The 126,171-nt window shown below is 35.3% G+C and overlaps 8 protein-coding genes across 13 annotated transcripts; 3 read left to right on the forward strand and 5 right to left on the reverse strand.

Annotated features, from left to right (window-relative positions):
- Positions 1-6,700: 6,700 nt before the first annotated feature.
- LOC113767377 (DNA-directed RNA polymerase III subunit 2) lies at positions 6,701-27,320 on the forward strand. Of its 3 annotated transcripts, XM_027311445.1 has the most exons (39): positions 6,701-6,815; positions 6,913-6,994; positions 7,484-7,608; positions 7,737-7,829; positions 9,149-9,221; positions 9,304-9,394; positions 9,500-9,552; positions 9,633-9,697; positions 10,618-10,723; positions 11,200-11,310; positions 11,881-11,940; positions 13,190-13,222; positions 13,305-13,355; positions 13,454-13,552; positions 14,697-14,756; positions 14,841-14,933; positions 16,206-16,307; positions 16,851-16,961; positions 17,054-17,170; positions 18,303-18,419; positions 18,735-18,815; positions 18,920-19,024; positions 19,097-19,177; positions 19,273-19,404; positions 19,491-19,535; positions 19,932-20,009; positions 20,075-20,214; positions 20,319-20,409; positions 20,870-20,994; positions 21,098-21,233; positions 21,325-21,455; positions 21,843-21,968; positions 22,044-22,099; positions 22,979-23,049; positions 24,656-24,740; positions 24,822-24,925; positions 26,388-26,516; positions 26,802-26,890; positions 27,009-27,320. In XM_027311445.1, the coding sequence occupies exons 1-38, from the start codon at positions 6,778-6,780 to the stop codon at positions 26,850-26,852; spliced, it is 3,447 nt and encodes a 1,148-aa protein (XP_027167246.1). In that variant the 5' UTR covers positions 6,701-6,777; the 3' UTR covers positions 26,853-26,890; positions 27,009-27,320. The 3 variants fall into 3 exon arrangements, with proteins under 3 accessions (XP_027167246.1, XP_027167245.1, XP_027167247.1); XM_027311444.1 differs by having other exon boundaries at positions 26,802-27,320; XM_027311446.1 differs by lacking the exons at positions 22,044-22,099; positions 22,979-23,049; positions 24,656-24,740; ... (2 more) ...; positions 26,802-26,890; positions 27,009-27,320 and having other exon boundaries at positions 21,854-21,935.
- Positions 27,321-27,789: 469 nt separating this feature from the next.
- Positions 27,790-37,692, reverse strand: LOC113768449 (histone acetyltransferase of the MYST family 1-like). Its single transcript, XM_027312808.1, has 9 exons — positions 37,378-37,692; positions 34,912-35,000; positions 33,852-33,911; positions 32,622-32,831; positions 31,232-31,300; positions 30,804-30,965; positions 29,677-29,770; positions 28,915-29,057; positions 27,790-28,260 (listed from the first exon to the last, which is right to left on the reverse strand). The coding sequence occupies exons 1-9, from the start codon at positions 37,658-37,660 to the stop codon at positions 28,057-28,059; spliced, it is 1,314 nt and encodes a 437-aa protein (XP_027168609.1). The 5' UTR covers positions 37,661-37,692; the 3' UTR covers positions 27,790-28,056.
- A 3,242-nt stretch (positions 37,693-40,934) lies between these two features.
- LOC113767534 lies at positions 40,935-50,230 on the forward strand. The gene is made up of 7 exons (XM_027311654.1): positions 40,935-41,157; positions 41,266-41,364; positions 42,025-42,370; positions 42,833-42,967; positions 49,101-49,183; positions 49,620-49,725; positions 49,823-50,230. Exons 1-7 carry the CDS (start codon positions 41,018-41,020, stop codon positions 49,970-49,972), a joined length of 1,059 nt encoding a protein of 352 aa, XP_027167455.1. The 5' UTR covers positions 40,935-41,017; the 3' UTR covers positions 49,973-50,230.
- Positions 50,231-51,197: 967 nt separating this feature from the next.
- Positions 51,198-55,242, reverse strand: LOC113768730 (NAC domain-containing protein 86). Of its 2 annotated transcripts, none has more exons than XM_027313191.1 (3): positions 55,041-55,242; positions 54,414-54,691; positions 51,198-51,618 (listed from the first exon to the last, which is right to left on the reverse strand). In XM_027313191.1, the coding sequence occupies exons 1-3, from the start codon at positions 55,195-55,197 to the stop codon at positions 51,325-51,327; spliced, it is 729 nt and encodes a 242-aa protein (XP_027168992.1). In that variant the 5' UTR covers positions 55,198-55,242; the 3' UTR covers positions 51,198-51,324. The 2 variants fall into 2 exon arrangements, with proteins under 2 accessions (XP_027168992.1, XP_027168991.1); XM_027313190.1 differs by having other exon boundaries at positions 54,411-54,691.
- A 4,377-nt stretch (positions 55,243-59,619) lies between these two features.
- Positions 59,620-62,886, forward strand: LOC113768964 (homeobox-leucine zipper protein HDG11-like). The gene is made up of 11 exons (XM_027313462.1): positions 59,620-59,741; positions 59,874-59,991; positions 60,125-60,313; positions 60,409-60,876; positions 60,968-61,069; positions 61,212-61,421; positions 61,518-61,698; positions 61,857-62,125; positions 62,226-62,315; positions 62,413-62,596; positions 62,672-62,886. The coding sequence occupies exons 1-11, from the start codon at positions 59,620-59,622 to the stop codon at positions 62,884-62,886; spliced, it is 2,148 nt and encodes a 715-aa protein (XP_027169263.1).
- Positions 62,887-68,334: 5,448 nt separating this feature from the next.
- Positions 68,335-74,128, reverse strand: LOC113768498 (probable tRNA N6-adenosine threonylcarbamoyltransferase). 2 transcript variants are annotated; one of them, XM_027312884.1, is made up of 5 exons: positions 73,965-74,128; positions 72,295-72,725; positions 71,448-71,582; positions 69,021-69,176; positions 68,335-68,867 (listed from the first exon to the last, which is right to left on the reverse strand). In XM_027312884.1, exons 2-5 carry the CDS (start codon positions 72,721-72,723, stop codon positions 68,529-68,531), a joined length of 1,059 nt encoding a protein of 352 aa, XP_027168685.1. In that variant the 5' UTR covers positions 72,724-72,725; positions 73,965-74,128; the 3' UTR covers positions 68,335-68,528. The 2 variants fall into 2 exon arrangements, with proteins under 2 accessions (XP_027168685.1, XP_027168684.1); XM_027312883.1 differs by having other exon boundaries at positions 72,295-72,767.
- A 5,124-nt stretch (positions 74,129-79,252) lies between these two features.
- On the reverse strand, positions 79,253-92,068 carry LOC113768618 (probable cyclic nucleotide-gated ion channel 20, chloroplastic). The gene is made up of 13 exons (XM_027313050.1): positions 91,856-92,068; positions 89,640-90,159; positions 88,009-88,200; positions 87,164-87,262; positions 86,371-86,508; positions 85,486-85,734; positions 84,436-84,708; positions 83,275-83,420; positions 82,212-82,289; positions 81,597-81,726; positions 81,188-81,434; positions 80,250-80,412; positions 79,253-79,644 (listed from the first exon to the last, which is right to left on the reverse strand). The coding sequence occupies exons 2-13, from the start codon at positions 90,141-90,143 to the stop codon at positions 79,518-79,520; spliced, it is 2,346 nt and encodes a 781-aa protein (XP_027168851.1). The 5' UTR covers positions 90,144-90,159; positions 91,856-92,068; the 3' UTR covers positions 79,253-79,517.
- A 2,721-nt stretch (positions 92,069-94,789) lies between these two features.
- LOC113767536 (probable cyclic nucleotide-gated ion channel 20, chloroplastic) lies at positions 94,790-112,199 on the reverse strand. 2 transcript variants are annotated; one of them, XM_027311660.1, is made up of 13 exons: positions 111,703-112,199; positions 110,420-110,611; positions 109,646-109,744; positions 104,353-104,490; positions 103,629-103,729; positions 103,481-103,520; positions 102,335-102,595; positions 100,388-100,533; positions 99,096-99,173; positions 97,810-97,939; positions 96,526-96,772; positions 95,651-95,813; positions 94,790-95,207 (listed from the first exon to the last, which is right to left on the reverse strand). In XM_027311660.1, the coding sequence occupies exons 1-13, from the start codon at positions 112,168-112,170 to the stop codon at positions 95,063-95,065; spliced, it is 2,208 nt and encodes a 735-aa protein (XP_027167461.1). In that variant the 5' UTR covers positions 112,171-112,199; the 3' UTR covers positions 94,790-95,062. The 2 variants fall into 2 exon arrangements, with proteins under 2 accessions (XP_027167461.1, XP_027167460.1); XM_027311659.1 differs by having other exon boundaries at positions 103,481-103,729.
- Positions 112,200-126,171: the final 13,972 nt, after the last annotated feature.

Below are 126,171 nucleotides of genomic sequence, written 5' to 3' on the forward strand. Positions count from 1 at the left end.
TAATCAATAAAATTTTCATTAAATAACTTTTTAAGGATAAAACGGATAATTTACAAATTTTTTGTGGTTTTCTTCAGCTTTTCTTTGCTTTTTGCCCGATTTGGAATGAAAATTTTTTTTTAATGGTAACTCCTTCCAAGTTAATTTAATTCTTTTCTTTTTTATTTCATTAAAACTCCCAAATGTTGAAAATACCTAACTTTTCTTCCCTTCTTTTCTTTTCTGCTCAAATCTTATCTCACAAACTAGCTTATGGTTGGATTAGTTACGAAAATACCAAGGCAATCCCACTCCCTCTTCTGCACTTTATAGCAGTGTCTTCAATTATTCTTTTTTTGGTTAATTTAATTGGAGAAATAAAACTCAAAATCCAAACCCTAAAAATAAATTTTTTAGACATCTATATTTTATTGGTCATGTTTAGGGACTCATAAATATTATTTTCTTCAATTTCTTTCTATTAAATATAGATCTTATGTTTGGAAAAACTCCCACTGCACATCTAACAATTATAATAGATTCAAAAGTATCCCTTAGATGTGTTCATTGAACTTTCTTTGAAGTATGATTTGTGTATGAATCCCTCTCTCATTAACAATTTTTCTTATATTTTGCCGCAACAAAACTTAGTCCTTAAGTGTATTGAACTTTTTTTGAAGTTTTTTTTTAAGGAACTTTCTTTGAATTTCTATTTGTGTACGAATCCCTGTTTTATTAACAATTTTTCTTATAGTTTACCACAACAAAACTTAGTCCTTAAGTTTATCGAACTTTCTTCGAAGTTCGATTTGTGTATGAATCGAACTCTCTTATTAACAATTTTTCTTTTTATTTTGCCACAACAAAACTTAGTCCTTAAGTTTATTGAACTTTCTTCGAAGTTTGATTTGTGTATGAATCTCTCTCATTAATAATTTTTCTTATATTTTGCCACAACAAAACTTAGTCCTTAAGTTTTTTTTTTTAAGAAAAAAATTTGGGTGGGTTCGACTCCTCACTATCTTTTGTGAGGAAATAATTCATTCTTACCAACAGAGTCAACTTGCGTCTGACACTTACTCCTTAAGTTACAACACCTATTTATAGTGATGAATTGTGTTTATTAAAGAAAAAACATTGATTTATTTTGGTTGTGCTAGTTGAGCCCTTGTTTTAATTGGACTCCCAAATTCAAAATTATATTTTGAACATGTTCTATGTAAGCTAATCGTATAGTATATGCTAACATATGCTTGTTCGCTGTGTTTTGTGCAGAAGATTTTTTTTTTTGGAAAACTTTTAGAATTGCTATTATTTGAAATTTTTGTGAAAAATGAACTATAATAATTTGATACATATGAAATAATAAGATTATTCAATAATGTGCCCATGAAAAATATAAATTTTTTTTAGAAAAAAATGATAATTCAAACAAGGCATTAGTATTCGGTTGCCAGCCGGCTTGAAGGAAAAAAACATGCAGACTCCAGAGTCTCCACCTTTTGGTATTGCTTTCGGTTGCTTTCCAGTTTTTGGGTTGTAGGGGCCTGGGCTTGGACAGTTGGACTCTAGCGCATGGGATTCTTTGAACGGGCTGACGTGGATATTCCTATGGCGTTGACTAGGTAAGTGATGACATGGCAGAACACGTGGCGAGGGCTTAGATGTTGACTGGTGGATATGCCGTGTAGGATGATGACATGGAGGGTAAACCGTACGCGTGGAGGCCCACTTAGAAGCATGGGGTAGCAAACGAGGCCATGGGTCACATGATGATTGGCGGCCACGACCCATCTCGATTGCTGCAGATGAGAGAAAGCTTAGGCGCAGCAAGACATTAGCTTTCTCCACGCGCCGCAAACTATCGAGCTGGTACTACTCGCTCTTTCAGATCGACACGTGTAACAATTTCAGAAGGTCTCTTCGCTGTAAAGGAACAAAGATTGGTATATTTACGAGATTGCCATCGCTGCATCGATCACGTTCCTACAGAAGAGAATGGCGATTGTGGGATACACTGATTGGCGAGAGAGTACGGATAGGGTCTCTACAGTGTTTTTTTTTTTGGTCACTTTATTTGTTCACATTTACTTTTTTTCAGAGATGGTACAATGTTTATTTTTTTAGTTTAATCAAAGTCATTAATTTATGCTCCTAGTATGTACTAGAGCGGCATATATTTTTTTTTCCGCAATTGGGCAAAAATAATTTTATCCTTCTACAATATCAATGACAACATATTAATTAATAATCAATCTGTCAAACAAGTGCCCTATGACACTCGTTAAGATGGTGTTATATTTTTGAAATATAAGATTAATTTTGGAAAGTAAATAAATACAAGAGAAAGTATATAAAATTAAATAAATAAATTATATAAATACAAGGAAAAATACTAATTGTAGATATATGTCTATATATATATATATAATAGGTTAGGTGAATGTTAAATCTATTTCCACGTGCTCTTACGACACCGGTTAGAAAAATCCATTAATAATATACTAGACACTTTAGTTGTCAATAAACGTACGGAAAAGGTGAGACACGTCCTTGGACTGTGGAACCTATAGATTTACAAGTACTTTGAAATAAAAAATTGATAAATAAGCAACTAAAAAAGTTTTACTAGTAAAAGCACATATAATATGATTTATAATCCGCACAATTTTATGAAGTTTTATCAAATAATATGCTAATATGGAAATATATCTTCATCAAAGATCAGAAAAATGAAATAATAAACATTTATCTTTCTATAAATGCTAATATCTCATGAACAGTGTTTTTGGCTCTGTTTGGTTGATGTTTAATTGACCATAGCTCAAAATAGAATGCCTTAAAATGTTTTAAATACTCTACCAAGGTGGCATTTTTTTTCTACTTCACATGTACAAATAAGTAAAAATGTAACACGTCAATGGATTCACCAACTGGTAATATTTATGGATACAACAAAAATTTGGATAGACCTGAATTTGTAAATCGTGTAGTTCAATTAATGTCACATTTTCAATTTTTGAATCAGTGAGATAGTGTGACAAAATTTGAATCACACGGTCTATATAAGTTGGGTGTTATTTGTGAATACACTGTATTATACTAGTATTATATTAGATAGTACTAGTTTAATTTATTTTCATTTATAATCTACAACTTTCTTTATTCTGCTACACCCCAAGTAAACTTTTGGCCTTAGTGCATTAATATATCAAAGGAATGGCGCAATGACTAGTGGGTAGTGGGTGGTGACAACTCTCCCTCGCATGATTGCCCTTTTGGCTATAATTGTTAACACTATTAGTAGGGTCCCAGCTGGTGAAATGGGGACATGGCCAATCCAATTCTGATCTCTGAATATACACTACTGACCAAGTGACCAGCTTAATTAAAGGGCACGGAGAGAGAAGGTGCAATTTTGATTTGCACTTGGAATAGGGGAAAAAATCAGAAAAAGGAGTCAAGTCTTGGAATGAACAGAGACGGCATTAACTAAGCATCTTTCGATGATTTGTCTCCTTTCATTTTTCGTTTTTAGTGTCTGTATTTAAGGAAAAAGTCACAAGAACATGTTTAAGATTCTACACCATTTGTTAAACAACAAATGTTTTTTTTTTGGTTTGTAACAATTAGCTCAGCAATGCTTTTGAAAACTTCCTGGTTTGTTGATATATAGTACTTGTTTGTCCGTTTCACTTTGTAGACTTCTTCGGTTCGTACCATTTTTAAATGTCCTGTTTGAATTGCTATTTTTTTGACTTTTTTTATTAAAAAAAAAGTACTGTAACAATTTAACGTGTGTGAGATAAAAATATAACTGAGAACATAAAAAGTATAAAAATTTTTCATGAAAAAACTGCAATCTAAACTAGGCTCTACTAGCCTTCTTCCATTGTTTTAAATTCCTTCATCCTAATTGTAAACTTTTACTCTTAGCATCGAAACTTTGTATAAAAGTATGAAGGTATGATATGGACAATGGATGTCTAGATTTCAGAATTTTCTTGTACTCGTATTTGGATTTAATTATTCCCTTAAATATAATTGGATGAAAGTCCCATAGACATCTTTTAATTTAAACGATGACATCGAGTCTTTACTTGGACCAATGATAGCTTAAACAAAGGAATCATTTGATAAGTGTACCACAATCGAATGCATGGATAGGTCATAGGTGTTTCAAATAAAAAAGGTATTCTTTTCGAGCACCATTGCTATTGTGTTTAATAAATTTGTTGCCACTTTTCATACAATATAAAATTTACTTTTATAATAATCACCTTTGTTCCTACTTACTACTTTTTAATGGTGAGAGTTGAATTATATATATATATATATGGATTAATCTTTCATACACTGACAGTGTATACATTATCAGCGTTGGATGAATGACAACTATACAGAATTTGAATTTAAAATTTAATTTTTGCACATATGTCATGGATTTAATGGTGATAGTGTATGCACCGTCAGTGTCTATAAAATTTACTATATATATATATATATCAAATTCAAGTTTCTTTCAAGTCCCAATTAATCAATTATGAATTTTGCATGTGAATCCATTAGTAAGAATTTCAGATATTCATTGACACGATGCTGTGGAGTTAACAAGAAGGTGTCAAGTTCAATATATTCTTTTCATGATTTCCAACAAACACAGTAGTGTCTCTCTTTTTGCTCCAAAAAACACACAATTGTTTTTCCCTTCTTGTTGTATGTGTGTGTTTGTTGGGGGGTGAAAGTGAAACACACAAAGATTGGAGGTAATGACAGATCACAGCTCAGTCAATTTTGGGTTCGTTGCATTTGTCTTCTTTTTTTTGTTTGAGAGGAAAGGCATTAGATATCATGAAATCCACCTTTCCTGATGGCAGGAAAAAGAAGTCCAAAAGTTACTAAAGATATGATGAACATATGCCAATGGTGGAAGATTACTACAGATGAAAGCAACCAAGCACTTGATTGCTGTCAATCAGTGGAATCCATGCATGTTCAGAAAATTGTTTTCATGGTTCATATGCTCGAACACATTGCAAAGCGCCTGGCAAGGACTCTTTTAACTTGAAGCTATGAATAGATTTTACTTGTCAGGAAAGAATCGAAGAAAAGATGCAGAAGTAGGATAAATTGATAGAGAGGTCTAATGGGATGAAGTAGATAGGCAGACATAGATAACTTTCGTGGATGTCAGGCCTTTTCTAAATATATAAATATCGGCATAGAACAAGAATTGAGGACAGATACACGAGAAAGGAAGAACATAGTGGGAATAACAAGAATTGGGATGTTTGTATATGGTTAGGTGTCACGAACGTGTGGAAAAATCAAAGACATATATAAAGAAGGGAGAAAATTGTAGGAATAGCAACCGTCCAAAAGTTAAAGACGATGCCTATTGTTGATGATTTTGAGGCAGAAAACATATGTGATGGGATGTTTTCTGTCGTGAAAAACCCTTATTTCCTCATAGGCTTTTCTTTGAGGAATTTGCTTAGGGGCATGGGCTGGGTGCATGCATCCCTGTCGATGCTGCATTCTCTCTCTCTCTTTGCGGTAGGAAAAAATTTGGGGGGTTCACCTCTAGTCATCGTCATAGATTCACACGTAGCCTTGTTTGGAAGCCAAGTTTTTTACGAAGTTTATCTGCTACAAGTTTTTTAAAAACTTTAGTTCCAGTAATCTCAAAAAATTTTTCAAAATTTTTAAACTAATGTACTTCAAAATATTCAAAAAAATACACTCTACACTTTAAAATTTTTTAAAAAAACTTCTACAGCAACGTACAGTAAAATTATAGACAAACACTAAAAAAACTCACATTTCAAACGGTTAGATCGCTCACAAACACATTTCTGATATCGACAGCGAAATTTAAATACATGTGATCTTTTGTGAAGAAGTGGCTCGTGTTTATCAACTGAACCAACTTGTGTTGACGCATTTTTTCCTCTTTTAAGTGAAGTGACCTTGGGAGGAGGTAGGAACAAGTTAAAAGGTATCGTCTAGTGGCCTAATAGTTTGTTGGTTTGGCGTACACGAAAAGGGTGCAAGCGTAGTCATTCTTAGGTAGGGGTCACCGAGCGATTGCAGATTATTTTGTTGTTAGTCTTAATCAAATGGGGACTCGGACTCACATCGGTCTCGCCATCGCTATTGCTTCTTAAGAAAAACGCACAATATGTAAACTCCAGATAAAAAGTAGCAAATTTTGAAAAACTACGCTCAATTGATAGAGACATTTAATTGACTGATGAAAAGTTTGTTAGTTCCAAACCCTCATCCTAACCTTTTGTCCTCCTAAGGTTAAAGTCTGAAATGAGCACAAGAAACAAAAAAGAATGCGTGCAAGAACTTAAAACATGGGAAGTTTGGGCCAGCTAGCATAGCACAAGGCCCAAGTCTCAAAAGACACAAAGAACATCAAATCATGTCGAAAAGGTTTGAGCGCTTAATTTGGGCTATATCTATAAAATGTTGACGTTTGTGGAAAAAAAAAGCTGAATTTGGGCTATAAAGAAAAGAAGAATAGAGGAAAGCGTTGATGAAACAAAAGCGAGAGCCCAAAATGGCATATTCAACCGACACAGCACGAAACCATTTCAGGCCCAAATTAACTAATCATAAACATTAATTCATAATCTCTAAAGTATTGGTACTAATCTATTTACAAAATTAAGCAGAGGAGGAAAGTAAACTGAGGTTTTAGGAGGGTTTATATAACTGTCTATGAACAAGCTGCTTTCATTCAATTCTTTTTGGCAATACTGAGAAAAAGAAAAAAAGGGCTCAATCAAGATGGTAGCAAACGAGGACCTCCATAATCAACCTCAATGGTACTTAATGCATTTTTTTTCCTTAAATATATTGAAGTTATAAACATGTTTATGTTTTGATTTTGATGTCAATGGTGGTATCGTTTATGCAATTCAGGTCAGGAATCGATAAACAGTTTCTTGCTGCCCCTGTAAAGTCTGCTGTGGACAAATTCCAGCTACTTCCCGAGTTTTTGAAGGTACTTGTTGCTTTATTTTTAAAGGGCTTTTGATTTTCTGTTGCTGAAGTTTTGCTCTTTGACTCCTTTCGCTTTCCCTTTATTTTTATTGCAACTGTTGAAAAGACAGGCAAAAAATAAAAAGAATACCAATTTATGTGTTTAAATTCCTGGTTTGTCGTTTTTTATTGGTAAAAGTTTCAATTTTGCACTCCAAATGCCAAGGCCGTGTCGATGCAATTTGAATTTGGTAAAAGTTTCAAAACGAAAGAAAAGGGTATTTTGTTACATTGGAATGTAAATCTTTACTAAATAAAAGGAGAATTTTGAAGGAGAAACACTATTTTAACATGTTTTACCTGAAAAACTGACATTTATTTTTGTAAAAACGTGAATGGAAGTTTTAAGAACATTTTTGTTTGAGTCAGGTGGCAATTTTAGGTAAGTTGTTTCTTTCTAATTATAATGCAAAATGGTACTATAGTTGTGGTAAATTTCTTGGCATTGTAGGTGAGAGGGTTGGTGAAGCAGCATTTGGATTCCTTCAATTACTTTGTTAGGACGGAGATAAAAAAGATTGTGCATGCAAACAATGAAATCAGATCATCGAAAAAGGATGAAAATGTTTACCTAAGGTGAAAATGGTGTCCAATTCTCACTTTTTATTATAAAGTTAAAAGTTTTATCAGTTTTTCTTTGATTGAAGTTTAAAGAGTTATTGTGTTTCTTTGTCTCTGTCTTCCATTTGTTCTGATTGTGAAAGATACAAAGATGTGCGCATTGGCGAGCCCTCAATGATAATTGATGGTGTAACAGAAAAGCTCAGTCCACACAAGTGTCGCCTCTCTGATACCACGTAAGTATCTGAAACTTGAAGACATACATTTAGCTTTTGTTCAGTGAGACAAGGTTTCGAAACAACAGACTTATGGAGCTTTAAATTAGCTTCTGACTATCATAAAGCTTATAGAAGAGGAGAAAGTTCATTCTATCACCTTATCTTGTTTTAATTCTAAATTATAGCTCAAAAGTACTTTTGCTATGTAGATTTACAGAGATTGCATCTACATCTAACTTGCACTAGTTTAATGATGCCCTAAGGAGTTTGCTTTAGGATGTATTGATGAATGGGAAGAACAATCCAAGTATATTGCTGTTGTTGTGAGTTTTTGGAATAGAGTGAAAGTTTCGTTATGTTTTATGTTTTATTTTTTAGAAAAGTATCCAATGGAATTTGTTGTCATGTTATTTCACATTGCTATGAATAAACTAACATTAATGGCAGATTATTTGACTTCTGTCAGTACTGCTCTGTTGGATCCAGAGCTTTTAGAGGAACTCATTTGATGGGACATTAGTCAAGTTGACTTCAGGAGGAGTCCTAAGTGGCTTGGCTGAACCTATTTAGACATGCTCTGTGGTTCAAGTTCAGGGTTCAACGCAAGTGGAATGAAATTGACATGTGTTTGACAGTTTCTTTCGAACCTCTTTGCTATTTTAATTTAAGACAATATCCATTATTTCTCTTTTTGATTAAGCAATGAGTTTTGATTTCCAAAATTAGAAGTAGCTTCAGAGACTGATATGCAGCACATAAATATACTTGATATATCTTGTAGTGGTTCTCTTTTATCTGGGGCCACGTGGTGTGAGATTCCTTTTGATGCACGGAGGGGAAGATGAAAAACATGATCAATGTAATACTTCATTACTACAGTTGGGTGACTATGGATCTGCACTGAGGCTGACCAGTGTGAGAAAGGTTCTTAAGCAGGGGGAGACATGTTCTCAAGTAGGATGAGTGTGGCATTGGTACCAATTTGCATTTACTTGGGGATCTTTTGCTTGCCCATTTGACTCCTCAGCCTCTTGCCTTTTGTTCTTTGGGTGAAATTTTGTAGTTACAGTTACAGTGTGTGTTATTCTGCAGCATATACTGAATTTCATGAATCAAGTGGTTCTTAATTTATGTATCAAAACATGTGGGATATATGATCATGATGATCTCCAATTAGGGTTTCCTTTCAGATAGATACTCAGCTGAAAGTTTGAACTTGTTCCTCCAATTCTTTTTGTTATTATACTCAAATTTCTGGCTTCTGAGGGTAGTCGCATCGTAATTTTAACATTTTCCTTCAATTGATTTCTTTCTCTTATGGTTGCTATAAACTTCAGTTATGCAGCTCCAATATTGGTAACAATAGAATATACTACTGGGAGTGGTCAAAATACTTCCGTACAAACGAAGGTACTTTTTTGACGTCTGAGATTTCTGACAATGACAGTAAGGCACATCTTTTTGTACGTAAAATTAATTTTTTTATTTGCAGAAAGATGTTGTTATTGGAAGGATGCCTATCATGCTGAGAAGTTGTTGCTGTGTTTTGTATGGAAAGGATGAAGAAGAACTGGCAAGGCTTGGTAAGTTTTCTCTTTTCCAAGAAAGATGTAGCTCTTTGTCTGAACAAACTTGGCATGTTAGTGGACAATGACTGCACAATTACTAGCTTCCCGGATTCATTGTAGGTGAGTGCCCACTTGATCCAGGAGGCTATTTTGTTATCAAAGGAACAGAGAAGGTGATATTCTTCTGCCTTTGTAGTTTATTTTCTGTGAGTATATCGTCAGTTGTGGTGCTAAATCTGATGAACTGTACCAGGTGATTTTAATTCAAGAACAACTTTCAAAGAACAGGATAATTATTGATGCTGATAAGAAGGGCTGGTGAGTATTTTACAATTCTCAAGTTGTTGTTTACTGTTCATTTTTGGTTTAATCCTCCCTTTGTGTGTTCTCATTTAAACCCTTTTGTTCTTGTGTTTTTCTTTTATCAATATTTGTTGATTTCTTGCTTCAAAGTTTAGATTGGGTTTTGTGAATGCTAAGTCTCATTTGCTTGGTTGAAATCATTGTATAATTTGTGTCTGGCTTGTGATCCTGGGGCATATAGGCTTCTGTATGCCTTGATTAGTATGAACTTTTTTGCTTACTAATGTTTATACAGTTTTACTTAAATTCTTTGCTTACAAACTCCACCTTTTAGTGAAAAGAGACTCATTTATGTTTGAGGTGCTTGAGAACTTCAGGGAACTTTTGAAATTTTTTATGCTAAGTGTTTTCAATTTTAGTATATCTTCTCATGTTTCAAATGATAGAACCTGCAACTTAGATAGCTTAGTTAAACTGTCAGACCATGCAGATCTCATTCACTTTCTTTACTTGAATCATTTTATTTGCAGTGTATTATCTTTGTTTATTCTCTTGACCAAACAAACCTGAAATTTTTAGGAATAATTCACTTGTCAAAAGTCACACTTTTAGCATTTGTGTATATGGATTAGTGTGCTTTAAAATAACGAATTCAATCCTATGTTTATCATTCGTCTCTTACTATTCTAACGAATTTATTGTTGATTTCAGAGCAAAGAGTAACATTATAAATGTTGGACTTTAATTTTGAGTTTAATGCATTGAATCAGCAATAGGTTCATTCACTTAAAATCTGGAATCACCAAGAAAAATAGCTGTATATATTTCTATTAATCTTTCATAAGTTGAATAATTCTTATTTTACGTTTTTTAAAAAATTTGTATTCTGTTTTAACCTTTGCATGTATCTGTTTGGCCGATTATTTCTTCTGCAGTGTGCAAGCATCTGTTACTAGCAGTACTGCAGCTACAAAAAGTAAAACAGTCATCAAAATGGAGAAGGAGAAGATATATCTATACCTTAATCAGTTTAAAAGCAAGGTTATTCTTCCACCTTACTATTAGAGTATGTTTAGGTTAGAGAATCACTCAACAACAAAGAAAGAGTATGTTTAGGTTAGAGAATCACTCAACAACAAAGAAAAAACGAAACATATGGTGTGGAAAAGGGCTGTGGTGGAAAAGAATGTAAACAATTACTAATTTTTCTTCTGGAATCAAGGTTATTTGATGTCTATATGCAAATGATTGATTGAAAAGGTCTTCTTTTTTGTTCTGTCCAATTTTGGCATGGATAGGAAATTATGCTCCATTAACTAAGCTATCCTACTCTCTCTCTCCATGTTCTTCCATTTGCTTTTCACCTCTCACAAGATTGACCTAAACATTAAGAGCTGCCTCCTCCTATTCCTACTAAATTTCTTTCATTCCAATTATAACCACCCAAATATCTCTAAATTTTTATAGTATATTCTGCTTATTACCGTTTGCGTTGTCTTTCAAACTTCCTTTTGCAGGTTCCTATAATGGTGGTTATGAAGGCTATGGGCATGGAGAGTGATCAGGAGGTTGTCCAAATGATTGGTAGAGATCCACGTTATAGTGCATTGCTGTTGCCTTCCATTGAGGTAGAACAGTACATGATATTTATTGTTTTAATTGATGTCCATTATAAATATACCTCCTGCAGTTCTATTTTGCTTCCACCTCTGTGCTATAGATATTTTATTCTCTCCCTTTTTGGGCATATTTTAGTTCTTAGTTTCCAGTGTGAGATATTCCCAAGTCGTCTTCACTTTCATTCTAAATAATTTGAGCTTTTTTGGCCTGTATACTATGTCCTTTTGAGAGGGCATGGTGTATGGAAATCTGTTAGTCTATTTAACCTTGTGAAACTTATTCTAGTTGCAAGATAGACTCAATGTTGTAACATCCACCCTGTACTTTTGCAGAATTAATGAGATAAAATAGTTTAATTAGTTTTCTTTTCATGTGTTATTTCCTCAAGAGTTAGACAGACAACCAAGAAATGCTTTAAGGTCAAGAGTGTTATGATGACAAGCTTTCTATGTCTTGTGTTTCAACTATCAGCATCTTCTATGAATATTTAGATTCTCAATGGATGTTTCTTTAATTATTTTTTTAGTCTTCATAATTTAGAAATTCTCAATTGTGTTCTAATGCATTATTCGTTTCAGGAATGTGCAAAAGCAAATGTATATACACAACACCATGCCCTGGAATACCTTGAGAAGCAGGTTTGCTTTCTTGGTGGATTTCTGGAGATTTGCCATCAATATTTTCATCTCTTGTTGGATGCCAAATTACTTTTACATTAAAAAAATTCTGTTTTTCAGTTTTCCGAATGCATTGCTTCAAAATCTCCATTAAGATGAAATGAGTACTTGATTTTAAACGCAAAGCAGATGTGGGTTGTTTTCTCCTTGGAGTTGAGTTTATTTGTTGTGGCAAAGGGTTTAAAGATCTCCTGAGCTGATCTCTCTTCATGAGAAATAGAAGTGCAGGAGGAATTGGGAACCATTCTTTGGATGTCATTTCTGGTTATGTTTTGACTGTGAGGGGAAGAAATTTTTTTTATATCAAACAGAAATCTTTAGAACCCTTGTTACTCAGGATGCAAAATTTATATAGCAAACTTTTTTTTTCTGGTTCGTTGCACTCCAGTAATAAATTATGAAATGGCGCTTTATGGTATAACTTTTTTTTTGAGTGGGTTTTTATCTCTTGTGCCATTGATAGAGCATTTTGCTAAGCCCTTCCAGGGAGAAGAAATGGCAAAGTTGGTAGGAGAAAAAGCAATAATCCACTTGCTCAACTAGTTTATGAGACCAGATTTATTTTTTTCTGGTTCATTGCACTCCAGTAATAAATTATGAAATGGAGCTTTATGTTATAACTTATTTTGAGTGGGTTTTTATCTCTGGTGCCATTGATAGAGCATTTGGGGAGAAGAAACAGCAAAGTTGGTAGGAGAAAAAGCAGCTAGCCACTTGCTCGTCTAGTTTATGAGACCAGATTTAGGTGTGAAACTAGGTTCCTTGGAACATAACAATTGAATTCTACAGATTTAGGTGTGAAACTAGGCTCCTTGGAACATACAATTGAATTCTTAGTGTGACGTTAATATAGGTTGCTAGTAGGGGTTCATTTATGCTAGGACCCTTTCTTCTTTTAGTTTAGCCCAAAAATATTAGGCTAAACTAGTTTCAATCTCAGAAACCCTTTTATTGTGAGGCAGCATCTGTTATTCATTGGTAAAAGTGGTACCCCCGTGAAAAAGATGCCCAAATTTATAATTGCAGTTAAATATATGCTGTTTTATCCTAAAATATATTTCACCAATACAAATATGTTATCCAATCTAAATTGCTGTGTCAATTTTCTTCCCTTCAGTCTCGGTAAAATAGTTCTAGTATTTTTCTTAATTGACATCATCTTCTTTTACTATGCTTTTTGTTTTTACATAGTTCTTTTCACATATTGCAGGTTAAACAATTGCCATATGCTTATGCTCCAGTTGTAAGTGTATTTAGTTTTGCTTTGCCTCGTAGATTTCTTGAATCTAGTTTTCCCTTCATTAAAATCTTTTTCATATTGGTAGGAAAAAAGAGCTCTCAGTATCCTTCGAGACATATTTATTGCCAACATTCCTGTAAGAAATGTTCCAAAATTGTGAATTTGAATACAAGGTTCTAGGTGTTTGTTTCAGATCTTTTTTCTGTTTCTCTGTTTCACTGTCTCTTTCTTTAGGTGCGTCAATATAATTTTCGTTCAAAATGCATCTATGTTGCTGTAATGTTGAGACGCATGATGGAAGCAATATTGAATAAAGATGCAATGGATGATAAGGTACTATATCTACTAACTGGTTGTCTTTTCCCTGTAACTTGTGAAGGTTTATGACTATCAGCCTATTTTACTTGATTAATCAACTAAAGTAACAATGATGATAGTCCGCAGCTGCAAATCAGAAACTTTTTTGCACCACGTGAAGGGCAAAAACATGTATTTGATGTGCTTATTTATTAGCTTCACTTAAAAATTTGTGATAATAGATGAATGGCAGAAACATGCATTTGATATGCTTATCTAATAACTACACTAAAAGTATGTGATCATTTACAACTTAGCTCTGGGTCTTCTCTCTAGATAAAAAATGTACATCAGTAAATGATGCAAAGCATGGTGAAACTTATGGAGAAGTCTCTCGAACTTCAATTTGAGAAATAGCTTTTCACCAAATGAATTATATGGTTGGAAGTCTCCAAATTCCTATTTATGATGCAAACATTTTCTCTATGACAAAACCTGTTATTCACTCTGGGAAAGATATTTCTGATTCTTCAAAGGCTCTAGTTCCCTTCAACATACTCGAACTTGCAAGGAATGTGGTGACTGACCCATCTTACAATTCTGTTATTAGTCTTGCTCTATAATCCCATTTTTTTATAGTAGGATATCCGAGAGAGAGCTTTTTAGTTTGGTCTACTAATCTTGGTACTTGATCCTTGCATACTTGCCTTGATGTTTGACATATCAGGTTTGTAGAACACGTCACTGATTCCTGTCTTGAACCCTTTCTCCCCAGGGTTAGCTCCAATTTTCTTATGTTGTATTGGTGCTACTGACAAAAGAACGATTATGAAGGTCCTTACTGTGAACGCTGATTCATCATTTTATAATGATGCTTAAGCACTCTTTCAGTTTTCCTCTGAAAACAAATATTTGCTCTAAGGCTAGCATGGAGCAAGTTACCCTACAAAATTTCTGCTATTTTTATTTAGTTGGATATGAAGTGCTAATGGTTCTATACCAGAACTATGCTGTTTAAAATAGAAAGTTTGATGTAAAAATTAGGTCTTTAATGCTTATGTTGTATGTACCACTGGTGGATCTCCCTTCTATATTTTATTTAAATGCTAAAAGCTCTGATGCAATGAGATAAACTTATACTTAAACCTGGTGTTAATGCTTTGAAATGTAATTGTTGTAGGATTATGTGGGGAACAAACGATTGGAGCTGTCTGGGCAATTGCTGTCTTTGCTTTTTGAGGTAAATTATTTTGAATCCTGTATATATCATAATATACATCCTTTGTATGGTGGTACTATGTCTCATTCAGCACATGCATTGCAGGACTTGTTCAAGACGATGAATGATGAAGTGAGGAAGACTATAGATGCTATCCTATCAAAGACAAGCCGTTCTAGCCGCTTTGACATGTCTCAGGTATATTTTCCTAAACATTCCTGCTGAGTTTACATTTCTGAGAAAAGGATGTTATTATTAAGGTTTACTGTGTGCCTGATGGTCAGGCTCCTTGTTCTTTACCCGTCTTTTAACTTTGAGAAAGTGATTTCCAAAGTGGTAAAAGAAATGTGACAAATCAAAGTGCAGAGTTTTGTCTACAGATGCAAGTGATTTATTGCTGATTGAGGGGACTTTCATCCCAAATTCTCATGTGGCTGATACAGCCAAATTAAGCTATGCTTTAATCTGTTCTAAGTTAACTGGGTTTGTTCGACTTTTTTCTCTCAAAGCCAAGCTGTTCTAGCCATGTTGACATGTTTCAGGTCTATTTTCCTAAACATCCTTGCCGACTTTAAATTTCTGAGAAAGGATGTTATATTGTTAACGTTTCCTTTGTGCCTGATGCTCAGGTTGCTTGTTTTAAACCCTTCCTTTAACTTTGAGAAAATGATTTCCAAAGCGGTAAAAGAAATGTGACAAATCAAAGTGCATAGCATTGTCTACAGATGCAAGTGATGTATTGCAGAGTGAGGGAACTTTTTCCCCGAATTTTCATAGGGCTGATACAGCCAAATTAAGCTATGTTTTCATCTGTTGGGACTCAACTGGGTTGTTTGACTCTTTTCTCTCAATTTGGCCTTTGAAAATCAGTATTTTGATTCATGGATTCACCAATGTGCTTGATCTGTTAGCCATGCTCATTTTTCTTTTAAGTGTGCAAAAGAGATATAAAAAACAGGTAAGTTCTGTATTTGCCTTCTTTGATGATGATTGGCAGGCAGTCATTGTTAAACTATTATATGTCTTACAATTGCTGGCTCACATAGGATTGATTCTTTTTCAAAATGACCTAGCGAATGCTTTTTTTTTTTCTCCAAAATTTACGACAAAATGAGATTTCTTTGGATGAGAGTCGCATTGCTGATTGGTTTGGCTCTGGGCGTTGATCAAAACTACTTTTACATCTTTAGTGTTGTGTTGTTTACTTCCTTTTATACTTTACAATTTAAGTACTATATTTCTTATCAAACGTATCATGTACTGTTTGAAGTTAATATTCATCTCCATGAGGATCCTAATTATGTCATACCTTAAGAAATAAAAAAAAAAGAAGAAGAAATTGGCTTAATAAAATGATGCTGACAATAATTTGTTTGAATTTCATAACTCTTTTTTTGGCATTTATGCATGCACTTAACAAGTGAGAACCATCTGGTGACTTACTTTCTGCTTGTCTTATTCTGCTTGCAGTACATAGTGAAAGATAGCATTACTGTTGGTCTAGAAAGGACCCTTTCTACTGGCAACTGGGATGTCAAGCGATTTAGGATGCACCGAAAAGGCATGACACAGGTATTTATTTTCTTATCAACCGATAGGGGATCATATGAGCGTTGTCCCTGGGAGTCTTGCTATTGCTGTTCACATCAAACTCTGAACCGCTTTATCTATGTTTCCTGAGAGTTTGACATCATTAAAAAGGGACAATATCTCTCAACTGTGCCAGAAGATTTAAAATTCATAACTAACTGAACAGCTGATATTAGTTTCAGATGCAGGAGGATTTTTGCTAACGAATATGTCTGTTAGCTTTGAATAACTAAGTATTTTACATAATGTAAACTTCACAGCTAATGTATACAGCAAACAGTTTGTCTTACATTTTGCCATCCGCACTCATGTATATGTGTAACTGCAAAACTTGCATTATCCACAATCTGGTCCACAAAATTTGAAGAATCAGAAGACATTTTTTTCGAAAACTCTTGTGCTTGTAGAAATAATTGACAGACACATTCATCTGACTTGTAATTTTTGAAAGTTCAGCTACCCTTTTGAGAGATTCTTCCAAGAAGAAATATTAAGTATAATGGAGTTGACTCCTTTTCACAACAGGTTGTGGCTAGACTTTCCTATATTGGATCACTGGGTCACATGACAAAGATCTCTCCACAGTTTGAGAAGTCCAGGAAAGTTAGTGGACCTAGAGCCTTGCAACCTAGCCAGGTGAGTCTGATGTTCATCCAATACTATGTCACTTAGGTACAATCATGTATTGCATAAATTCTTTCTTAGCTGTTGTTGAAACTATACTGCAGTGGGGAATGCTTTGCCCCTGTGACACTCCAGAAGGTGAAGCTTGTGGATTGGTGAAAAATTTGGCCTTGATGACTCATGTTACAACTGATGAAGAGGAAGGCCCAATTAGTTCTCTGGTACAGTTTCTTTTTCTTCAAACCATGACCATCTTGAATGAAAGCATCTTCTCAGAAGATACAACTGCATGTGCATATAACTGAAATGCATATGCATACAATTGGACTTCTTGAACTTGGTCTTTTGGTATTTCACCTTGAGGTAGCATGATATGATTGCTTGGCACGTACCTAAATGGTTGCTACAGTGAAAGTACTAACTATTCTACTTGATCTTGAACCTTAGAAGTACTTGTAATGGAGTATGATGCTGTATGCGGTGCAAAATCTCTATCACTAGTTATGCTCATATCTCTTGCATTTGCTTGTAGGCATATTTGGAAATGAAATTCCACATCTTTGTGATCAACATTGTAAAATTGCATATGGTTTTTCAAAAATTCATGGCAACTGCTGCTAGTTATTTGTCTTTTGACTAGCATTAGCATACTACTCTTAGCTACTAATCATATTCTGCTGTCATATCATTAAATTTTCCTTTGCTGCTCCTGGTGGTTCCAAATAAGCATTTTCTTTATCTGGTTTCAGATAAATTGTGATCCTTAGAACAGCTAATTATTGGATCATTCAGTTGTTTTTTTAGTTTCTAAGCATCAATAGACCAATCAAGAATAGATGAGTCCTTGAGTAATTGGGAAGAAAAAAACATTTCTACAGCTGCAACTTTTTCATTCAAATATAAAAGTGCAGATATCATGTGGTATCATCAACTTTCTGGAGTGTGACTTTTTAGCCTCTAATCTTCTGCTTGGCTATTTATGCATGGCCATGCAGATTTAACATAATTTATTCATAACTTTATTATGTTTTTAAATTTAGGAAAGTGATTTTTCAAAGCTGAAGCTTCATTTTTAGTCAAATTGAAACTAGATTGTGTTTAAGAACTTAATGCTGTAGTGCTAGTGGAAGTAAGTGCAGTGTTTGATTGGATTTTAACTTGGATATGATGTCAGAAAAGGGAAAGCAAGGTTACAAGGTGTGGTGATGGTGACATTTACTAGTTATCGGTCTTGTAAATAGCTATATAATATTGTGGATCCTTTTTGATCTTATTATAATGTCAATTAAGTATGCGTGCCTTCATCTGTTTATCATAATTTATGTTAAAGGTTTGGCATTCTTTGTGGATCAGTGCTACTCTTTGGGGGTTGAAGACCTAGAACTACTATCCGGAGAAGAGCTTCACATGCCGAACTCATTTTTGATCATATTGAATGGTCTTATTCTTGGAAAGCACAGGAAGCCACAGGTAGATTAATACAATATTCTCGATAAACTGCATACTAAAAGAGATGCTCTTTATGCATATCATTTGAACTACTGGCACTGGTTAAAGTTTTTTGAATCTAACAGTGATAGCTTATGATAGTGCTCCAGTCAAGTAATGAAGCTTTATATCTCAAAATAAAGACAGGATGGACATGTACTAAGTTGTCAATATTCTGTCAATTGAGTTGATTGGATTGTAGGGAATTGTTGCTGTTCAATTTATATATGGATACTAATTCATGCTTATATAGGTCTCTCCTAACTGTTTTACCTTGTTTGGTGAATCTAAATTTAGCGTTTTGCAAGTGCAATGAGAAAATTACGGAGGGCTGGTAAAATTGGTGAGTTCGTGAGCATTTTTGTGAATGAAAAACAGGTATTCTTTGACGCTATGCTTTGCTTTACCTTTGTTTCTGCTCTGACTATGGTTAAAGTGATTTTACATAGATGAGTAAAACTTGAGAAAGAATTCTCTTGCAGCATTGTGTTTATATTGCTTCAGATGGAGGCCGTGTTTGTCGTCCACTTGTTATTGCTGACAAAGGTGTATCTCGAATTAAGGAACACCATATGAAGGAGTTGAAGGTAACTCTTTTAACTAGCATGTATTTTCTAGCAACATTGTCTATCACCTTACCAAAATTTGATTGCTTGTAGGATGGAGTCCGCACCTTTGACAGTTTTCTAAGGGAGGGCTTGATAGAGTACCTTGATGTTAATGAGGAGAACAATGCTCTGGTTTGTAATTCCATTCTAATATTGATGCAGTTTTCATGAAGACCACTTATTTTAATACAGTCATACTTACTGCTGCAAGATTATGCATTAAACAGATTGCTTTGTATGAAGGAGAGGCTACACCAGAAACAACACATATTGAAATAGAGCCTTTTACCATCCTTGGTGTTTGCGCAGGTTTAATTCCCTATCCACATCATAATCAGTCCCCTAGAAATACCTATCAGGTAGACTCATTTTTCTGTATCATTGTGAATATTTGTATATCAGAGAACTATAAAAGAAATTACAGATTTTCTTATAATGTTTGTAGTGTGCTATGGGAAAACAAGCAATGGGCAATATTGCTTACAACCAGGCAAGTAGATATTGACTTCACGTGTATTCAAATGAGGAGTTGTCCAAAAGTGTGCGATTAATGTTGGAGACTTCAATTTTTAACTCTAATTTTCTTTTTCTTCATTATCTGTTTGGATTTTCATTGTTTGACACTAGGGAGCTATAGTTTGGATATGTTGGTTTCAGTTGATATTCTTGTCATAGCTCTCTATACCCGATGTTGTCCTTGAAATATGGACAAACAGATGAAGTAGCTGCACTTTTTTCTGTTGGCATTTCTGAGAAAATAATCCCTCTATATTCTTATAATTAAGTAGTTAAATTTGTTTCAAAGGTCCTTAATCCACAATGTGTTGAGTTAATACTGCTGAGTGTGATTATGTTTACTCCTACTAACCCGGTACTATTTTTGTAGTTACGTCGAATGGATACGTTAATCTACCTTTTGGTATATCCTCAACGACCATTGCTGACAACCAGAACAATTGAACTGGTGCGTATGCATTACTCACATGTGTTGTGTAATCCATGCCATGGAACTAACAATTTGAGTTTCAGGTTGGATATGATAAGCTAGGAGCTGGGCAGAATGCAACGGTAGCAGTGATGAGTTATAGCGGTTATGACATAGAAGATGCAATAGTTATGAACAAATCATCCCTAGATCGTGGTTTTGGTCGTTGCATTGTGATGAAAAAGTATATATCATAAAATACTTTTTTCAATACTTTTGCAAGTCGATAATGTGAAAATTTTTGTTGAGCTTCTAGAATGATTTTCATTTTCTTTTTCTGGAAAACAGAATGTCAGCTATAGTTCAGAAGTACGAGAATGGCACATCTGATAGAATAATCAGACCTCAACGTGAGCGGTATGATCCAGAAAAGTTGCAGGTGTGATATTAGTGCAAGATTAAGGTTAACTAAGACTAGTTGAGTTTGGAAATTATGTATTTGGAAATCCTTGCTTTAGAAGATATTCTTGATCAAACTGAACTGCTGTTACATCATATTGCCTTTGAAACTTGGCATTTGAAGCAGCCTACAGGAATTTTAATGGTATAACGACAATATTTGGTCTGGAGAACCGCCTGATGTTGCCATATTCTTCAATTTTTTTCCTGGCCGAGGTTCTCGTCTTAGAATGGCAATTGAGAAAGAATAAAACAAGAACTATTCTGACTATTGTCTGTTCACATTTTTTAACCATTGGTTGTTTCTGAATAGAGATAAATGGGCTCTAATGTTAAGACCTCATACCTTAATTTTGGCCTAAGATTCTTTTTCCTGCAGCTATAGTTTTACTTATTGAATTCAACATTAAATCGATGCTGAAATGTTATGTTGCATGCAGATTTTGGATGATGATGGACTAGCTGCTCCAGGAGAAATAATTAGACCCGATTATATCTATATCAATAAACAGTCCCCTGTAGTTACAAGAGGGCCTATCACATCACCAATGGGGCTACCAGATAGGTTTATGACTCAAAATCTTATTGACTAATATTTTTGTCTTTTATGGTCTGGATTACATGGATTGGATTACATGGATAAAGTTTGTTTTACTTTACTATATCAGTGCGTACAAGCCAAGCATAGAGACGTATAAAGGTCCTGAAGGCGAGACACCTGTTTTGGATAGAGTGTCTCTGTGCTCTGATAAGAACAATAATTTATGCATTAAATTTATGGTTCGACATACTCGTAGGCCTGAGGTATGAGACTTAAAGCTGAAGCACACACTTGTGATTAAGAATTAAGTTCTGTCTTTTGATTTGAGTAGTTATAAGCTTGTCCTTCAACCAGGTTGGTGACAAGTTTAGTAGCAGACATGGGCAAAAAGGTGTTTGTGGGACCATTGTCCAACAGGAAGATTTTCCATTTTCTGAACGTGGCATATGTCCTGATCTTATTATGAATCCTCATGGATTTCCAAGGTAGCCCAATCACTTTTTTTGATCATTTGGTTCTTGTAGTCACTCTTGAATTTATTAGTTCCATTTAGTAGAGTGAGAAATGAATGTTCAAAAGACTGAAGTGTTCTGGAACTGTGATATGAAAGTCAATTGTGTAGTATGTGCACCATTGGTACTTTTTCAGCTATTTTGTCAGTAACATAGGAAAGAAGATATTTATTTTATCTGTTTTATGAGTTCATGGACTGCATATACATAATTTGTATCTATCTGAGAGTTATTTCTGCTTACTTTGTTTTGGTCTGTTTTGAGATCTTGAAATATATGATGTGAGTTTTCTATGTCTGAATTTTACAAGCACAATCTGTTATTTCCTAGTTGATGGTTAATGTCTGATGTTTGCACCAGCCGTATGACAGTTGGTAAGATGATAGAGCTTCTGGGGAGTAAAGCTGGAGTTTCATGTGGTAGGTTTCATTACGGCAGTGCATTCGGAGAACCTAGTGGTCATGCAGACAAAGTTGAAGCTATAAGGTGCTCTATAGCTCCTATACCAGTGTCTTACATATCCTGATTTTTGGTTTTTGACATATGCTTGTCTTTGAACAGTGAAACCCTTGTGAAACATGGCTTTAGCTACAATGGCAAAGACTTCATTTATTCAGGTCTGTTATTTTATGGTCAGTTATGTGATTAGTATTTTTTTGAAGAGTACTAGTGGAAACAGATTTGGTGAAGCATGAGATAAACATTAGATATTCATCAGACAGTCCTAAATGAGCTGGATTGCCATTGTCTCAAGTTTATCAATATAATTATTATGACATAATGGGTGAGCAACTGCTTTGGTGTTGGAAATTTGTCATTTGTTGTTTCTATCAAAATGCTTCATTCAAGATCCCAAGTTTAGTTGTAATCGGCATTTGGATAGATTACTTTGAAGTAGTTATAAGTAGTTTGGTACACTACTAAAGTGTAGTATTTACACATAAATTCTTTTCAACTGCACAAACATTGTCAGTGCACCAATTATCGGTGGAAATAATTTGTTTTGTTGCACAACACATAGATGGCAAAAAAGTTTCCTTTATTAGATGACTATTGGTGCATCATTTTTGATGGAACATGATGACAAATTCTAGTAACAAAGAACATTTCTGGGATCTAAGGGAGTTTTGGAGAGTAGGAACAATTTGAAATGTTCTTGATTCCATCCATTCAATAGCATATTTCTAACAAGGATTTTGTAGGATCACAAGTTCTTCTCTGAATTGAAAGTATTAGAAGGTAGATTGATGGGACAGTTAAATGATCTTGTTATGCAATTTGAATGAGAGAGTGGGCGATATGTCAAAAAAGTACATATTATCCTCGAAGCAGCCAAAATAGATATTTGCCTCAATTAAAAACAGAGGATGCGATATTCGTCTTTTCTTGATGATTTCATGAGTCAGCATATGAAAATTGACATTTGTCTGTTGTGTTGTGTATTGATATTGTTCTGTTAAGTAGCCTGGTCATACATACAATTTCTCCTTTTCCAGGTATAACTGGCATGCCCTTACAGGCTTATATTTTTATGGGCCCAATATATTACCAGAAGCTGAAACACATGGTGAGAGTTTGATTCTTGTATGGTTTTTGTTCATTGGAGCTAATATTGTACAAAACTTATGCCTTGTGAAGAGTTACTACTTAATGTCTCTATTAGATCTAGTTTCTTCTATAAATTCAATATAACTGCCAAGAAATAGTTTGATCATGTGAAGTACCTTTTACCACAACATAAGACTATTTGTTCAGTGGAAAATACAATATATAGCTGCAAGGTTGAAGTTTGAACTCCATTTTATATTTTATGCAGCAGTGGCATGTGATATTGTGAGTTTTTTCTTTTTTATTGCTTTGCATTCATTTCTTGATTATGGCATGTAAGTAATTGATTAAAATAATTGGATGCAAGAGCATGTGAGATGACACTCCATGAGATCCACTGTTTTTGTAGTTTGATTATTTTAATAAGCAAATAGGTTGGCGCCTTACAGCTGTTGTCATCTGAATGGTTGGATTTTGGTAAAAGTTGAGTAAACCCCATGCAGTTTTATAAGCATATATTACACAACACGATAAATTTCATAGTAATTTATGATACTCCATTATACTGCATTCTCCTTTCTTTGCTCTGATTTCTACTATTGTTTTGGGAGGGGTAGTGTAACAGAAAAGCTTCTTTTCTGGACAATTCACTTCCAATAACCAAAGAGATTCTTTTCTGAACAATTCTCTTCCGGTACTATATATTTAGAAACATTGGGCTAGTTAAAAGACATGAGGGAGACACGAGCCTTCTTCTTGTTTATATCTCCCTCATTTGCCCCTTAGGTGCAACTTCTTGCATAATTGCATGTTCATCTCTCACTGTGTCTTTATGTGTGTCTCTCAGTCTCTCTCTAACCTAATGGACTTGGCTTGCCCAAAACATCAATGGCATCATCCTGTTTTGGTTTTGAGCAAACTTTGAAACCCCCTCTGCAATCCAAGCCTTAAAGCACCTTCTCAAACACGGGTCATAACCAGTGGCACCTTTTCTCTATGTCTCGGAGCTCATTGTGCTGATTAGGATATACCACTTAATACCTGAACCACAATTTAGGCATCTATTGCCATCACCAGAATATAATCTGTTCTCTCTTTCATGATGCCAACCCCATGACTGCCATAGCCTTGTTATCACCTTATGATCAGGACACCAACATTTTATCAATTTTACCACTACTACTATCACTATATTCAGTCAGTACTATCAAGTTTTGTCTGCCAACCTGCAGAGCCTTCTCAGAAGCATCATCCGCCACACCTGGACCCTTTTTATGTCCACAATACTCAAGTTGACAGGATTCTTATGTTATTAAAAATGGGTTAACATGCTCGATAGGCTATGAGCTCTAGTATCATAAGTGTCTCTTCACAGGAACATCCACAAATTTGAGCAATGACTCTTCATGCTTTGTCAGCAGACATAAATATATGTTGACCTAAAGCATATACTTCTTTTTTTTAAGCATGAAGTTGTCTCCTATTATATTAAGCAAGTAGCTATACAATGTATAGACAGCCATGTATATTGCCATTTTTTTGTTTAAACAGCATGTTGTACTCCCTTTCTGAATGATTAGAGAATTCTCTTCTTAAAGATACACACATTGTGTTTTGCCTACCAGGTTTTAGATAAAATGCATGCTCGAGGGAGTGGTCCCCGTGTGATGATTACAAGGCAACCAACAGAAGGAAGAAGTAGAAATGGAGGTCTAAATTTTGCTTGTCTTAATTGTTTTGCAGTTATTTTGCTGTTTGAAAATGTGTATTCTGATTGTTAAAACTTTTCAGGGCTCCGCGTGGGAGAAATGGAACGGGATTGTTTGATTGCTTATGGTGCTAGTATGTTAATATATGAGCGCTTAATGATTTCCAGTGATCCTTTTGAGGTTCAGGTGTGTCATAGACTCATAATTTAAAGATTTTTTTTCCTTGCTTTAATTGATTCTTCTATGGAAGTTGTTGGTTTCATTATTACTGGAGTCATCTTGCGTTATTATGTTAGAGCTGTTTTTTTTTTTTGTGGGTGATTTGATGGTTGTCTTCTTACTTTCCCACGGTCTTTTTTTTGTGATGGTCTTCATCACTATTAGTGTTTTCATCTTTAATAATTCCAAAAGATTGTCTGAGACTTAGTAAGTGGAAGTTATTTTTATATTTTAAGTCCTAATATGATCCAACATCATTCAATGTCATGTTAGTCAGTTTTTAATGTAAGTATTGGGCATGCAACAAAACTATCACAGAACTACAGATTTCTTTGTTTGGGACATTAGTATCAGGCAAATTGAGATAATGTTCGGCTCCAAGTGCCCTTCAACTTGTAGAGAATGCAGGACCTGAATGTATTCACTTCAATTTTGGAGAGTTAGACATGCAATTCCCTAAAGATTGACAGTCTCTGAGTATCATATACTTCAAGAGAAGCAATATCTGTGCTGATGCACTTGCAGGAAACTTCTTGTACTCTTAAGGAGGTCTTACATTGGCTCATTAATTTTATCTGCTTATTTTTTAGTTTTCTTGTGGTTGATCTTATGAGTACGTGTCATCCAAGATATCTTACTGGTTAAATGGGACTTCAAGGTCCCTGAAAAATTACAATTTGGAGACATTCTTGCTGTTCTTTCTGGGAAAGGGTTCTCCTACCTGTTGAATAATGTACATAAGAGACTGAATATGTGGTTAGCGCTCTATTTTTAAAAAATCCTTATTTGGTGCTGAAATGGTTAAATTTGCATTTGCTGAAGCCAATTGGAGAGTGCCACATAAGCAGTGTACATTAGGAAAATGCTGAATTTGCCCGATATGGCATTCAATAAATATCTTCCCTCGAAATGCTGAATTTGACCAGTTCGGCACTTAAGATCCCTATTCTTAGTCTATGAGCTTTACTTTTAACAGAAGCTGTAGTTCTAAGCCTAGGAGTCATGGAAAGCAGGAGATTCTTCTTTCTTCTTTTCCTTTTTCATTTGTAAAGTGTTCGGCATCTTTTCAATTCACTTTTGGAAGTATAAATGAAGCTAAGCTTGCAGGTGATCGTTTTTATTATAGGAGGCTGTTTGTCATAAGTTCCTTGCATTTTATAAGATGCCATGCACGATTTGTGTCGCTGTGACATTTATGGGTCATATGGTCCAAATGTGTCGTGTTCTTGTTACATGGAAGTTTGTTTGCCAACTTAGTTGCTGAAGTAAATTGAATTTGTTCTCGCTTCTAACTTCTGTTGGTTCCAGTCAGAACAATCAACAAAAATAATAGCTAAAATATTGGCTGTAGTGAAATTCATAATGGTTGTGTTAAACTTTAATCAATTTATTTAGTATATCAAGTAACTTTAAGTTGTCATTGTCACAGGTCTGCCGAAAATGTGGTTTACTGGGATATTATAATTATAAGCTGAAGACTGGCATTTGTTCGACATGCAAGAACGGAGATAACATATCTACTATGAAACTGCCATATGCATGCAAGCTCTTAATCCAGGTAAACTTGTGGACATTGATTAGGTATTGATGAGAAACTGGCAATTTTGTTCAATATCTACTAGCACTCGGTGTGCTATTATTGAAGTTCATTAAAGCTCTTTTTACTGGTCACAACGGAAGCAATATCTCAGTTTTCATCTGAGTCAGTAATATTAGCGGTGGAGGTTTGAGTTCCTTAAACAGACTGTCAAAACTTGGAGTTCTCATTTATCAGTGTGTTTGTTTTTGTTGCTTCCGTTCACGAATCACTGACTTGCACTTCGAATTTTTGTTGGTCTTCCAGGAACTTCAGTCCATGAATATTGTTCCTCGCCTAAAACTCACCGAGGCATAGATAGATTCCGTCTTCTTCAGCCACCAGCAAACTCCGAAGTGCATCAAGTTAAAACTGGAAGCCTGCTGATTACAGAGTTCCATGTTCCTGCTTGTTGCAATATACATATGTGCAACTGACTGAGGCATAGATTAATTCTTCTTCTTTTTCGACCAGAATACTTCAAACGAAGGGTCAAATTGCACTGAAAGATTGCTGGTTAGTTTTAGAGTTGTACGTTCTCTCCTGCTTGTTTGGAATAGCTGGGGATGAAAATCTTCAAGGAAGGTCAAGCCATTTGCAGCTGAGGGTGCAAGAGACAAAAAAATATCTGCTGCTGATCGAGAAGGAATAGCCCACAGATTTAAGAAAATATTGCTCTACTACAAATGCGTGTAAAGCCTAAGGGTCTAATTTGGATATTGTAATCCCTTCTGCTATTATAAAATTTTGCGTACAAAATGGTTGATCTCTTTCTGTTCTTAATGTTTGTTTAATGGGCATAAATTTCTTCAGCTGATAGTTATTCTTCCTTCAGTGTTCTAAGCTGACATCAAAATAAGTTCTCATAATTATCAGTTATCACCATAACATCATGACGGTAAAGGATAAAATGACGCGCGCTGTATCTCTCAAGCCATCTGCTGTTTGTAGCTTTCTTTTAATCACGAACCAAAAAATGAAAGTCCTTTTCGTGGATGAGTAACAGAAACAACACGAAGGTAAAGGCAAAAAAATGACCCGATTTATTTCTTAGCCCCCTCCGCTGCTCGTTACTCTCACTTAATCCGGATATGCAAGGTAACTAACCGTACCGCAAAACTGATCAAATAAAATACAGGATAACCAACCATACCCTGTGCATTGAACTTTCTGTTTCCCAGCCATTAACGTTTGCCTCCCTTTTCTTTTTCCCGTGAACATAAGCAAGGCAATTTAGACTCTCTGATCGAACAGATTTCATAATAGCAACGTGTTGGCACAGTAGATAATAAAGAAAGGCTCTGGTCTCTTGGCAACATTAAGTAGATGCTACATTTTACATGTGCCTATGTTACAACTTACAACCAGTTAATAACAATGTGTCAACATACCTATCCACCCCAATAACATCCTTCGACTGAAGTATTTAGCAGAGAAAGTCACCTGGTTTTCCAACTTTAAACTATTCTACACATGTACACAAGGGTTAATAAGCCACAGAAAACTTTGATAACCAAAGTACTTAGCTCTGCTCTTTATACGGAGTCCATATCAATTTACTAACATCAACATCTAGACCGCCCCGACCAGCTGCTTTCAGATGACGATCCAAGACCTTGGGATCTGCACAGATGACATGCTGCCCTTTTCTGTATTGGATCAACTCTAATGTTTGAAGTGTAGTCAAGATATCCTCAGCCTTGATGGCTGTCATGTCACTAAGCTCCTGCATGGTTGTAAGAAATAGGAAGCAAAGGCGTCATGTTACTAAAGAAACATTTCAATTGCAGCACAGGAGCAAAATTTCGAAAGCATACACCATGATCCGATGCAAGCTCATGACACTTTTCTGACTTAAAAACATCTAATCTCATTAAATTTAACCATCCTCTGCCAAGCAACTTCGAACCTTTTCTTTAAAGACGAAGACAGAAAAGTTTTTTAAGATATTTCTTCAGCTAAACAATGAAGACCAAGTTATCCATCACTTCACAAGGTCTTGGCATATTGTAGAACTCCTACAGCCATGAAAGAACCTAGATCTCAAAGAAAACGTTAACAACACAATTGACATAAAGCACAAGGATTTTATTTTAAGTCCCAAATTAACCATTATGCATTTCTGGTGATGCCTTTATTTATTTATTTCCTCTAAAGCGCATGCCAGTTAGAAATGTCACAAATTATCATTAGATGACTCTGGAATTCAATAATATCCCAAGTCTATCACTAAAGGCAACTCTCCCTCTCCCTCTCTTTTCATTATAAATTCCTGTAAGGAATACTAATTTGGCATTAGCTTCTCGCTTCCAGTCATAAATAGACAAAAGTCTAACAAATCCAGTATTCAGAAGTCAAATCCAGTATTCAGAAGTCAGACCTTGATAGAGATGTTGCCCTTGTGCTTCTTCAATATGTCTAACAGAACACGAGTCCAGTATCCCCGATAGCTCAAAAGTCCAAGGTCAGAAAGAGGTCTTTCTGGTGTACCAACCTTGCCTTCTTTTTTTGAAAGTTCATATGCTGCGCCACAAGTGGAGAGAGATTAGCATAGCTTGCTTATGAAAGTTAATCATGAGAACCAGATGCCAAGACATCGAGGATGGGGATTGGGGAGCAATAAATAAGAGAAGAGAGCACCTCAAATTAACATGCCTTATAAATGCATAGCAATGAACAGTATTGTACTCCTAAAGCTTCATTTATCTTTTTGTAAAATCCACAATTGACAGTCCTTGATGAGGAATTTGAAATTTACTATTGCATCAAGAAGAAAACCAACACCGTCAAACAAGGAGATAAATTGCAGAAAACATTATACGACTGTGCGTATCGTAATAGGCAATTATCCACACTTCTAAATAGATTATTTTGTTCTAGCTACAGTATTGATCTTACAGCAACTGAGAGGATCAAGAAACAGTAAATGTGATTTCCATATCAGGGGCAAATGCTAGTCTCAGAAAATTGGAACAAGACAAGATAATATCAATGCTGAGAAATAAATACAAACAAACAAGAAAGAGGAAAATGCCGACGTATACTGCATGAGCTTCAAAAAATAATTACTTAAATTCTTGTCCTCTTGAAATGTACTTTGCCTTAAATAAAATACATGAAAGCAACATATGAAGAGACTTACAAAAAGCAATTAAAAATTTCCCATAGCCTTTCCTCTGATAAGGAGGAAGAGTCAGAATGCAGGCCAAATTGTAGGACTCCTCAGAATGCTTTTCCTGAATCATCAGGCAAACGAGAGTAAGGAACATTTTATTTTATTTTTTACATGCTTCAATAAGTATTAACTTTCATGAAACATGTAAATCTATTTTCTCGATGATTCAAGCTCAGATTGATGGTACAGTTGATGCAAATGAAAATTGTAGGAGGAACATAAGAGAGAGAAGGAGTAAACATCAACAAAAGAGAAAAAAAAGATAGTAAAATAAGAAGACAACATGTATATATAGGCTCAATCGTATAGACTTATCAGAAAGCTCATTTGTCTCCTTCCCATCTACAAAACAACTTTATGGCACGATATACATGTGCAGTTGCCAGTCAAACACCTCAAGAAGATGATCACAATCATTGGAAGACACCCAAGAATACACTACCCATTTATGTTGCCCCTTTTATTCAGAGTTTATGTTTCTACCCATTTATGTTTCTACAACAAATCTTACATTCAGAGCAGATAGCATCTTTCAGCTTTCAATAAATACTAGTAAATGATATTTAAAATGTTTTTGACACACACAAACAAGAAGCACAAGATGATATGCCAAAAGTTATGAAAGTCAAAGATTATTACTTAATCCAAAGATACTACTTCATTCTCAATACAAGTTCACTGATTTGGTAGCACTCGCCATGCAGATAAAATGAGATACAACTCAATTCACAAGGAATTAGCATCCATTGGTGGTCCCTGGTCAGTATTAAAATGAGATTGCAAACATAAATTTTGCTACTAACAGCACCATATTCGCAACTAAAGGCAGTGACATTTCCAACCATCAGAATCACACTAACTAGAGTAGTGCAACAACGAAAAAATGGTAAAAGTGAATCATGTGAATACCACCAAAAGAGCAAAAGGGAGAAAAGGGGTTTTGTTTTGCCAGGAGGGGGGGAGCTGTAGCGCAATGGGTAGAAGAGAATCATGCGAATACCACCAAAAGAGCAAAAGGAAAGAAAAAAGGGCTTTTTTTTTGTTGGGGGGGGGGGGTGTGACAGAAAACGCAGCACCTGAAGATAAAGAATTACCTTCGAAAAATAGCCAACCATGTGGCAACCACGATCATCACATTCACACAACACATAGAACAGAAACAAGTCCACATCATAGTAAAGGGTCTTGTGATCAAGAAATAGTTTTGCAAGGTAGCACAGGTTCTGTCCATAAACTTTGTTCTTCTTCCCATCAACCTGTTTCAAATGTTCCCAACTTAAAACTTAATTGCAAAAAATTAATATACGTGAAAGCCTATAAATCAACATCTTTCCAGAAGCGATACCAAAAAATCACTAAAAGTATATTGAAGATCATGAAAAAGGAAACAAAAGAGTACATCCTTATCTCTCAATATAACTTCCTGAATCCCTTTCTCAAATACATTGGAAAAGATAGGTGACTAAATGAGCTCTAAAATCATGTTTCAACACAACAGGAGAATAAAGAAATAAAAATATACCTCAAACATTGACAAGGTACCACATCGATATATCTCATCACCAGGAGGATGCTTAAGATCGCATTTCCTCTACACAAAAAATATCAAAAATCAGAAAATGGTCCTCCACACATAATTATGATCATAAAAGGTTCCCCTGCTGTAACTAATGAGGAAATGATATATAAATTGGTCTTGATAAGATGACATTATATGTAACTGTGTCTAATATACAAGACGACAGAAATGCATATTTAGTACCCACAGCTACTAAAGCGAGACAATCATAAAGATTCAACCCTTCAGTATAAAGTGATAATTGTGGATGCAAAACACCCTTGCTTCCAAATACAAGATCCATTAGAAATGCCAGACAATTCGTTGGTTTTGTTCCTAAGGATGAAACCTTGGCTCCTTTAGTTAACATGCTAAGAATGAGACAACAATGATCTCATTTTGTCCTACAACAGATTATGGAAACATGCTTCACTTCAAAGGTCAAAGAATGCATCCAGTGCACTTAAAGACTACTTATTTTTGTGCCAAGACACAGAAGTCTGCTTGTCAAGAAACTCTAAGCATATATTCATGAATAAATTGTCTTAAATTATTTTTAAGTACCACAGTGAATAATGCCATACAATCACAGTCTAACGCTTAAACCACCATCATGCATCATTGGCAAAATTCAGCTTGAGTAAAGGGAAAATCAAGCTAACATCTACAGTATTTTGTAACTTGTGCTCTGGGTATCTTTAAATAATAAAACTCTTTAAAAATGTAGAAAATTTGTAAGTTAAAGTATCAATGCATCCAATAGGTGTTTCTACGAAACCAACATCGATGCATCCAATAGGTGTTTCTATGAAACCAACATCTCCTTAATAAGCCTGATATAAGGATTCTAACATACTAAGGATAATAACAGAAGAAAGCCCACAGAGAGCAATATGTTCTAGAAGCTTGAACTATTTATAACATCTCAGAAACTAATGCATATCTTAAATACATCATTATGCTGCACAAACACATACATATATATGTGTGTGTGCACGTGTGTGTACATATTGCTGATAGGGGGAAAATTCTGTAGTTCATAATTCATGTAACATTCTCCGTTTGATGCCCCTTTTGATGTGTCATGTATCAACAATTCCAAAAGAAAAAAGGAAAGGACTTCCAAATATGACAGAATAAGCAATAACAGAAGACTAGCATGTAAGAGGTGGTTAGCTTGCCATTGGGAATGCATCTATAAGCATTAAAGTGGCACAAATAATCAGTGTACAAGTAGACATTTATTATTCAAAAAAATGCTAGAGACTTCTGGTCCAGAGGCAGAGCATCTGTTAATAGGGACATGCTATAAAAGGAAAATTTTGCAAACTAGAAGTATTCAAAGTAAGCTCACCATATGCCTCTGAAGCTGTTCTTTGCGCTTCATGAAATTGAGGCAAAATTCACAAAAGTAGAGCTTCACACAGTCATTGTATTCTGGTGGAAAGGGGGAGAAGTACCATGTCTCAATCTCATATCTTCCGAGCTCTATTGTGGCAATATTCTTCACCTTTGTGAATTCTTCGTGTTCACGCAAGCTGGCAGCATCAAGCTCTTCATGCCCCTACACAGAGCAGCATTGTTTAGTTGACCACCTAGAAATAAATCCTAAAACATCCTTACAGAGAAATGAAAATGATAAGAAAAGGACAAGTCCACCAAAATGGTAATTTTGTATAACGCTAAAACATAATATTTCACTTCTTGAAACTCAAGCAAGATAGTCCAGAAAATAGCCTAAACATGCATGTAGATTAGCATGTCAACTCTGCAGGTACACTGTATCATGTATGTGCCCGTAGATGTGTGTAACAGCATGTGAGAGGTGAGAGACAGCATGTATCATGATTTTAGCAACGTAGTTAATCTCAAAACAGTGTACAGATTCACTTTCTAGAGTAGATGGCAAGCATCCATATGATTTCAAGAAAAGAAGAATAAAATTCACTGCAATAGCTATTAGGAGCCAATCAAACATAACACAGCTGTCATGCATACTGAAAGTATCCAGAAAATGGATTATTATTATACATCTCATGTTACACCAATCATTTGATACAAGATCTGCTTTAGACAAAATTTCTAACCCTCACAAGTTCATGTTATAGCATACTGATCCTGAAGACATAGTGATAGCAGCTCCTGGCATACATGGAGTATAGGGCAACAAAAACAGCTCTTAGCACAGAAAATAAGTCAAGAATTTCACCTGAACTTGCTTATTTTCCCCCATAAAATTATTATATCAAGAAGTTAAAGTGGGCATCATAGCTTTCACTGAAATTTTGACTCAATTCATTTCTTTCAAGGTATAGTGCATTTTATGTGGCACAAAGGGACAGCTAACCCCAGGAGTGGTAGACTTTTACAGCAGTTTTACCTAACTAGAGATTACATAAATTAACAATAGGTAAATGAAACTCATAACAATAATCAAGTTCGAAAACTGCATAAAAGGGTCTTCCTGATCATCTGCATAACCACCAAGCATAGCAACAAAAGCAACAACAAAAACTAAAGATTTTGCAACAAGGTGAATTAATAGTGCATGTTGTAGAAGAAATATCAAATGACCAATGACTACCTCCACATGTGTCTCATCAATCTTGCGTTTTTGATGACGAGTCATTTTCAAGCTTGTTACCTGCAGCAGGACAACAAAGAAATTTAAAATCTGTCGACATACAAACAATTCGTCCATTATCAAGAATAAATATGGACTACTAAAAAGTAAACAAATAGGAGAATCATGAACTGTAACCATCACATATTTTGAGCAATGAGTAGCATGCTTAACCACTTACCATAGAATGACACTAGAATAACATTGACCCAATTAGATGGTCCTCCATTATGGACCAAACCAACAACAGCTAATTATTCACTGATGAAAAGGAAAAAAGTTCTGCTCACTCAAGTCAGACAGTAACCAAGGTTGGACATGGAAACAATACTGCACATTTTCTACTTAAAGTCAACTATAGCAGTGACCCCACAGTTGAGTAGAGGACTTTGACTTTCCAAAATCTTAGTAAATCAAACAGAGAGGATGTAGATGGCAATTTGGAAATACAAAATTTATATAAGCATCAAATCCCAGCAACAGTAGCAGCCCAATAATGTGAATGGGAGAAAACAGGGAGGAAACTGGGGGCAAGCTTTGTGTGCTTTATGCAACAAAGACAAAGAACCCTCTCCCTAACCCCTTACCTACCAACCAAAAAGGATGAAAGGAAAACAGAAGAAACATTTAAAGAGAAAATTCATTTCTTCAAACTCAAATATCCATTTTTTCATTTTCATTTTCTTTTTCTTTTTTAAGAAAATCGGGGTTGTTTGCATTAGCACTGATAACTAACAGCATTCTGTTTTGGTTCTTCAACACAAAAGAAAAAACATTCTACTTGATAACATGAATTTAGAACAACATAAAAATCAAGAGATGGCATAAAATAGTTTTAAACAAGATGGTTCTTCCCTTGTTCCTGTGAGGTCACTGCATCCCAAAAACTCTAGAAGCTTTTAGACAAGATAATGCAGAAAGATAAAGATATTAAGACAAGATATTTGTTATAATTGCCAGTGGAAAGCCCAAACTATCATATCAATTAAGGAAACTAAGAAGAAGTAAAGAAAGTACAGACCTTGTCCTCCACTTTTTCATCCACAACAGTCTCAACTGAATCAAGATCAAGCTGCTCCAGTTTCACCCATTCATCAAGCCTCCTATTAACTGTCCAAGAAGAAAAGAGAGTAGAAACTAAGAATCCCATCTTTTAGTTGTGAATGATATTAGACAAAAGGATGAGAATCAAAGCCATACTGGAATAAGCCAGAAACCATACAAATTACAAGAAAAAAACACGGTATAAGTTGAAGCACAGAGTTCCCAAAGAAAGATCTGAATCTGATTCCACAGATAAAATACAAGTAAAGGTCAACTTTAACATCAATAGCGGAGGCACTCTTCTAAGCCAAGAGCAAAAAAAAAATATGACCAGAGTCTATCCTATGTAGGATGAAGGACAAGGCATCAGAAAAGGCAGTAACTGACAACCTGCCACAAACTACTACTTGTGTTGGGAAGGACAGATGACAACTTGGGCAAGACCATTATCACATACAAATCAACTTATTGGGGATGTTGCTCAATCTTTTCTTTTTCTTTAGGAGGCCAGAAAAATCCAAAGGCCATTTTTCCTAGTAATCCTCAACTAGATGTTGCTCAAGCCACGCACAGAATTTTTCCAACAAAGGTGTTAAGCGCATTGAGCCTCTTTCCCTACACAAAACAAGACTACTTTGGAAGGTACTCTGAAAACTAAAGACAGTGCTTTATCGTAAAGTTTCTTAAAACAGAAGTTTCAACCAGTCTTAGCCAAAGGGAAAGGTGGATTTATAACAGCTTTGGGCTGATCAGGTGTAGCTGCAATATGCAACCACCAGCAATAATAGTAGGAACTGAAGCTATGTCACAGTTGTGGCATCGAAGATTCAAGAATACCTTCCAAATAGGTGTCAGGATGAAGAGGAAGGATAATAAGAAGAAAAATCAATCTAAAGATGCTCTGAGTCAGCAGACTAATAACCTAAAAATTATACTTCCGCTTAATCAAGTAATCACAAAGTAAATAGTTTGAGACTAAAAAGGTACCCAAATCCGTAGTTTTTCCTGTCATCAAGCTTCTTTAATCAAAATGGTGATGGCATCAAAGCTCAAAACTTTGACAAAGAAGAGGTCAAGGAAAAAAGGGGATCCAAATTTTTATCCTCCTATGTCTCTGTACAAGTAAAAAATTCGTCTAAACTATTATTAGATGTCATTCAACTAAAAGCATAATACTTTACGCAAAGACCAATGAATTACAGCAAAATACAGCTTCAGATAGATAGATGACAACAAAGGAAATCATTTTTCACTAGCAATCAGAGGAAAAGTTGTGCTCTTATAGTTATAATACTAGTATAATGCAAATCAATAGAGTTCAACTCTTATTTAACTCCTGTAGCTGGAGATGTTCACTCTTCTAGTACTGGAGAACATTCCCAAAACTAAACCACTGAAGGGGGATTCTTTTTTGAAGCATCAAACCAAAAGATGAAGAGGATACCAGGCTAAAAACCAAAAAACTTAAAGAAATTTTTGAACAAATTGATACAACAGTATGGGTTTTCAGTAGAGAACAAAACTAAAGTAAAAATCGAGAACTGAGAAAGGAATAACTACTTTCAAAAGACAAGCTGAACTAATCTCAATATGCAACATCATTCACTTTTTACAATCTCTTACAGACTACCAAGGATAATTTCAAGGTACACAGTGTGATAGAAAGTCTATACGCTACCCCTTCATTTCAAGGCTGAATAATCAACTGATGCTCTTTACTCCACTTTCTACTAATACATGGAAGAGGTCCAAGCCATGTCTTCCACAGCATCAGGAGTTTCACTGTGGTCAGGGTCCTATTCACTAAGCAATTGTTTCACAGTAATTTAAAACTGGCATTAATTGCAAGAGCTTAACTACACAAAAATTGAAGTCATGTAGGTTTTCATTCCCTAATGCAAACAATATCAAGTAGCACTGTGTGAAATTTCATTCTCTGTTCCCGGTGAAGCTGAATGATAGGATAAATTAGGCGCTGAGAATGCAGCGGAGTTTTGACCAAAAAGTGTAACCATGGCCTTCTGATATTATGCCCTCCCTAGCAAGTACTTACTCAAGTCAAAGGAATTAAAATTTTGCTTACAGTCGAAAGCTTTACCAACAAAATCTGAATTTTTACATTAAAACATAAAAGAAAGTCTTAAGAGCTCACACATCGAAAACTCAATCTCATCTCAGACACAAATACACATCAACAAAAATTACTTGCTGAGAAAAATCATGTTTTTTAAATTCCTCAACGTTGTTTATCAGTTCATCATTTCCCTCCACATAACTCAACCACAACTACGTCTTTTGATAAACTTCATGAAGCAACGAAACAAAAAGAATAAATAAAATGCCATAAATAATCCGAGCTATAAACACGCTAAACCTAACCCTAATTCACGAAATTCTTCCCCATATATGCTAATGAAAATCTCGCATATTCAATTTCACATACACTCGGTATAGTGGACGTAGTACTCATAGTCGTTCGCCCCACTGCCGGGAAGTTTCCGGCGTTCGATGACTTTCACGGGATGATATTTGTTGTCCCTCCAACGGCACAAGACTCGAGTACCTACTTCCAAGGGAAGCATGCTGGCCTTCCTCTTCTTCGCGACGTCGTTCTCTCCAGCCGGAGCTCCGGTGGATTCAGACAGTTGTGCCGCTCCGCCGGTGACGGCGGCGGTGAACGTAAGTGAGCCGTTTTCTGCATTTGTCGGTGGTTCTATTGAACCCATTTTGTACTATTCTTTTTTTCCCTTCCGATGGAGCACGCTCTCTAGTAAAGGACAAACTCTGTTGCAGGCTTATTACCCCATTTATAAAAATGAAGGGTAAATTGGTAAATAAGTAAAACCAATCTATTTATGAAATTTGTTTACCTCAAAAAAAAATCTATTTATGAAATTAGAATTGACCACACTAACCTGTAGGCTGGATTAATTCCGTTTTACGCCCTTCAATTATATCTGAATATTCACTTTGATCCTTAAACTTCAAAATAGGTTACTTTATTGGGAAAATACCGGATTTCATCCCCAAACTTTGGGGTAAGGACACATTTGTCCCTCAACTTTTGGGCACGACACATTTGATGTCTGAATTAATAATTTTTGACCAATGTCATCCTCAAACGGCAATTTAGCCAATTTTTAACGGAATTGGTCACGTGAAAATCACATGACCGTTAAGTAAACTTAAATCACATTTTTAACAAAACCTGCCAGTTTCCCATAAAGAGCTGGTATGTTATGGACAATTTATTATTTTTTTTAACTTTCACATATTTAATTTATATTAAATACAAAACATACTAGTTTTCTTTTGAGCGCTATTTAACCAATTTTTCCTATAAAGAGTTGGTATGTTTTCCATAAAGAGCTGGTATGTTATGGGTAATTTATTTTTTTTTAAAACTTTCACATATTTAATTTATGTTAAATACAAAACATACTAGTTTTCCTTTGGGCGCTATTTAACCAATTTTTCCTATAAAGAGTTGGTATGTTTCCCATAAAGAACTGGTACAAAACATACTACAAAACCTGCTAGTTTCCCATAAAGAGTTGGTATGTTATGGGCAATTTATTATTTTTTTTTAACTTTCACATGTTTAATTTATGTTAAATACAAAACATACTAGTTTTTCTTTGGGCGCTATTTAACCAATTTTTCCTATAAAGAGTTGGTATGTTTCCCATAAAGAGTTGGTACAAACGTACTACAAAACCTGCCAGTTTCCCATAAAGAACTGGTATGTTATGGGCAATTTATTATTATTTTTTTAACTTTTACATATTTAATTTATGTTAAATACAAAACATACTAGTTCAATGGGTAAAAATATGTTATGAATAACTCAAAGTTTATACTTTTAATAGTTCAATGGGTAAAAATATGTTATGAATAACTCAAAGTTTATACTTTTAATAGTTCAATGGGTAAAAATATGTTATGAATAATTGAAGGGCCAAATTTTTACTATTCAAATAGTTCAATGGCTACTCAAATAATTTGCTCTTATATAAATAGTAAATGCATGCAAAGTATATGTAATTTTTAAATTTTGAGGGGAGCCTTTTGTAACTATTAAAAATCTCAAGGGATGTTTGTGAAATTATCCCTTTTCATTTTTCATGCTGATTATTTCTTTTCTTGCCTATTTTTCATTTTATCCTTATTTTTAGCTTTTTTCCCCCCTTACGTACGGGACGCAAGTGTTTATTGATGGATGCTTAGTCAAAATTGCCAAAAGTTGACTGATTGCATGCAGGAAACTGGCAGGTTTTGTTAAAAATGTGATTTAAGTTTACTCAACGGTCATGTGATTTTCACGTGACCAGTTCCGTTAAAAATTAGCTAAATTGCCGTTTGAGAATGACATTGGTCAAAAATTATTAATTCAGACATCAAATGTGTCGTGCCCAAAAGTTGAGGGACGAAATGTGTCCTTACCCCAAAGTTTGGGGATGAAAACCGGCATTTTCCCTTACTTTATTTGTCAAATTACAAATTTTGTTCCAATTCATTAAAACTTTTCATGAAAGTGAGACAAATTTTATATTTAAGTGGAATGAATTCCATACTTTAGGAATCAAAGTGAAATTGATTCTATACTTAGAGGATAAAAGTATAATATATTTGATAAATTAGAACTAAAGTGTCATTTATTAAAATTTAAAAACTAAAGTAATAATTAGAGTATGGTTAAAAGGTGAAAAATGAAATTAACCCTTTTAAGGTATACGAGTATTGTAATTTTACATTAACAAAAAACCTCTTTATTTTTCCTAAATGAATGATGCATATATATTTTCTTTTTCTTTCTTTTTTTTTGGTTTATTTTTTTGTCAATCGACGCTTGTCTAAGTTCCAATTCTTAGATTTGCATTGTTTTGCTGCAAATTATACAAGACTCTAGAAAATGATGAATAACTATTTATTTGCAATCCAATTAAAGTCATTCAATATAAACCAATTAGAAAACTAATATTTAGCAAGGGGCATGTTACCTTTTTAACAAAATTTTATATCATTAAAAATGTGACATCTAACAACTTGAATTCGAGATTTGACACTTAAACTCCCTTCCTATGTATTTATCAAACCCAACCTCCATAATCCTTTTTTGTTGGCTTTCTTATTAACTTATTCGACAGTAGTCGAACAGAGGTGTGATCACATTATAAAGTTATGAATTATCTATGTAACTCTAATTTTTGCCCCAATCTCCAATTGTCCACCACTCTCTGTGATTTCTCTGCTGACCACTAAGAAATCCAATCGAATGCTTACAATATCTGTTCTATTGAAAGTTATTATAAATAAGAAAATGAAAAAAGAAAAGAATTAATTATTATAAAACAAAGCAAAAAAGAATTGAAAATAAAAAAACACAAATATAAAAGAATTTCATATGGCGAAAAGAAAGATAGTCTACTTGACAGAGCGTAAATACATCTAACTTAATAACCTACCATATAAAGAATTGAAGATTGTTTTATCATATATACATATGTATATATATATTTATTTATTTATTTCAAGTTAACTCCTACAAAAACATAATACAAATTTAATGATGTTAATATTGACATGTGTATATACATGGACATGATAAAAGCATAAATTAATTAGCTGATAATTGCTATATAAAAATCTGCATACGTCTTATATTCTAATTATAACTTGAAGTTTTGTAGCTTATGATTTGATAAATTGTTAATGTCACACTAAAATTAAGGTACACAATATCAATATTTTATAAAAATTTTCACAAAATACCAATGTCGTTGGGAACTAAATTTTGTATTTTTTTAAATATAATTCCTCATATTGTTAAAAAAAATGTACATAATACCATTTAAATTCTTCATATCTTAAATAGTCGAAAAGTGTGTCCTCTTTGTTAAATAAATAAAGCTCCAAGCTCCATGTCTCTTGATCCCAAGCGGTGCAACATCCAATGTCTTAAAAAGTGCTTGACAAAATGCTTAAGAGAACCATGTTCATGAACATAATTACTATGTTGGCCCCTAGTGCTGGTGCTGACATGTTAGCTACCAACAACAGCTGCTGCCGATAAAATCAAGAATATGATGATGAAGAAGCCTGCAGTGCTCTACCATTATCCCTGCCCTGATGGAGCTTTTGCCGCTTTGGCTGCACATCTTTACTTCTCTTCTTCTTCCATTCGTGCTCTCTTCTTCCCTAACACTGTCTACTCCCCTCTCAGGTCTCTCTTACTTGATCTTCACAATGGTATTGAACTGTTAATGGGTTCTTTCTAATCTCAAAATTTGTCATTGGTCTCTGATTGCTTTTTTGTTTTCTTTTTTGTCAGGACGGAAGACCTTCCTCTGAATGATATTGACCATGTTTACCTATTGGATTTTGTGGGCCCCTCTGGATTTGTCGACGAACTTGCCTCAAAAGTTAACAAGTATATTTTCTATGTTATTTTTCTACTTTTGATTTGTCTTGATATTACTAGAAGCATATCCTTTTTGCTTTTCTCGAACGAAGCTTTACGTGGAGACGTTTTTTATGTTGATCGTTTCTTTTAGGAGCTATTTGGATATGAGCATCCATAGGTTTCATTGCTTTTTGGTGATTCTGGTATAGGCTGTCTTGATTTTGGCATAAGTTCATTACGGATATTAATAACGTAGGAAAGATGAAGGGAATGGAAACTTCGAAATTTTATGTTATTGACTTTCATTATTTAAGCTGATGATTGACTTGATCTTGCTTTAACAAATGAAAGAAATCCTTCATTAATTTTTAGAGTAAATCTTACATGCACTAACAGTGTAAACACTATCACGGTTGGATTCACAACACAGACGCAAAATTTGGGTTTCAAATTCAAATTCGGATTATGTGTCATGCATCCAATGGTAAAAGTGTATACACTGTCAGTGTATCGAAGATTAATTCTAATTTTTATTGATGCGTTATCTCTTATGTAACTTTATGCTAACATAAGCTGTTTTTACCTTGAAAATTTAAAAGAAGCAGAAATGGAGATGCAATTTGGAATGTGTAGTATCTGATCTTTATGTTTCTTTTTGTTATTCTGAATTGTTATTTTCTTGTGTAGAGTTGTGGTTTTAGATCATCACAAAACTGCGTTTGAAAGCTTAGGCACAAGGAGTTCAGTTAATGGTACTGGTAATGTGATCAAGGTGATAGATATGAAGAGGAGTGGGGCCACCATTGCTTATGATTATTTCAAGGAAAAGCTATTGGCTAGGGATGGAAGCAAACTTGGTGATAATTGTGGACGGATAGCTGCTGAATTTGAAAGGGTTAGAAGATTGTTTGAGTACATTGAAGATGCAGATTTATGGAGGTGGCATCTTCCTAATAGTAAAGCATTTAGTAGTGGCTTAAAAGATATGAACATTGAGTTTGATCCGAGACTGAATCCTGCATTGTTTCAACAGGTAATGTTTAGAAAATGATTTCTTGAGTTGGCATTTTGATAATTAGAATGACTTTTTCTTGCCATGGGAATTGGAGTCCGTTATTTTAGACAAGTTCTCAGAAATGTCCTTAAAGCAAAATGATGGCATGGAATCCAAAAGAGGTGGATAGAAGGCAATCTATTAATATAAGATCCAGGTTTGCATAGCATGTCTATACTGTGACCCAGACACCTTAATGTTTGATTGGCATAATTATTCTAATTAATAATCTGCAAGATGTAACTGTGTTGCTAAGTTATTAACCCAGCACCTTTTAATTTTTTCTTTTTAAAGAGGATCTGCAGTGGTTATTCAGCATGCATCTTTTTGTGTGTTTTTTAGTGCTTAAAATCTTTTCATTTACTTTTGAGACCATTATTTTAGTTCCTTTAGATTGTTATCAATTGCCCTTTCACAAAAGGATGCTATAAATCTTTGCAGTTGGTTTATTTGGATCCTGAGTCCATCATAAGTCAAGGCATTGGGAGTTTGGCACAGAAACAGAAGCTAATAGATGATGTTCTTGATCAATCATATCAAATTGCACTTGGTGGTGGAGCATTTGGACATTGTCTGGTAAGCTTCTGGAGTTATTTGGCTGCATTAAATATAAATTCAGAGATTTATAACCAATGCAGTTGTTTTCTCAGGATATCACATAAATTTCTTTATGTGCTGTCATAATTCTGGGAGTTTGGCATACATCTATTACTATCCTTTGTTACAGCTTATGTTTTAGATTGAGGTTTCAACTCATCTTAGAGCAGGCAAAAGGTATTGGCTCGCATTGCCATTATGTGATGTAGGATTACAAATTATTGAGCTTGTCATAAATTGATTAACCTGCATGCCATGCAAGGATCATTTAAGAACTGTAAATAGTCTACTCTCCTCACTGATGGCCTAGTCTTTTATATGATTTCAAAAATTGACGGAGATTGATTAATGTCATACTTATTATAATCTGCTTGACAAGTTTTCTAGATCAAAGACCGAATGCCTCTTTTGTGCATCTTTTCCATTTAAATAGAAAAACTCTGTACCTTCTCTCCTCCGTCAGAATATCTACCTCCCTAATGTATTAATTACATATATGCTAATATACATCTAATATAGTAGACCATAATCAGCTCTCCTTGATTAGTGCAATTAGTAGACTAGATCCCATAAGCAGCTGTTCTTGTCTTTTGCTAGCAGATCAGATCTCATAATCAGTTGCTGCCCATGACTTCCATAAGCAGCTGTTCTTGACTTTTACTTTTGCTAGCAGGCTGTCCTTGACTTCCATAAGCAGCTGTTCTTGACTTTTGCATTTAGTAGACCAGATCCCAACTACTGCCCTTGATATCCCCCCTCAAATTGATGCTGGTGGATCAAAAAGCATCAATTTGTCAACCAGAAAATTGTGTCTATGACGGGAGAGAGCTTTAGTAAATATATCAGCAGTTTGGAGATCAGTGGTAATATGAGGAAGAGAAATAACATGATCATCATATGCTTCACGGATAGAGTGACAATCAACTTCAATATGTTTTGTACGCTCATGGAATACAGGATTAGCAGCAATGTGAATAGCGCTAGTATTATCGGCATGAAGGGGAGTAGGTGCAAGTTGGGGAAACCCAAGCTCACCTAAGAGGCCTCGAAGCCAAATGATCTCAGAACATCCAGAGGACATAGCACGATACTCTGACTCAGTAGAGGATTTAGACACCCTATCTTGCTTTTTGCTTTTCCAAGAAATAAGAGAATTTCCAAGAAACATGCACCAACCAGTAATTGATCGTCTAGTATCTGAACACCCTGCCCAGTCAGCGTCGCTATAGGCTACCAAATGAATAGGAGAATTTTTGGAGAAGAAAAGACCACGAGAGGAAGTGCCTAGTAAATAGCGAATAATGCGACGAACAGCAGCTAGATGGAGATGCCTAGGCGTCTGCATAAATTGACTAACTTGTTGAACAGCAAATGAAATATCAGGCCGAGTAATAGTTAAATAGTTAAGACTTCCCACCAATTGCCGATAGAGAGAGGGATCTGAGAGAAAATCACCCTCATCACGGCGATATTTAACATTTACTTCCAAGGGAGTATCAACAGACCGACCATCTTGAAGACCTGCCAAAGCAATTAATTCCTGGATGTATTTATGTTGATGTAAGAAAATACCAGCTGAGGTAGAGTGCACTTCTAGGCCCAAAAAATATTGTAGAGGACCTAAATCTTTCATATGAAAAGAACGTTGAAGATGCTCTTGAAGTTGAGAGATTAATGCAGAGTCATTTCCTGTGATAACAATATCATCAACATAAACCAGAAGTAAAACCAGTCCTTTATCAGTCTTGCGAAGAAACAAAGAGGAGTCATACTGGCTCTGAACAAATGAGAAGCTAATAAGGGTAGAACGGAACTTATCAAACCAAGCCCGTGGAGCTTGTTTTAAGCCATAGAGTGAACGTTTTAGCTTACAAACATCAGAAGAAGATGTAAAAAAAAACCCTGATGGTGGAGTCATATAAATATCTTCTTGAAGATCGCCATGTAAAAAGGCATTCTTTACATCCATCTGTCGCAATGACCAGCCTGTAGAAGCAGCAATAGCTAGAACAAGTCTAACTGTTGTCATCTTTGCCACAGGAGCAAAGGTCTCCTCATAATGTACTCCATACTTTTGCCGATTACCAAGAGCTACTAATCGTGCCTTATACCTTTCAAGTGAGCCATCAGATCTCAATTTAACAGAAAATACCCATTTACAACCAATGGGTTTAACACCATCGGGACAAGGAACAAGATCCCAAGTATGATTCTCCTGAAGAGCTTGAAGTTCCTCATTCATAGCTTTCACCCAACATGCTTGTTTAGCTGCCTGTAAATAGGATGTAGGAACTGTAGTGTCAGTTATAGTGGCAGAAAAACCATACCGATCAGGCGGACGACTAAGACGTAGGGACCTTCGAAGAGTGGTTGGAGCAAGGACTGGATTAGTGTCAAGAAGAGGTTGTGATGAAGAAGCCTGTCGTCTCTGATAAACAATCCCAGGTTTAAATCGATCAACTGGTGGAGCAATATCATCAAAGTTAGGAAGAACAACACCTTCAGACGAGGAACCATGGTATGGAAAGTAGTGCTCATTTTCAAAGAAAATCACATTTCTAGAAATGTGTAGATGATTAGCAATAGCATCATAACACAAAAATCCTTTATGAGTTGTACTATAACCCATGAAAGCACATTTTACAGATTGAGCTGTAAGTTTGTGACGCTCATGAGGAGGTAAGTGAACAAAGCAAACACATCCGAATGTGTGTAGATTGCCATAATCAGGATGTACACCAAAAAGACGATAATAAGGAGAATCAAAATTCAATTGTTGAGAAGGTAGACGATTGATTAAATAAACTGCAGTGGATAAAGCTTCCACCCAAAATTTAGATGGAACCGAAGACTGCAAGAGTAAGGTTCGTACCATATCCAACAAATGGCGATGCTTACGTTCAGCCACCCCATTCTGTTGAGGGGTATAAGGACATGATCGTTGAGATAAAATACCTCTCTGTTGCAAAAATGCTTGAAAGGCATGTGACATATATTCCCCGCCATTGTCAGAGCGTAAAACTTTAATGCAAGTAGAAAATTGTGTTTCTACATAAGCTACAAATTTCTTAAAAACAGCAAATACTTCAGCTTTAGTACGCAAAAAATATACCCATGTGAAACGACTATAGTCATCAATGAATGTCACAAAATATTTATATTGTGCATGTGAAACAACAGGAGTAATACCCCAAACATCACTATGAATGATCTCAAAACTTGTATTAGCATGACCACCATGACTAGGAAAAGGTAATATTTTACTTTTCCCTAGTCTACAAGTAGAACAATCAAAAGACAATTTATGATTAAAACACTGATCCTTGCTCCCCAGAAAATCATGCTTTATTAAATGAGATAAAATGACATTATTTGGATGACCCAATCGTTGATGCCATACTTCAACTTTATTGTCAACAACCATAGAAGCCAAAGACAAACTACTTGGAACTGAAAATTGCAAAGGAAATAGTCTGCCCACTTTAGGCCCCTTCGCGATCACCTTCCCCGACACCTGGTCCTGCACAAGACAACCATCACGAGAGAACCGTACATCACAGTTATTATCCACCATCTGACCAACAGAAATCAAACTAGTAGACAACCCTGGAGAGACAAATACATGACGAAAAGAAGGTCCAATATCACCAATGGCTGTAATTGGAAGATTACTGCCGTTAGCAATCTGAATATTTTGTGTACCAGTATATTGCCGTAGATTATGTAGTGATGCAGATGAACCAGTCATATGATTTGATGCTCCAGAATCAACTAACCAAGGAGTAGAAACAATTTTACCTTGACCTTGAAGTCCAAGAGTAGAAAATGCTGAAAGAATCATTTGTTGAACCATTTCTGGAGTAAGTGTTGTGGCTGTGGATGTAGAACCAATAGTGTTAGAGTCTTGGACAGCACCTTGAAAGGCTTGGACTCTTCGATTCTCAGGGCGTGTAGGACAGTCCTTGATAATGTGTCCAGTTTGCTTACAATAATTGCAAAATTTCATTCCACAATTGCGTGCAATATGCCCAAGTTCCTTGCAACTATAGCACTGTACTTGTCCCTTTCCGCGATTCTTCCCTTGAGCAGCATAGGCAATATTGACAACTTCAGATATCTCCTTTGATGTACCTATGATAGTTTGTGTAGCCATTCTCTGTTCTTCTCGCAACAAGTCACCAAGACATACGTCTAAGGAAGGAACTGGGTTTCTATTTAACAATCCAGCTCTAATCGCCTCAAATTCAGGCCTCAGTTTCATTAGAAACTGGTCACGCTTACTATCTTCGTGAACCGCTTGAATACCGGCTAAGGCTTCGCTTGGTACCTTAGAATAGATTATACCAGAGTATTCACTCCATAAATTAAGAAATCCAGAATAATACTGCTCAATAGAGAGATTACCTTGGCTACATGTACTAATTTCCAATTCAAGCTGAAATCTTCTTGCTGTATTATCTTGATGATATACACGCTTCAAATGATCCCACATCTCCTTTGCTGTATTAAAGGAGCGTAAATTGTTCACCATATGAGCTTCAATAGATGCTAGAATCCAAGAAATAATTCTAGCATCCTTTGCCTCCCATTGACTAATTTCCTTTCCATCTCTAGGTGCTGTAGAAGACCCGTCAATATGACTCCAAAGCTCTTTGCCTTTTAGAAACATCCTAAATTGAAATTCCCATGCCGCATAATTTTTTCCAGTGAACTTGATGGACAAAGATTCCGTATGTATTTTTCCCAAAGAGTTTTCCATAGACATTCTTTCAAAAAAAAACAAAGATCTGAATTACAAGAAAAGCTGCCAACCACAATATGATTGACCCAAAAGGATATCTTGAAACCAAATGATTGATCAAAATAATCAACCCAAGAAGGATAACAACTCAGAAAGTTTGGAAAGGCTGAGAAATTCAAATAACTGGCTCTGATACCATGACAAGTTTTCTAGATCAAAGACCGAATGCCTCTTTTGTGCATCTTTTCCATTTAAATAGAAAAACTCTGTACCTTCTCTCCTCCGTCAGAATATCTACCTCCCTAATGTATTAATTACATATATGCTAATATACATCTAATATAGTAGACCATAATCAGCTCTCCTTGATTAGTGCAATTAGTAGACTAGATCCCATAAGCAGCTGTTCTTGTCTTTTGCTAGCAGATCAGATCTCATAATCAGTTGCTGCCCATGACTTCCATAAGCAGCTGTTCTTGACTTTTACTTTTGCTAGCAGGCTGTCCTTGACTTCCATAAGCAGCTGTTCTTGACTTTTGCATTTAGTAGACCAGATCCCAACTACTGCCCTTGATACTCTCATACATGGCAAGCTGGACAATTTATTGAATTTTGAAACAAGAGAATAGAGGAGAACAATGCAATGGGAAATCCATAAACTTGTCCAACCTCTTCTATGAAATGCGAAATGTGAGGACAAAAGACTTACTAAATGCAGCTATTTTTGTAGAGAATATGAATACTCTATACTTTTGGTATTATGATGGGCTTATGCATCCCAAATTGCATGTTATAGTCTTAAGAGTTAGGCTATTTCATCCAGGGTCTTCAATAGTCTATATTTAGGGGATAAAGACATTATCTTTCTGATTATATTTGTTGGTTAGTATTCTCTTTTTCTAATCACTTGAAGACGCCTTTTATTATAACTGCTCATTTTGCTTCCCAAACTTCATGTGTTTTCTTTCCCGATTTGGATGCTATCAAATTGTAATATTAGTTCAGTTGAAGATTGAAAAGCTATTTTTGACCAATTATGTTCTTCATTTCTAATCTTAATCTCAAATCTTTCCACATCTGGGTGCCCCGTAGTCCAGTCTGTTTTTATGTTTCTTGGTTCATTTGTTTCTCTGTCTCAATCTAAGTAACCATATTTTGGCAGTCAAATTACAACATCTCTTGATTTCCTTTAAAGTTTTGGCAGGTGTTTTCTTAACAATATAGTCTAACCCTGAAGTTATTGCGTGCATATTGGATGATTGCCAGATCATTGAGGAACATAACGTTAGTGGCATCTAGTTTAGACAGTAAAACTGTTTAGACTGCCAGTGGAATTGAGATCTTCTGTCTAATTTCATTCTCCTTTAGTAGGCCGTCAATGCAGATTCTGTTATTGAGCTGAGAAGTGAGCTTGGGCACCAGTTAGCCAATAAAAGCCAAAATATGATGTTGAGGTTCGTAGTTGCTTATTTCTCTTCTTGCTTGACTTAGATATTGTGTACTTTTCTGGTTTTGCAATATTGGTTTCTGTAATGGGTTATGAAAATTCTCATTAATGATTGGTAGGAAATAGGAAAAATTGGAGTCCCTATTTTGTTAATAGAGTACTAGTAAATGTCTTAGAAATCTGCATATATAAACAGACAGGTGATTGAAAAATTTGTACTTGACGTGAGTATCTCATTAATTTTGAAGTGGGTAATTTATCAATTAAGCAGTTATACATGTTGGCGAACCTTCATACCTGGTCTACTTGAAAATAAAACTTGCCCAGCTTGTCATTGCTAGTTACAATCATGATCATTCATGCTTATTACCTGTGCTTCTATTTGTGCATTTGGTTCTAGCTTTTTGACGTGACAGTTTTCCTTGCTGCTGGATGTCCTCTAGGGGAATTGGAGCTGTTGTATATAAGGTACCAGAGCTTGAAAATGATCGACTGCTAAAAATAAGCTTAAGAAGCATTGAGAATGAGGATACAACACAAATCTCACAGGTTCTTAATATCTTCACAACTCATAGCACTTCTCCTGTTGAGTTACGAAAATGTGTAGCTAGAGTTAAGAGTTAATACGTCATACAATCACATGCAGGAATTCGGTGGTGGAGGCCATCAGAATGCTAGTTCATTTATGTTATCTTCTACTGACTTTGAGAAGTGGAAGGTTCATGGTGATGCCTTGACCAATGCGGCAATTTCGAATATTTTGTGCATGTCATGTAGATGGTGTAAGGTGCTCTAATCATTGTTGATTCTATTATCAATCCATGTGAATCAAAATCCAACAGTAATCTATATAGGTAGTATGTCAAAGTCTCTCCTGTTCGATTTTTTCCTGTTTAAAGAGAAGTAAGACCTTTTTCTTCTGTTACCTCCTAGAAGCATAGAAGCCATAACATTCTGTGTTAATCATTTGCGGAGTTGATCTGCTCAGTGTCTCACAGGTAAAATCTGTCAAGAACAGAAGCAGCATGAAAGTTGGGGCTTAGGCTTGAAAGTTGTTACGTGTTGAAATTCACGGATCCAAGTAGACCCTAATAAACTTTTCCTGAACTTTTCGAATTATTTTGACTTCTCCATTAGATGACAGTATAAGTTTTGCTGTGATAAGTCATGCTGCTAACATGTAAGCTCAAGGCATGAAGCCCAACTGATTAGCCCTGTCAAAAACAGGCATTGTGATAAGCAGACCCTGGACTTAATTCTGGTGTAGGTCTACAGAACCCCCCAAGCTATACTTAGGTGTTGAGGACAGCCCACTAAGACAACCGGGAAGGACCGGAAACTTTCCTATAATCTTAAGCCCTCCCTTCTCCCCTTCCTCAGATAAGGCTTGGAGCATCATCACTTGAGAAAAAAAGGAAGGGGGGGGGGGGGGAAAGAGAGAAAAAGTGCAGGTATCAGGTACAATGGACTCTTCAATCTTCACAAAGTGATAATTTTGTCTTTGTTTGGTTATCCCTTACAAGTGGAATCAATAGCTAGTCTACCCCAACTAATCTGAGGCCCAGGTTATTAATTCTACTTCATACTTAAGTAGATTGCATGTGAGCTAGATCCAGATAGTGATGGGGGAAGATGGCATTATATTCTCATAATCCTTTGGCAGGTTATAATGGTTACAGTAAAGGGTAGGTCTTTGTAACTTTCCAGTATTAATTAAACAACAGTGGTTTGAGAACAAACATGAATGCTAGAACTTAAAGCAGCACAACATAAAAAAAGACCCCTTTATTCCGCAGGTTACACCAAGTAGCCTCTGAGTAAAGAGGTCAAAAACTTGAAATCTGTAGAGCCATCCGAAAGAAACTGGCTGCAACTGACATGGCAGTCCACATCAATTAAAACAAAACCTAAATACAATTAGAGATCATCACCAATGTCCTAAAAGCAGACTCCAAAAGAAAAGTTACCCCCCCTCCCCCAACCCCCCCACCCCAAAAAAAAAAAGAAGCAAATAAGATACAAATAAAACTGATGATGAAGAGATTTCAAAATCTTCTTCAAATCAATAATGTGGTATTATTCTTATGAGAATTATGAGACTTAGGACTTGAATTTATGTCATTAATTTGTATGGCCTCCCAATCCCTATTAGTTTGTAAAAGCTACTTGAGACACTTCTTCCTGACCAACAAAAGGAGCGGTGGACGAACACCACGCATCATCTGTAATAAACTGCATCCATGAATCATCTTTATCTTCTTTATCTTCTTCTTCCATGCATGAGGTTGATGATGCCAATGGAACGTCGGGCGACATCGTTTCGTAATCATTCACAACCCCTTGAGAGTAATCCAGTAACGACAGGCTAGATTGCCCTTGTTGTTCTTCTATTTCAGTGCACACTCCATTTTTCTTGAACACGCGGCATAATGCATATGAGTCCTGCATACAAAAGCTATAGTCAAGTTTGTATCCAGTAATATATAATTTTTCGTTCCTTGAGTTGGCCGAGATGATAGAATTAGTGTCATGCCTTCTTGCTAATTCGTGTTCAAATCTCTTTTGAAACATTCACCTATCACACAGAACTTGTTTAGTGCGTCTTACTCCTCCGTGTGGTTAGCAGGTTATTGCACAGAATAGAAATTACCTAGTGCATACTCTCGGATAGCGATTCCGAGTTATCTTGTTAACGAAAAAAAAAAAAAAAATTCCCCATACAATGTTAACTACATTACTTAAGGTGAATGCTTGGCTTGGATTCTCAGGTATTCTTGGCTACTCCTTCCTTCCAATGCACAGAAAGAGAGAGAGAGAGAAAGAGGGAAAAGGACAAAAGTCGAGGCTTTGCCTAGCCGATATCTGACGCAGCAATTGTATTTTTGCCTTTCCTTTTTCCCTTTTTCTAATTGGAGGACAACAATATCCCGAGTCAGAGATGTTTAAAACAGTCAATAATAGTGGCTCGTGGATTAGACTTCAGAACTGTAAAAAGATGAAATGCTGAAAACTAGAAAGGCGACATCATATATATCTCCTGGAAGCTTTTGAAGTGCAAGAAAATCTATCTGGCAAGCCCCAACCAACCCCAAAAAAAAAAAGGAAAAGTACATGAAAATCTCAATTATCTAAAAAAGTAAGAAAAGAAGTAGTATGAGAAAATCTCTCCTTCATGTCTGTTCATTAAGAAATCAGTTTTGGTACTGCCATTGGTATGATGCCTTCTAAATCTAAACCACTTTTTTCTAGTATTCAGTCTAAAGACCAAACTATTTAATTTGTGGACATAAAGAGAAAATGAATGTAATTTGTAATGTCACAGGAAGATGGCAAGAATTTTTTTCTTTTCCTTTTTTCTACCTTAAGAAAAACTTTACTAATTTGAGCAAGACACAAATTAAATGACATTAAAAAAGACAAACAAAAAAGACAAAAAAAAAAACCCAAAAACTCTTTGGTGCAGCATTGCCTAGATCATGTGTGTGTGTGGACAAGTATTTGGTGGATATTCTGTATAGGGCAGGAAGCATAAGATGGTAGTCCATTGGCTTATTAAGGTATTGGGAATAAAGTGAAAAGTGACCGACATCTTCTTACAGAATGAAAGTGAAGAGGGCCGGGCTGCTTTTAGGCCACCATATTATGTTGTCCATAGAATATATGGATAGGTCAGATGATCTCAGTTTTTTGGCAGTAGAATAGAATCTTCCATTCTTCTAGATCAGATCAGATCATATGATTACCAAATTAACCTAATAGACTAAAGATGAATTGATCAGTGGACTGTTAGAGATTCAGTCATATGGGGGTATGGTACTTTTGTCTCACTACCCAATGACAAAGTGAAGCTAAGTTGGCTTTGTCACTCAAGAGATCTAAGGCCAATGCAAGAAACGAATATGTCATCAATTTGTTTATTCTATTAGTATAATTATATATTGATGCTCAAAAATTATATACTAATACAGAAAAGAAAAAGGATAAAGTGGGACTGTCCCTTGATAGAGAAGGACAAATTTTAAAGCCCTAGCTTTTCATGCATGCCATGCAAACCACGTTCTTTATCTTCGCCAGTTTGATCATTGATGGTTTATCACAAGGGCTGGTCTTATATATATATATATACATATATATATATATATGCCTTTAGTTTTCTTGGACAGAAAACAGCATAGCCTCCCAAAAAAAGAAAAAAAAAGCCCATAAGACATGGGGCACATGTTAAAGCTAAGTCATCTTGCTTTCTATCCATCTCCTTTGTGTAAAAGAGGAACTGAAAAATCAAGAAATGATGCTTTCCAACTAACTGAGACTGGAAATTCAAGCTTTCAGAGTCAAATGGTGACATAAGAAGATTATTAAAGACTAACCTACAGCATTATGATAGTCATTTTTTGTGGAAAAGTTTGAAATCATAAACCAAGAAAAGAAAAAAGAAAGCGATAAAAGAATAAAAGAATGAACTTGAAGGGGCGTCTTTCCCCAAAAAACTGAAGTAATTATAAGGGGTGCAATTATAATTAACTTGACACCTCTAGCTAGCTAGCATCAATCGGAGCTCAATCACAATGGATCAATGATGGTTGCATCTAAAGGGGGTTTAAGAATTTTCTGGTGTTTTCGGAAAATTTTATGTAAAGGGAAAATACTGGACTAGGAATTACAGGATTGACACATAGCTAGTCTAAATGACGCATAATTTTGCTTATCATTCACGTCTTGGATTCATATTTCCTTTACATGTCTCTGGCTAGTTCAACAAGTTATACTTGTAAGAGCAGTAACTTAAAAGAGAGAAAATGAAGGTTTAGAAGACATTGAAGAAAAGATTTGCGTTCCCTGAGATGAGAGCTCTGGACTCAATGGCAAGGAGATGAATGTTCATGTTAAGACTCTTTTAACTTCTGTGAAGCGTAGAAGAACTTCACCAGGACTCATCTTTCCTTTTGGTTTATACCGACGATAACCTTTTTGGATCAGTAATGACATCTTACACTAGCTAGGTGATGATAATGAATATACCAGTTGATCAAGCAATCAATTCTCCCTTTCTATGCAGTGTCAGGCATGAGCACTTGAGAGGGGAAAATATAATCAGCCAAAGAATCATAGCCTCCTAGCTATCTTTCTTGCTCAACTTATGTCATGCAAATGTTTCCAAATGATATAATGAATTTATCCGATTTTAGTTGTCTGTATATTCATCAATGCCAAATTTAGAGTAAGCATACAACTACCTGAATGCCAGAAGTTTCCTCGCATTCCTTGTCATCGAGGCGATATTCATGCATTACCCAATCGGTTCTGATTCCCTGAGGAGCTCGGCCTCTATAGTAAACCAATGTCTTCTTCATCCCAATTGGTCGATTTTGACTCGACACCTTCCGATCTTTCCCTGTGGACTTCCAATATCCGGCTCTGGTTGCTCTATTAGTTCTAAATCCATTTGGGTACTTTCTGTCCCTTGGTCCAAAAAAGTACCACTCTGGATCTCTACTGGGCAAGAATGATTTCTCTGCAGCAGAAGTGCAATACTCGAATTATTATCAAAAACGAAAATCTCCAAACATTGCCATGAAGTTCAAGAGAACAATGAAGGGATGAATGCCGTATGATAGTTGAGCAAACTTATTGCATAAACAAGAAGTTGCTCGACCATAGTGATTATTGAGTATGCTAGCATACATATATGATTTGAGTTGAAAAGATCGATCATTTGAACTAATCATCACGATTTTGCAGAACAAACTCGACTTATATAAATACGTCATTGACAACATGCTAGAAGCTGAAGAAGAAGAAGAAGAAAAGAAGGAAGATGGAGAAGAAGAAAAAGGAAAGAAGAAAATGAGGGGAAAAAATACCTGCTAATTCCCAAGGCTCACATTTGTAAAGATCAACTTCAGGAATGATATCAAGTTCAATTTCTTGGCCATGAATTTTCCTCTTGAGATAATAATTCACAAGCTCTTCATCAGTGGGATGGAACCTAAAACCAGGAGGCAATCCGACTGGTGCCATGATTGATTCCCTCCCTCCTGATCTTCCACCACCCTGATATCTCCTCCCCTTCCGATATATACACTCTTTGCTGATGAGTTTCCTATAACATTACTGCTACAAAGAACAGGCTTGCCCACTATATATAATAAAGGATTCAAAGTCCCTTGTCTTTGAGTGTCCATCTTTAACTTTTTCTTCTTTTGCAGATTCTCAGAAACGTTTCTTGCAAGCCCTTGTCTTATTAGCTCCTGATAGAGTGCATCCAACTCTTTCCTGCTACATGTACATCTTATACATAGTTTCCTCCTCACTCTTATATCTTTACGAAACAATTTTTACCATAGAATATGGATTGGCTGTTGCTTTCTCTCGTCAAATTATATATATGGGCTTAAAGCAAGAGAACATGATAATGGCAATGGTCCGGGCTGTTACGTTAAGCCTAGATCATTTGGAAACGCGATCATTTGAATAATCATTTTATGGTTCATTTTTTAGATCATTTAGCAAATTTTTTTCTATTGATAATTTGATCTAGCATAATTCTATAATCTAACCATACAAACCCATAAATGTGGATAATAATTTTTTTTTTTTGCAAATGGTAATGTTTTGTGGTGATCCAACTAAATTTCAAACTTTATAAAGTGAGATACCTCTTTTGGTGTTATTGTTGTCTTTGGATATGAAGTTAAAGAAAAAAAAAATATTAAAGTTGTTTTCATATGAAGAAAGGTTTGCTGTTTGGTAAAATAAATTAATGATGTACTGTAAAAATAGCTTAACAATTGTAAGTAGTTATTTGTCATTAAGCTTAAGAAATTTATGCGTCAAACGTTTTGGACTCCCTAAAACTTAAGGAAATCCAACACAATTTTGCTCATCCCTTTACGACTGAAGTGGATTTTTTTATTTAGTCACTTTAGGATGCGTGTGTATATAATAGAGCTGTAAACGAACCGAATCGAATCGAGTATCTCATGTTTGAGCTCTGTTCGTTAAGCAGTTCGAACAACGTTCGTGTTCGTTCGTTAATTTTCGAACTCCAAACCTGTGTTCGTGTTCGGCTCGTTAAGCAAAATTCGTGTTCGAGTTCGAGTTCGTGTTCGACTCGTTTAACATAAATGAGCTGTTTGCGAACATGCTCGAAATGCTCGAATCCAAATTATTTTAAGCCTTAAATATGTCATGCAAATTATTAACCATTCTCAAAAACAATTAAAGCACTAAGTGACTAAATTTTATTATTCATTAACTATATAACTAACATTAACATAAAAATAACAAATAAAACAAAGCAATTTGCCCTCCAAATATAAAAGTCCAGCCATAAAATTAACCCTAAAATTTATCAAATGATAATTATGTCCATGTTCGCAAACGTTCGTTAAAACTCGCGAACATATGTTCGCGAACGTTCGTTAAAACTCGCGAACATGCTCGTGTTCGCTCGATTATTAATCGAACAAAAAAATTCGTTCGAACTCGGTTCGTTTAAGATTTCGAACGAGCCTTTCACGAATACGAACGAGTCGAAACGAACCGAGCTACCGAACAGCTCGGTTCGTTTAACAGCTCTAGTATATAATAAGGACATACCCAAATAAATGGTGTAGTGGAAGAGCTATATTACAGAGTGCATAATCGTTGGCCGAATGCAAATTGAATTTGAAATTTTTGAAATTCGGAATTGAAATGGGGTTTTCCGATTTCAAATTATGCGAATTTGGTTCGAATTTGGTAATGGAATTTTTCAAATAGAAAATTCTGATTTCGAATTCGCAATTCGAAATCGGAATTCAGAATTCCTATTTCGATTTCAAATTCGTTTTTCATATATATACATATATAATATATATATGGAATATAATATTTATATAATAATAATAATTTTTATATTCTTGAATTTGGTGAAATCGGACTTTACCGAATTCCGAATTGAATTTGGGACAAATTCGAATTCGAAGTTGGTGAATTCGAAATCAAATTCGGTCGAAAATTCTGGTGCCAAAATTTCGTAAAATTCCAATTTCAAAGTTCCAAATTACCAATTTTGATTCCAATTCACACCCCTAAACTATATAACGTTGAGAAAGGAACAAAGACATCCGATTCTCGGTAAAATTATTCTCAACGATGTAACATTTTTAAACATACTATAAATGAATGTTAACTAATTGTACAATCTTATAAAAGAGACGCAATTATAATATATGAACTTTTAAGCCTCGAGATCTTAAATTTAGCAATAAGACTTCTAAATAATTAATAATGAGTTATTCAATTAGTTATAATTTGTTATACTGTTCAAAAATAATTATATTGACAATTATTCTAACCCCTTTCCCCATGACATTAGAGGAGAGCAATGCAGGATTTTGACTTTGAGAAAATCACCATATATTTTACAGCAGTTGCTACTTCCTCTTCTCCAAATTGTACCCCAAAACAGTTGAAGTTTTTAATTTCCTTTATTACAATTCTAGTTGGTTATTAAAATAGGTATAAAACAAAAGTCACCAAGTACCCAGAATATTAGTGGCACCCCCCTTCATAGAGAATTCCTTTATCTTTCAAATGGTTTCAACTAATGTATCTTAAAATTGAAGCTAAAGATATTTACAATCTGATTTCATGCAAAATTAACTTCAAGTAATAATATAATTTTTTGCCGTTCAATTAAAACTTATGATTTTTCTCCAAAATAAATAAATAAATAAATACTTTTAATATTAAGTTGAACATAAAGTAAAGAAATGTCCCCACGTGAGCCACCTTTGGTTTCTGCTACATTTATAAGTCCATATGCATATACTTTCATCACGCCCACATCCAATTATGACTGCCAAAGGAAAAAATTACTATAAATTTTACTACAAAGTATAAATATTTATACATATGGATCAAAATGATTTTTTACCTATACTAATATGGAATAAAGTCATTAATTTTGTTAGTAAAGCCCAAATTAATTAGCCACATTATGCTTCAAAAAAGAAAAAAAAAATTAGCCACATATATTACACTAACAACACAGGCACTAGGCTTAATCATTTATGTTACTTCCACCTAGACCTTATTATTATCACTATTATTATGATGGTTATCATGATGGAGTGGCTAAATTCGGACTCTTCTTCTGTGATTTATATTTTGGTGCATTAATGATTTGTACTATTACTATCAGAACTTGTACCATGTGTGAATTCATAATGCAAGGCTATGAATTTTTCATATCCCTTCATCACTTTTGTAGGTTTCATTTCCTTAAATTTTTACATCTGTTGAGTAATCTTAAATTGAATTTGTATGAAATTTTTTGCACTTCTTTTTCTTGAGAATACTACTTTTTTGAACCTTGCAGATTGAATATGAATATGACGTGGTCACATCTTGTCCATCAATCTCCACCAATTAATATATAGTACCATACAAGCCCTTCGGTTCTTGAAGTCTTCAACACAATTGTGCTCTCTCTTTTTAGCATATGGGGAATTATTACCCCCAAAAAAATATAGTATGATAAAAAAGTGGAACATTAAATGGAAAATTAAAAGCCTTGTCCGAATGGTGAGTCACACTCATTGGCAAGTTCAAACTTCAAGAATACAGGCTTCAGTCCTCAGCCAAACAACCAAAAGGAAAAAGCTAAAAATATCCAAAATGCACAAAGAAACAAACAAATTGCCAATTCCATGCATATATTAATTTAGAAATGGAATTTAATGAACAAAACCCTATATTGGTAATAATATTCCAGAGAAAAGTATATATATGTATAAATACATATTACTGCCGGGGAAAAGAATAATTAGGTAAAAGACTGAGAGTGCATTTAGTGCTAATTTTTTTTTTTTTTAAAAAAAAAAAGAAAAAAACCCTTGAAGAGAAAGAGACTAGGACAGAGGTATTATGAAGAGAGATGTTGAGTGAGTAACCGTTATATTATGGTCCTTAGTCCTTATTGTGAGCTAAATTATGGGATAACGGTAACAAAAGTCAAGGAATCAAAAACCATAATATTTTCCCTTCTTTTTTTCTTTCTTTGCCTTCGTATTATTTTGATCATCAAGATTCAAGATTCATCTCCTCCTAACCTAGTCCTCGAAAAGAAACTAGAGAGAGAAAAAAAAATCCCCCCAAAAGAAGCAACAACAACCTCTTTTTCCCTTTTTCTTTGATATTTTTCTCCCTACTACTACTACTACTACTCTTCAGCTCCCTCCATTTACAACCCCTTCTGCTACATCTCTGGCATGATGTAATATACCATCCCAACATCAATCTCTACACCTACTAGGAAATATATGTAGTTGAATGGTAATATAATGGCCATAGCTGATTCTTTTTCTCAAGTACTGCTTCTTCTTCTTTTGCATCATCAATTTTTTGAAGGAGAGTTTCTAGCCTCTTTTTTACTTAGTCAATATTAACAGATAGATGGACTATGCAAGTGGAGGCGGTGGTTCGGGTGGTGACCACCATCACCACCACGATGCCTCTGATCGTAGGAAGAAAAGATACCATCGACACACTGCTCATCAGATTCAAAGGCTTGAATCGTAAGAGTTATATGTAGTTCTAAGTTTGCATATGCATTTGTTGTTGTTTGATGATGATACTAAGCTTTTGTTTCTCTCTCTCTCTCTTTTTTTGGCGTGTGTTATTTTATGCGTGTTGATGAAAACGAAAAGCATGTTTAAGGAATGTCCTCATCCTGATGAGAAAACAAGGTTGCAGTTGAGTAGAGAGTTGGGATTGGCTCCTCGCCAGATTAAGTTCTGGTTCCAAAACAGGAGGACGCAAATGAAGGTAATTTATTTATTTTTTCTATTTTGGAACCCTTTTGGATCATAGGTTGTTTTCTTGATGACATGATCTGGTGGTTCTTCTGTGATTGGTTTGACTTGGGCCTAACATGTTTTGGCTGAATATAATGACACAGGCACAACATGAACGAGCGGATAACTGTGCACTTAGAGCAGAAAATGATAAGATTAGATGCGAGAATATAGCCATCAGAGAAGCCTTAAAAAACGTGATTTGCCCTTCTTGCGGAGGCCCTCCGGTTGGAGAAGATTCCTACTTTGACGAGCAAAAGCTTCAAATGGAAAATGCCCAGTTGAAAGAAGAGGTAGAATTCTTAATTTCTTCTCGACTTTCAATGCTTAAATTTGCTCATGGTTTCTTGCTTGTGAACTAATTCAAGTTGTTTGTATTATTTTGTAGCTTGATAGAGTTTCTAGCATTGCGGCAAAGTATATTGGTAGACCTATTTCACAACTTCCACCAGTGCAGCCTATTCATATATCTTCACTAGACTTGTCCATGTCTAGTTTTGGAGGAGGAGGAATGGTTGGTCCATCACTTGACCTTGATCTTCTTCCAGGAAGTTCATCAACTATGCCAGGTTTACCCTTCCCAGCAATGAGCATTTCAGACATGGATAAATCCCTTATGGCTGATATTGCTGGGAATGCCATGGATGAATTGATTAGGCTTTTACAAACCAATGAACCTCTTTGGATGAAGTCCCCGGTCGACGGGAGGGAAGTTCTTAATCTTGAGAGTTATGAAAGAATTTTTCCAAGGGCTAACACTCACTTGAGAAGTCCAAATATACGGATTGAAGCTTCAAGAGATTCAGGTGTTGTGATAATGAACGGTTTAGCATTGGTGGACATGTTTATGGATGCGGTCAGCAGCCTTCTCTTTTTTTCAATTTATTTGATCTTATTTATTGTGTTTTCGTCAACATGGAATAATGAAAATTATGGCTGTTTTGTAGAATAAGTGGGTAGAATTATTTCCTACTATAGTCTCAAGGGCAAGAACACTTGAAGTAATATCATCTGGCATATTGGGCAGCCAAAGTGGTACACTGCAATTGGTAATTACTTCCTTTTTTTTTCTTGTCCTTTTTGCATTTTCTGCTTTCAAATAAACACAGTTCCGTGCTATGGAAAGAGATCATGGGCTGTAATTTTTTTACCATTTGCTGTTATCATTTTAAATCCAATATTTTGGTGCAGATGTATGAAGAATTGCAGGTGCTTTCACCTTTTGTACCCCCTAGGCAGCTGTACTTCCTTCGTTTCTGTCAGCAGATTGAGCAAGGTTCTTGGGCAATAGTCGATGTTTCGTATGATATTCCTCAAGAAAATCAATTTGCTTCTCCATGTAAAACTCACAGGCTTCCTTCTGGATGTTTGATACAAGATATGCCCAATGGCTACTCCAAAGTAAGTTCACTGTAGAAGTATTATTAAACTGGTTTTTGTTTCTTGTTTCATTCCAGACACCACTAATTTTAGCTATAAATGCTATGCCAAATATAGGTTACTTGGGTGGAACATTTAGAAATTGAAGAAAAAGCTCCTGTGCACAGGCTCTTTGGAGATCTTATTCACAGTGGTTTGGCATTTGGTGCTGAAAGATGGCTTGCCACTCTTCAAAGAATGTGTGAAAGATTTGCTTGTCTGATGGTAACCGGCAATTCTACACGTGACCTCGGAGGAGGTAAATTCGTTTTTGTATTCAATTAATTCCGACTTTTCCTCTAAAGTCATTATTTTTCTATAAGAATATATTATTGTTTTCCTTTGGGATAATGCTTAGTTCAATTACTAGTACTTTTGCGTCCTTTTCTGAATTTATGGCTGCATTTTGGTGTACAGTAATTCCATCGGCTGAGGGGAAGAGAAGTATGATGAAACTTGCACAAAGAATGGTAAGCAGCTTCTGCCAAAGCATCAATCCATCCAATGGCCATCAATGGACAACACTTTCAGGCCTGAATGAATTTGAAGTTAGAGCCACACTCCACAAAAGCACAGATCCTGGACAGCCTAATGGTGTGGTCCTTAGCGCAGCTACTACAATTTGGCTTCCAATCCCTCCACAAAATGTCTTCAACTTTTTTCGTGATGAGAGGACTAGGCATCAGGTACTTGATGAATACACAATCAACCTTATTTAGATATAGAAACGTTATAATAATGTGATAATGGTGCAGATTAGATTATATTTTCCATTAATTTCTGCAGTGGGATGTTCTTTCCAATCAAGCTCCAGTACAAGAAGTTGCTCACATTGCCAATGGCTCTCATCCTGGAAACTGCATATCTGTTTTAAGGGTAATAGCATAACTATGAAACCGTTCTTTTCATAATACAACGTTCATTCATATGTAACAAAGATTAAAGTTGCTGATGATCCCAGAAATTCGAGCAGGCCTTCAACACAAACCAAAACAACATGTTGATTCTTCAAGAAAGCTGCATAGATGCATCAGGGTCGCTGGTAGTTTTTGGTCCAGTTGATCTTCCAGCTATAAACATAGCAATGAGTGGTGAGGATCCATCATACATCCCATTACTGCCATCGGGGTTCACCATAACACCTGATGGCAGGCCTGGTAACCAGCAGCAGATACAAGCTGCAGGAGGAGATGGAGCATCGACAAGTTCAAATGCAGCGGCAGCAGCAGCAGTAATGGGGAGTGGTGGGGGTGGTAGTAGTAGCGGTGTTGGTGGTAGGTCAGGTGGAGCTGGAGGTTCACTTATTACAGTAGTATTCCAAATACTAGTAAGCAGCTTACCATCAGCTAAAATGAGCCCAGAGTCAGTAAATACCGTTAATAACCTTATCGGCACCACTGTCCACCAAATTAAAGCTGCCTTGAATTGCTCCACTACTACTTCTTGATAATCATCTTCATTCAATTCAATTGAATTCAGGTAGCCAGCCAGCTCTTTTTGCTTCTTTCTACCACTTCTTATGCTGGATACTGCTGGTCTGATCCTGCTGCATGCACCACTTATAAAATGCAACTGTCCCCTCATCTTTTGTTTTGTTTTTCTCGACCATAAATACTACTAGTACAGACCAGAGAGAACATTTTTCAGAGGCTATCCATCCTAGCTGCTCTTGTGTAGCTGGGGTATTAATACTATTACTTCAATGAAGAGGAGAGAAAGAAAGAAAGAAAAAGGAACTCTTAATTTCTTGGGGAGGGGAGGTTAGTTGGGATTATGAATGCTCCATCATCAATAGCTGAAGCTGACAAATTTGCTGCATCCATATGCTCCTGCTGCTGCTGCTGCTGTTTAACTGCCAAGATTCATTACGGTTCACAACTACTTTAATTTATTTCAACCTTTAATTTTTTTTTGGGCTTTTATTGTTTTTTCCTTGTAATTTTTTTTTTTTGGTTGGGGTGTGGGTGGATTTTTGTTTCGGTTTTCATATATTATATATTGCTGAAAAAGAGGGAGTCAAGAACGCACCATACTAGTATTTCATGCTGTGGGCCTTCGTTTCTTTCTCTGTCAAATTGTGTTTTATTGCACACAATTTTTCTGTTTTCTTGCTTCTTTTAGCTTTCTAAACACAGCAAGAATGTTGTATGGTTCGGGTATTGACTTCTGTATTCTTGAACTTTCTGTCTTTTCAATGGAAATTTCTTGTCCTTAGATTTTATTCTACTGTTTTGATATTGCAACAGCGGATTGTAACTACTCACCCTACCCCCTTAGTAGGTGTGGATCTTGCACGAGTTCAATTAAATACATCTCCTATTGATTAGGTGTACAAGCAAATAAACTGGGATTTTTTTTTTCATTTACCTTCTTCTATTTCTTTTGTCCATCACCCTTATTTTTAAGTTATCAAAACTTGAAACAATGGTACTAGGAAAATGGAAAATTTATCTTGATGAAAAAATTAACCATTATGCTAATTGAACCAAATAATTTATCATTTCATTTGTAGCCTATGGAAGGTTGTTTATGACTTAATTGTATAAAGAATTTGATTTGTTTTCATACTTTAAAACTTTTTAATAGAGGACTTAACCTAATGACATGTACACTTACTTTTGATGAGATCTTGGTCTAATAATCTTCAAACTTCATAAATTCTCGATTCAAATAGTACTGTTTGCGGGTTGATTTACGGTAGTGTTGAGTTGCAAATTGCTTGATCTCGCTATTGAGATTTGAATTTAATCTTATGTTAAAAAAAAATTTGAGAAAATTGTTTAAAAATATCTCTCACATTTTGCCAAATAAATTTTTTTGTCCTTCACTTTTAAAATATTAATTTTACGTCTCTCACAAATTCAAGTTAACGAAATTCGGTCTCAAATAGAAACCGAACTTCACCATCCAAGCAATTGCTGACCGGAGGGAAGCTCTGAGAACCTTAAGTCTTGCTACTCACTCATACTAAGTTTCGATGTGGGACAACATCTGAAATCACCATATGACTCATATGTAGTCATTTTTAATGTAAAAAAAAAAATGTGAGATCTCACATTTTTAGTATCAAGAATGAATACAAATTGAGCTTAGTTCTACTTTTTTTAGGGAAAAAATGAATATAATTCGGATCAGATCCCACTTTTTTAAATGCAAAAATGAACATGGAGGAGGTTCGTTTGTTTAGTTACAAATAGAATCTAACCTTTTGTCTCCAAAGACAAAAATGATCAAGCGCAGGTGGTCACGTGATGGATTCAAGGTAAAAAGTGATCGAAAATCTAGGTTGAAATCAAACTTTATATTTTGTAAGAAATACAAAATTATCATCTTAAAAGTAGAACTAAAAAATTCATTTGACGGGATACGAGAAACGTTCAACACAATTGTCCTTAAAAAATCAACTTTCTCTAAAGGAGTTGGCCACCACACTAATTGTGTGATAAGAGGTCAAGGGTTCAAACCTTGTCTCCCATCAATGTGTCTCAATATAAGGTTTGTTCTAAATTCATACGGATGTGTGGTGCACTCGTCTAGTCTGATGGTTATGGTGAGTAGGTTCTCCCTCCCCTTAGAAATAGAAGTAGATTAAACTAAATTAGATGTCCCGTTAAAGTAAAAAAAAAAAAAGATTGTCCTTAAAAATTTTGTCATACACTGAGAAACAGTAGATGTACACACGAATCTAACATCTGTAGCATCCATCCATCAAATCCATCTCCCACCCGACTTTGCCGTCCGGGCCTCCAACAACAATCTCCCTGTCACGGTGGTCCTGGAGTGTGAGAATAAAGACGGCCATGAGTTCAAAGTCAATGTGGGTGGGACCAAAACAATGACAGATTGGATAGCTTTTTCGTTAACATCAATTTAATTTAAGGCCACCACACCACTGTTGTATTGTATGACTCAGAAGTTGGGAGATTTAATTCGACAATAACGTACAATAAAACAATTAATAATCCATCCGTGTGTACCTCAGATATTTCAATACCCCTTCCCCCCACCCTTTTTTTTCTCCCTCCGTCTCGTAAAAAAATAGGCTCATTTTCCTTTTATATCTATCCCAAATTATACGTCCATTTCCATTTTTAAAGAGTCAGTTAGTTTGTTGTTTTACTAATAATCCATCCGTGTCTCTTATTTTGAATGAATGGTCTAATATTCATAAGGGGTATTTGAGGAAAGCAAGAATAAAAATAATTATTGTAACTATATTAACTAAATTTCTTAATCTGCGTGGAAAAAGAAGTAGACTTATATATTTTTATGCGACGGAGGGAGTAACTAATAACAATAATCGGGGTTTCTTGCTATGTAAGATAAAAACACGTACGTATTCTTTCTTAAAGCCAAGGAAGTGGATGGGTTCCATCAATCTCGGGAAGAAAATTGGCGTTGGGGGCCATACTAATTAATCTCATTGTGCCCACATCAAATGTGGAATAGTCCATATTCACACAAAGTTTTTTTTTTTGGCTGTTTTGGTACATGCTTGATGATGATTTTCGCATTCTCCTTTAATCCAAAGTGTTATGGTTGGGTTGAGTAAAACCAACAACAATTACACTTGGATTGAGGGTTTTTAAAAATTGGTTGAAGTTGTAATTCATTCTTCAGAAGGGAATTGCACATTGATTATGCTGCTGGATTTTAAAACCATTGATTCATTCGAGTGAAATGAATACAGTTAAAGAATCAAATCCATCTTAAAACCTTAATAATCATATGATGGCTAGAAGTCTGTGATTTTGAATGTCGACATGGTGCTCAAGTTCTTGAATCCTATAGCATATAATTGGGATGGCAAAATAAATTTAGGCTGAAGGCTAGGTGAAAGCCTTCAATTTCTGCCAATGACCACCACTGCAGTGTTAGTTATAGTCTGTCCAACATTTTTAAGTTCACATTCTAGCATGTTTTAATTTTCTATTGCTAGCTAAATAAAAAAAAAAACTTTAAAAAAAAGAAAGAAGGAAAAGGGTCCTTCAATTTGGTGGGTCCTATTTCTTTTGAATTTTTCTATATAATTGGCATGGTGTAATTAGGAGAAATTTTATGTCGGTCCAATACTTGAAGTAATAGATAGAGGCACTAGCAAGAAAGAGAAATCCTAGGAAATTATAGGATTTCCTCGTGAGTTCTGAATTCTGATCAGTATTGATCAGCAGCAAGAAAGCATGTGATCATCTTTCTCGAATTGGAGGCAGCACATGTAACTGATCTTCAACTTCGCCCTAGGGAGCTTACAATGTGCAAAACAAGGAATTTGTACCTCAAATCTTGAGTGTGTTTGGATTGTAGATTATTTGGGATAATTTTTTTGAAAAAACACACTGCATCGCTTTTTTGACGTGATTCACGCGAGATAAAAAAATAATTGAAAAATATGTTGATGATGATACAAGGAAATGAATTCTGGCGAATAATCTACTATCCAAATGATTAGGTCGTATAATTTTACACGTCAAATAAGTAACAAAATACAACCATCATTTTTTTTTCACACAGTCTATGCATAAAAATACATAATTAATTTGTCGATTGGGTGGTTCAATCGGTAAAAACTCGTTTACCTTACGTAAGAGAATCTCGTATTCGAGTTTTGCTAGCGGTAATCTCTTATTAGTAGAATTATCTGTAAGAACCACCGTGAACGCCTGAAAAATGCACTAATGGATTCCTTTGGCATCAGAATGGGACGGCATTCCTCCCCTAAATTTTCACTTGTGTGCACTGAATGAGCCTAACTTGCGTCGACTGACCGAGCATACTAAATGAGAACAGACAATGTTGAGGATTTGATAAATAGCCAAGAAGGGGGAGCAACTCTAGTAGCACATACATATATATGAGGGCCATTTTCCCACCTAAGAAATAAAGTCATTGACCACTTTGCATTAAAGCTTACAGATAAATAGAATGGGCTATTCAATAGTCATTTCTACAGTCCAAGGCTTATCAGATAGCCTAATAACGACAGTGACTAATGCATTAATGACTTGAGGAAAAAGGGAAGAGAAAAGAACCCATCAAAATGTCAATCTTTTTCAAGTTGTCAAAAATAGATTGGAAAGGGCACCAACCCAATCCTATGAGCTTGAGCTATCAGTGTATATCTTGGTCTACTTGTGAATTCCCAAGCTGTTTGATTCGGCTTACTTAGCAAGAAAACATATTTATTCACTTACTTCCCCATCATTATTTGGAGTGAAGTTTCAATTTTGCGTAGTGAGAAGGCATCTCATCAGCAGCGACCATTCTCTGGGTAATTTTCTCTTCATTGTGTTGGAGTAATATAATGTCAATATGCTCTCTTTTGAGTCATTAACCAAAATTTTACTTCTTTTTTTAGTAGCGGAAGAATGAGATTTAGGAAATAGGGAGCTAGATAGGGAAATTGAATATAAAATCTTATTTGAAATATTAAGATTTCAATAACTTAACAGATTCAGATTTGCTATTATCATTTGGTAAAATAAAAAAAAAACATATTCAGATTTCAAATTTCAAACTTCATTTTTGTCAAACACTGCCTAAGACTTCTAATTTTTAGAGACTAAGCCTTTACTTAAATAGTTGTACTTAATCGTTAATCATTAACAAAATAAGTTACATCCACTTGAGAATGATATGCTTAACAATATTCATTACGTTCAATTTCAAGTGTAATAAGCAGATGCCAACTAAAAAGCAATAAAGAGAAAGCAAAGTCATACCAAAACCCAAAAAAAAAGAAGACCAAATCAAAGGGCTAAAAGATTCATTACTTAGATATCAATTTTCATTTATCATTGTGGTAAGTTTCGATTTATTAATTTTCCCTTGTTCGTGAACTTAAAAAGCTTTTGAATGGCAAAAATGTCAATCTACACCTTAAGTTGCTTTTTTATAATTTTTTTTTTTTGTCATTGCTGCTAATGAAGGAGCATAATACATCATCAAACAGGCCCCATAGCTTGCCTCTCTTGACTTCTACAATGAGTTCACTATGAAACCAAGAAATGCAGATCGTTAAACTCTTTACACTTCTAATGGAAAAAACTGCAGAATGGTAGCATAACAGAGATAAGCAGCATCAGACCAATCTCAAGGCATGTGGGAATTTGCCTTGGATGACTCCTTTCCCCTCCAATTAGCTAGCACCTCATCAGTTCTAAACCTCTGTGTGAAAGTTGATTCCTCAAGAGGAGTTGATGTGCCATAAGCATAAGCTAAGAGGCCTGTGTAAGCAATCATTGCTCCGTTGTCAACGCAGTACCTTTCATCTGTTGCAAATAATTTCCCGCCCCTCTCAGAGCACATTATGCGCATCATCTCCTGCAAACGCTCATTGCAACCCACACCACCAACAATCAACACATCCTTCTTGTCGCAGTGTGCCATTGCACGTTCTGTAATCTCCACAAGCATTGCAAACAGTGTCTCCTGAAAGAGTTCCAAAAACATGAGATGCTCTGACAGGCATTTCCTTTCCTGATGTGGAGTAAATTAGCCATACCAATCGCACAATTTTCCACTCATATAAGATGAAAATTTGCAGAAAAGAAAAAAAAATGCAGAAAAGTCCTAGCTGATTACCTGAAGGGAATAACACAAATCAGCTGGTGTGCATTCATTGTCTTTAAGCTTCTCCCCTGCAGTGCTCTCAATATAGCTCAATATTCCACTAAATGAAACATCCATTCCTTTTACAACATAAGGAAGGTCTATAAATTTTTCTCCTTTCTTAGCAAGCTGAAAAAAGCAATAGAAATTCAGTACCACTAACAGCAGTTTGTCTTAATTGAAGCATATTTGTTATACAAAATCAATCAGAGGAAATATTTGAACTTCATCGTCTACATGGAAGAATAAACAAAGCTTAGTAGTAATATTAAAAATATCCATGTGTATGAGAAGTTCAACGCTTACTCACATCACAACAGAAACATAAGAACAAGTAAATATGAAGATCAAATTAACACATAAAGAATTAGTAAGATCCAATGACAGTTCACTTTCCCGAATCAGCAATGCCGCCTGAAGGGTTTAGCTCATGCTTATCACTTTTGGAAAACAACTTTTGTCAAAGTCACTAAAAGTGAAAGTCACTTGAAAAATCAACCAAATTAGTGGTCTCTCAACTAAAGACCAAGAATTACGCTATACCTTGATTGATGAAGATGTAAAGTGCAGAGCGAGAGAGAAAGCAGAAAAAAGAAGACAGGAAAATGGTTCATACTGTAAACTGCTAAGCTAACCCAGTACTATTTAGCTCCTCAGATAATCAAAGAGTAGTTGAATCACGTCAGTGCCTAAAGGTGAATCATTTATAAAAGTTCAGTGGCTTACTAGTTTAAGACCTTGTTTGGTAAATATGTGACATTTGGAAACTATTCCGTCTCATCTCATTTTGACAATACTTAGGGTGGAGGACAATGGCTCTTTCAGGTGCTTGTTGACGACTGATGGAAGAACAAATATCTGGCAAACAGACTTCCAGCAGAAGGATGATCCTATATATACTTCAACAATCCATGATTTGAAAGACTTCATTTATGATTTCAGAAATTGTGAAATTGTAGCTGCCTCAGACGGAAACTCCAACAACTCCAGTTGAAATTCTTAATGTGACTGACTTAGTTCCTGTTGAAAACGCCCTTTGGATTTGAGAATACATGGCTTGAAGTGGAATAAAGTTTACGACGGAGAAGATGTAAACATGGACTAGCTTATAAAAAAGCTAAGACAGCTGGAAAGAGCGGCAGGTTAGTAAAGGCTGGAGGAGCCAAGAAGTCACAGGTGAGATGGGAATAGTTGCAGCAGCTAAGTAGGCTAGAGGCAGGAATAAGCGAGCTTCGTCGCTAAAATATTATCAACCTAGTTCTTCCACAGGGTTACTAATGATCAGAAGAGGAGCAACTATTGCAACCAAGCTGTTAATTGATGAGGAAAAAATGACCAATGATATTTGCATGTAACCAGAGGGTTGTGGGGTTTCACGAAAAACTTTCATTAGGAATAGTAAATGAAGCTATTGAACTAGCTAGAAGAGAAAGAAAAACTAGAAGCTATCAAGAATCCTGGAACCCGGAGGTGCAAAGGCTCCGAAGGCAAGAAGTAACTTGCTGGAAGAGGAACTACTTGTGCCAACACATGCAATGTGGAGCAGCTTAGTTATGAAGGTAGCAACAAGCACACAGATTCTTAGTACTTCTAATGAAGTAACATTTAAGAGATTCCAACAATATTGAATATGTGAAGACTTATGGAACTCAAAAAAATTACATACTTAAGAAAATTCATTTGAGACCTTACATATACATGAAAGAGAAATATGTGCACTTGAATCAAACCAGAATACTTTCCAAAAGAAGATATTCACGTTAAGGTCATGATAAGGATCTCATTTTGAAACCCTGGATCAAGTAACAAGTAAAATGTGAGCATAAAACAACATCAACTAATGATCTTACGAAAGGTTTGAAAAAGCCCATCCTTTGCCAAGTCAAATTAAAAGCCAGGAAAGATAATGACATCCATAATAGAAGCCCATATGAATTCAAAGGAGTGAGGTACTTCATTTTTGCTGCCCATTGTTCAGAGTCCAGCAATAGAGATTTCAAGCCATAGAACTTCAGAATTTTATTTCCAAAGAGCAACCAAGTATAAAAAGACCAAGCCTGGTTACACCATCAACTTTAAATGCCGCTTCTGAATATTACTATGCTATTTCAGAAGACAGTCAAGTAGTTTTCTGGAAGGGAAAAAATATTGCCTTTAACAAATTGTGGGCTTTGAAATCAACTTTGTAGCTACAGCCAGAGCTATTAAAAAAAAAAAGGCTCCAGTTCTTGAATTTTCGACTCTGATTTGGTTGATTGCTCAACTCTTTTCATGAATGCTAATTTATCCAGGTTTAGGTTTACCAGCTTATGCAATTTGGCTATTGCATCATACTCTATTATCAAGTTCCAATAGTCTTTTCATCCCAAAGCCATTGGTACATCGTTATTTAACAAATACCTGCTCAATGTTGTAACCAGGGCTAGGATCATTGGACAACTTCAGCACTCTTGCAAATCTATCCAAACAATTTCCAACTGCAATATCTATCGTTTCACCAAAAATCCTGTACCTTCCTTCGCTGTATGCAATAACCTGCAAGGATCATTAACATTATTACTGGGTAAGACAATATTGTCAGGTTCGATAACTGCAAGCTAAAAAGTAAGAAAACAAGTCAGCATTGAAAAAGCAGTTCTCACACATACGAGGCTCAGAATGGAAGACACTATGTTCCAATGCTACCATGTGTTTTGTCTTTTGTATCTTATATTTACCTTGAATTTTTATAAAAATTAGATTTTTACAGCAACACACAAATAGGTATTAGATAAACTATGCTATTATTTTAAAAAATCACTGTAGCTTGCAGTAGATCAGGCATTTTATCATTTCCAAAAAAAATGCAAGAACACAAATTGACACCTACATTCTGTACGTAATACATGCAAAAGCAAGAGAAAATTAAATGACTCAATTAGCTTAGGATACTGCAATTTGCAACATTGAACAGGAGGTATAATAAAGATTATTGAATGGAGCTACGGCATAGTTTTCCTAACTAAACAAATTAATGAGGCCAATATGAACTTTGCCTCTCATAATTCAAAATTCACTCTATAATTAGCACAGCATTCCCTTTTATTGTTTCAACAATAAATTCACCAAAAGGACCAATAGATTAAGTATAGCTACACAAAAGTGATATCTTGGTAAAAGACAGTTAGTTAACATGTAAACACATTGGACAATCATATATATACCAGCATATTGTAACTAATATAGAAGAAAACAAGCAGATAAGTACCTGAGTATTGCCTCCACTAACATAGAGTACAACTGGGTCATCTGCTCCGGTAACAATGCGACCCATTTCAATATGGGCAACACAATGGTTGACTGCCACTATAGGTTTGTTCCAAAGTTGGGACAGAATACGGACAACCACAGCAGAGACCTGGAGAGGAGCTCCCATTCCTGGGCCTTTAGTGTAACAAAGGCAATCAACAGCATCAGGAGTAATTTTAGCAGATTCCAAGGCAGACTTTATAAGAGGAAGGACATGTTGCAAGTGGTGTTGAGCTGTTTCCCTTGGTAAAAAGCCTTGACCTGGTGGTGTAATGTAAGTGTGACGCGGATTGGATAAAATTGTGCCATCAAGCATGACAACTCCAACACCAATTTTGTTTGCAGAACCCTCAAAACCTAGGGCTATGAGTGTCCTTTTGTCTTCCATCTCTAATTTACGACAGAAATTGTGATTGGGATGAGGTCCAGGGGCTGGCCGGCAGAAATAGAGACAATGCAAGGTAGAATGTATGTGTAATGCAAACCAGTAACAATGAAGAAATCAGATATCAAGGCAAAACAGAATGACAAGACATCACATACGCAAATACAGAGTGACGACAAATCAAATACAGAAGTAAATGCATCTACAGACATGCAACATGTAAATGTTCAATCAAAATGAAGATTGTAAATGAGAAATGCAATTGTGCATCGTCCAACAGTAAGATAAATTAGTTATGGGGCAGTTACATTTTTCTAACTACAAGGCCAAACAAAATAGTAGCTAAAGTACTGCAATACAGAAATCAAATTTTCACACAATCAATTCACTTTATGTTCAATCCCATATTCTCTTCTCCTCTAACAGGCTAGGCTACTGCTCAAGTCTTTAATTGATGTAAATGTGACAAACTATGACACTGTAATGTCATTAAGACCATATTGAAGCCAAGGCTTTGCAATCCTAGAACATATATAACTTTTGGGGTGCTGAGATGACAACCAAAACATCACTTGTGCAGCATCCACCACCTGAGCAATGCCCCGCCCCCAAAAAAACACTGCCTAGTTGATACAAACAACTCCTGGAAACATCCCGGGACTACCTAACATGTTCATCATACACTGGAATAAGGGCATCAGCTGCACTTAAAAAATGTACATCCCAACACATCGGATTAATGGCCTCGGCTCCTCTAGACAATGTACAACCCAATCCGTTAAACACCTCCTGGAAACATTCCACGACTACCTAACACGCTCATAACACACCAGAATAAGTGCCTCTGCTCCACTAAACAATGTACAGACCAACACACCAGATTAAGGGCCTCAACTCCTCTAAACAATGTACAAACCAACACAAAAGGATTTATAACCCGGACAAAGAATTGTAAACTCTAAGCCCTACAACCTTTTAAGGAGTGTATCAGAAAGCTCATCAGCACCAGACCACAAAACCAAGTATAGCACGAAAAATGATGTTACTAGCAGCTAGTGATTCTTTCTTCCTGTATAATTCCAAAATATTCCCAAAATACAAACAAAAACAAAAAAATTTAAATTTGGAATAACGTAAACAGGAACAGAAATCAAAATGATAACCTAAGAACAATAGAACTGCAGGTGGAAATCAAAATGATAACCTAAGAACAAAAATTCAGTAAATATGAATATTTCTCATACCAAATTCCAAATCCTTCCTTATTATCTTGAAGAGAGTTTGTTTTTCCGTTATTGGGTGGCCGTTGTGGTGGTGGTGGTGGGGGCGGCAGGCTGCTACTGTGGGGTTTGGCGGGAGAGGTGAGAAGCTTTCCGTGGAAGAAAGAATATACGATGACGTTTAGGTATTATTGATTGGGAATTGCCTGGAGAAGGGGGTTAACGAGTCACACCTCAATACGATGACGTTTAGGTTTTATGTTTTCAAAAAGAGCAAATGGTGCAAAATGTCATCAAACTGTCACCTTTACCGCTTCTCGTCAATTAACCTTTTTCTTAACCAAAAATATTAAGGATTAACTTTTTATATACTGAATGTATTTAAAAAAATTATTCAAATATTAATTAACTTTTTTGTAGCAAAAAAATGTTACTCAATTCTTTAATACGTGATCTATTAGTCATTTCGTTAATGGTTACAAGAAAGTCATTCACATAACTTGATCATTGAAGGGTAAAAATGTCTCAAAATTGCCCTCGTAACATGTAGTCCCTTGCAAACTCTGAAGGTGATCCAATACGTCGCACCCAGTTCCTTGCGTAGTTGGAATCATGACAAACTAATCTATACTCACCTGGCGCAAAGATCACACAAGATTTATTCTGATACCATCACAACGCAAACCCAAGAGTTGGTGTGAGGCCCCCACTTCTCCCTAAGGCAAACCCTAGGGTATCAGCGAGATGCTTGCCCAACTCTCGTCAGGACTCACACACTTATTCAAGCTTAAAAGGAATCCACAAGTCAATCATAGATTTAGAATTAAAGAAATTCTTCAGATATACAAGTCACAACTTCTAAAATTACCATTTATAATTACAAATCAAATCCCCAAATATAACAAAATTTACACTTCAGAAGTTTCCAATCTCATACACAAGATTTTACTAGTTTTGACCAAAAGTTGCTAGTCTAAATTCTTCAACGTTCACTTCCAAAACCTGTTAATGAAAACAAACTTGGGATGAGCTAACACTCAGTAAGGCCAAGAAAATTAAACAAGCAAACAAGTAGCATAGTTGAAAACAGCTTTAACATGAATTTTCATATAAGTGTACAAGTAGGAAATAAACACACATGGAAGGATACAAGTGCTCTCAAGAGTTATTTTCACGTCTCAACCGATTCAAGCCATCTGGGTTGACTCTCCGTCAACTCAAGTAGTATCATGACCGTAGCGCTCCACTTACTCCCTCCATCCAACATAACACCCACTCGGATCCGAAACCAAACATTCATATAGTGGCGATACTATTCGAGTATGCCAAGCGAGATTTCAAAAGATCAAACTATATCATTTCCCAAGGTTCACCAGACTTCTCGACCAAGCCCTTGCTGGCTCGAGTTACAAGGTTAGCCAATGGGTTAGGGTGTCCCCACCAGCATGATTTATCGATAAGACCACGTTTCAATCGACTTAAACTCGTTCATAGCACTGAGTCAGGATGAGCGGTACCTCCCACCCAAATAGAGTGTGATACATTCTGCCGCTCAATGCTCACGAGTTAAAAAACATTTTCAAGTACAAGTGCAAGTCATATATAATCATTTGACAATTATCATTCATTCACAAGAGAAAGAGGACGAGGGCGGTAAAGTACACCCTCACCTCGGCAAGTTCACGTATCATATAGTACTTGTACAACATCATTTCAATCATATTAGCATTGAACATGCACTTGACACTCACCGAAATCAAGAACGTAAAGCAAGAGCAAGGCAAGATTAAACGAGTTCCTCAGGATTCTCTTGATCACCTGAGACATGCACAATTACAAATCACCTAGATATTCAACTAAGATCTAGTAGTATTCTTGCTACCCTCACTCAAGAGATAATACGTTCAAATCGAAGACAATTATCACTTACTAACTTAATCCACGAGGGTAGTATTTGAAAATATCTAAGAATGCATTAATTCAAGTCAAGTCAAGTCCAAGATTCTCCAATTTGAGGGTTAAACAGATCTCTGAGTTTTGGTACGAAAATTGAAAAATATGAAAGATTATTTTCTTGTCAAAATTTCCTAGTTAAACGCCCAAGTACAAGTCTTGACTGCTTTAATTAAGATAATTTGTTAAAAGTGTAAAATTTTGAGGAAATGAGAGATACATTAGCGAGAGAAATTCAATAAAGATACATTTGAAGTCAAGGTAGTGAAAAAAAAAATCAAGGTAAGAGATTGGAAATTCGAGATTTTTAAAGTCCAAAAACCCGTTTCTATGCCTCAGGAATCTACTGAGATGAATAGTAACAGTAACTTTAAAAATTCGCAACTCAAGTTTCACAAGTCAAAAAAAATTATGAAAGTTATACCGTTGAAAAATAGATTTTTAGTACTACCACATCCCAGAAGACACTTTTTCAGAGATTCAAATCACAAGTAGGTCAAATATTCGATCCAAGTCAAAAATTCATTTCCTGAAGGAACAGGACATTCAAGCAGGATAACCTACTTTAAGGAGTCAGGGACAGTAGTACACATGGAGGAAAAACATGAAACTTTTACAGAACAAAGGCCCATGAGTCTAGTTTCAAATGCCGCTGACGACACCTCAATCAGATTTTTCTACACCAAGATATAAGTATTTTACTGAGACTGGTCAGTGAAATCCGAAAATCTGGAAACTCATTTTTTTTACTTGGAAAAACTCATTTTTTTTCTTTTAAAAATACAAGACTTTATTCAAACCACCCACACACTTAAGTATGACATTCATACCAACAATTAAAACTCTAGATCTATTTTCAAATGTAACAAATGGAACTCAATTTGGACCTTTCTACATCAAGATACAACATTTCAAAGAAAATTAATTTTTAGGACCTGTTTTTACGAAATTCCAATTCTGTCATACTTGACAGAGTTTAAGAATCTGATCATAACTAAAGTTACGCAACTCAAAATTTAGTGTGGTTTGCGGCGTTGAAAACTAGATTCAAAATGCTAAAAATCACTAGAAGGAACTATCATGAAATTCGTTTTGTAAGATAGACAAAATTGAGCTACAAACTGCAGCTTTGACTATTTCTCGGATGCAAGCAGTGAAGAATTTCAGTCATCTATACCGGTTCACTACGGCTCATAGGAAATGAGTTAGGGGTCGCATTTTATACCAACGGAAAGCTCTCAGAGTCTAGTTTCGGATGCCACAAACGGCATCGATTTCAACTCTCAGACAGAGAGTTATAACAAAAAATGTGAACACTGGTTGGGGTTTCCTGCTTAGAAAATTTCCAGAATTCAACCTCACTTTAACCCTATTTTAACACAACCAAACGGAAAGCTTTTTAGGAGATATTTCATACACATAACCACCAACATGTATCAAGTATTATTGCATCAAAATAACATAAAAAATTCGAAATTAACATGAAAGGTTCAACAAGACAAAAATCGGACAGCATATACTTTCCTTCCTCTAGCTTTCTTTCCAACTTTTCCAACTCAAACTATACCATATCTCATCGAAGCAAGTAACAAACAAGCAAATAAACACACAAAATCCTCAAGGCCTCTACCTACCAAGCCACCTCAAGTCCACTATCTAGTGTCAAGGTTCATAGAACCCATCAACAACCCAACTTAACTAGTTACAACTAACTAAAAACTAACCATAAGATGGAAGGAAAATAAGAGTTTTGAGAATTACCTTCCCTCACAAGAAATCAGGTTCTAAATCACCAAGAATCTCTCCCCCTTCAAGTCTCCTACTAAGCTTGAGGATGCTCCAAGAGAATAGGTTAGGTTAGAGCAAGATTTAGGGAGCAAAAGAAAGAAGATGAAGCTGAAATTTCCTTGGCAAATGAAGGAAGAAGATTTGGTCAAGTGAGGAGAAGAAGAGATTGTTTTTGTGAGTTTTTGTGGGGACGTATAGGCTGGAATGAAGCATAAGAAACTCTAACTAATTACTAGTGGTAGACAAGAATAATTTGAATTGGTTTCTCTAGACTCCACATAGAGAACAATCGGAAGTGCTAGTAAGTGGTATAGCATTTTTAATTTCTAATGGAAGACATAATAAGTAGTCATAATGAAAGTGCTAGTAAGTTATACTTTTATTGGTTCTAATGGCAACCAAAAACACGTGTGATAGTTCAATCCTCTTTTGGTTTCACGTAGGAGCTAATGCCATTCGTAGGAAATTTTGATTTCTAATAAGTACTAGTAGTTCCTTTTAGTTTCTCATTAGAATGGAAAATGTAATAAAATTTTGTTTCTTGCACATATTAGGCATTTACATGCATTCAAACAAATGTTTTCTATATAGTTTTTTAAAACAAATGCTAACTAATACCAAGATTTAATGGTGTAAGTGATACTATTTCTAAAATATTACCTGTTTATTTATATATATAAAAAATAATTAAACATGTAAAAGAATTTATCGGGTCCTTACGGTTGACTCGAATAACTTATGAGTTAAATCCACAAGTTCAAAATGGTTAATCCAAGTTTTTCAATAGCTCACGGACCTGAGTTTATAGACCATTTTTTTCCATTCTCCCACATCCAAGTGTGAGATAAGCCCTTCACAATGGAAGTGTTAGAGATTTATTTTAAGAAGAGATGCAAATGGGCAAACAACCTTGACCTGAAGGATTTTTTTCTTGATCAGGATTGATAAATTATTTTTGCGCAAATATAGCTCAAAAAATTTACTGGACAAGTTGTTTTATTGTTCTTCGACCCCTTTCTTCCAAAAACGATCAGGAACACTGCCATGCTAAGTGCCTCTCCGATGCAACGAGGAAAGTATTCTAATAGAACGGCTTACGACAACATATAGTTTCTGTGATCATCTAAGAAAATAAGAAATCGAACAAAACTATCTTCTTGAAGCAGATAGTTCAGAGTTCTTATTTCGAAGGATTGAAAAAAGGAGTTTATCCATGTCTGACCGACCAAGACTACGATTTTGAACTATAAAAGATTTTGAGCTATCTGCTACGGTAGCTTTTACCTCGGGTCTAATATTTTTCCAAGTAAAATCAAGAACAGATATGCAAACGTTCAAACGAGGAACACTTCCAAAGACCTCCAATATTGATTAGTGCAGTAGAAGTAAAAATGGATTCCAGGTTGGGTGACACTGTTTATTGATTGTCCCATGAGATCTTGGGCTAGGATACGTTTTTTTACAGCTCGAGACTTGGTTATCTTGGCAGGTTAGTTCCGTCCCCTAGGGAACCATGAAGCAACTAACACCTTATCTTATACTCCATCCTATGAGATTGACATATTGCAAGATTCTGACAACAGGTTCTTCTTTAACATTCGAGTCTGTAATAGCTGCACCTTCTTCTACTGCAGATTCTGATTCAATTGATATTACTTTCATATACTACAAAGAATGCTAGCAATGTTACAAACACCTAGATTGGTGCAGTTGACTAGCTAAATCGCCCTACAAGGCTACAAACATACAATCCTTTTTTTTTTTTCCAATTTTGGGTACCCTCCCTTTTCTGTAGTTATGCAATAAAACATAAACATACAGTAGAAAAGTTAATGGTCAGTGTCTTGAGGTATGATAATGTTCCGGGCTAAAGGAGTCTGCACGACTTTGTCGCTTCTTCCAATACCTCCATGCAACTTGAATGCGCCTCACAGCGAGGCCCCGCCAGTAAGGAGATTGATACCTGCAGTGATAGAATCACATCATGAATTTCTGACTTGTTAGGCTATAAAGGTCAACAGCCAGTGATGCAAATCTAACAAGTTTCTCTACTTAAGCTTTGGTAAAGTTGATCATCCTTGCAATTTTCAGTGCTGAAACTCTCATCTGAGGCACATTTGTACTCTTTTTCAAGAGTTAATATGTTCTAAACAGGATTTGAAGGTTCCGTTTATCCTGTTCTTGGTTCCATCGTTTAAATAAGGTTCAGATGTTCACAATGCAGCAGAATTCTCAGGCAGATGATCACAAAATATTACTGTGATTTGGGTAATGCATCCGGTAGGTAAACTAGGAGCAAGACCATTTGACTGTCCCAATTGAAAAGCTGCACTAGTTTTGACGAATCATGCATTTCACCACAGGGGTGCAATTTCTGATGAATTTGAAAAACAAGAACTGCTAAGAAAAAGAATAAGAGCTCTCAGACCCATTTCCTCAATTTCCACTTCCTTTTAAAAGGATTACAGATGGATATATGAGCGCTCAAATGAAGTTGTGCAAATCACCATACTGAATGATAATATTTTCTGGGAAAAATATAATGGGAGTGAGTATAACAGGGTTTACCTTATAGCACCTTGAACACGTGGGTTTCTTAAGAATCTTGAAAACATGGTAGTGACTTCTTGAAGATCTGCAGCTCTCAAAATGAAAGCCTCCACATTTGTTAAGCATGTTACTTCCCTATTGCTCACCGTATTGGGTCCTGGAATGCTGAGCTTTCTTCCATCTGAGAAGTAAAACCAAGATTACATAAACTACATCCTTTCTATTCCTGTTCAGGTTCATTCTAGCAAGAAAGCTAACCAAATGATCAGTTTGTCCAAACAAGTCCATATGGGTTGCAGAAACCTGCATTGTTTGGAAAACAGCCCATGGACGTGTTGGTCATTTCAAGGTTGAATTGCCATCTGGTTATGGTTAAAATAGGCCGAAAAGTTAGCCAAGGTAAAACCACATTAATCCTGTATCTCAGACTCATGCTTTTTTCATCCCAAATCCTGGTCTCTGACAATTCAAAGCATTAACATTATTTTGCTATCTACAGAAAATGAACGATGACATCTAAGATATTCCAACTCTCCTCCAAAAACATTTCTCTGCTATTACAGTTCAATCTACTAAAGCTATTACTATGCAAACAGATGAACATACTAACCATGTTTTTTACAGCATTTGGTCCAGTACATGTGAGAAAATTTGGTCTATAAAGTTGCAATTCCTCATTATATAAGTCTTTTCTGAAACCAATATATATGGTTTTATAAAAAAAGGTTGAAAAAGAAAAAAGGAGGAGTTTTAGGTTATGTGTCTAATGTGAGAACCTACAAAGGGCCCTCAAAAAAAGAAATAGCCAGGAAAATTTTAATCTAGGGTAAGATTATACAGAATAAATCCACAAGAAGAAATTCATGCTTTAAAGAGCCTAAAAGAACTTCCAACTGATCAGATGGAGATGTCTAACCAAGAGAGATATTAAGTGAAGATCAAGAAGTACAGAATACCTTTATTTACAGAAGAATGCTCAAGGCACCAAGTAAGAAGTTCTTCACCACTAACATCGCCTTCAGATAAGGGCACTGAGCTTCCATCCTCTCCAATGTTCACTATCTTCCCCCGGACTATAAAGACCATTTTATCAACAAGGCCACCACGGTACAAAATTTTGCTTCCTTTTATATAAGTTTTTTGCCTTAGCCTCTCACAGATGGCATCTAAGATGGGCTCCTCCATAAGGGTGAATATGCGGACCTGAAAATTTTATCAGAGCGGGAAAAAAAATTAACAGAGCTATATGGACCAACAATAATGAAAAAAACCAAATGCAATAAGCACGTTCTAAAGCAACTTCAACTCTAGATGGCTGAACAGCTAGTAACAAAGCTAATCAGAAATATGAACCTAAAACCTTACTTTCTTGACAAATTCAAAGAGATGACGCCGTATTGCCCTCTGGAGATCTTCAGGAAGATTCTCCAACAGCATTTCTTCATTCACACCTCTGGTAGCAGCCCAATTATAACGTTCTGCTTCTCGAACTTGCCTACACATTGAGAGCAGTATATAATGAGTTAGGATTCAACAAGAGAATATTGGGAACAACATCAACAAAAGCTGTGTGAAGGGTCATCTTGCATTGTCAACTACCATTCTGCCAAATGCCACAATTACAGAGGACCAATTGCAAAGAAGCAATACTATGTCAGACAAGCACAGACATGCAGAGAAGGGGAAAATAAAAGGAGAAACTTGGTCATTCTTAAATATTGTGCATGGCAAGATTTTCACCAATTGGAACTTAGAGAACATTGATTAATTTTGAGATGAGTCAATTTGAAAAAATACAGAACATGGCAAGAAAAAATATAAAAAAATATATATGCATTATATGCGTGTATACATGTATTTACAAGATGCTCAATTAAATTACATCGAGAAATACTTAGAAAGAATCAAAAGTTAGTAGTACATAAATAACTTATAAACAGAGACGCTGGAAGCTAGGCAAAGGTGGGAAAGAAGCAGCACCTTCTCAGTTCCACTGGCAAGCGCCGATGGCTCATCCACTGCTCAACATCACGACGTCTAAGAGACATTTCTAACCTCCTGAACATGCAAAGATTGGTTAAGCAACTACCCACTGCTTGTCAATACGAGATACAAGACATACACTTAACCTTTAAATGCCCATACCAAAAGAGAGACATCTTACTCTCTCCACCACCTTCTCCCCTCTTCAAACAATAAAAATCATAAATAAAGAAAACAAAGAAAAAGATTCACCAACAGATTTATCAAGAATTCAACAGTATAATGCTCAATAGAATAATTTAATTACTTAGTAGAGAATATGTTGGGTCCGTCGTGTTAGCTCATTCAAAAGTAAGGAGATACTGGCAGCATGTGCAACCACTTGCATTTGTATTTTGTAGTTTATAAAAGAAATTGAACAGGAAGAGTAATGTATTACAAAATAAGGAGTGGACATTGTTTTGATACTGACTAAAAAGGCAAGATAGACATCCAATTTGGGATGCAGAAAGGAGTAGAGGAGTATACTTCTATCCAAGAATGGAGGTCCTAGGACTACAACATCCTTGCTCAGCCTCTCTTTCCTCCTACTATTGCATTACCTCTCTAGTGTCACGTGTCACAAGTCTAGGGGAGCTTCAAATACTAAGATTGCTTGGAGTTGGACTACTTGTAAAATTGAAAAGAAGGTTCTTAAAGTCTGCACAAGGATAGATAACATAAAAAAAAGGGGGTCTGCCACAAGGACAGCTATCCCTTAAAGTTCTTGGAGTGAAGCAGTGGTCACAAGATTTCATATTCATAATGTGTGGCTGCCTAATTCTCATAGTGTCTCAAGTCAATTCTTTCAGCCGACCCCTGGAAGAAAGCAAAGACGAAGTTTAAACACGTCCACCGCACAATTCATTGTCAATGATTGATGGAAAATTTCTATCTTCATGTCTGTATTCATGAGTCTCATGAAACGTATGTATGGAAAAACTGTAAGAAAGTGGTTCCTTGAATACACACCAAACAAAATCCACTAAAAAATGCGTGTTATGCCAATAAAAAGTTCTACCTGCGACCGAGAGACTGGAGAAAGTTCTGCATATTTCCAATAAGCAAAGCAAATAACAGAAGACCCATTCCTATGATGGCCATTGTGAAAAGAACTTCCCAAACAAAATAACTCGGAATTAGATTCCCAGCCAGCGTACTTATTTGCTTCAAAAAGGAGCAGAACAGCCAAAAAAAAGTGTTAAAAGAATACAAATTTAAGAAACCCAGTTAACCATAATTACATTGTCAAAGGAATAATGGATCATTCATTCGGCATGAAAGCAATTGCATTAATCAATAGATCACAGTGATCTGTGAGCAATCATCCTAATGGTTCAACTTGGTCACAAAGCTTTTTTAAGGTTGCGGAGGAAATAATTGAAAAAATCGACAGCAGCAATGTAAAAGTACTAGATAACTAAATGGCATTTGAGTTGATGGCACCATACATCAGTACCAAAGACATCAGGACCTGGAGTTTGTCTATAGAAGAATCTCAAACCAAAAACTATCAATGATAATTTGGACAATGTGTTCAAATAGAGAGCTGATGTCCTCCTGGTTTGAAAAGCCCCTTGTTGGCCAACTTACAAATCCCATATCCCACGAAAAGAAGATAGATAAAAAGCATTAGTTGTAAATTTGATGTGTTGCACATTAATGACTATATGATGCTCATTGCAAACGGAAACAGTTAGTGACAGATTGGCATCACATACAGATCTGAGATTTCTATGCAGACTACATTTGAACACAAAAGTGTGAGGGGTAAGTCAAGGAACTTACCTCCCCCATCAAGAGATATGATGGACAACAGTAGATGAACATTACAGAAACAAGACAGTTATTTAGCAGTCTGTGAGACAGGGCCACATTCTTGTTTTCAATGTAAACAAACAAGAGTATTAGGAGAAAAACAAAGCACATACACTACCCAGGCAAGGAGTTCTGCAGTGATTGCTAATTGCATCTTTTAAATCACATGCAGTAGAAAATTTTAGAACATATGCACCAATTTTCCAAAAAGGATATGGTAATTTGTGTAGACAATCATCTAATTTGTTTCTCCATGGCATAGACATACAGAAAGAAAATCACAGGAGTTTAATTTTAAAGTGCGTAGTATAATGTATGACTTTACATGATTTGCAGTAATTCAGAAGAAAATGTTCAATGATACCTGGAAACCCCAAAACAGCGCGTATGTATATCTAGTGACAATGCTCTCTTTTGTGGTAAGGTTTACAGCTTGCTGGTAGATTCCAAAGGAGAAATTATCACCACTAAAACAAGCAGTTGCATTGTCATTGCTCTTCCAATGATTCCAATGATCCAGTGATGTTGGATCTGAAGTGAACTTACTATAATCATTACCATGGCCACAATCTATGAAATTCATACACCCCGGAACTCCAGAGTCATGACAGGCATCTCGAAGACACTGATTCACCCTCTGGAAACAATACATTATAAACAAACACATCAAACTGACCTCCAAATGGTAGCAATAGAGATAATACACTGTCCTACAACTTGCTTAACAATGCACAAAGACACATTCCAAAAGAAACATTGTGCACAAGGGGGGGGGGGGGGAGAGAGAGAGTAAAGTTAACATGTTACACATTCAAAATAGAAGGACAGAACCAAAAAAAAAAAGAGAAAAAAGAAAGTATTTGGTAGCAGCAAAGATGCTTTCTAAAGTTCATACTCTTAATGCTACCAAACTACGGATTTCCTTGCCTCCTCTTCTCTGTCTGGACTATCAGCCTTGCAACAAACTCCAATTGAGTGTACTTTGAAATGTTGACTAATATTAAGGAGTCAAAAATATGCATCACAAGACTCGCAAAGGACCTTGTCACTACAAAACTTATCTAAATTTTCTGCTGCGAAAAAGTTCTTCAAACAAACTGAATGTTTCTCCTAACATCTTAAGAAAGTCAAAATAGCAATCAGTAGTACTTCTTTTATACTGTCATGATAATCTTTAAATTGGAAAAAGTATGTGATACTGAAATTTGAAGCTAAGAAATGAAAGTATGATCAGGACCGTGCTGCATTAGTTTAGTAGAAAGTACAAGGAAGTTTAAGAAGTTACACCATTTAATTAACTAGATGAGCGATATTAGCTTAGCCATCATGAGATTACTGGATCAAATGCTTCATAGTGATAAAGGAACTTGAAAATTCAGAAAATCAAATCAAGAAACCTATTGTTTTCACCAACCTGCAAGCCAAAGAGATACCAGCATGATCCCACCACATGGCTAGCCAACACAAATATTAGAAGATTTATAACAAAATTTGCCCAAGCTGTCTCAAAAACAAAGCCGCTTGGTGACTGACCCGCCAACAAAGGTAGAAATCTAAACAACCTTGGAATGTACTGAACCAGGATTACTACCCGCAGAAGGTTCTTTGCATAATTTGCACCACTTGATGCGAGGGAAGCTGGTAAGATCAACAATATGATGATCTGCACAGTAAATAATGATTGATTAGAACTCCAACACAATAAAGGAATAAAAAACAAGGAGTTTGGCAAGATTAATCGCCAAAGCATTTACCAAAATGTGATTCAAATGTAAGTACAAATCCATATAGAAAAGATGAAATTGGTTTCAACCACCTAAGGAATTGGACTTTTTTAATCCGTTTCCACAGCCTTCCGACCCTCCAACTGCCTGGTCCAGGGTTGGAATCCCAGACCTGGAAGCTGGGAGGACTCTAAGAGTCCATATTTGAGTTCATGTCTTCATGAAAGTCCAGATTTAAGTTGTTTTACTAAGTTTGTGACTTATTCTTCCGTCCATGCAGGACTGGATGCTCGATGTCAAATTAAAACTTTATTTCAAATTAGCTGTTAGAGAGAAGAGGATCATCCTTTTTACATGCCCCCAGACATGTGGCCTGGATCCTTTTCTCCAGGCCTCAGCACTTGCTCAAATTATGGTGCGTGGGTGGAGGTGAGAATAGGAGCCATAAAAACTGCATGTGCTCATAGCTCGTAGATTACCACCTTATAAAACAGAAAAGACTATGGATGAAAAGAAATTGAAAAGACACAACACTGTAATGCAGGAAAGAGGAGTTTGGGGAGATGAATTCTTACTTGAGGGAGTGGCAATACTACAAAGAAGTCAATAATGAAGTATCCAGAGAGATAATGAATCGCTATCTTTTTTGGATGGTCAACTAGATCTCCAGCTCCCACCACTCTGGATTCAGGAGCAACATACGCAAGCCTGAACTGCAAAACCAAGCCTTCAAGACATCATATCAAATGCTACCTATGAAATACATGACAAGAAAATAATGCGCACACATGTGCTTGTGTGTAATGCATATATGTGTGTGTGTAGGTGCATGTAAATGTACCACTGGTAAAAGTTATTCTTTGAACTGCAAGACTCTACTTATTTATGTATCACTAAGTGTTGCACCATGAATACCACCTGGAACAATGAATAGTCACACAAAGTGAAAGGGTAGTGAATCCAACCTGCTCTTCCTGGCTTAAATGACAACTTTACCTTCATAGTGCTTCCCTCTACACTTAATCTTTTACTTGAAACACATAATCTCATAAGGTCTCGCAAAGCATGATTTTCGATGAATTTTATACTGTTTTTTGTTTCTTTCCTTTTAAGGCTAGAAATTATTTTGCTTTCCATCTCAGCTAATTAAGGCCACCTTACTACTGGGGCTTTTAACTTGGCATCTAGTCTAAGGAAATGACATGACTGTCTAGATTTTGGTAACTGAGTACAACTTCATAGATCCATTTTCTTTATTATACTATATATTTCATACCTGCCTCTAATAGTGAATGAGCTTCTGATCAAAACCAAGTTAATGATTATAAAATTATTTACATCATGAACCATTCTATGCAACATAGTTACCTGAAGAAGCATGTGAATTAAGTAAATCAAATCAGTCATACTCCTGAAAACCACCATCGTAGTAGTCATGGGCCAGTTGAGTACTATACACTTGTTATCCTGGTTCCAAAAGGGAAAGAAGTCAATTGCAGGAAAATCTTGTTCAGTTGATGAACAGAAAGTAGCAGCTTTTGAGTTTATTATGCTATCCAATTGATAAGACATTCTCATCCCTCCATTGTTCACTATTCTCCTTTTTGAACAAAGACCCAACTAACAATCTTTTTAGAGCACTATCAGATACTGTCCAAACTACTATGTTATACTTTATGAAATCCTTCACATTATAGAGACGTTCACTGAAATGCAAATTCCTCATTAATGCATGTTGATACCTTGTCCAACCCATCCAACCTGAATGCCCCACTATTTTTTCCAAGCTGAACAGCAAGTCTAGTTGTAAATGTTCTACGACCTGACTGATGATTCTGTCTCATAGCCTCCAATATAAAATCCACTATTGGGTTAATCTATTTCATTTTCTGAAAAGGTCCCCTCCCACTCTATATGCTCTTATCCTTGACTGAGTAAATTCCCTTTTCTGGTTGTGAGGAGGGGGTGAAGAAAAATTATATCACTAAGTGGAAACTGTAAACTAAAATATAAATGCAAGTGAGAAAATTCTTCTGATTGTGGCCAGTATTTCTTCAATGAATAGCCACTTGTTGACATAACCTAATATATGGCAACCATGAATTTGATAATGCTCTGGGTAAAACCTATATGCACACTTATAATTTTGCAAAAGAAGAAATTCACAAAAGGTATATCTTACCACATTTAAAAATAGTAAATTCAAAGTATACCTGCTGCACATGTAGCAGAAAGAAGAACAATGGATCCAGGAAAATGGCAAACAAGCAAGAAATTGCGAAGAACTTGTTCCACCGCTGAACAACTTTTGCATGAGGATTCATTACCGGCGGAATATAAGAACAGATGAAAGATGAAATTTTCTTTGCCCAGCCTGTTGCATCTCCACGGAGCATATTATGGAACTGCAGATGTGCAGCAGGAGAACTGTATGAGTACATCAAGAAACTTGAATTCCAAACATTTCACAGTAACACGTAGGGATGTGAACCCCAGGACATAAGAATGAGCTGAGTTTAAAATTAAACTATTTTTACAACTTTGAAAACCAATAAAAATAAAAGTGCCATCAATCAGCCTTGCAGCTCCACCGAACAATTATGAAAGATAGAAGCACAACACATACAAAGGGCTTAAGCATAGTAACTGTTCAATACCCCAATGAACAGAAAGAATTATAGCCCGTGCCACTAAAATCTAAGTTTCACCCCCTACAAATTAGGTGTATAAGCGTGGAATACTCATAAAGAATCACCTAACAACAGTAATAGTAAAATGTAAGCCAACACGTCAAATGTCTGTTGTATTTGACAAAACTACAATTGCAGCAAATAGAAGATAACACATCAAACAATGACAACTATAGCAAATCTGCATTTACTTAATATGATACATTATAAAAGAAGGTGCTTCCTTATCATAGAGGTTACCACAATAACCAAACAACACAAAGCAAGCAGAACTACTAGCCATAAATGCAGAATTGCAACAAGAGACTTACTCTTCTTTTACCAACTTAATCTTTTAGATGAAATGGTAATCTAACCAAAAGTTTAAGTTCAAAGTAAAGTAATTATTCATGCACTCTAATACACATTCCAACAAGAAGGCTAGATACTATAAATTAGGTCGAGCATGAGCAAACATTTCAAAGAGGATAAGAATATAAACCAAAAACATTGCCTATTTGAAATCAAAACTGACCCACTACTTCATATAGCAGTTTTAATTGTAACATAGAGAAAATAATCCATTTAGCTATCCACTATCTGCGACCAGTTATTCTACTATAGAATTCGCTAAAAAAAGTTAAAATCCATTTCAGTTTGAAAATGATTAGAAAGAATAATTTAGCTGGAAAAGAGCTCTAACTGCAGACGAAAGCTGGAAATATGAAAAAGAATGCAAAGAAGGTATTAGGGAATGGATGCACTGCAAGAGGCCAAGAACCCTCATGCTCATCCAGATATACATAGTTATGGTCTTTAGAAAAGGTTTTTGACAGAAATCAAACATAGAAAAGGTTGAAAATGATAGAATGCCAGATTGCAGCTTTGTAGAAAAGTAGATTAATGAATTAAAGACAAGCTCATCCAAACTTCCTCAGAGAAAACAACAAAGTTTTTCAGGGTTGAACAGTAAGTACACCAATAATGTGGCAAAAAATTTACTCTTTGATGGGTATACAATTGAAAATTGAATTGCAAGTGCAGAGCTGGAATTAAAACTCAACACTATGTCACCGAAAACTTTTTCTGACTTCAGATTTAAAGCAGTCCAAAAGAACTTATCATCATTGTCCAATTGCTAGAGAAAAACCCAATCTTATGGCAGTTAATGATACCTTTTGTTCCAATGACTCAGATGATTTGGACTTCGCCTGTGGCCCTTTAACACGGTAGTAGCTTGGGCATGTTGTGCAGTAAGGATCATGGCACATTCCCAGTTGCCCGGACTTCAGAAGATGGTCATTTTTCCCAGCATGGTCTTTATCTGACCGAACATTCTGGTCCACGCCATTCAATGAGGGATATCTTTCTACTGCAGTCTCAGTAGTTTTGTTCCCTAACAACCCTTGTGTACGCCGAAACACATTACTGTTCTTATGACCAACATATAAAGGACCACTCATCTGTCCATAAGGTGTTTGCTTTTCATTTCTCAAAGGACCAGTATAACCTACAAAACTGTTTTCGCTGTCATAGTAATCTACAGAGTTCATGGGGATAGACATGGATGCACTCCTTGTCCCAGATGTAAACCTTCTGAACTGAGAGTCATATTGCTCATCAACAGGCGAGTCCATGGAAGATAGCATTGGTGTCACATCCCTTTCAGATGCAGCCATTTCTTAAAAACTCCTCCTGTAGAATATAATAAAAGCGATTTACTATATTCTTGTACCAACAATAATCTATGTTTGTGCACTTTTGAACTATAAAGAAACAAAATCAATAACAATTGGCAATCTATTTATACATAACAATGATTATCAATTCTGTATCAATAAAGATACAACTCCAATAACCCTGGAAAAAATCAATTTCCATTTTCCCCTGCAAAAAACTTTCCAATCAACCAGGAATCCTGATGAAACTTTTTTTTTAAGGCTTCTACTGCATTAAATCCTTTACAACCAACTTAGTTGAAATCAATCAGGAAACAACGTATAGAATGCTCAATGTCCAGAAGCTTTTGACATCATCTTTTACAACTTATCCCAGATTTTTTTCTTCCTTGATTCAAAAACCCCCAATCTAAGAAATACCAATTTACTGCTAGCCACAAATAAAAGAAAAGATTTTGCTGTTAACTTGATTCATAAGCCAGGAAAAAAAAAGTTCACTTTGTTACAATCCTACTAGTGCTGAACTATCACATTGCCAGTAGGATCATAATGTCTTCTATATTTTTTCAATCATTTACATTCAGGTCTTTGCTTTAAATGATGATTCAACTTTAAATCTCTATAGGATATGATATTACTTATCTATGAAAACATGTGAACTGAACAAACTTCTAGTTTGGGCTTATTAGTCAAAAATAAACACTGTTTTTTTTTTCTTAATACAAGAGAAATCTGGCCCGATTCAAGTATAAAGCATTATATTAGGCTAGTTTTTGATTGATGCCTTTGAAAATGCTGCTATCATGTAATAATTGGAAAAAGTCTGAAGCTTCAGTAACCCATCTGGATTATTTATTTTTTCTTCATTTTGATCTTGTTTCCCAAATCCACACCTGATACCTCCATTCTAAAACAAAATCATGCACATTCTATACATTTTACATCGAAATGCCTGAAAAGATGATTGAAAGTTACTTGCAATGAAGCGATATAACCTCAATGATTGAATGCTCGAACAAAAGACCAAAACTTTCTCTGGGATGATAACCCTGATTATCACTGGATATTCATCTGTAATACAATTTACCATATTTAATAACATTGATTGCAGCTTAAATTCTGTTTATGAAAATTGAAACGTTATGGCCCTTTTGGAATCATTTAGTGCACTAGCTGTTGAGAAGACTAAAATCCCTTTCTGATTGAATCGTCTAACACGTAAGACATAAAACCTCCTTTTGTGGTCCTTTGAAATTTCCAGTTGGATTAATTTCTTTTACCAGATGAACTTGCCACAGCTTAGTAATTCAGTAGATAGACAACTCTCTGTACTACTTGAACAACATCTTCTTATTTTTATTTTCTCACTCAACAAAGCAATTCTTCCATGTAATCATTTCGGAGCATTCAAGTTTATGTAAACAGAAAGAGTTCCTAATCATATTCTCCTAAGAACAACCCCAGAGGGGGGGAGGAGTTTCTTGATCATCAGAAGCATAACCGACGCACAAAAAAAAGCATAAAATAAAAATTGTGCCAATGCAAACGAGTTAGTATCATCCATGAACACACCAAACACAGAAACAAAACCCAACACGGCTCAAAATCCAAACATGAGACTTTCCACGAGCAGAAAACAGGCAAAGAATAAGTAAGCTAAAAAGCAGAGAAGAAGAAAGTGGGACAAAAATAAAAAACCATTCAAGACAAACCTGAAACTGAAGCTGAATTATGAGTAGTATATAGTGATCAGCATTCAGCCAAAAACTTAGCAAAGCTTTTGAATGATTCAAAAGAAATAAAAAATGAAAAGCGGTCAGTTGTCAAGTAGTTGGAGTTATAATAAGATAAAGGCAGGGAAGAAGAAGATAACTGGAAGGACCAAGACTGAAGCATGAAAGGAAGAAAAGTAGAAAAAGGGGAAAGACAGGAGACAGGATGGAAAGAAAAGTTGTTGGGTTTGAACTTTGACGAATTAAACGCACTGACTTGGAAAGAGCAGCACTGCGGCTGCGGGGTCTAAAGGCCTGTTTGGCAATGAATTCAGCCCGGAAATATGCAAAAGAGGCTGCACCAGTGTATAATAAGCATAACATAGCAAGATAAGTACAAAAATTTGCTACAGCATCCTTATCTTGATACACTTATAACATGTAAAATTTCAAGTGTCTATGTTATGTGAAGGGGCTAAGAGTATGGTCGGATTGCACAAGAAATTTTAAGAGTTAAGACTATGGTCGAATTAATTGTACTAAAACAATTAATGAGGAATAGATGCACTTAACATGGTCATAAGTTTTTGAACTTTCTATCCTCTTTTTGTTCACCTGTGGTTGATTTTGATTTTCGGGTTCATAGAGATTAAAAAAAAATGAAAGATGTAAATATGGAAATCTTTTGTGTGATATTCCCATTACAGTTTGGAGAGGAGGTACTTTATAGTGATTTTAAGTTGTGTTTTGAAAGTTTTATACCATTTAATTGCGTGATAGTTACAATTTTAATTACTAAATGTAAATAATATATGTCTATCTTATGAATAGAGTGCCAAAATTTAAGGGTTATGCAGCATTTACGCTAGAATTAACTTAAATTACTGAATAAAACTTTTTATATTATAGTATGGGAAGGTTTTAATGTTGTTTTGTAACTATCAAAGCGATGAAATGTTTCAAATTTAACCAATTTGTTAAGAAATAATCATTTATAACAAATAGAAAAGTTATCACAGTCACGAATTTTGCAAGTAGGCAAAGGAACTCATACCCCAATTGATTTGTCGTGGAATATGCTAATTATGGGTCACAATTATATGTTAATGATTGGAGAAAGATTCCTTTGTTCTACAATTATAGGAAAGCTGGAACTTTACTAACCCTGTTCATAAATTTTTTTTTTCCCCTATTTTCCTACACAAAACTACAAAAGACAAAAATCTTGTGGTTGGATGGAATCACAAATCTTCTCATTTCATTTGAAACTTTCTTAGGAGAGTAATCAAGGATCCCCCATTTTTTTTTTTTTTTTGCTTTGTTTAGAATACTTTCTCTAGAGAAGTATTGTCACGGAAATTTCTCAACAAGATCGTATGTGCAATAAATAGGCGATTGTTTGATGAGCATGGAAATTTTCTCAGAAAAAAAAATTTCCAAAATAATGCTGCACTTTTGTTTCCCATCTCTTGCCATCCAACTGATTTGGAGCAGGAACAGTCAACAGAAAAACTATCCGGACCAGTTTTGTGCATCTTGTATAAGTTATTATTCAGTTTGCACACGATATAACTCACTTTGTACAACACATAATTATAGAATAAAATTTTGTGAGCTCCACATATAGTGTGAAAAACGATGTACAAGATGAAATCTGAATTTTATATATTTTTTATCAAATCTTAGCCATCAACCTTCCGGAAGAAGCAACCGTTCCCGCCCCAAATCCGCCGTCAAACACCTCCTTAATCCACCTCGTCACAGCGCGGCCAAACACGACTCTTTACACCTTGAAGCAGACGGACGTCACACTGAAAACTACTTTCCCACGGAATATCTTAGGTGGCAAAAGTCGTTCCGTCTACTTAGTTTAATATTAAAATATGGGCACACATGTAACCATATGAAGACGATAAAGAGACTAAATTAATAATAATCAGTTCAGTCAGCTTATCTATAGACCATATTGGGGTTTATCCCTTAGATTGAGATGTTTAAGTCAACAAGGAATTGTCAAATTTTTTAGGGTAAAAAATAAAAAAGCCCCTGTGATAAGTCTAATATACAGAAAAGTTCCATATGGTTTTAAAATATACAATATGACACTTCATGCTTTGAACTAAATTGTAAAGGTGACGGAATCTGTTAAATTTAACGGAAATGACTTATTGGAACCTAAAAAAAATTTTATACCTATTTTTTATCAAATATACATATTCTACCCCTTAACCCTCAATTCTCTCTATTTAGAGAATAAAACAAATGATTTTTTTTAGCTGTCTTTTGTTTAATTATATCAGGGCACTTTGGTCATTTTGTCCATTTCCGTTAAGTTTAACGGATTCCGTCACCTTTACAATTTAGTTCAAAGCATGAGGGGTTGTGTTATATATTTTGAAACCATAGGGGTTTTTTTGTTTTTTACCCAATTTTTTATTGTTTGCTTTTCAATCTAAGCTAAAAAAAAAAAAAATTCATTCGGATGTATTTGTTTTCTATCAGATTAAGGTAGTACTTGTGTCTGTATTTTATTCTACCTGCAAAGAACAGTATATAATGATTTAGTGATTATATAAGTTTTTTTTAAGTTCCAGTTGGAGGGTTCGAATTATACAAGTTTATTAAGTCTTAAGTCAATAATACAACAAAATGCTACAACTTTCCAATAAATTTGCGGCCAAACGTCAAAGGGCATTAATTTAATTTTCCTACTAACCTTTGAATTTCCGTCTTAAAAAGTTTAGAGAAATAAAAAATGGCCCCAAATTTAATTTCCGGGCTTCTTTTTGGTTATGGAATGGAGAGAGAGTATGAAAAATTGAATAAGAAATGCAAACATAGTCTTTCTCAGACTTTTCTCCAACATTAAATGGTACTATTTTTCAGGTTTATGTGCCTTTTTATATATGTGCCTGTTTATAGATTTCTCAAACAAATACACCAAAATGCTTTGGCAAATAGTATTCATGTTTTCTCAAAAGAACAAAATCCTTTCAAAGAGTAGGGTTCTTTGAAGATATTAAATAAGGTTGATATTTTCCATGAATCATTAAGAATGGGCTTGGAACACTAATGTTGCAAATGCCATCATCAGTTTTCATGGCTAACTAAATTGATACAACATGTATCATCTTCTTCTTTTTTTTCTTCTCCATTTATCCTGTAGTTATTTAAACAATACTGAAGCCTAAGCTACAGGGTTAATGGTCAGTATCCCGGAGAATGGTGGTATGCTGAATAATGGTCGTGTTCTGGGCTGAAGGAGCCTCCGCGGCCAAGTCGCTTCCTCCAATACCTCCATCCCACTTGGATACGCCTTGCGGCGAGGCCTCGCCAGTAAGGAGATTGATACCTGCAGTGATAGAATACCACATTGTAAGTTGTAAGGCCAGGAAACTAATCGCAATATCATTTGGATGTGGCACCTATCCGCTAATATGGGTGCGTGTTTGCACAATGCAGCAGAAATCTGTAAGGAACGTGAAGAACACAGAATCCTGCTCTAATTGGAATCGAGCAAGCGGCGAGTGCAGTGGGGAGTAGGAGCTGCTGATTACAAAATGAGCCCTTATCAGACATGTGCAATGGTTTCATGAAGTACGTTAGCATCTTGTGGAACAGGTGTGGAATTTCTGTAGGTTTGAATGGTAAAAGGCCACCAAGTAAGATACAGTCCTGATCAATTTCTGTTTTTCCTTGATCCTTTTCAAGACTACACATGGTAAATGAGCACACAGCGGAAGGTTTCAATTTGTATTCTTGAAGAAATGCAGGGATAAGGATTACAGCCATTACCTTATAGCACCTTGAACACGTGGATTCCTTAAAAATCTCGAAAACAGAGTAGTGACTTCTTGAAGATCTGCAGATCGCAATACAAATGCCTCTACATTTGTTAAGCACCTTACTTCTCGATTGCTTATCATGTTGGGTCCTGGAAACCTGAGCTTTTTCCCATCTGGGACAAAAAAACTTGCATTATTCTTATTCAGATCTATTGTGGGCAGCAAGCTAACTCGTTTAGTGGCCTATCCTTAATCTATCGAAATATAGGATTCAGCACCAGAAAGGAAGGTATACAATACATTGCATATTACAGTCATTAAACATCACAGAACTGGAATTGCTTTGTTGATGGTTCAATTAGGCTTTGAATATATTATGCCAACATGCAGATTCATGTGCCCATTTCACTAGCGTTCTTACTCTTCACGTTTTGTTCTTGAACCCTGTTTTTTCACAACTCCATCCCTTTCAAAGCCACATTAGTGTAACTTCAGTTAGTTCTATACACAATTTAACTCCGAAATGGCTTAGTCTTACCTTGCTAGAAGTTAGGTTTCTTTCTCTAAAAGCGGAAGCGAGCAGTAAGAAATGTTTTCAATTAGGCTTAAGTTTAATAGTCTAAAGCATGGATGCATTCAAAGACAGCATTCAAACCTCCACGTGAGCAGTAAGAAATGTTTTCTTAAACAAATGTAATGGAGAGGAAGGAACTTCAGATAAGGACTTTTCAGAGTTGAATCTTCTTTAAGTTTCCAGAAAAATAAGCTTTTAATTTAATGAATTAGTGTTTCAATGAACTAAAATGTCTGTCAAGAAATCAGAGGGCTGGTGGATGCGTGATTGAGATGTAACTTGAAGATCAACAATCATATATATATATATACCTTTGCTTACAGAAGATTGCTCAAGGCACCATGTAAGAAGTTCTTCCCCAATAACATCGCCTTCAGATAAGGGAACTTGATATCCATCTTCTCCAATGTTCTCAATTTTTCCACGGACTATGAAGACCATTTTATCAACAAGGCCTCCACGGTGCAAAACTTTGCTTCCTTTTATGTAAATTTTTTGTTTAAGCCTCTCACAAATGGCGTCTAATATGGGCTCCTCCACAAGAGTGAATATACGGACCTGCAAATACCACATGTTAATGAATTCATTGATTTTAAATCATTTGGTTTAGATTTTTCTTGTAGACTAGAACTATCAAATTTCATTTGCTTTTCCCAAATAGGTCTAATTTAAGTGGATCCTTTAACGTAATATCATGAAGAATTAAACACTGTCTAGATTGCATACAAAAGTTCATCATCTTCAATTGCCCAAGCTCCTAAAAATAAAAATAATAAAACAAAAAAGAAGTGGAAGAAACTTTTTCATTCAAATAGAAGAAACCACTTTTGTTATTGGAGAGCTTATTGTGGTTTGCTACATTCAAAGGTTCGATTTTCTCCAATCCCAAGCATAACCCTTCATGCAAATCAAGCAAATCACTAATAAGCCAAAAGATCCAACTACTCCCCAATGTATTTCTATGTCAGGAATGATAAAACACTCCTCAAATAATGTGCAAAATCCAGATTCTTGAATTGTACCCAATACTGCATAACATGCACCAGGAACAAAGGAACAAGTGCAATCAAAATTCAAAACAGTGTTAGTTCAAAGCCTACTGCAGATGACTTAACAAAGATTTATTTCTCATAGAGCTAATAGAAAAGAAACAAAAACTCAATGCAGGCCAGTCTTTGAAACCTCTACGAGCTGACTGCCAATTTTGAAAATTTTAGTCCCCCAATCGGTTATAATATTTGTAGTAATAAAATGTTTCTGGTGTAACAAGATCTGATATCATATTCTGTTTCCGAGCTGAATGTCAATTATGAATATATTCTCAGTGAGCTCACACAAAAAGATCCAATTTTGTGCATTAAGGAAGAAAACGAGAACGATGCACAAGCAGAACGTAAATATTATCCTACGGATCACAGGTTCTGCACATAGTCCGGATTAACTTGGAAGGTCATCTGTTTTCTCTCAAATAACAAAAACTTGCAACCACTTTTTTTCAGGACGGGGGAATTTTTCTCTGGAGGTAGTTAGCAAATGGTAAACATGAACAGAAAGGTAACATTCAACAAAAATTAAGAAGCACGAGTCTCACTCACCTTCTTGACAAAATTGCAAAGATGACGCCGTATATCTATTTGGAGGTCTTCAGGCAGATTCTCCAATACTGTTTCCTCATTCACACCTCTCGTTGAAGCCCAACTAAAACGTTCTGCTTCTCGAACTTTCCTGCATGTTAGAAGGGGTATGCAACAGATTACCAATTTCATAACTCAACAATGTGTACAAAGATGCACTAGAAAAAGAAAGCGTTCCTGTGATAAAAAACAGCTGATGTATTCAACTACCACTTAAACCAATACCTACTATGGATGACGAGAACAAAAGAAGCAAAATGAGGAGTAACTACGGAACAAATGCAGAATGGGAGAGCAAAAAATGGAGAAAGTATAAATTGTCACATAACCTGTAAAGAGCCACTAGACCCTCTGAAATTTGGAATAATGCATCCAAAACCCTTTGATCTTGTAGGTTGGAAAAATACTACCATCTTAAAAACAATGGAATGTCTAACAAAGGTTACAAAGGACTGAAAGCCCAAGAGTACCCATTTTTATTTCCTAAATTAAAAAGACACTGATAACATGGTAAAAAGAATAATAATTACATTCAGCTCCAAGAAGCCCAATTGGACATCCCATCTCTAATTCAAAGCTGCCCCTGCTTTCTTTCTTTTTTTCTTTTCTATTTCCACCATAATTACCATCTGACATGCCCTATCTACCCTCCCACCATATTTAAAAGTCAAAACATGCACCTAGCAGAAGCCATCAGCTCAACCTCCATCTCCACCTCCATCACCACATTCGTCTCAAACTAATAACATCAAACTTTTCACAACCATCATCAGCTCCTCCATCCTCTTCCTTCCCTTCCTCCTCTACAAAATCTTAGCATCCAACTCTAGCAAAGGTACAGAAACATGGACAGGTCATTTTTCCTTGAAAAGTTCACCATTTACACTTGCAGAGAGAGAGAGAGAGAGAAGATGAAATGTGAACATCAGAATACAAAATTGTACATGAGATTGAAAACTTTGGACATCCAGACAACTTTGGACATCCAGACAAGATTCCACAGTTATCAACCCAGTCCAGTCATCAGAATCAGCTAATTCAGCTTCATGCAATGTATATTAGAAGCAGGAGGATACAAGTTTCCATGTCATATAAACTGTCCCTAGAGCATAAGCTTCGAGTCTTGAAGCAAAAATAGATTAATTGTGATTAGACTTTTAAAGGTTGCTAGAAAGCAACAACGAAATGTAACACAGAAAAACAAGAGAAGACAGAAACTAGAAGAGAAAGGGGGTAAAAAGCTGTACCTTCTCAGTTCTTCAGGCAAGCGTCGATGGCTCATCCACTGCTCAACATCACGACGTCTAAGAGACATTTCTAACCTCCTACACAGAACAATGATGGTTAAGTTAGTTACACTGCTTTACAAATACACTATGGACAAACTTATGGCATCAAACAACGATGTGAGATCATGAATATCATGTTAAACAAGGATTGTAACCAATTAATTGCACCGTTTACTCTGTTTGTCCTTTTTTCCACTTTGAACAGGCTATTAATTGTAGCTATTCTTAATGTTTAAATACTACATTTTAATTTAGTAATAAGAACAAGTTATATTTCAAATAACATGTTTCCCTTTGATACAAAATAATGCAAAAGGAGAAAAGAAATCCTACATGCATGAACACATACTATAATTATCCATAACTACTATTCATAGTATACTGCATTCTTAAGCAGACGAAACGTTACCTGAACTGTCTAGTAACAACTGACCATTTATACTTTCATGACAAAACATTTGAAAAAGGCAAAATATGAGAAAAGCTGTTGAAATTTCCATCAGCATAATAACAAATGCATAAGCAATATTTTTTGACACACAAGACTCTTTTGTTTTAAATGGCAAGCTCCCCATCTCTTATTTTAACAGAGTTCTGCTGGATCCATATCTTTCATTGTCTATGATTTTTTTTTTCTTTGTGAAGCAAGAAGTGGATTTGGGGAATGGGGAAGGTCAGAAGTGATATGGTATTTGAAGACAAGGAACAAAGATCCTCAACCACTTTTCTCTATTTCTTTCATGATTTACTGAGGTATTAATGAAAAAGTTGCTATAGTTTTAATTTATACTAATGTAGCAGCCAAACAAGGAAACGTCATAGCATCTCATCGGACAAATTTGGGTGACACGTCTCACAAGAAAATCGCATTTGTGGGAAAAGATACTAACAAGAGCATGGTGATGGGAGATAAGCTTGTCTTGGAAACAAGGTTGTGATTTGCTGTGTAGTTCTTAAAATCTCTAATGAATATATACTTTCCAGACTGGGGTCTATAGTAAACTCAAAGAAAGCAAAGAAAGAACCCCATTACAATCACGGCATATTAGCATCCTTCCAGAGTTGGATGCAGGATTTCTTTCTTCAGCCATGTAATCAATGGGTTCTCTCAACACAAAAGGTATGAGGCAATTTTGAAACAGTGCCACATGCCTACCTTGAACAGGCACCCAACAAATTTTGTTAGAACTTGAAAGCTAGCATTGACAAAATGTTGGATGATGATGGATTAGCATTGATGAAGGTATTACCTGCGTCCAAGAGACTGGAGAAAGTTTTGCATATTTCCAATCAGCAAAGCAAACAGAAGAAGACCAAGTCCAACGATGGCCATCGTGAAAAGAACTTCCCAAACAAAATAACTAGGAACTTGATTTCCAGCCAATGTGCTTATTTGCTTCAACAAGGCATAACAAAAAAAAGGAAAATTTATTAGTAAGGCCCCACATTGAAAACATTCAGTAACAATAATTTCACCATCAAAGAAAGCGCAAAAACATCAAGGAGCTTTTCCCATCAAAAGTCAAATTTTGGTTTTACTTATATGCGGAACACTTTGTCAGTCAGCTTCAGATGTTAAACGGGAAATTGATAGAAATCTTTAGTGGTAAAGGTGTTTGAACTTTTGCCGAGTGTATATAAGATCAATAGCTATACAAATTCTTCAGAAAGTTTTCCCAATTCACCAAACCTGAGTCTGGGATGAATACTAAATAACATGAGATTCCAAAAGGGGCTATTTACTTTGACATTTCTACTATTATGTCAATTTAAAGAAAGATTGACACTTTTATTAGGGGTTATTTTGGTTTGATTTTCATCGTTTATAGTTTCAAACATCAATGCATCATTCAATCTTAATATGCTTTGGAAGATTGTGCACGATGACGTTTGATGATTCTTGATGTGCCTGTCGATATTGGTGCAAGTTTCAGAAGAAGAAGGAGAAGATTAGTGAACAGGAAAACAGTATAAAAAAGAATTCAACTCCTATTTCATCAAAACCCGTTAAAACTGTCAATATTTCGTTAATTTTGACATAAAAATAGCAATATCAATGTTGGGCTAAATACCCCATTACAAAAGGTTATAGAGCTTCTCAGAGAATCTGAAAACTAGACAAACATCAGGGCCAGAGAAGTGTGGCAAGACCAGCCAAAAGCATTGGCAATTAAGAAACATTTTGACAAGAGACTAGCTCAAGAGTAGAGAAATTTGCATTCTCATCATGCATTCAGAAATTTGAATATTCACCTTCCAGCAGGTGGTTTAAGATTCTTTAAACATTCCTTTAAAATTATCAAGATAAGTAAGAGAATGAGAAAACATACAACCACAACCTCCAATTGAAACTTGAAACTGGAAGATCCTATCTGGTAGCTGAAGATGGTTTCCAAGAGAATCTACTAAAATTTGTTCAAAATGTGTAACACTCCACAAACCGTGTATTATTACATTTTGAGGTTTGTGTTATCCTCATGCAGTTCAGTGATAGAAATGACATTCTTCTAGGATGGGTTATTCTTTGCAGCCCCAGAAAACTTTATATGTCAGATAGCTTTCACAATCGTGCAGAAAACATTATGTTCAGATGTGATTGACTCTCAATAGTAAGAGTGAAATTTTTTGGGCAGTATGCCATGTTCCGATGGCTATGTTGTGAAGGCTTATTCATAAAGGAAAAGCTCAATTATAGAATGGTAATGCATAAATAGAGTAAGATCTAAAAACTGCTTGTGCTACTTTTGGAAAGAGCAGCGTAAGGAGTGAACTAGCAACTTAAGTCTCACCACATACTGGGCTTATATCAAGAGAAGGAGAAGGGTAATTAGACACTGACATCAACATTTAGTCATTTAGCAAATTGCTAGAGTCTACCTCTTCTTGTAAACAAACAACTGTATAAGAAAGAGGAACTCAATACTCTTAACTAAGCAATTGCTAGCACATCTCATGTGTTTGCTTGTTCTAAACGTTAGTGCTGGCTATTGGTGTGTGGGTTGTATAATTTTTACCCACCAACATATCAAAAGTTCAAAATGGAGGACCAACTTTTGCAAAAGAAAAATCCAGTAAATGGCATAGAAACTTGTTGAATTTAAACTACTCCTCCCCAATATAAGACATCAGCAAGCAAAAAACAAGGTTGATAAAAGACCTCTCCAGATGAGGCAAATCATGAAATCATACTGGGATACCTGGAATCCCCAGAACAATGAGTATATGTATCTAGTGATGACATTTTCTGTTGTGGTCAGGTCTACAGATTGAGCATAGATTCCAAAGGAGAAATTTCCACCTCCAAAACAAGCCGTTGCATTGGCATTATTCTTCCACAGATCCCATGTTGGATCTGAAGCGAACCAGCTATGATCATTCCCATGCCCGCAATCTATGAAGTCCATGCACCTTGCAATTCCAGAGTCATGACAGGCATCTCGAAGGCATTGATTCACCCTCTTTAAGCATTAAAAAGTTTACAAAACAGAATTAAATTCCATATAGTAAAATTAGAAATAGTTATCGTGCTTGCTACTAAACCAAAAACTATAAAGAAAGTACAACATGAAGGCAAAAAGGAGGAGGATACAGTAAAGAACATTTTCTCTCATTTGCACTTGTCATGTTAATGCTTTTCCAAATCTAGAATTTTTTGTTGCAACCTGTCTTTTCTCTCTCCATCTGTTCTTCATCCTTCTCTGAAAAGTTTAAATTTTTTGTTCCTTTAAATGAGGACCAATATTTGGGAGGTAAAAAACCTGTGTTTCAGAAGACTCAGTAGAGATTAGCCAAGTAAACCAAAAAACATTATTATTAAAACTTTGGCTATAAAAGTCTTCTGATGAAAGTTTTAGACTACTGAATGTTGCTATCTAGAAATAATCTGACGACAGCCCTCTTGTGCTATCAGCTTAAGAAAGTTGAAATGGCAATGACTAGTGCCTTATTTTTAGTTGTAACCATCTTTAAAAATAGCAAAGGTAATATTTTTTTAAAAAAAGAAAAGGAACAATATGGCAACTTTCAAAAAAGGAAAAATCAATAACTTGAAGTCTAACTTTAGTGCCTTATCAAGGGGTTGTGGCCATCTTCAAGAGAAAAAAAAAAGCATGTAATCACCTTGGAACATAAAAATTTAAGATCTAGAAGTATAATGAGAATAATTCAACCAGAGAAGCATATTGCATATATTCTGCATAGGTCCTAGTAACATTAAGAAGTCACTTAATAAACAAGCTAAAATGATGAGAAAACATCAAAATATTTAGCGGTTTGAATGCCTCAGAGTTATCAAGAAGGTGGGACTTTTAGAGTGATAAAATCATGAATAATTTTTCACCTACCTGCAGCCCAAAGAGATACCAGCACGATCCCACCACATGACTAGACAACACAAACATTAGAAGATTTATAACGAAATTTGCCCATGCTGACTCAAATATGAAACCGGTTGATGACTGACCAGCGAGCAAGGGCAGAACCCTGTACAACCTTGGAATGTACTGAGCTAAAATTGCTGCCCGCAGAAGATTTTTTGCATAATTTGCACCAGATGATCCAATGGAATTGGGTAAGACAGCCAATATAATGATCTACACAATGCAGAAATCGTTGATTACTGCTCCAATATTAGTTATAGTCCATAACAAATCTGAAATTCAGTCTCAAAAATCAATTCAACAAAAAGAAACAGCAACAGAAATGATCTGCCCTGGTTCTGATAAATGAGAACCTGCCAAGGATTGACTGAGGTATCAGAAAAACATGAAAGAAAAGATGAATGGAAACCCTTTTTTAACAGATGCAATTGGTCTACTCAATCACTGAATTCCATGCCAGCTATTTTCCACCCCCAGGTGCACACAAGTGAAGATTCAAGTTTTCAAGCACATTTACACCAGAGCTTGAGCTTGAATCCTCTCTCCAGGAATGATATAATGCTGAATGTTGATACCAGTACATTCAAGTTCTAGCAACTTAAAGTCAATAAATAGAAGAGAAATTGTTTATTTATGCATTTTAGCACACACAGCTCACATGTGGGCTCAATGGGTTTCAGTAGGCCTAAGCATATGCACCATATTGTAACAAGTGGTGCATAAAATTGGACCAACAACCTTTACATTCAGGGTTATCATGCTAAATTACCAACTAGAGTGACAAAGATCATAAAGCTGAAGAAAAAAACCATCATGTAGGAGGTAATGAATCTTACTTGTGGAAGTGGTAATACAACAAATAAGTCAATAAGGAAATATCCAGAAAGATAATGAAGCGCAATCTTTTTTGGATGGTCAACTAGGTCTCCAGCACCCACCACTCTAGATTCAGGAGCAACATAAGCAAGCCTGAACTGCAAAACAGATCTCGAGCTATCAAATAATGCAGCCTAATGACTGAGAATTAAAAAAAGAATATCACCACTGCAGACAATTAGCAATATGGAAATTGATAATGTAACCTCACAAAATTAATGTGCAACATAGATAAATTGGTAGCATGTCAGGGACACACCTATAAGACTCAATAGTAAAGCAAAAGAACATAGAAGATAAAAGAATGTAATCACAATATGCTCTTCCAGTTTTAAGTGACAACCAAAAAGCCCAAACGATATCAACTTGGCACATGAAGTCCACACACTACGTTTCTTAACAAAAATGAAAGTTTCAAGTATCCACATTGGCAATTTATTGAGTTTCTAAAAGCCACCAAAAGGTAATAAGATAACAAAAAAAGACGGCACAATTACAAAAAACACAAATCATGTCTGCCAATGGTCTTTTGAGTATATATTACCCTTTACTACAGATCTGAGCATGATAAACAATGCATTACAAGAGTAATTTGAAAAAATAAAACTGGAAGTTACAATTACTTTTTTCTATCCTTGAAGCTCTTGCTCGGCTACCATTTCAGAGTATTTTGGAAGAAAACTCACTCCACCAAATGTGGATGTCCTACTTGTACTTCAAAGTGGCAATATATAACTGTTAAGAGAATATAAGTATTCTTGTAGATAATAAATTAGTAAGGGTATTCTTGTAAATAGTTTGTTAGATTTGTATTCCTATAAATACTAGTTGGTCACTCATAATATGGTGACTAGATGTTTTCCTCCCAAAATACCTATTCTCATGGTATCAGAGCAAAAGTCCTAGGGTTAGGGTTAAACATCTAGCAAAAGTCTTGTTCACGCGATATTGGTCATCGCGTGTTGTTCACGCGATACTGTTCATCGGACGGTTCACGCAACTGTTCAAAAGTACTGTTCATGCTTACTGTTCATCACGAATTTTGACTGGTTTTTTGTTTGAAGTGCTATTCGCTATGGTTGAAAGTTTTGCTAATGCGGTTACACTGACCAAATTGAATCAAGTTCTTCAGCACATGGGTCCCAGAAGACTTTTACTATATCCGAAAAAGATTATGTTAAATTCCTACAGTACCAATCTACAAATCACGCATCTCTTCCCTCTGTTTCTTTAGCACAAAAAGGTAATGACTCATGGATTATTGACTCCGGAGCTACTAATCATATGTCAGGTACCTCAAAAAAATTTTCTAATTTTCAAGAGTCTACTTCCTTTCCTCATGTTACTTTAGCTGATGGATCTACCACTAAAGTTAAAGAACTAGGCACTGTAGAAATTAACCCATTTCTTCCGCTGTCTTCTGTTCTTTACGTACCTAATTTGCCCTTTAATCTAATGTCTGTTAGTAAGCTCACTAAATCTCTACAGTGTTCAGTTACTTTTTCTCCTGATTTTGTTGTCATTCAGGATTTGAAAACAAAGAGGACGATTGATGGAGGGCATGAGCATAATGGTCTTTGTTTTCTCAACTCCAATGATCCGATTGCATGTCTTGCTACTGTTTCTCCTCTTGAAATTCACTGTCGTTTAGGTTATCCGTCTTTACAAAATTTAAAAAAGTTGGTTCCTACTTTGAGTCAGTTATCTTCGTTAGAATGTGAGTCTTGTCAGTTAGAAAAGCATTATCATGTTTCTTTTGCTCCTAGAGTCAATAAACGGGTTTCTACACCCTTTTTGTTAGTTCATTCGGATGTTTGGGGTTCTAATCGAGTCATTTCAAAATTAGATTTTAAATATTTTGTAATCTTTGTTGATGATTTTTCAAGAGTTACATGGCTTTATTTAATGAAAGATCGTTCAGAACTATATTCCATTTTTTGTGGATTTGTTACAGAAATAAAGAATCAATTTGTGTGCCTATACGTATACTTCACAGTGATAATGCGAAAGAATATTTTTCCACTCTTTTTAATACCTTTATGACTAAATCCGGTATTATTCATCAGTTCTCTCGTCCTCACACTCCACAACAGAATGAAGTTGCTGAAAGAAAAATTGGACATTTAATCGAGATTGCTCGGACACTTTTGTTGCACATAAATGTGCCCAAACAATTTTGGAGTGATGCAGTTCTAACTGCATGTTATTTAATTAATCACATGCCATCTAATATCCTTGGAGGCCAATTACCTCATTCCATTCTTTTTCTCATGAACCTGTGTTTAAATTACCTCCTCGTATTTTTGGATGTGTGTGTTTTGTTCATCAGTTTGCTTCCGGAGTGGATAAATTAGATCCTCGTGCTATTAAGTGTATTTTCTTGGGATACGCACGAGCGCAAAAAGGGTATAGATGTTACAGTCCAGTTTTAAATCGATTTTTTACTTGTGTTGATGTTACTTTCTTTGAATCCACTCCATATTTTATGAAACATGGTATGCCTTGTGAGTTAGACCAGTGTCCCTCTTTTTCCTCTTCTGTTTTATCAGTCCCTTCCTCTTTATTACCTGAGTTATCTAGTCGACCAGATTCCATAACTCGATTATCTCGTCCTAATTTTCAAGTTTATTCTCATCGTTCCATGGTTGAGACAGTTCCTAATATGCCATGCACTTCACCAATTAACTCTCAATCTTCAAATCCAGGTATGACGCTCTCATCTGAGTTAAATCTTCCTATTGCTTTACGCAAAGGTAAGAGGCATTGTACTTCTCATCCTATTTTTAATTTTGTTTCTTATTCTCGTCTCTCTATGTCATATTCTTCTTTTGTTGCTTCCCTTGATTTTGTCTTAATTCCTAAGTCTATTACCCATGCTCTTAATCATCTTGGTTGGAGATTAGCTATGCAAGAAGAGATGTCTGCTTTGGAACAAAATGGTACTTGGAATCTTGTCCCTCTTCCTTCTGATAAGTCTGTTGGTTGTAAATGGGTGTACACTATAAAAGTGCAGCCTAATGGTTCTATTGATAGATTGAAGGCTCGTCTGGTAGTTAGAGGATTTACTCAGGTGTATGGAATAGACTACTTAGAAACATTTTCTCCTGTTGCAAAGATTATCTTGGTTCGTCTTCTTATCTCTTGGGCAGCAACTTATAATTGGCCATTGCATCAGTTGGATGGAAAAAATGCATTTCTACATGGAGATTTGGAAGAAGAGGTATATATGAAACAACCTCCTGGCTTTGTTGTTCAGGGGGAGAATTCGCAGTTGGTTTGTCGTTTGAAAAAATCTTTATATGGATTGAAACAGTTTTTGAGGGCTTGGTTTGGCCGGTTTAGCAGTGTTGTCATGGGGTTCGATCTGACAAGATGTGGAGTAGATCACTCTGTAGTTTATCGTCATTCTAATGCTGGTAAAATTTTATTAGTTGTTTATGTGGATGATATTGTGATTACAGGTGATGATGTTGTGGGAATCTAGAAACTTAAATCCAATCTGCAGGCAAACTTTTAGACAAAGGATTTAGGTCATCTACAGTATTTTCTGGGCATTGAGATAGCTTAGTCTAAATATGAAATTTATTTATGTCAAAGGAAATATGTACTCGATATGCTGAGTGAAGTTGGGATGTTAGGTTACCAACCTGTGGATACTCCTATGGATCCGAATGTGAAATTAGTAGGAGATCAAGGTGCATTATTAGATAATCCTAGGCAATATCGAAGACTTGTGGGTAAATTAAATTATCTCACTATAACGAGACCTGACATTTCGTTTGCAGTGAGTATTGTGAGTCAATTTCTTGATACCCTCGTACTAGTCATTGGGATGCTGTTATACGGATTATTAGGTATCTTAAGAGTGCTCCTGGAAAGAGTTACTGTATCAAAATCATGGACACACTGATATTAAAGGATATAGTGATACAGATTGGGCTGGTTCTGCCTCAGATCGAAAATCGACCACAGGATATTGTGTGTTTGTTGGTGGTAATTTAGTGTCGTGGAAGAGTAAGAAGCAAACAGTTGTCTCCAGATCAAGTCCAGAATCTGAATACCGCGCTATGGCTCACACTGTGTGTGAGTTGGTTTAGTTGAAAAACATGTTACTTGAACTTGGATTTGAGTATAAAAAGCCTATGAATTTAGTATGTGATAATCAGGCGGCTGTTCATATTGCGTCTAATCCAGTGTTTCATGAAAGGACAAAACATATTGAAATTGATTGTCATTTCATTCGAGAGAAATTGCTTGACGGAGTCATCAAGACATCTCATGTACCGTCTGTAGATCAATTGGTTGATTTGTTTACCAAAAGTTTAGGGGGCTCTAGGTGAAATACATTTGTAACAAGTTGGGTGTTTATAATATATATGCTCCAACTTGAGGGGGAGTGTTAAGAGAATATAAGTATTCTTGTAGATAATAAATTAGTAACGGTATTCTTGTAAATAGTTTGTTAAGTTTGTACTCCTATAAATACTAGTTGATCACTCATAATACGGTAACTAGATGTTTTCCTCCCAAAATACCTGTTCTCAATAACTAATAAATATTTACAGAACACCAATACTTGTCTTAAAAAGGTTAAAATCTGTTCCTAGCTAGTGGATTAGGCCCTGTCAGTGGAGCCTTCTCAAATTCGTCCTCAAAAAGTACAAAAGCATTTGCATGGATCCAAAGAGGGAAAAAATTTTGTGTGTCACATGTAGAATTTCAAGATAGCAAATTCTGCTCAATTTAGTGGAGAGAAATACCAAGTTCTCTGCTTTTCCTTTTATTGAATTTTCAGTAGCAGATGAGATTGATTTTGAAAACCTTGTGTCTTCGTTGTTTTCCATTGGAAAAAGTGCATTCAGTAATTGTCCTGTTGATTTTCAACACCAAGCCATACAGATTTTGCTGTTAAATACAGCATCTCAAAGATCCCAAACTCAGCGGTTTGAAAATTTAAAAAGAATGAGTAACTTCATTATGTAGAATAGTTTGTGAAATATATTGTATGTAACAGCTTGAGCAGGAGCAATAAGAGGACTAACTGTTGGTCACTGTAGTTGTGTCTAGCATGACATTTTGAGTATTTAGGGCTTGTTCATTTTATAGGTTAATACTTTTTTGTTTCTGTCACTTTATCTGTCATCTAGCTGTACTCCTACAATCTTTCCCTTGATACTAAACGAGCTTCTGACCAAATCCATGTGAAGAAAATACGTAACCATCATAAAGCATTCAAAGAAGTATGACACTTACCTGAAGAAGGATGTGAATTAAGTACAAAAAATCAGTCATGCTCCTCAAAGCCACAATTGTTGTTGTCATGGGCCAATTAAGTACTATACATTTGTTATCCTGGATCACCAAGACAAGAAGTAAATTGCAGGAAAATTTGTTCAATCATAAAAATAAAAACACATCTTTGAGCAAACTACACTACACACAACACAAATTCCTCCCCCTGATATGGGTTAGGGTATTCATAATTGAACAAAATGTCAGTCAACATAATTTTGCTACACCATCCAAGTACTTCCAAAACTGCTGGACCACCTTTGAAAATATAGTTAGTAGTTTTAATGAAGTTCAATCAACTGTAAATTGCTTAGTGTTGCATTGAGCTCCAGTCCAACAATCCCATTTGAAAACCCCCCTAATTGTCCAAGCTGAAGCAGCAACCCCCCAATTCCCACGATTTTATAATAATTCAAACCTGAAGATCCTATTCATAAGCTTTTCATACAAGATCAGTACAACTCTATAATAAGATTTCCTTTTCCAAATCATAATTTTCATTTTATGCAGAAGTTCCTTGATCCAGATAAAAGTCCCACTACCTCCATCTTCTAAGTGAGTGAGTGATTTTCTCTTTTTTTTTCAGAGTAAAAAGAATTCAGTAATGCTATGTGGATAAATCAATTCAATTTACTCTTTAGTACTCCATAAGAACTGTGAAGGGTACAGACAGCATGTCTTCAAAACCTAACCATAAGATTACCAATATTTGCAAGGGTAACTTTAACATTATACCTGATTTACGTACAACAAAAAGAAGAACAAAGGGTCCAGGAAAACTGCAAACAAGCAAGAAAGGAAAAAGAACTGGTTCCACTGCTGAACAACTTTTGCATGAGGATTCATGATAGGTGGAATAAAAGGACCAAGAAAAGAAGAAACTTTCTTTGCCCAGCCTTTTGCATCTCCATAGATCATATTGTGGAACTGCAAATCAAAAAGTATTTAAACAGATCAGTACATGAAGGTACCAATGCTCATAATGACACGCAAATGTAAATGACAAGTACCAATAACGAGAACAAAATTTAACACTTGAGTGTTCATTACAACATTTTAAAAAGCTCAAATTGTGAAGAAGTCCCATCATTTTGCATCTTCACAGATCAACTATACAGAACTTGGCACTTTCAATATAACAATAACCCAAGGAATTCACAAATGGTGAAGTGGTTCAGTGATCAAATGGACAACTTAAGCTTTTAGATAAGGTGATATTTAACTAAATTTCAAGTTAAAGGCAAGAGTAACTTATTTATAATGCACTCTTATTTATAAGGTGATTCTAATGTCTTTCAATAGGCCTAGCATGTATAGACATTAGAATCAGAGAAAGTGAAAATTTAACTCAATACATACCCACTTCAGTACCATTCTTTTTTGCTACTTCATCCAAAATTTTTATTTGCGAGAAACAGAAACGATCTATTTATTTCTGCACTCTAAGACCAGCTATTCTGTTAAGTGTTCATATATTTGAGTAAATGCAATAAGAGAATTGGCAATGAAGTCAGTTTCAACACCAATTATGAATGTGATACTTAATTACAGATTATCAGAATCAGCGAAGAAAGTTGAAATCCTGAACAAGCATGATAGCGGTTAGGCTCAATCAACTGCAAGAGGCCAGCAACCCCATGATATCATGAAATTGTTGACCATTACATTCACGGCTTTAGTGAAGGTTCTCCTACAAATGTTTTATATAAAAAGGTCGAATGCAACTATATTGAGAATTCAGCTTTCTTGCTCAATACAGAAATGGACAAATGCGAAGCTGATAAAATCATTTTAAAGCAAAAGATAAATGTTCTGCAAGGAATTAAGATAATGATGATTGATGAGTTCCGTAGATGCAGAGAATTAATAGATTGGGATACTAGTATAATTGAAACTCTTATCTTATGGTAGAGCTAAAATTGAGAATAGATGGAATCTCAGAAAAGAATTCAAAGAGTACACTTGATCATTGCTTAACAGCTAGAGGGAGAACACTTCAACCTCATGGGATATGGTACCTTGTAATCCAGTATGTCCGATGATTTTGATTTCTTCTGTTGCCCCTTGAGATGGTAATAACTTGGGCATGTTGTGCAGTAAGGATCATCACACATTCCAAGTTGACCAGACTTAATGAGATGATCATTCTGCGACGCATAGCTCTTATCTGGCCAAACTGTTCGCTCCCTGCCATTCAATGGAGGATACCGTTCTACTGGAGCCTCAGTTGTTTGTTGCGCTACTGCACTTTGCATAGGCCCCAGTACAATTCCATTCCTGCTACTAGTATATAAAGGACCACTCATCTGCAAATATGAAGTTTTCCTTTCATTTTCCAGATAAACAGAATGACCTACAAGACTATTTTCACTGTCATTGAATTCTGTGGAGTTCATGGGGATAGATAAGGATGCACTCCTATATGTAAGCCTGCAAAACTGAGAGCCATCTTGTTCATCAACTTGTGAATCAGTGGCAGATAGCATCTGTGTCACATCTCTTTCAGATGCAGCCATTTCCCCAAAAATCTTCCTAGAAGACCATAATAACAATCTACTTAAATTATTGCAACAAGTATAAGGTATCAAAACACAAACAATTTTAAAGAATGCTCACTGCCTAGTGGCTGTTTAGGTGTTATGTCAGGTTCTTCCTTCCTGGATTCTGAAACCTCCAATCTGTCAGAAACAACTTCACTGCATTAAAACCAAGAAAAAAAAGGAAATTAAAAAGTAGTTTTTTTCTGAATTACGATGAACTTGATTTATAAACGATAAAGAACAGAGTATTCAAAACTACATGCTGGCCAATATCAAATACTCTAATTGGGGTATAGCAACTCTATGTCTAGCTCAAATCTCTTCTCTGTCAAATATTCCAATGTGAAGACCACCAGCTTAAAAAATTATACAATTCAAATCTCAAAAGTAACCTTGTTTAGTTATATTTTAACTACAAATGAATTTAATAAACTTCTACTCCAGATATATTATCAAAATTTAGAGCTCTGTTCTCTTTACATACATCAGAAAGCATGGCATTAATCATTTACCAAGGCACTTGTGTTTAGCTATTTTTAGCTTGATTCCATTCAAGAAGCTGATAATACCAATTTCTGAAATCTGTTATAGCACACTCTCTGCACTACTTCTTTTACTCCCTTTTATAATGTCTCAACTATAAATCTCAGTCCTAACAAAACATAATACAACAGGATCATGCTATGTGAGGAAAGATCATAGCACAACAATTGAAGGATTTAAATTTTGACATCAAAACGCTTGGACACAAACAGCAAGCTTTATCCCCGAAAAATAATTTGTTTTATTACTAAATCACATGTAATATATTTCATACTATAAATAGAGACATTAATTGGAGGTTTTTGTACAAATAGAGAGGCTTAATGGCTACAGAACACTTCCATTCCTAGCTCTTTTAGGAATGCTCTAATACAACAAAAGAAAATTTTCAAGTTAAAGTGTTCTTGATTGAAACTTGTGCTTTATTCCTCCAAATACACCATAGTGGTTCATCAACTTTTTGTTTTGAAAAAGTTCAGATTGGTTAAGGTGGGAAGGAAGAAGCAGGGAGAGGAAGGCTGGAGGTGGTACACTCTTTCTTGACTTAGCCTAATCCATGGAAGATTCATGATAATCATTTTCTGCATAGAAAATTTCAAAAATAGGAAAAAGGGAAAAAAATAAGAAATACAATTGATCATCACATATCTATTTGGAACTTACGGAAGAGTCGAGCATAATCCAAGTCTGAACAACATACTAAAATTGACGAATTCATTAAATCAGCTGCCGAAGCTGCAATAAAAAGCAAAGAAATGTATCGAAAATGGAAGAAGTTAGAAAGCAAACCTGCTACTGACTTCTTGTAGTTGTCAAGCCACTTGCAATGACCCGAATTCAGCAACAGAGCACAGCCATTTGTACAAACAAGAAAGATGTCGTGAAAGACAAGGAAAGTAGAGAATACTACACAAGGCCACAACTGAAACTGATTCCTCCAAGTCTGCATTCGAGTCATTTAATAGTGCAGAAGAGAGACAGAGAGAGAGAGAGGGAATTGTTATTTGTGTACTATGATTGTGACAGCTTCAAGGGGCTGACTTTTTGTGAAAAGAGTGTCCCATCATAGGTACAAGGACCCGTTTGGTTCTTTTTCGTTTGTGAAAATTGCGTCCGTACAATCAAATTTAAAGATTCAAGAATCATCATTTTATTTTCTACTTTTAATTCATATGACACTTCCAAAGAGAGAACTTACACAGGTGAATGAAAATCCTTTCCTAACCCTTCAAAATTATTTGTTTTTGGTCGGATATTTTGTCTTGCAAACATAGCGCACTTTGGACAGACGGAGCCTACACTGGAAAGTTTACTTCCCCACTGAGTGTCTTAGATGGCACCTAATTCGTATCTGCTCACGCTATTAATTGTACTAGGGGTGCTTGTTTCGCATATTGGAATCGAAAATGGAAATGGAATCATAGACTCTGATTTTGGAATTAAACTTTTCATTCCAATTTCTGATGCTTGGTTTGACGAGTGTTTCAGAATTAAATACGATTAAATTCCAAATTTACCCCTGATATAACAATTCTTATAAAACAAAGGGATAATTCCAAAAACTGGTAGGTTTTGTATTTAACAAAAATATGAGATTTTGTAGATTTTGAAGTTTAAGGAAGGAATATTTGAAGTTTAACGACCGTTATACAACTTTCAAAACAAACAAATTCATTCTAAATTTTTTTTTGGATAATTTCATAAACCAAATCACGGTCACTTTCATAATAGTCATATTTTTTCATAAAAGACCAGTTCTTTATGACTTTTCTCCTTTATAAGAACAGAGTACCTATTTTCCCATAAAACACCAGCTCTTTATGCCTTTAGAATGAAGGGTTAAAATGTCGCTGTCTCTATCACTATCAACTTTTGACTCCCTATTTCTTCCATCCCAACTAACACCAGAACGAAATACCATTATTTTCAGCATCTCAATAGAAGTAAAAAACAGTCTGATATTTGCATACCCACTGCATAGCCTATTTGTGAAGATGACAAAGTTTTTCAAGAATCGTAAATTCACTTCAAGGGTTGAGATTTGTTCCTTCAAAGACAGAATCAAATTGTTTTCAAACTTAAGCAGATCTTTCAGATTTACCAGAACACAATCAAAAAATTTCACCAGAACTTCACCACTCATGACATTGTTTGGTTCTAAGGAATGTTTTGCCCAATCAATAAAATCTTCTCTTCTCCAATTTCCACCTTGGAAGCTTCAACCTTTTCAAGCAAATCATCTACTACATGGTCTAATTTCTCGTTTAGGCTTTCAGATCTTGGAAAGCTATTGCTACTATTTGTGAACCTGAATTTGGGACTTTGAAATGAGAAAGAAGATGTCCGATGAAGGTGATGGGTTGCGATTGATTGAAGAAAAAGAGATAGAAAAACTGATGAAGAAGAAGACTCTGGTTTTGTGCAGCGTGTGATGTAGAGGAAAGAGAGGGTAGATCCGTGATAAATATTGTCTGAGGGAATGAGTTGAGGGTTTTGTCCAAAACCTCCCAATTTGCTCGGGAATGATTTTTTAGGAATGATTCCAAAAATGGCATTCCAATAGGCTTAACCCAAGCAACAAATAAGGGGTTTATTCCATTTTGTGATTCCCAAACCCTTTAACCAAGCAGCCCCTAAGATCCATACAATACTATTTTCAAATGAAATTAAGGCCTTGTTTGGCAGATAAGTTTTTTGTTAAATTTATCTGCTACAAGTTTTTAAAAAACTTATCAAAGTTTTTAAACTATACACTTCAAAATATTCAAAAAAATATACTTTAAAAATTTTTTAAAAAATTTCTACAGTAAGTTACAATAAAGTTTCAGACAAACATCCAAAAAATTCACTTGTCAAACGGAGCCTAAATGTGCAACCAAATCCCTTAGCCTGCATTCTAATCCAGAATTTTTTGAGAAAATTTTGCCAGTGAATGCATAGACACCCGTCTGAACTCTGAATCGATGGTGGTTCAATCCCTTCCGCATTCTCCCTGGATCTCGCCCTCCTCCTAATATAGGTAGGTGTAGGTGTAGATTAAAATTTATCATGTCAAGCAAAAAAAAAAAGTGGGGTGATCTCTGTTAATATGAGAGATATATTAATGAAAAATCTATAAGAACTTCGATGTATAGTATTGAGATATACTCTGACCCGTGGTGGTGATTGAAACAAAAGCTATTCAAACTTTTTTTTTTTTGAAAAAAAAAACACACTTGCACATAACATAATATAATATGCAAATTTATCAAAATTTTCTAGTTCTAAAGTTTTTTTTAGATATGAAGATGATGAAAGTTGAGGAAGGTAAATGAGAATTGGTGTAAAAAATTATAGTTAATGGGTAATCTAAACGAAATCACTAATTGATAGTGGATTTTTCAGAATAAATTAGAGCAAATTTATTCTTGTAACTAAGGCTCCGTTTGGCAAGTGAGTTTTTTGGGTGTTTGTCTAAAACTTTACTGTAACTTACTGTAGAAGTTTTTTAAAAAATTTTTGAAGTGTGTAAATTTTTGAATATTTTGAAGTGTATAGTTTAAATTTTTTTTTGAGGTTACTGTAGTTAAAATTCTTAAAAAACTTGTAGCAGACAAACTTGACAAAAAAAAATCTAGTGCCAAACAGGGCCTAAGAGTAAATTAAGAAATTTAAAAAGTGACATTGTAGCTTATACGAGGCAATGACTCTCTTCTTTCTTACTTTCTCGTCTCAATAAAAGTGTCATACTTTTCATTTTGAGATATTTCAAAATATTTTTTATGTTGAAAAAATCAAAACACATTCTAACCTCTCTTTTCAATATAATTTCTTTTTATAATCATATGCATGTTATCATTTAAATTTAAATTTTAAATTTATGGGAGTAAAATTGAAAAGAGAATCACAAATATTACAATCAAACCAATATTTTTAAAAAGTTAGATTCTCGAAACATGACTAAATAATTAGGACGGAAGGAGTATATTGTATAGATTTTATACGAGATTTTAGACTGTGTTAAACTGTTAATTGTCAAATAATTTGAATATGACCAACCTAGATACGAGCTTCACACTTCAAAGCCTCTTTCTAGGATAATAGGTGTTTGACCACGAGATAAAAAATGATTGAAAGAAGGGATTAAAAGTCGAAGAGATTATAATAATTATTTGAGAGTCAAACCTTGGAACAACGTGATGGTAAATTACAGAATATATATAGTTTGCACGTGGTTGACGTCAATGTTATTGTCCGTAACATTTCCTCAAACATCTATTTTGAAGAAAATTGTCCTTGTTCGGATTGTAGTTTCTGCAAAAAAAAAAAATATTTATTTTTGGTAAATATATTTTTTATTACTTTTTTTATCTTATATATATATGTATCAAATTATAATAGATTTCTTTACATTATTGTATGACCTCTTCATATTTTAGCAATTCAGTTTTGTAGGATAGACCGCCCGTTAATTCCAATCTCTTGGATTTTTACATCCAGTCCAACAGGTTCAATCCCGAAGCGTATTAGACATATCCCTTTGGAGCATGTACCATATAGTAGTATTTCGGAGATTTCAATAATGTCTGTTTATTTACCCTATAATTTGACAAAAAGAAATTTGGTTTATTTCCTAAAAATTGTCATCCTTATCAACGGCAGCCTGTCCTTATACATTCGAAGTTGGAAATATCAAATTTTTTTTTTGAAACATTGGAAAGATCATTTTAATATCAGTAATGGATTTGGCTAATGGTACCCTTTTTAAAAGACGAGACCTTATATATAAAGATTACTGTATGTTGAATGATTTTGTTTGAATAGAGGAAAGCTAAGTGCAAGAAAGTGAGGTAAAGCAAGCAAATTGAAAATCATATTTCGACTTATATTTGGTTACCAACAAAAATTTTGAGGAAAAGTGGGAAGTTAGAAATAATTAGTTAAGGTCATAAAAAAAAAAAATTTTTGGGTTAGTCTAACCCACCCATTTTCCTTCAAAATCCTGTAGATTTTTCTGTATATGAAAATGAGAAAAGTGAAGGAAAATGCAAGAAAATTCTTCAACTTTTCTGCAAACCAAACATACATAAAAGAAAAAAGGAAATAAAGAGATCATATATGAACTTAGGAATGGATCTCTCAAATCATTTTCAACAGAACAAAGAATCTATAGCAACTTTTCATTAGGGGTAAAAAAACAAGGAATCTACAGCAAATTTATATGGAGAAAGGGAGAGAAAGGAGGATTTGAGGGAGCCAGAGACCTCAAGGTCACATGCCAATATCTTCACTAATTTACCTTCACGGTCTTGGTTTCTTTTTATTAAGTTGTGGTTTTGATTTTGAAGGGAACTAGATGGGTTTTTCCTATTCTTTTTTCTTTGGTTCAAAAGAAAACTCTAAACTGTACAAAGGGGAGGGGTTGAGGAGTCAGATTGGGACTACATCTTGCTAATGTCTCAAAGAATTAAGTTGAATTTTAGTTTTCCTGCAAAAAAAAAAAAAGGTTGAATTTTAGTTAGAGCTCATGATGGCTGACTTTGATTTTGTCAAGGTGTTTCATGTAAAGACTAAAAGAGGACTAGCAATGTTCCAGTTCACATTTTAGCTAAGATAAGAGTTTGTCTCTGACTTTTGAGGGAAGTGGAGTTTGGTTTGTAAACTTCCCCGTGGATGTGATTCATGCTGCCCTTGCTGACCTTGGAATGAATTTGCTTGTTTGTTTTTTTCTTCAAAAAATACGGCCTTATTTTTCCAAATCCAAACTTGTTTTTGAATTTTAGGAACATACGGCCTTATTTCTTTTTTTAGTGTTCCCGACAATAAATTATCATGCTCGTTACACCAATCTCCACTGCGAGGAAGAGAGAGTCCAAAGAAAATTGTACAGAGATTGAGACGTTAATCATCAGATACATAATGTAGGGGAACTCAATAGAACTTGTATCAGGAATGGGATGAACTACAAAACTATACAAGTGCACTACTGCACTTGACCTAATGCAAGGGAGAACTTTAAAAGAGACTCTCCCTGACCAGTGGACCGAGACCCAATAGTTGGTCTTAGTCATGTCCGTGTTAAATGAGTAAGGGGTCTAACAATACCAACTTATCATTTCGACAAAAAGAAAAATCTTTTTGACAGAAAAAAAAGAGTTTAAGATATGATATCATTAACTTATCGTTTCGACAAAAAAGAAAAGAAAGGAATAAAGGTCTAACATTACGCCTGTGTGAAGCCCTATATCTCAAATATCAGCTCTGGGCCCGGACCTCTTGGGCCATCTTTGATTCGCTTAGTTAGCTACTTGATTTGGACAAGGCATTTCAACAAATTTGACTCATTTTAATGTTTTGTTTAAGGCCAATGCAACGTAAAGAGGCATGGACCAAATTTACTTAGAGCTTGTTTTCCAATTGATTATTTTAATTGATTATAGATTCTAAATATATAATGAGTTTTTTAATGTTCTTAAATTACTCTTGCATTCTAATTATAGATTTTTTTAATTATTGAAAAAGCTAAATTTCATAATCATTCAAACAATAACTTTTGCTGATTCGAATTATTCTCTATCATTTGTTTTCATAATTAGATTTTGTAAAATCCAAAGCAATTGAGAGAACAAGGCCTCATTATGCAAATCGATTTTTATATTTCTCTCTTTTCCTTTTTCCTCTTCCCTCCGTTTTTAATTCACTTTTAATCATTTTCATAGTCTGTGTTGACCTACAAATTTTCCCTTGAAATAAAACTCCAAAAAAAAATTCTTATTGGTACGAAATGAAATCAATTTTAACTTATAATAGAAAAATCATTTTGTATATACCGGTTGATGTGGGGGAAAAAAATACTAGTGAAAAAACATGAACAAGGCTTAAATTAGAACTTTAAACTTAGGACCCTTAGGTCACTTCCCTGTATCTCTAATTATAACTAAAATGTAAAATTGACACACTGCACAAGATGGGAACGTGCTGTAAATTGTTGTATAAGAATTACACACTAACTATTAACGCAATGCATTTTAGATAATCAAATATGGGATGGTTGAAAAGGATTAAGAAGATTAATTATTGTCTACTAGCTATGTACTCATTGTGATTAACCAGTGGGGTGAAATACATCCTATGTATGTGCATATTTTAGACAAAAGTAAATAATAAAAAATATAGATTAAAAAATTAATTTGAGCAAAAGAGGTTTTTTTTCAAAGTGTTAAGATTTTTTTTTATTGAAATTAGCCGGAAGACTTGGATGAGTATTAGTAGTAATGGACAAGCGCTCTGTTTGGATTAGTTGTTTTTAGGGTGTTTTTGAAATATTTTACTGTAATAATATATATTAAAACCTTTTACTATGGATGCTTTTTGAAATATTTAATATATTGTATGGATGAAATATTTTTTGAATTATTTTTATTTGTATATCACTGTAACATTGTGTTTGTACTTTTAAAAAATAGGTCAATCTAAACGGAGCCAAGATTTTTAGAAGGTCATGCAATGCGTTAGTTAATATTGGAGGACTAACACAGCAAGACTGCAGTGATAATTATGCAAGAGCGGGAAGATGCGAGTGGATAATAATAAATATTAGAAGGGTATTTTTCGAATAATAAATAATGATATTTTTTTAACACTAAATCTCACCAATTAAACTAAAAAAAAAAAAAAAAAGAACCACAAGTTTGTGAGCTATAGGATTAAGGGCTAAAACAGTAAAACGCCTCATGCGCCTCGTTCTCTTGCTCAGTTTCTCTGTCGCTCTTCATTCACTCTCTCTCACTACAGGCTACAGCCCTCGGCAGCGAGAGAGCTATCTCCGTCCAAGCATTTTCTTCTTCATTTGTTCAAGGTCAGCCCTCTCTCTCCCTCTCTTTCCCTATCTCTTTCTCTCTCACACACTTTCGCACGGAAGCAGAGGTGTTGATACTTGTTTCTCCGTTGATTTACGGTTGTTTAGATGGATGCATGAAGATTTTTCTTTTTTTTTTTGGATTGTTTTAGATCCGTCGGAAATTGTGAAATTGGCTGCTATGCATTTGATTTTTCGGTTTTTTACTATCTGATTTGCTGATTGTAGACTTAATTAGTTGGTTAATGAATTTATTCTCACACTATGCTATAGCATGACACATGAATTGATTCTTGCTATACATCTTTGATTGCTTCCCTAATGGATGACTTATCTGTAATTGTTCTTCTGTAAATTTTGTCAAATCAACTGCTTGCTGCTTTGGCTTGAGGATTGGTTTAAGTTTCTTGAATCAAGTTAGGTAACAGAACACATGACTAGTTCAAGTTTCTTCAAGTCAGCTTAGATAAGAGAAACAAAGGACTGCTGATGGTTATTTTGTCAAGTTCAGCCATGGCCACCATTTTGAATATTGTAAAACACTAAGCAATTCTAGGTGGACTTTGCTCTGCTAGAAACAGTCAAGTCGGGAGGAAAGAGGGGCACAAATATAGTTCACAATACTTGTACGTTAGGATTTCTTTCTTTTCTTTTTTAAATAAAAAATGGTTATAAATTCTCAAGGACAGAATTGTTGCATAATTGAATCCTCCTTACTCCTAAAACACACACAAAAAAAGGGCAAGAAAGATGCTTTGGATGTTTCACATAAATATCTAATCTTTGATGGAAGCCAGTTTGAATTGTTTTGATAAAGAGTGGGCTAAAGATGGCAGAGTCTTTTTGTGAAGGGCTGGATTGGACCAAATTTCATAATTGAAGGGATAATTCAGTGAACAAGATTTAAGTATGGCTAGATTGAGGCAATTGTAACATTGGAAGTTATGTTGGCAAAATTAGCATGTGAGGTGCTTAGAAGATGCATTGTTGGAATTTAAGGACCAAATTGAAATTCTTTTTAGAGGGCATAATAGGCACTTTAAATTAATTTGAACAGCTTGTTAGGAATTAGTAATAATAATTATCTTCTCAAACAACTAATTTGTTGGAAGATATAGTTATGTTAGAGATTTATCTGAAATTTGTCCATATATAACAAAAAGTTGAAATAATTGTACCAAAGGTTAGAGTAATAAGGTAATCTCAAAAATTTGCCTAAGTTTTTCCTAATTTTTTAAAAAACTTTTTGTGGCATTTTTGAATATCTTTCAAGTAAAAGGATGAGAGTTTCTAGCATTGCGATTGCTTTGAATGATCAATCTTCAAGTATAAACATCCGATTCGACCCTTTAAAAATCAATTTCTCCTAAATGCAATAAGATATTACAGCAAAATATCGGAAGAATGAAACTCTTCTAAGACCAATAAATTCTTAGGTTTGGAAAGTCATCAATAAAAAAGTCCCATGTATTTTGAAGAGTAATGCTTTTATTTCATTTATTGCAAGATGGTGTTGTCAGTATTAATATTATTCTACTCCATTTTACCTCTGTAATCTAGAAAAATAATTTCATTTATGAGTAAAATATGTTAATTGAGGAAATTTCATTATCTGCAAGTATATAATAATTTTGAAAAGAATTTGTATACAATTTATGGAACTTCGGCTACAGTTGTCTAGTACTATTTGGAATGTATCTATCTTATTTATTACCAAAAAATATATTTTTTTTTGAAAGAGACAGCAAAGCATTACAACTTGTAACTTAATAAATTCTATCTGAATCTAAAATTAAATCTGTTCTAGCATGACCATACCGTCAGTTGATATTTGAAAGTTGAAACAACAAATAGGGATAAAACCTATGTGAAAAAGACTCTTTTGGTCATGGGAAAAAATTGCATAAGATTATTGGTTAATAATTTTCATAAAATATTTTAATAGAACATTGGAAAAAGAAGAGGGGTGAAAAGAAAATAGGAAAAGGTTTAATTATTTTTTTATCGCTTAAACCCTTCAAAAAGCCCAGGACCGGTTTGAAAGAATTAATTTCTCCTCTACCCTTGTTTGAGCTTTTTGTTCAGCCACCATGGCTGCCAGCATTGCTAGGACTATGTTTCGTTCAGCCACCACATCCGCCCGGATTGCTGCGGGAGAAGTTTTTACTGGCGCCAAGTCAAAGTCCAGTCGCTCCACTTTTCGCATCCCTACTGAAAATCCTCTCTCAGCTCGCAAATTCAGGTAGAACTATATTGTTCATAATCTTTTTTTTCCCCAGGTGCAATAGGATATAATCTAAATTGAAATGGGAAATATGAATTATGATTTTGTGGGGTGGTATTTATAGGTCTCCAGTTGAAATGAGCTGTATAAGTGCCGGATCAATGTTTCCTTTTCACAGCGCAACCGCTTCAGCACTGCTAAATTCTATGCTTTCCGAGGTTTCTCCTTGGACTTGTAATTGGACCCAAGATTTTTGATAGGTATATTTCTAATTGCTGTTATAGTGATTATAGATCCTAAATATATTCATTTTACTCTTTTAAGGTTAGCAAAATGTTTTGGGCATTTTTGGTGGTGAATGGAAAGTGATATTCATTTTCAAATTCTCAATTTGGAGTCTAATTTGGTATTGACCATAACCTTATAAAAGGAAAAGAACTTGAGGCTTAGCCTAGTCATTTCTGTAAATTTTAGATACTTTTTTTACAGTATTAAACTAACTACTGCATTTTCAGAGTGTAGGAATTTGGGGGTGTCCACGCCACTTTTTTTTTCTTGGGGGGTGAAAATTGGTGCGTTTTTTCAGAAAATTTGTGATTGCCCTTAGTTTGTTTGATAAATAGGCTGTCCGACTTCTCTCTTATCAAGGTTCTGTTTCTGCATTTTCGTTTACCTTTTTCTTCTTCTTTTGTTGGTCTCTTTTATAATCATCTGGACTCATAAAGTTAGAGATATGGCTAGACTGAGGCAACTGATTGTTAAGAAGTCTATGGATTCTAGAATTTATGTCATCATGTGGTTGATTTCTTTTGAAATTTTTGTGAAGTTGCATGTGTTGAAAGGGAGACAATCTTCAGGATGAAGATGTTAATTAAATATTTATATCTTAAATTTCTTTCAGGATTCCTTACTCTGCTGCATTTTGTCTATACCAAAATAGAAAAGTGGACACTCTTTTTACCTTGTAGGCCAGGAGGGGACTAGATGAAGTTTGAAAGGGAGGTGACTTGATTGAAATTCCTTTCTGTTATGTTTAACAATTGAACATTGAATTGCAAGTGCAGAGCTGGAATTAAAACTCATCGCCAATGTCATGGAAAACTTTTTCCGACTTCAGATTTAAAGCAATCCAAAAGAACTTGTCATCATTGTCGAATTGCTAGAGAAAAATTCAATCTAATGGCAGTTATGATACCTTTTGTTCCAATGTCTCGGATGATTTGGACTTCGCCTGTGGCCCTTTGACAGTTGTAGCTTGGGCACGTTGTGCAGTAGGGATCGTGGCACATTCCTGGTTGCCCGGACTTCAGATGATGGTCATTTTTCCCAGGATGGTCTTTTATCCTGACCAAACATCCTGGTCCATGCCATTCAACGAGGGACATCATTCTACTGCAGTCTTAGTAGTTTTGTTCCCTAACAACCCTCGTGTACGCTGAAACACAAGTGTTTGGATGGGAGTTTATTTGAAAGCTTATTTGAATAATTATTGTAGGACTTTTTATGATGCGATATATATGCGATAAAAAAGTGTATAAGAAAATGTGTTTGTGATACAAGCAAATAATCGCAATCCAAACACACATGTTAATTGTTAACCTACAAAACTGCTCTCGCTGTCATGGTATTCTATGGAGTTCATGCGGATAGATATGGATGCACGCCTTGTCCTAGATGTAAACCTTCATAACTGACATTCGTATTGCCCATGCCAACAGTCTCATGGGCTGTTGGTGGAGGTGGAAAATTAAGGGTTTAATCCTATATAATTACCATTTAATTATGGCCGTCACTTCAAGTGACTTTGTCTGATGGGTTTCTTGTCGACTCTCGTTCCTCCTAGATTAGATTGGAGTATATTATACAAATGTTATCGTTTGATTAAAAAAAAAAAAGATATTCGTATTGCCCATCAACATGTGAGTCCATGGAAGATGGCATTGGTGTCACATACCATTCAGATGCAGCCATTTCTTAAAAATCTCCTTCTGTAGAAGATAATAATAACGGTTTACTATATCTTGCACCAAGAATAGTCTGTTTGTGCACTCGAGCTATAAAGAAACAAAATCAATAACAATTGGCAATCCTGTCTATGTAACAATGAAAATCAATTCTGAATCAATAAAGATGCAACTCCAATAACCCTGGACAAAACCAATTTCCATTTCCCCTTGCTAAAAATTTTCCAATCAGCTGGGATTCATGGTGAATTTTTTTTGAAAGGCTTGCACTGCATTAAATCCTTTTCGACCAACTTAGCTGAAAGAAACCAGGAAACGACTTAAAGAATGCTCAATGTAGGGGTGCAAATGAGTTGAATTGAGTCGAGATTTGGCCTAATCGAGCCGAGCTTCCCGTTAAATTTATGAAGCTCGAACTCGAGGTCGAGTTTAAAAAATAAAAAAAAATAAAATAATAATTTTTTTAACAAATAATAAAATATTAAGAATATATATGTAATTTTACTATTACAATAAAAAAATAAAAAATATCTATATATATATATAATCGAGCTCGCGAGTGCCGAACTTAATGTTTTTGAGCTCGAGCTCGACTTGATTAGCTCGAGCTCGTGAACAACCCTAGCTCAATGTCCAGAAGCTTTTGACGTCATCCTTTACAACTTCCCTTAGGCATGCCTAACATTTGAAATTGAAAATGAGGTATAGAAGGAAAGTTGTGTGGGAAAGTGAAGTGCAAGAAATTGAGGTAAAGAAAAATGGAAATTACATTCTTGTGTACATTTGGTTAGCAAGAAAAATTTTTGAGGAAAAGAGAGAAGTTATTGAAAGTTAGTAGTAGTTATTTTAATATGTAACTAAAAATTTTCCCCTATAATCTTGCAAATTTTGCAGGACAAAAAATGCAGGAAAGCGAGAGAATTTATAGGAAAATTTTTCAACTTTTTGTTAAACAAATACATACAAGGAAAAATAATAATTAACTTTCCTTCACTTTTCCATGCTTATAAACAAACACTATGTAAGGGTTTACGATCCAATCCACCACCTCATCAAAGCTAGGATATCGTTTGAGTTCTTATAAAGATGATTGAGTATTGGACCTAAGAGATCATATATAAACTTAGGAACAGATCTCCCGAAACATTCATCAATAGAACAAATAATCTATAGCCCAAAAAAAAAAAAGTTTCATGTTTTCTTTTTTAAATTTTGTTTCATGAGAAGACCCCAAGTCTTATAGGGAGAAAAGAAGAAAAATGAGGATTTGAGAGAACCAAGACTCGAAGTCACATGCCTAATATCCGTACCATTTGATCCTTTTATTTTTTTTGAGATTGTGATTTTGATTTTAAAGGAAACTAGATGCAAAAGTTAGG

Source organism: Coffea eugenioides, chromosome 4, assembly GCF_003713205.1.
Source record: "Coffea eugenioides isolate CCC68of chromosome 4, Ceug_1.0, whole genome shotgun sequence".
Taxonomy (NCBI): Eukaryota; Viridiplantae; Streptophyta; class Magnoliopsida; order Gentianales; family Rubiaceae; genus Coffea; species Coffea eugenioides.

Excerpts from the sequence above, each read along its gene's own strand:
- LOC113767536 (XM_027311659.1), bottom strand. The coding sequence starts at position 112,170 with ATGCTATCTGCCACTGATTCACAAGTTGATGAACAAGATGGCTCTCAG. Across the intron at positions 104,491-109,645 it reads TAATTCACATCCTTCTTCAG|TTCAGGCTTGCTTATGTTGC; the intron begins GTAAGTGTCATA and ends TCTGTTTTGCAG. Across the intron at positions 97,940-99,095 it reads TTGCCTGAAGAACTGAGAAG|GAAAGTTCGAGAAGCAGAAC; the intron begins GTACAGCTTTTT and ends TCTAACATGCAG.
- LOC113767534 (XM_027311654.1), top strand. The coding sequence starts at position 41,018 with ATGATGATGAAGAAGCCTGCAGTGCTCTACCATTATCCCTGCCCTGAT. Across the intron at positions 42,968-49,100 it reads GAGCATTTGGACATTGTCTG|GCCGTCAATGCAGATTCTGT; the intron begins GTAAGCTTCTGG and ends CTCCTTTAGTAG. Across the intron at positions 49,184-49,619 it reads AGCCAAAATATGATGTTGAG|GGGAATTGGAGCTGTTGTAT; the intron begins GTTCGTAGTTGC and ends GATGTCCTCTAG.
- LOC113768618 (XM_027313050.1), bottom strand. The coding sequence starts at position 90,143 with ATGGCTGCATCTGAAAGGGATGTGACACCAATGCTATCTTCCATGGAC. Across the intron at positions 81,727-82,211 it reads TTGCCAGTGGAACTGAGAAG|GCAAGTTCGAGAAGCAGAAC; the intron begins GTGCTGCTTCTT and ends CTCAATGTGTAG. Across the intron at positions 79,645-80,249 it reads CGTGTTCAAGGTGCTATAAG|GTATCAATCTCCTTACTGGC; the intron begins GTAAACCCTGTT and ends CTATCACTGCAG.
- LOC113768730 (XM_027313190.1), bottom strand. The coding sequence starts at position 55,197 with ATGGCACCAGTCGGATTGCCTCCTGGTTTTAGGTTCCATCCCACTGAT. Across the intron at positions 54,692-55,040 it reads TGAGCCTTGGGAATTAGCAG|AGAAATCATTCTTGCCCAGT; the intron begins GTATTTTTTCCC and ends CTTCTGCTGCAG. Across the intron at positions 51,619-54,410 it reads AAACTTCTGGCATTCAGGTA|GACTCATATGCATTATGCCG; the intron begins GTTGTATGCTTA and ends TTTTGTATGCAG.
- LOC113768498 (XM_027312884.1), bottom strand. The coding sequence starts at position 72,723 with ATGGAAGACAAAAGGACACTCATAGCCCTAGGTTTTGAGGGTTCTGCA. Across the intron at positions 71,583-72,294 it reads TTAGTGGAGGCAATACTCAG|GTTATTGCATACAGCGAAGG; the intron begins GTACTTATCTGC and ends TGATCCTTGCAG. Across the intron at positions 68,868-69,020 it reads ATTTGTGTTATTCCCTTCAG|GAGACACTGTTTGCAATGCT; the intron begins GTAATCAGCTAG and ends GAACTCTTTCAG.
- LOC113768449 (XM_027312808.1), bottom strand. The coding sequence starts at position 37,660 with ATGGGTTCAATAGAACCACCGACAAATGCAGAAAACGGCTCACTTACG. Across the intron at positions 33,912-34,911 it reads ATGAAAAAGTGGAGGACAAG|GTAACAAGCTTGAAAATGAC; the intron begins GTCTGTACTTTC and ends GTCCTGCTGCAG. Across the intron at positions 31,301-32,621 it reads AACAGCTTCAGAGGCATATG|AGGAAATGCGATCTTAAGCA; the intron begins GTGAGCTTACTT and ends TTTTTTGTGTAG.
- LOC113767377 (XM_027311444.1), top strand. The coding sequence starts at position 6,778 with ATGGTAGCAAACGAGGACCTCCATAATCAACCTCAATG. Across the intron at positions 7,609-7,736 it reads GATGAAAATGTTTACCTAAG|ATACAAAGATGTGCGCATTG; the intron begins GTGAAAATGGTG and ends TGATTGTGAAAG. Across the intron at positions 9,222-9,303 it reads ATACTTCCGTACAAACGAAG|AAAGATGTTGTTATTGGAAG; the intron begins GTACTTTTTTGA and ends TTTTATTTGCAG.
- LOC113768964 (XM_027313462.1), top strand. The coding sequence starts at position 59,620 with ATGGACTATGCAAGTGGAGGCGGTGGTTCGGGTGGTGACCACCATCAC. Across the intron at positions 61,422-61,517 it reads TGCCCAATGGCTACTCCAAA|GTTACTTGGGTGGAACATTT; the intron begins GTAAGTTCACTG and ends TGCCAAATATAG. Across the intron at positions 62,597-62,671 it reads AACACCTGATGGCAGGCCTG|TAATGGGGAGTGGTGGGGGT; the intron begins GTAACCAGCAGC and ends CAGCAGCAGCAG.